This window comes from Balaenoptera borealis, assembly GCF_965194805.1.
Source record: "Balaenoptera borealis genome assembly, chromosome: 13".
NCBI lineage: Eukaryota > Metazoa > Chordata > Mammalia > Artiodactyla > Balaenopteridae > Balaenoptera > Balaenoptera borealis.
The window spans coordinates 47,629,777-47,748,580 of record NC_138870.1 but is presented as its reverse complement, the minus strand read 5'-3'; the positions used below and the strand labels follow the sequence as shown (position 1 = coordinate 47,748,580).

The following is a 118,804-nucleotide window of genomic DNA, read 5'->3' as shown; positions in this document are numbered from 1 at the left end:
CTGGCAGAAAGTGGAGCAGCATGGAGGACTTGTCTACTAATGGCAGTGAGAGCAAGAGAGGAATCCAGAAGGAGCTAGACCTTTTCACCAAACCAGAGCTTCCTCCTGGCTCGCTTTGCTCAGGGCCAAGGCCACCTGCCTTTAGTCTCCCAGGCCAGAAACCTCAGACTTACTGCCAACTTGTCTTCTGGGCCTTTCTCTCCTATACCAATCTTGCAAACCTGTGCTCAAGATTTGTCATTTTCTTCCTTTGAAATAGAGTTCAGACTTCCTCCATTTCCACTGCCGGAGTTTCTCTGGGCAGGGGTGGGGTCTTATTCATCCTTTCATCCAGACCTCATGGGCTAACACAGTGGTGGTCACATGGCAGGGACTTACTAAATGTTTTTAATGAACTCCTACTAGGTTCCTTCTTCTCCCAGGACCCCCTCCCCATGTTGTCATCCAGGTGAAGTCAGATTGAAACAGACTTCAGGTGGCTTTGCAAGGAAAAAGCTAGCTGGAGTGACCATACGTAGCCTGAGAGGGTTGTGAGGGGGCAGCCCCATTCCTCTCCCTGATACCTATCTCATGCAGGTAAATCTTCCTGGAACTGCTTTCCCTGTGCTTTTCCTGGCTGGCAAACCTCTACTGGGTGTCTATAGACAATGGAATCAAATGTGAACTCTTCTCCCAGTCCTGGCCTCCCAATATCTGGCCTCAGCCAGCATATCGACACTTCTCATTTGCTACGTCCCAACCCCTGCTATCTCCTGAATGTGAATGTGTGTTTATTTTTATGAACGTTATATTGTAAAAAATGGTAATACTTAGTGGTTGCAAAATTCAGAGTATAGGAAGGTACAAGATGAAAAGTAAACTTGCCACTACTCTCCATCCTCCCATTCTTCAGTCCCACCCTCAGAATAACCACTACTAAGAGTTCCTTGGGTCTCCTTCCAAGAGGTTTTTTTTTGAAATGATAAACAGGGAATTCCCTGGTGGTCCAGTGGTTAGGACTCCGTGCTTTCACTGCTGAGGGCCCAGGTTCAATCCCTGGTCGGGGAACTAAGACCCCACAAGCCACCTGGTGTGGCCAAAAAAAAAAAAAAGGTAAACAAATATAAATAAACATCTTTTAAAACCACAAATGAGCTCATACAGTATATACTGTTCCGGAACTTGCTTTTTTTTCAGTTAACTCATCTTGATCCCTTTCCACATTGTACACACACATCTAGCTCACTCTTTGTATTGGCTGCTTGGAATCTCCTTGCTTGGATACTCCACAGTCTACTGGGATTGTTGGGCCCTTGGGTTATTTCCAATGTGTGAAGTGCTGAGGTTGTCTCTATAATACAAGAGAATGCATATTTCTACCTGAGCCTTTAATTATGCTCTTCTCTCAGCTGCTTCCTACCCTCATCAGCAAGGCTCTCCTGTTATTCTCACTCTGCCCATCTCTCCTGTTCCAAACTTGCTCTCAAGATAGCCTCAGTACCGAGAATTTAGCACTTAATTTCGAGGGTTCTGTGTCCACCATCAGACCATATGGTGGTCCCTAAGGGCAGGTAACATGTCTTTTACTTCTTGTATCCACCCAGCGTTAGGACCTCTTGATTGTTCAGTGGGTAAGCTGACAGGTGTGTTAGGACTAGGGGAGTCTGCACTGGTAGAGGAGACAATCATAATTAAGTACCATCGAACGGGATGTGACTGGAAGCATTTTCTCCATATTTCTCCTATAGCACCCATTATATAGTCCCTCTCTCCCTCAGCTTCTTCTCTTTCTCCCCACTTCTATTCAAAGAAGCTTTTTCCATCTTCAAACCCTTGGGTTGGAATTGTAACCAAATAGGGGAAAACCAAGGAGGAATTCTCTGCAATCCATGATCGGAATATCAAGAATGGTGACAGTGGGCAAAGAAATTGGTGGAGAGGATATCCCCTTTTTTTGGATCTCCCAGCAGATTATTAAACATCTCCCTTTCCTGTCGACCGTAACAGGCACTGAGATGGGGCATTAAGGGGGCAGCTCTGGGATTGAATGTCAGGCCAGAGACTGATACCACCTAGCGGTCAGCTAAAGAAGTGTAAACAGGAAGAGTGTCTGAAGGGTCTGGTGGAAAGTGGGAAGAGAACCAAGATTTACTGAGTACTTACCATATACCAACTCCATGCAGTGGATTTTACATGGATTAGCTCATTTAAGTCTTATAACTGCCTTGTGGCATAAGTGTTCTTTTCAGTTTGTAGATATGGAAATAGAGTCTCAGAAAAATTAAGGAATCTGCTCCAAAGCACAGTGCAGATTGGAGCCCAGTTTTCTTTCATTTAATAAACATTTATTAGGTACCTCATATGTGCCAGTTACATTGGTAAGCACTAGGGACAAGAGATGGAAACACATAGTCTCAGACTTCAAGAAGTGTACAGGTTAGTGGGGTTGTGCAATTAGATCACTGACAATTACAACAAAGTACCTTAATAACTGTGATAAAGGTACATGGCACAGAGGGAACCAGGGCAGGATACCTATTCCAGATAAGAGGGTCAAAGCAGGGCAGAGTAGATGATACCAGGTTATGTGTTGAAAGAGAGGAAGGAGATGATAAACAATGACAGAAGGAAAGTGTGTTTTAGGCTGGAGGACAGGCAAAGGCATGGAGGCATGAAGAAGTTTAAAACATTTGAGGCAATTATGGTATGGCTGAAGCTTAAGGTACTTATTGGGGAAGATAATGGATGAAGTATCAGGGAGCCTAATCAAAAGGGTGATTTTAGCCACACTAAGGACTTAGAATTTTTTTCTAGAAGTAGTGGGGAGCCAGGTGAGAAATTGATGAAGTCCTTAATGCACAAGCCATAGAGCTGAAGAGGAAGAGGATTCCAGGTAAAGAGGTAGGATCAAGTATATTAATTAGTTTATCATGTTGGCCTAGAGGATAGTGACAGGGAAAGCTGAGTCTAGAAACTGTGGCTCACATTAGAATGTTCTCAACTTCTCAGATTTTGGCGGCACATTAGAATCACCCGGGGAGTTTTAAAATCCCAGTGCTGACAAAAAAAATTCTCAGTGCCAGAGAACTTGTACTACTTGACTTCAAGACTTGTAAGCTACCGTAATCAAGACACTATGGTACTGGCATAAGGATTGACAAACAGATCCGTGGGATAGAATAGAGGGCCAGTAATAGACTCACACTTAAACGTCATTTAATTTTGATGAAGATGTCAAAGCAATCCACTGGGAAAAGGAATATCTTTTCAACAAATTGTGCTGGAACAACTGAATAGCCATATGGGAGAAATAAGTAAATCGTGATCCCTACCTCACACCATGTGCAAAAATTGATTCAAGATTAATGATAGACCTAAGCCATACAAGCTAAATCATAAGGTTTTTAGGTGAAGACATGGAATATCTTCATGACTTGGAAGTAGGCAAAAATTTCTTATGTCATGGAAAGCAATAACCATAAAAGAAAAAAATTGATAAAAGAAACATCAAAATTGAAAACTTTTGTTCATCAAAAGACACCATTAAGAAAATGAATAAGTAAGCCAAAAGGTAAGTAAAATATTGATCTCACAAAGAACTGGTATCCAGGATACATAAAAAAGTTCCTATAACACAGTAATAAAAAGACACCCCATTTTAAAAAAATGGACAAAAGATTTGAACAGATACATCACAAAAGAACATGTATTAATGCCCAATAAGCACATGAAAAGTGCTCAATATCTCTAGTCATCAAGAAAATGCAAATTAAAACCACAGTGAGATAATTCTCCATACTCACCAAAATCGTTAAACTTTAAAAAACTGACAATACCAAATGCTAGTGAGAATGTAGAGCAATTGGAACTCTCATACAGTGTTGGGAATGTAAAATGTACTATAAATTTGGAAAAATATGTAGCAGTTTCTTATATAACTAAGCACATATCTACCCCATGACCCAGCAATTATACTCCTAGTTATTTATTCAAGAGAAATGAAAACGTATGGTCACACAAAGATTCAAAGAATGTTCATAGGGCTTCCCTGGTTAAGCAGTGGTTAAGAATCCGCCTGCCAATGCAGGGGACACGGGTTTGAGCCCTGGTCCGGGAAGATCCCACATGCCGCAGAGCAGCTATGCCCATGCACCACAACTACTGAAGCCCGTGCGCCTAGAGCCTGTGCTCCCCAACAAGAGAAGCCACCACAATGAGAAGCCCGCACACCGCAACGGTAGCCCCCGCTCCCCGCAACTAGAGAAAGCCCGCGCACAGCAAAGAAGACCCAATACAGCCAAAAATAAATAAATTAATTAAATAAATTTTTTAAAAAAAGAATGTTCATAGTAGTTTTCTTCATAATAGCCCAAAACTGGCTATGGCCCAGGTAGCTATCATTTTTTAAAAAAAGGATAAACAAACTATGGTATATCTCTACCATGGGATACTACTTAGTAATAAAAATGGACACACTATGTATATACACAACAACACGATAAATCTCAAGACATGGTGAGTAAAAGAAGCCAGACATAAAAGCACATCCTGGTTTTTTGTTTTGTTTTGTTTTGTTTTTAAGTGAAGTATAGTTGATTACAATGTGTGCCAATCTCTGCTGTACAGCAAAGTGACTCAGTTATACACATATATACATTCTTTTTTTATATTATTTTCCATTATGGTTTATCACAGGATATGGAATATAGTTCCCTGTGCTATACATTAGGACCTTGTTGTTTATCCATTCTAAATGTAATAGTTTGCATCTACCAACCCCAAACTCCCAGTCCATCCCTCTCCCTCCAAAGCACATCCTGTTTTATTCCATTTATATGAATTCTAGAACAGACAAAACAAAGCTACCATGGAAAAAATTAGAACAGTGGCTCCCCCAGGGGGTGGGGTGAGGATAATGACCTACATCTTGATAGGGATGTAGATGTCATACAGCAACCAAGTGGTAGGGCAAGGATTTGAACCCAGGTGGCCTGGCCCCAGAGGCCATGGTTTTAACCATATTACATTGCTTTGCCCTCGTATGCTGCAGCCTTGAGTGTGGATGAGATTACAAGGAAGGGTAGCCTGTGAAGACAGGAGACTGAGAAGGAGCACCCAGACAGGTAGGAGGAAGACTAGGAGAGAGGGACCATGAAAACCAGTGGGGGAATAGCTTATTCAAGAGTGGCTAACAGTGTTGAATACTGCTGAGCAGTCCAGACAGAAAAGGGACAGGCCATCATTCTAGGAGGGCATGTGTGACATGGGTCAGAACAGTTTCATTGGACTGGTGGGGGCAGTAGCCAGCTGGCAGTGTACTGAGGAGGTGAGGAAGGGAAGACAGGGAATGTGAATAACTTTCCCAAGAAGCTTGGCTGCACCGGGGCAGAGGGAAAGGCAAGACAGTAATTAGAGTGATAGTTAGAGGGCTGGAATTTCCTTGCAGAGGCTCAATCCTGATCACAGTTGACTCCATCCAGAGACGCCTGCTGTCGCCCACCCACCAGGGCTGCTAATTGTCCTTCTGTGAGGTGAAGGTCTGTTGGCCACAGTAAGCCCCTGACAGCCGCAGGGACCTTGACATTTGGGACCTTGAGATCAGCTGACCCCACCATTGCTCACATCCTGTCATCCTTGGCAGGCCTCAATGGGCGTTCACCCTTCTCCACTCAGCCTAGTGCTTCCTCTTCCTGACCACCCTTGCACTGCTCCCCAATCCCTTCCTTGCACAAGGCACTGGGTCACCCTTGGCTCAGATTATCCTTGCCCCTCTTTGCTTGGCTGAAACATGGCTCTTCCCTGAGGACACTCTTTTTTTCTTTTTTAAAGAGATATCACTTATGCTCCCAAGTGGACAAGTCAGGTGGTGGTGGGAGCAAGGGCAATCAGCCTCCTCTGTGCTCTCCATTTCTTATAGTCAATGTGGCTCCACCAAAGTCTCAGTTAGGGATGCATCAAGCAGCAAGGACCAGAAGACCCAATTAAAGGAGACTGAATAAAGAGTTTTAGAACAGATCCAGGGCTGGTTGATTCATCAAGAGTTTTCTACCACTTCACGCTGATACTCTGTCTTCAGTGGTTGATGGTCCTTTCCTCACAGTTGCAACATGGTTGCAGCTATTCCAGACATCACATGTGGACTTGACATTGAAGAAAAACAAAATCTTTTCCAAGATCCTCCCAAAGTCCTATTGGCCAGGACAATGGAAATACCATGATTGGCAAGACCAATGATATTCATCCCCTAAATGCATGGGAAGGGAACACCTGTACAAAATCCAGATTTTGCCAACAAGGGAGAAAGACACACTGCTGAGCAGGCATCATCAGTGTTTGCCCTGATAGTCATACAAATTCTTCTTCCTTTTAAGGGTCAGCTATTTCACCTTCCATTGAGAAGATGTGTAGCATACTGCTTAAGGGCAACAGTGCTTATGCCAGACTAACTGGGTACAAATCCCAGCTTACTTGCCAGCTCTTTGGCCTTGGGCAGATTACTTAAACTTTCCACACTGCAGTTTCCTCATCTGTAAAACGAGTACTATCAGCACCATCCAACAGAACTTACTGTGATGATGGAAATGTCCCATGCCTGTGCTAATAAAGCAGCCATTGGCCATATGTAGCTGTTGAGCATTTGAAATGAGACTAGTGCACCTGAGGAACTGAGTTTTTTAATTAAAAGTAAATAGTCACAGGGACTTCCTTGGTGGCCCAGTGGTTAAGACTCCCTACTCTCAATGCAGGGGGCACGGATTTGATCCCTGATTGGGGAACTAAGATCCTACATGCTGCATGGTGTGGCCAAAAAAAAAAAAATGGAATAGTCATATATGGCTAGTGACTACCACATTGGGCACATAGTTCTATCTCACAGTATTGTTGTAGGATAAAATGTACAGTACTTATATAAAAAGTAGGAATGAAAGTAACACATGAACCCTCACTAAACGTTATTACTTTTGCTGCCATCTGCTGATGGGTCATTTGCCCACTCTCCTTGAAGAAAGACTGGCATCTGACTCACCGTCTTCCTGGCCACCTCAGGTCTTTAGCAAACCCAGGTGGCTTCAATGTTCATGCAGGTAGTCCAGCGGCACCCTGACCTCTTGGTTCTTGACCTCCTCAACTCCAGTGCTCACCTCCATGTTTCCATAGCCACTCACTCCCATAGCCATGACCTCTGCCACACCCTCCCAGGAGAACTCGACGGAAATCTCACCCCCTTGTCTCCGACCAGCCCTTCAGTTCCTTCTTTCCCTTGCTCCCAGGAAGGCTGGTCTTTAGGTTGGTTGAGACTTCCAGTTCCTTGACTCTGTCTTTCCTTTCCCACTGGCTCCTCATGTCTTTGCTTCTCTTCCTAACCGGCCTCAATTCCACAATGCTTCACTTCTCCTCCTCCATCACATGGTCTCCTTCTTCATTATTATTAACCTTCTGAACAGTTCTCCTGGCTTCAGACTTACTCTTTAAATCCATCTTCCACGCTGCAGCCAGGGTGGTCTCTCTACTAAATCTCATCATATTATTCACCTGCCCTAAATCCTCTAATGTTCCCCATTGCCAACTACTACCATTTCCAGAAGGTACCTTGCTCCCACAGTATCCTTGCTTTTGCACATGCTAGATCCCCTTCCTGGTTTAACTCTCCTCTTGTTCTTTGCCTCAGTAACTCCTGAATCTTAATTTCCTTTAAGATTCAGTTCCGGCATCACCTCCCTGATCTCTCCTATCCCCTACCTAGTTTAGGTGCCCCTCCCACATGCTCCCACAGCACCCTGTGCTTCACTGGAATCACAGCCCCAATTATGCTGTTGTATCATTGTTGACAAATCTGACTCCCCCTCTCAGCTATAAGAGCCTAAGAACAGACACCCAACAAATTTTTTATTGAATTAACTGGACACAGATCTGGGAGGATTGCTTTTGTTTGCTTGCTATCAGTTTGATTCACATTTTTTTAAAAATAAATTTATTTATTTTTATTTTTGGCTGCATTGGGTTTTTGTTGCTGCCCGCGGGCTTTCTCTAGTTGCAGCAAGTGGGGGCCACTCTTGTTGTGGAGCATGGGCTCCAGGTGCGCGGGCCTCAGCAGTTGCGGCACACGGGCCCAGCAGTTGTGGCTCGTGGGCTCCAGAGCGCAGGCTCAGCAGTTGTGGCGCATGGGCCTAGCCGCTCCACGGCATGTGGGATCCTCCCGGACCAGGGCTCGAACCCGTGTCCCCTGCACTGGCAGGCGGACTCCCAACCACTGCACCACCAGGGAAGCCCTGATTCACTTTTTTAAAGGTGGGCGAATTTGAACACGTTTATATGCTGAGGATAAAGAGCTGTAATAGGGAATTCCATGGTGGTCCAGTGGTTAGAACTTGGCACTTTCACTGCCATGGTCCGGGTTCAATCCCTGGTCGGGGAACTAAGATCTGGCAAGACTCAAAGCATGGCCAAAAAAAAAATAAATAAATAAAAAAGAGCTGTAATAATTAGCGAATGAGAGGCTGGAGATTTGGAGGATGGAGGGGACAATTAATGGAACAGTGCCTGGGGAGGCAGAAGGAGAAGCCCTGAGCACAGGTGGAGAAACATACTTTGGGCAGGGGCAGGGACAGAGACACCCTCTGCTCTGAGCCTGAAGGGATGGTGCAGGTGTTGATGAAATGTCTGTTGGCAGAGAGCAGGAAACTGGAGGAGTTTCCAACTGATAGCCTCCGTTTCCTCTAATCTAAATGGTGAGTTGGTATCAAGGTGGATGGAAATTTAGGGAGAATAGAAAAGGCCTGGGAGACAGAGCTGCCTAGGGGCCCACAGCACCTTCCCACACTTCTTCTGTGAAATTTTCCTTCTATCCCTCAATCCTCCACAAATCCCAGCTGCTGCCCAGTGCTTCAGAATGTGGTGCGCATTCACCTTGTCTGTGAAATATACTAAGCTCCTGCCATCAATCCATCACTAAGTTTAGTCCTCATATAAGAGAGTGTATGTAAAACAGCCCAGCACCAGGTACACAGTAAGCACTCAGTAAATGGTAGTCTTTGTATTCACTAGCGAGGATGAACTTTGTTTTTTTGTAGCTGCATAACAGAGTTTACAGGATATGTGTCCCCGCCCTCTGGGAGCTTATGTCCTTGTCAGAGAAGGATGTAACCATAAGATAATTAAAAAGCAATGCAAAGTGATATGTGATGGTTACCAACATCCAAATGGTGCTTTGGTTTTGATCACAACCAGCACTGAAAAGTATCTTTTACATCAAGACCTAGAACTCAGATAAATATATAAAACAGAAACAAGTTTCATTAGACACAGCTTATCCTCACTTTGTGTGATGCATTCTGATACTTTCTATTCTATCATACTTTGTTTTAAAAAAGTGATGGTCAGTGGACTTCCCTGATGGCGCAGTGGTTAAGAATCCGCCTGCCAGTGCAGGGGACACGGGTTCGATCCCTGGTCCAGGAAGATCCCACGTGCCGTGGAGCAACTAAGGCCCATGCGCCACAACTACTGAGCCTGCGCTCAAGAGCCCGCGAGCCACAACTGAGCCTTCATGCTACAACTACTGAAGCCCACGCGCCTAGAACCCGTGCTCCGCAACAAGAGAAGCCACTGCAATGAGAAGCCCGCGCACCGCAATGAAGAGTAGCCCCCGCTCACCGCAACTAGAGAAAGCCCCCACGCAGCAATGAAGACCCGACGCAGCCAAAAATAAATGAATAAATAAATTCATAAAAAAAAATAGTGATGGTCAAGGCTCACTGTTATGGGTTGAACTGTGTCTCTCGAAAATTTGTATATTAATACGTTGAATTCATATATCCCTCAAAAATTCATATTCATATGAGGTACCCCCAGTACCTCAGAATGTGACCTTATTTGGAGATAGGGTCTTTACAAAGGTAATCAAGTTAAAATGAGGTCCTTAGGGTGGGCCCTAATCCAATATGACTGGTATCCTTATAAAAAGGGGAAACTTGGGAATTGCCTGGTGGTTAGGACTCAGTGCTTTCATTGCTGGGGCCCCAGGTTTGATCCCTGGTCGGGGAACTAAGATCCCGCAAGCTGCGTGGTGCAGCAAAAAACGGGCGGAAACTTGGAGACAGACTTGCATATAGGGAGAATACCATGTTAATAGGAAGATGGCCATCTACAAGCTGAGGAGAGAGGCCTGGAACGGATTCTCTCTCTCAGCCCTCAGACGGGACCAACCCTGCCAACACCTTGACCTTGGACTTCTGGCCTCTGGTACTGTGACACAATGAATTCCTTTTGTGGTCTAAGCCACCCCCACCCCCACCCCCAGCTGTGGTGCTTTGTTATGGCAGCCCTAGCAAATGAATACACTCACCAAACTGATTTTGTGACTCACTATTGGGTTGCAACATGCAGCTCATAGACTACAAAATGCTTTTTTCCTCTGCTTTCCCTCATTCGATCTTTACAGAAAGTGGAGGGATGGTGGGACCCAGAGGAGGGTGAGGCAAGCAAAGCACTCACTCTCAGGGTCATGCAAATGGGGGTGTCATTACCAGTAGTCTAGCCAACCACTTACTTGCACCACCTGAAGGTGAGTGCCTTCTCCAATTTGGCACCCTCGACACCTCACCCTGGCCTAGGCCGTGTCAAGTAGGTATAGCTTTTGTCTCCATTTGAGGGGTTGACACACAGTCACAAAGCTTTTAAGTGGAGTCAGACCCGTGTCAGATATGCCTCTAAATTCCTTTGATGACATTACAGTGTCCCCATCAGGGCAATCAGTTAGAGAAGATGATAATAAATATCGTTTTACTACCAGTACGTGCTCCTCACCTTCCTACCCCCCAAAAAGAGCCAAAGTTCACTCCTCTCCTCCTCTTGCCAAAGTTCTGAAGGACTTGGCCCTCTGGAGACCCTTAGATGGCAAAGCCTGAATTCAGCCACTGTCTGTGGATGTCTGCAGGCAGAGTGGGTGCCCGGGAGCACACACAAAGTGCATGTGTCCTGAGTGCCTTTGTGCGCATGCTGCGATCCTAGCATTGCCTGCCGTTTAAACCCACGGACAGATCCCCTGCCTGCCATCTCCACCCCGGCTCTCCCTCCTTTTCAACTGGCTGCCTTCCAGACACAATAAATACATAAACATACCTCCAATAGCCTCTGCCTTTGTGGCGGTAGTATTACCCTCAAATCCAGGGATCCTATGTAGGATGGAGACCCTTCTGTCTTCCTCCTGTCTGGCTAATTCTGGGACATAAAAATAGTGCCTAACATTTACTATGTGCCAGGCATTGTTCTAAGCCTTCACATGTATTAGTGCATTTCACTCTCACAACTTTATAAGTTAAGACCATTATTGGCTCCATTTTACCGATGACAAAACTGAAGCACAAATAGTAAACTGCCCAGAGTTGTGCAGTTAGCAACGTTGGCAGGATCTGAACCCATGCAGCCTGTCTGCAGAGGCCAAGTTCTTAACTGCTACCCTCTGCTGCCTGGCTGGGCGTGCCCCTGCACACACTTACCCATCCACGTGGAGGAGAGGGGGAGGAGCTGGGCTCTGGGAATCAGTTCAGACACCAGGGGGCAGCATAGGCCTGGCTTTGGCCCCTGAGCCCAGCCCTGTTTGGGAAGAAAGGAGGGAAATAGAAGCCTCCTCCCACCTTCCACCATCCCCCCAGAGACCACCCTTTCCCCATACCCCTCTCTCAGGTTTTTGGGCTTGAAGGGCTCTCTGGGTCCCTAGGTCAGCTCCAGCTCCTCCTTCAGCAAAAGCTGCAGAAACCATCCACTAGATAACTAGATGGTGACTCAGAAGCTGAGCAAGCCTTGTGTATGTGAGTGTGTGTCTCCTTGTGACTGCATGTGGCTCTGAGTGCTGACATGTCTGTAAGACTGCCTGGACGTGTATGTAAGCATGTGTGTGTGTGGGGTGTCCTTCTGGCTGGGGAAGTTGTGTATGTGTGTGTTTATTTCTGGGTGTGTCTTCAGTGTTTACCCCAGAAACAGATAGGAACTTCACCAAAGCTGCACAGCAGATTCACATGCAAACTTGTCCCTTGGGAATCTACGGGCAGCAACTCCAGCTTGTGCTGGCTCCCACCTGGGTTTGAGGAGTAGTACCCTGTGAGGAGGGGGCAGAAATGATTTTCAGTCCGAGGGACCCCTGGAGTCCTACAGAATTGTGAGCTTCAGCCTCCCCTCCCCCACTCCCTCCCATCAGCGGTCACGAGACCTCTAAGGCGTTCCCCACCAAGAAGGAAGGGGGACCGAGGAGTTCCAGCTCCCGGGCCGCTTTCAGGGTCCTCCACTGGAGGGAGCGCAGAGCCCAGAGGGATTTCTTTTTCCAGAGGCCACAGGGGAGCCCAGTCCCTTGCGAGCCCAAACCCCCGGCGCCTGCGAAAGTTTGAGTATGGGAGCGGCAGTTTGGGGCGGCACGTCTGTGGCTTGATATTGGGTGACTTTCTGGAGGAAAGTTGATTGCTTTTGAGAGGAGACAGAGTAAGTGGGGATCAGCCTCCCCTCCAGCCTGGCCCCAGGGCCCCCAAGCCCCAGTCCTGGCTCCCCCCACCCCATGCTCCCCTACCCGGTATCGGAGGCACACACGCTCACCTCACTTTCTTCCTCTTCCTCCTCCAGCCCACTTTCCCTTGTCTGTGTCGTCAGAGCTCCAGGGAGGGACCTGGGTAGTCGGAGAAGCCGGAAACAGCGGGCTGGGGCAGCCACTGCTTACACTGAAGAGGAAGGACGGGAGAGGATTGTGTGTGTGTGTGTGTGTGTGTGTGTGTGTGTGTGTGTTTTCTTTTTGGTGGTGGAGGTGGAGGGGGGGTGCTAGCAGGGCCAGCCCTGAACCCGCTGGACAGAACTACAGACCCATGGGGCCTGGCAGTGCCCGCTGAGAGAGGGAGAAGACAGCAGAGGGGTTGGCAAGGTGAGGGGATGCCTCCAAGGAGGGGAGGGTGGGGGGCCTCTGACTGTGAGTATGTGGGGCGGTGGGTTGCGGGGAGTGCCTCTCAGGATCCTCCCTGGGCAGAGTGGATGGGCCCCAAGAAATTGTTTCAGCTGGGGTTGGTGGCTGGTGGTACTGAGTTTTGGCAGTTTCGAAGTATCAGAAGAATCTGGGGTGAGTACAGGCCCAGCACTTCCCCTCCCTCCCTCCCCACCGTGGGTCACTTTTTCCATACACCCTGTCCCCCGCACCTCCAGGGACATGTAAAGGCAGGGAAAGGAGGGCAAGGAGGTGCCCCTCTGCCCTCTGGGTTGGGGGGAGGTGGCCGCCCCTCCCTAGAAGGCTGATACCAGAGGGCAGTAGGTCCTTGACAAACCCCTATCCGGGCCCCCCATAAAGGTTCCTGTTCAAGGGTGTGGCTAGCGAGCCCTAGATGCAGACCTCATGGTGTCCCAGAGGAGGGGGAATTTCCCCCCTCAAAACTGCTCCACTTTTGGCGCGGCCACGTCACGGAGTTAACCCTACTCTTGCTGAACTGGCTCCGCCTCCCGTCCCCCCGCCCCGCCCCCGCCGCCGCATACACACACTGGGCAACTCAGAGAAGCTCGTTTGACTCTTGGTCCTGTGGTCCCACGGTCAGAGGGCTCGGGAATGCAGGGGTTGAGGTGAGGTTTAGGCCACGAGGAGGGCTGATGAAGATCCTGGACTTTGGGTTTCCCTTCCCGGTTGGGAAGGGAACACTGGCCCCGCCCCCTCAGGCCGCGGCTCCTCCCTCCCTGCCGGTGTTGGGGGCTTACAGCAGAAGGTGCCTCTGGCCTGGCCGGCCGACTTACCCAGCCTGGTTATTGGGTGTGGCTGGGGGAAAGTCTGGCCCCCTGCTGCCTGAAGATGGAGTGGGGAAGATCTGAAGCCAGGGCCAGGCCAGGAAGCTGGTCACTCAGCAGGGGCATGTAGAGGAAAGGGGGGCTGCCTATGGCTTAGGGATCGCCTCAGTCCCCAGTAGCGTAGGAAGAGAGGTCAAAGGTCTGAGCACCGTGAGACACAGGAGAGGAAGAGGGAAGAGAGAGATGGAGTCCTCCCCTGAGTTTGAAACAAACCAAAAGGGGCCCCACTCCAAGGTGGGTGTAGAGAAAGGTCTATTAGACGACCCTGAGCAGGATGGGGGGAGGATTCTGCCTTTGGGAGAAAAGAGCTCAAGGGGATAGGGACTGGGGCGAGGGGCAGGAACCTCCAGAAAAGGGGCCCCTCTGTTCTCCGTCCCTCTGGGAGTCCTGGGAGAGGGGAGGGGCTAAAAGTGCAGCAGGAAAACTTGGGGTTACCAGGTTGGGGGAGACCCAGGGAGTTTCCATCCCCATCCTTTCTGTCATCTCTGGGAAGAGGGATATTTTGAGAAACTGGAAACTGAGAGACCCCTGGGAAACCACTGGTTTACCCACCCCACCCTGTGGCCCACCCAGAAATGGGGAGGCAGCCCTCTCCCCTACCCTCCCATCTCCTTTCCTCTTGCCCCCTTTTCTTCTTTTTGTTGTAGCCCTCTAGCCTCCTTGCCCCTCTTCTAGGCTTTTCACTGAAGGCTTATTAACCCCACTTTTTTCTCTAATCTCTCACCATCTTCCTGAGTTCTCTCTACTTTTCCTTTCGCTCAGTCTCCTCTTCTTCAATTCTCCTCCCATGCCCCCCCACCCCCCCACCCCCGCCTTAGGATTATGGGATTTGGATCTTGAAGGCATCCTAACAGCACAACGTGGTGGTTAATCCCCTCTCGGGTTCAAATCGCTTGCTGAGTGGCCTCGGCAAGTTGGAGAACCTCCTTGAGCTCGGTTTCTCTACCTGTGAAAGGGGATAATTCTATATTTTAAAAATTGTTGCAAGATTTTGAGGTAATGAGCTCAGTATAATGCCTCATACATAGTAAGTGCTTAATAAATGCTAGCTATTATTACTCTGCCATCCTCTTCTTCATCATCTAGCCAGGTAGTTTTCAGATTCTCTCATGGAACCCTGGAATTTTTAGGGTTTTCTCCAGGGTCACCTTTGGGGTCAGGAGGTGGGGAGAGGGAAGTAAGAAGCAGTAGAATTCCAGGCCTACCACACTTGCTTTCAACAGAGAAGCTCCAATTTTATATAATTGTGATTCCACAGATTAAAACTAAAATTGTCTACTGCTTTAAAAAGTTTGGAAAGTTCTGCACTTTATCCAAGCCTCATATTCTATAGATGAGAAGATTGAGGTCCACAGAGTGGAGGTTTCTTGCCTACAGAACCAGAGCCAGGCCTAGAGCTACAACCCACATCCTTTGTCTTCTCTCAGAGAGCTTTCCCTACTGCCCCATCGCCCCTGTCTCCCGCCCCGCCCTCTGGCTGCAGCTCAGCTCTTCCCACCCCATCACCCCTGTGTCTACCGTTGAAGGAATTACCTTGTCTGAGGCATTGGCCAGGGATGTCCCTGGTTTGAGGTGGTCTGGCTGTGAGTGGTGGTGGGGATGGTCTCTGGGAGGGCTGTCTACGGGAGGTCCCTGGCTGCCCCCAAACAAAAGCCAACTTTCTTGGGCACCTCTCAGAGTGCTCAAGTAGCCTTGTTCCTTTTCTCCAGGCACCCTCCAAACCCCAGATCATGTCTCTGTGGGGTCTGGTCTCCAAAATGCCCCCAGAAAAACTGCAGCGGCTGTATGTCGACTTCCCTCAACACCTGCGGCATCTCCTGGGCGACTGGCTGGAGAACCAGCCCTGGTGAGTCCTGGCTGCCCCATGTTGGTCCCCCAGGTCCTCCCCCACCCACCTTCCCTCTCATTAGATTTTCTTCATCCCATTTCAAGACTTGGGACTCGTTATTCCATGTGCGGTGGTCCAGATTTAGCTGGGAGTCTGTGCCATATCAACCAGACTATGCATGTTGATACGTGGAGCCCCCCACCCCCTTAGGAGGCTGAGCCAAAGAGGAGGGAGGTCAGAGCTGGGGTAAGGGCACTACCCACAACAGCTGGAAAAAGGGGGAACAAGGGACATGGCTGAGGGCTCCAGAGGGCTTGGATGGAGGATAAGAGGAGGAAGGAGCCGCTGAGCTGATTGCTGTGGGGTAAAGGGACAGTAGAGCAGAGGAAGCCCTGACCCGAGGCTGCCTCATCCTTGATCTTCCTGCAGGGAATTCCTTGTCGGCTCAGACGCCTTCTGCTGCAACATGGCCAGCGCCCTACTTTCTGCCACTGTCCAGCGTCTTCAGGCCTCGGCTGGAGAACAGGGGGAGGGGAGCACCATCTTGCAACACATCAGCACCCTGGAGGTGGGGCAGGAGGGGAGGGGACAAGGCTGGGTGGGGCCTGGAATGGAGCTGGGGTGAGCATTGGATGCTGGAAGAAAATTGGTTGGATGCTGGAAGAAAATTGGTGTTCCTGTGGCTAGCTGTTAGCTAGCATGCAAATTAGATTTTAAAAGCATGCAAATGCATGAAAACTTCTGGAGTCTACAGTTGTGCTGCCTTTCAGTGCATGTGTGAATGGGGGGCTGGGGATTGGAAGGGGAGAAAGACATGGGTAAGAGCCAGGCTAACCCTGTCTATCACCCTTCATTTCTATAGAGCATATATCAGAGGGACCCCCTGAAGCTGGTGGCCACTTTCAGACACATACTTCAAGGGGAAAAAAAAGCCATTATGGAACAGGTATTGTGGTACCCCACCTCCCACCCCCACTCAATTCCCTGGGACTTTAGCCTGAGCCATGAGAAACTAGAAGGAATTTGAACTTCAGGAAAAGTTCAGTGTTCTAGGCCCAGGATGACCAAAGGAGTCAAAGTGAGCCCCAGGTTAAGCTCAGAGAAGCTTGCAATGAGGGACTGAGGATAGTGAGGCCTAGGAAGGAGAGAGCAAGTGATAAGGAGCTGATTCTGCCAGGAGAGAGGTCTTACCTACAGGAAATTCCAAAAGGTCAGGAAGGACTGTCAAAGGAGAGAAGGGAGTCAGACAAGGGAAGTGGTCTGTTTTCTGCAGAGCATGGCAGTCGCACGCCTTTAGGGAGTGGAGGCCGAGTGGAAAGAGCTGGGCAGAGTGTCTCACCTCTTGGCATCTCTCCCTCCTGTGCAGTTCCGCCACCTGCCAATGCCCTTCCACTGGAAGCAAGAGGAACTCAAGTTTAACACAGTCCTGCGGAGGCTGCAGCACCGAGTGGGGGAAACCTGCCTTCTCCGCAAAGCCCTGCAGCCTGGGGCTGAGGGAGGCCAAGGTGGGAGCCTGGGCCTAGAGCCCTAAGAGGGTTCTGGGGAGTGTGTGGGAGTGATCCCCTCTTGGATCTCAACCTTGACTGTACCTCAAATCTATCTGCACCCCTGATTTCTGCCCCTACCCTCAGTGTCTTTGCACAGCCTGATAGAAACTCCTGCCAATGGGACCGGGCCAAGTGAGGTGAGCAATGGACTGGGATATGGAGATTGAGCTCCAAGGGCAGACTTTGAGGGTCTCAAATCTGTGGAGGGATGGAGATTAGACCTCAGAGAGGTGAGAAAGAGAGCCCTACCCTCCAGAGCTGGGTGAGGAGGAAGCGTGTGGCCCTGGCTCAGGCCCTTTCTGCCCACAGGCCCTCGCCACGTTCCTGCAGGAGACTGTCGGGGAGCTGGAGGCTGCCCAGGCCCTGGTGCTGAAGAGGATCCAGATTTGGAAACGGCAGCAGCAGCTGGCAGGGAATGGCGCACCCTTTGAGGAGAGCCTGGCCCCACTACAGGAGAGGTTGGGTCAGGGCTGACAGGGAAGTGGCGGGGGGGGCGGGCTGGGGGTGGACACCTGCTGTCCCTGCTGGAGCACCCACAGGTGCGAGAGAGGAAAACCAGGCCAAAGGGTCTTGGGGTGGGTCAGGACTCAGAGAAGCCCATTCCAGCAGGGCCACGCACACTGTTGTTCAGGTTGTGTCCTGTACACGTGCACCCGGTGGACGGGGCACAAGCAGTTCTTCCAACCCACAATTCTCTCTTCAAGCCCCATGCCCAGAGGAATGGGAAGTCTATTTGATCTATTGGGCAGGGCACCTTTCAAAATGCACAAAAGCATCATATGTGCTGGCAGCTGACCTGGGTACCAGAGCCCTGGGGAAGAGGCAGCTGGGTTTCCACAGAGCTTCCAGGCACTGAGAAGGAACCTTCCTCCCCAGAGCCAAGGCATGTCCCACAACTCCGTTAGCCCAGGTGCCTTGCAGCCACGCCCACTGCTCATCCCACCCCTCCACACACACTCTCCTGCTTTCTTCCTGGGTTTAGGGGTGGGGGGTCTGGGCGGGGAGCAGGCAGCCTAAACCCTGTGCCCCCTGACCACTGTCCTGGCCCCAGGTGTGAGAGCCTGGTGGACATTTACTCCCAGCTGCAGCAGGAGGTGGGGGCGGCTGGTGGGGAGCTTGAGCCCAAGACCCAGGCAGCGCTGATTAGCCGGCTGGATGAAGTCCTGCGAACCCTCATCACCAGGTATGAGACCCCAGCCTGGCCTAGAGCAGACCCCAAGGAAGGAAGAGGGTCAGAGCTGTGGGGAGGGCACCAGGAGGGACCCAGCTGCTAACTTCCCTTGTGTCCTCCTCACTCCTCCCAGCTCTTTCCTGGTGGAAAAGCAGCCCCCCCAGGTTCTGAAGACTCAGACCAAGTTCCAGGCCGGGGTTCGATTCCTGCTGGGCCTGAGGTTCCTGGCGGCCCCAGCCAAGCCTCTGATGGTCAGGGCCGACATGGTAACCGAGAAGCAGGCGAGGGAGCTGAGCATGCCCCAGGGGCCCGGGGCTGGAGCGTAAGCTGGGGCTGGAGAGGGGCTGGAGGGTGGTGGAGGCCAGAGGAGCCTGGGGGACTGGCACCACGAAGAGCAGGGTGATGACAGGGAGGGTGGGCCATGGGATGTGGGGACCCTGTATGATAGTCAAGGCAGAGGAAGGGGAGGGACCCATCAGTGCTGGAATGGGGTGGGAGCATCATGATTTGGCTAATATGGGGACTTCTCCCTTAAGAACTCAAGTGGGGAGATGGAGATTAGGGGCCAGTAGTCCAGGCCATTCGCCGGTGGACTCAAGCTCCTGCCACTCCTGGCCCAGTTGGGATGAGCCACTCTCTGACTTGCCTGGCAGAGAAAGCACCGGGGAAATCATTAACAACACCGTGTCCCTGGAGAACAGCATTCCCGGGAATTGCTGCTCTGCCCTGTTCAAGAACCTGGTGAGGCCTTCGGGGAGCAGTGGGCGGGGGTCCTCAGGCCAGGACATTCTCCTTGGAGAGGGTGTTGGGAGCCCAGGAGAAGCAGTTGCTGCCCTTACCCTCCTCTCCCTTGCCCCACCTGCAGCTTCTGAAGAAAATCAAGCGGTGCGAACGGAAGGGCACAGAGTCTGTCACCGAGGAGAAGTGTGCCGTGCTCTTTTCCACCAGCTTCACGCTCAGCCCCAACAAACTCCCTATCCAGCTCCAGGTGAACTGAGGCCCCAGCCCTGCCCGAGGCGGGGCCCCAGGTGCCCCTCCAGGCCACACACTGGGGCCCTGCATCCTCACTCTTCATGACTGCCCCATACCCTGTGTGTTTGGGATTTGTGCATGCTGGGGCCCCGGGTGAGTGGGGAGGAGCAAGGACCGGAGTGCACACCCCAGGGAATGACAGTGTAGGGGCAACTGGCACTTACTCACTTTTCATAGACCAGGGCACTGATTTAAGTCACACACATGCACACACACGCGTGGTATTCACAATCACATTATGAGGTATGTATTATTACTAGCCTCATTTTATAGATGAGGACATTGAGACACAGAGAGATTGAGTAATTAGCCCAGGTCACACAGCTACTGAATGTTGGAGCTGGCATTTGAAACCTGGGGACTCTATAGCACTGACTTGTAACCACTTCTCTGCAGTAAGGCCCTAAATGAGCTTCAGAAAGCACTCGATAACACACCATGAGGTTTTAACCATGTTGTGTGAGTCCAGTAGCTTCCCTGCACCCTCAGAGCCAGCCCTCTGTGGAAGCCCCTTGCCCCAGTAAGAAGAACCCCCTTTCCTCACCCCCTTCAGGCCCTGTCTCTGCCCCTGGTGGTCATCGTCCACGGCAACCAAGACAACAATGCCAAAGCCACCATTCTGTGGGACAACGCCTTCTCTGAGATGGTGATGAAAGACCTGGAGTTGGCGGGGGCAGGGGGGGCTCTTACCTGGGGGGTGGGGTGCAGGCTGGTGGGGTGGCAAGCATGTTCAAATGAGAGTGACCTTAACTCCTTCTCATAGACCTGTTTTCGTACTTCTGACCTCTTTTCGTGCCATTTTTTTTTCATACTTTATTTTTTATTTTATTAATTTATTTACTTATTTATTTTTTGGCTGCGTTGGGTCTTCGTTGCTGCGTGCGGGCTTTTCTCTAGTTGCGGCGAGCAGGGGCTAGTCTTCGTTGCAGCGCGTGGACTTCTCATTGCGGTGGTTTCTCTTTGTTGCAGAACATGGGCTGTAGGCGCGTGGGCTTCAGTAGTTGGGGCACGCGGGCTCAGTAGTTGTGGCTCGCAGGCTCTAGAGCGCAGGCTCAGTAGTTGTGGTGCACGGGCTTAGTTGCTCCACAGCATGTGGGATCATCCCGGACCAGGGCTCGAACCCGTGTCCCCTGCATTGGCAGGCGGATTCTTAACCACTGCGCCACCAGGGAAGTCCCCTTTTCATGCCAATCTTAACAGCTATCCTGCAGTAGCACCGTAGACTACTTTGGAAAAGCACCATCTTTGTTGAGCAAGCTCAGGGGGACAAGGCTGGGGAGGGGCAGCCTTGGGGAGGTGGGAAGGATGAAGGCCCTCCTGAGGAGGGATGGGGATGTCAGCCTGAGGCTCCCTCTCCTTCTCTCCTCCCCCCAGGACCGCGTGCCCTTTGTGGTGGCTGAGCGGGTGCCCTGGGAGAAGATGTGTGAAACTCTGAACCTCAAGTTCATGGCTGAGGTGGGGACCAACCGGGGGTTACTCCCAGAGCACTTCCTCTTCCTGGCCCAGAAGATCTTTACCGACAACAGCCTCAGCATGGAGGCCTTCCAGCACCGTTCTGTGTCCTGGTCACAGTTCAACAAGGTCATTCCCCTGCGCTTCGGACTTCCCACCCCCAAGCTCTTCATCCCTGGGGCACTCAGGGCTTCCCCAACCTCTGCCCAGGGATCAACCGCTGGGATCTTCACAATGCCCCACCACGTTCATCAGGAAGGCCTCTGTCATGGCCCAGGCAGGAGAACCCCTCAGGTCTCTGGCATCCCCCAGTTTTGGTCTGGGGGCCCTCTATCCTCCCTCTTTGCCAGTGATCTGCGTGACTCACCCAGATTGTGTGTAAACACAGCTTTGATTCAAAATGACTTTGACCCATTGGGAAAATAGGTCTTATTGCAAAAACAGGGACGAAATCCCACAGGGACAAATGCAATAATACCAGCTACCATGTGTTGACAGCTTACTATATGCCAGGCACTGTGCTTCAGCAGTTTATATATGTTCTCTCGTTTAATCATCCCGACATCCCTTTGAGGTAGGTACTATTACCCCCATTTTACAGAGGATGAACCTGCTCAGAGGGGTTAAGTAGTTTGTCCAAGACCTCCCATCAAGTGAGTGGCATGTCTGGGATGGAACACCATATTTCTGACTCTTGCTCTTAGCTACTACATTTTACTGCCTCCAAAATAAGGTGGCTCAGGACTGGATGTTACAAGAACAGGGGAAAAAGGAGGTCTGGGTGTCTTGGTTGAGGACCAGCTGGGTAAATGCAGTCATGCACTGATCTCTTTTTTAAAAAAAGGAAGAAAGAAAAGCCCACACAACCAGAGGATGTGTTAGCAAAAGGGAACAGGACACTCACACCCTGCAAGCTGCCTTCTCTGGACACCACTTCCTCCAGGCCTCATTCGGGAGGGTGTAGAGCACAGTGGTTAAGAGGGGGCCCAGCCCAGACTTCCTGGGCTGAATCCCAGCTCTGCTTCTCACCAGGTGTGTGAGAAGCAAGTTATTTGACCTTTCTAGGCTTCCATTTCTTCATCTGTAAGATGGGATACTCACAGGACCTACCTCCCTAGGCCTGTAAAGATCAGATACATTAATTTATGAAAAGAGCTTGGAATAGTGCCTGGCACATGGTAAACTTGAGTGTTGGCCATTGTCATGGATGGGGTCTCAGGTCCAATGTGGGTCCCTCAGTCCTGTGACTCTGTCGTGTAGGTACTCACAGCCCAATGCCTGCCCTAACTAGGCTCCTGTGCTCACACCAACTCCCCTCTCCCCACAGGAGATCCTGCTGGGTCGTGGCTTCACCTTTTGGCAGTGGTTTGATGGCGTCCTGGACCTCACCAAACGCTGTCTCCGGAGCTACTGGTCAGATCGGTGAGTCCCCGCCCCAGGTGGCCTGAGCAGCTGTACCTCCAGCTCCCACTCCACACCCTGTGACCCCACCCACATCCTCTCCCTCATCCTGGCCAGGTTGATCATCGGCTTCATCAGCAAACAGTACGTCACTAGCCTTCTTCTCAACGAGCCTGATGGAACATTCCTCCTTCGGTTCAGTGACTCAGAGATTGGGGGCATCACCATTGCCCATGTCATCCGGGGCCAGGATGGTGAGGTCACCCCAGCCAGTCCTCTGCCTCTGTGCCTGTGCCCTCTGGGGTTTCTTCTGGGGAGGAAACATCCTCGCCTTCCTTGATGCCAACCCTGATCTTCAGGAAGTTCTTCCTTAGGTCCAACTTCTCTTCTTCCTTCTGTGGTCTAAACGTTTACCTTCTCACTGTGAGCTCTGTGGGAATGGTGACTGGTGGGTCTCCCTTCCTCAGGACCCTCACCCTAGCTCCTCTCCTCCTTACCTTGGTAGATGGAGAATGAGTCCAATAGTGGGCGGAGGTTGGGGAAAGGGAAGAAAGTCTGGACAGAGGGGACTCAAGGTCTCATTCCTATTGTAGGCTCCCCACAGATAGAGAACATCCAGCCATTTTCTGCCAAAGACCTGTCCATTCGCTCACTTGGTGACCGAATCCGGGACCTTGCTCAGCTCAGAAACCTCTACCCCAAGAAACCCAAGGACGAGGCTTTCCGGAGCCACTACAAGCGTGAGCTGGGGCTGGCAGCTCTGACTCCTTCCTGTTGTCCACCTTCTCCCTGCTCCCAGCTGTCCGCCCCCTGCCTGCTGTGTGTCATCCCCGACTTCTCTCTCCATTTTCATCTCCCTGCTTCTGCTACCTGCCCATCAGCCATGCTCACCTTTTCCACCTCCCTTCCTCCCTAAACCAGAAGCACTCCATGGCTTTCCTTTCCTCCCCACAACAGCTGAGCAGATGGGTAAGGATGGCAGGGGTTATGTCCCAGCTACAATCAAGATGACTGTGGAAAGGTGAGTGTGCTGGTATGGATGGAGGGTGGGGCCCAGTACTTACCTGTGGGAAGGGGTGGTGGCATCAGCCCCTGGTCAGTCACACATGCCTCCTCCCCTCCTCCAGGGACCAGCCACTCACCACCCCTGAGCCCCAAATGCCTACCATGATGCCCTCTTACGATCTTGGAATGGTCCCTGACTGCTCCATGAACATGCAGCTCGGCCCAGATATGGTGTAAGAAGCTTGAGAGATGGAACTGGGAGTGGTCTGTGCCAGCAGGCTGTTTCAGCATGGGCAGCTGGGAGAGCTGGCACTGGGGGCTGAAGTAGGGAATTTCCTTTCCTTGAAAGGGGTTCCCCATCTTGAGGCAGGGATTTGGGGTGTCCAGGAGAAGGGCTGGCATCAGGGGTCTGCTTTCTTTCCCCAGGCCCAAGGTGTTCCCACCACGCTCTCACTCCATCCCCTCATATCCAGCCCTTCCCCGGGAAGAATCGGTCAATGTGCTGCCAGCCTTCCAGGAGTAAGTGGGGCCACCTCTAGGGAACGGGGTGGGACACCCACCTGCAACGGGCATGGGCACTTGCATTTGTTAGGGAAGGCTCTTCTGTGAGAACGGGGTGGCAAAAAGCCAACACCTGTGTCTCTTCTGTCCATTCCACTGAGGCGTTAGTGGTTAAGATCTAGGTTCGAATTCCAGCTCCACCACTTGCTGACTTTGGGCAAGTTACTTAACTCTGATGTGTCATCTGTGAAATAGGGAATAATGATAATAACAATACCTACCTCACAGGGTTACTGTGAAGGTTAAATGAGTTAATAGTATGTATAAAGCTAAACACAGTACCTGGCTCATAGCAAGAGCTATGTAAGTATTAGTATTATCTCTCCCGCCCCTGAAATCTACTGTCATTTATCTGCTGTCTTGATTTTTATTTATCTTTTTGGCCCTGAAGTGGCATAGACACTTGTTCTCCAGGTAGCACTCAGGTGCTTACTAACTCTCAGTCAAGGCACGACATCTCCCCTCCCAGGAGTTGACGTAGGGGTGGGGACAGGGGTACTTAAGAGCCAGCAAAGTTCAGAGTCCAAAGAAACATTAGAAATTAGCTAATCTAGCCCTCCTCTCTCTCCTGCCCCCAGTCGCCAATGCATACGCATTTATACAGATGAGAAGACCAAGCTCACAGGTGGAAATGGCTTGCCCAGTACTTGCCGTCAGGATGAGGAGCTGGAAATACTGTTTCCTCACTCAATGGTCTTGACTTTGCAACACCCTGCCCTTCTCCAGCTTTCCTTTCTGACTGTGCCCTCCTTCCTGATTCCAGACCTCACCTGCAGATGCCGCCCAACCTGAGTCAGATGAGCCTGCCCTTTGACCAACCTCACCCGCAGTGAGTAACACCCACCCCCATCCTGAGCTCAGGCTCCTCATTCATTCCCAGCCTCAACCCCCCCGACCCCCGCCACCACCTCACTTACTTCTCTGGGCCTGGCAGGGGCCTGCTGCCGTGCCAGCCTCAGGAGCATGCCGTGTCCAGCCCCGAGCCCTTGCTCTGCTCAGATGTGACCATGGCGGAAGAGAGCTGCCTGAGGCGGTCGGTGGGAGGGTTCCCTCAAGGCACCTGGTGAGTGTCAGCCTGGGGGTGGAGGCTGAGGAGTGGGTGCCATGCCTATCCCACTGCTTCCCTCCTTCCTCCCTGCAGGGTCCGTGAAGACATGCTCCCACCCTTGCTGCCTCCCACTGAACAGGACCTCACCAAGCTTCTCTTGGAGGGGCAAGGAGGGTCAGAGGGAGGGTCCTTGGGAGCCCAACCCCTCCTGCAGCCCTCCCGCTATGGGCAGTCTGGGATCTCAATGTCCCACCTGGACCTAAGGGCTAACCCCACTTGGTGATCCCAGCTGGAGGGGGAGCCCAGAGAGACAGCTCTCCTGCCCCCATGGACCTGCTGTGAACACCTGCCTGTGCTCCTGCCAAGCAGCAGCTGGGGAGGGTGTCCTCCTATCCCCACCTACTCCCTGGTCAGGAGGAAAAGACTTTGCCAGGAGAATGTACAGTGGGTGGAAAATATCTACTCCTTCCCTCCCACCACACACCCCTGCCCTCCCCTTTCCAAATACTGGAAGGGAAATTCAGGCTCCAAGTGAGACACGCCCCAAAACGCCTGCACACGCAGCACACACACACTCACACACACACAGACACACACACACACACACACAGCCCTCCTTGGAAGATGGGGCTGAGCAGGAAGGGGGCTGGGCCAGAGCACAGGGTGAGGGCACGGAGGGCTTCTCTGCTTGCCCCGAGCCGGGGCTCAGGACACACACGTGGAAACACACAGACACGTGCACGCATCTGCTTCAGGGGCTAGGGATGGAGGTATGGGCTTGGGTCCCAGCCCTGGGGGGATGGGAAACAGTTCAGGAGACCCTGGGAGAGAGGGGGGTCTGTACGTTCGGTTGCTGATGTGGGTTTTACCCAGATTAAAAAACAAATCCCAATCAGCTCCAAATTCCTGTCAGTCAGATGGAGGCTTCTGGATATGTGTATGACATTGTGCAGAAGTACAAGGGCCGAGTTTGTGTATAGCTGTGTGAAAGTGTGTGGACCTGAGACATGTTAATATGTAGATGTCACACACACGTTAGTTTTATGGCCACAGAGAACACGTACCTCTCTGATTTTGCCTGTGTGACAACACAAGTTTGTAAGTGTGAGACACTGCACAAAAGACACCAGCGAGTATACTGGCCTCTCTGATGTATGCTAACCCAAATGTACTAATCTTTGAGTATGACTGTGCCCAGGTTGGGTCTATGTGGCTGTAGCTTCGGTGGCTCAACACCACCAATCCTGCCCAGAGGCAGAGGCTGAGCCTGGGGTCCAGACTCAGGTGTGTGGTCCTCTTGGTGTACTGGGGGCCCTACCCACTGCTTCTTTTCTATTTCCCCACCCACCGCCAGCTTCCCTCCACTCCCCAACCCCATGCCACCCTTTCTCCATCTTGGGGGTCATAGATCCTAAGCCATAAAATAAATTTTATTCCAAAATAACAAAATAAATAATCTACTGTACACGATCTGAAAAGAAAGACGCTCTAACTGCTCAGACAGGTGCTGCGGCCCAGCTCCCAGCTGAGGGAGACCCTGAGTCCACCCAGGCCTCCCGAGGGGGCCGGTGAAGGGGACCCCACACCCCCCTAGAGAGGGCAAGAGGGAGAGAACCGCTGAGAACTTGGGGGGAAGATGGGGATGGGTGGGCGAACTGCAGCACTTGTTAAATTAAAGAAACAAACTAGAAGCACAAAAATGGAGGAGCAAAGGGGAGGAGCAGGTCCAGTGTTCCCAGGCCCCCAGATCTGGGGGGAAACCGTTTCCATTTTTAGCTGCTGGACCCTCCCAGGGAAGTCCCCCTTTCCCCCATGTCCAAACTGAGTCCAACTGCTCACGTCACTGATTCTAACTAGAGAGGATGGGAGTGTGCTGTGGAAGGGAGGGGAGAATCCCAAGTGCCCTGGAGGCAGAGTTCTTGCCTCCTTGCTCTGGGCAAGGGTGAGGGGGCACCGTGCACCCTCCTTGTGTCCTCTCGCCAGGCCCCTGCTCGTTATTGCTTGAAGCCCCATAGTTCTATGCCCATGGGGCAGGTGGGGAGGCAGGAGAAGGGCAGCGGAAGGATCCAGGGTTGTGACTAGATGCCAGGGATGGAGAGTGGAGGGGTCTGTGTGAGCCAGAAGCCTGGGGCCCTGGATCTGAGGACGCCAGTCCCCGCCTCACTGCCGGCTGGCCTCAGCCTCCACTTTCACGCTGCTCCTTCGACCTTCCACCAGAGCAGGATGGGGTCCTGGGGCAGGGCATCGGTCCAGCAGCCCCTCCTCGAACTCTGCAGGGAGAAGGGGTAGGTTAGGAGGCTGCGGGGTGGACGCTGCAGACAGAGGGGGCTGAGAACAGAGGCAGGGGTAGAGAAGGCTGCGAAGATGAGCTTGATTTCCTGACTCCTGCCCACCTCCTGTCTAGGGGGTGGTTCCATACCCAAGTGTGTGCGCCCCCTCCCCTTGCTGGCTGTGTGTAGCTCTCTGTCTCTGGATGTGTCTCTCTCTTTCTGTCTCTCCCGCCTCCGTTCTGCTGGAATTTCTGGTTCTGTCAGGAGCTGTGGGGGCGGCTTGGCTCTGACCTCTCCCCCTCCCCCCTTCCCAGGCTCTGCTGCCCCCGCTTATCCCTGGCCTCCTCCCAGGGCCCCCCCCCCACCCTACCATGCCCCCCAAGGTTCTTAGAAGCCAAAACAGGGGGGACACAGGAAGCCAGCCTCCCAGCTCCTCCCCCAAGAAGAGCCCCCCGTCAGTCCCCGCCCCCAGTTCCCACCCACGCAGAGTTTAAAAATACCAAGCTAGGGTTGGTGGCTTTGTCTGCTGCGTCACTCTGAGCCCAGCCGATGCCCGGCCCTCTGCCGGCCTCCTTGCCTACTCCCGCTTCCCCCTTCCACACACAAAGCATCCCCCTCTGGGCTCCTTCAATTCCAAGCTGGCAACCCTACCCCAACTCCTGGCCTGCTCCACCCTCCTGTGTTGGTAGAAGTTCCATCCAAACTTCCCTTCTTGGTGGCTCTCCTCTTCCTGTTCCCCTTCGTTCCCCATTCTCTGTCCCCCTGCTCCCCAAGCTCACCGTTCACAGACGTCCACTTGGGGTTAGACCCTCCCCACTGGGAACAGCCCTGCAGGGTTCCCCCCTCCTCAACCCAAGGCCTGGTTAGCTGCAGCCCCACCAGGCTACTGCCCTCTCCAGTGACGGCACCCCTCTTCCTCCCTCCTGGCCCGAGGACACCAGGATTGCTGTGCGGGGCCTGGGTGGCAGGGGTGCTTGGGGACGGCACTGCTGGCTGCCTCACCTGCGAGAGGTGGCTTTGCGGGCACACAGGGGCTGAGGCGGCCCACGCGGTCGTGGGAGACGAGGCGGGCTAGCCGCAGCCCCTCATCCATCAGCGTCTGCTGCAGGATGTGGCGGCTCCACAGCCCATGGGCTGGCAACGCCAGAGGCAGGTCAGCAGGGGGCGGCGTCAGCCTTGGGCACGACCCCACAGCTGTGGGCAGGGGCACGGGTCAGGTAGGGGGCCGCAGTCAACGGAACCCTCACCCTCAACCACACAGCCAGCCCCACGGGCCCAGGCCCATTGGCTCCCGCCCAGCCAGGCCTCCCAGCCCTGTGCCAGGCGGTGGCCTCCTGGCGCCCTCCTCCCACGCCTTCCCCCCGCCCCCGCCCCCGCAGTGAGAAGCGCTCTGATGCGCACTCACCCTGCAAGTGTCCATCCAGGCTCTCCCCGGACAGGCTGGCGCTGTCTTCCTCCAGGCTGGGGCGGTATGGGTGTGCATAGGACTCAGGGCCTGGGGGAGGCTGCTGGATTTCAGAGTGACTTTGTTCTCCAACCTGTGGATGCCCCAAATGGAGAAATGAGGACTGGCAAGGGCGGCGGCTGGGGAAGGCTGCCCTAACCCCCTATATGTACCCTAGCAAACCTACCTCTTGCTTCAGTTTCTTCAGTGGGGGGCCTCCCAGTTCTTCAGGGTGGAGCCTGCAAAGATGGAGAGAAACAAGGAGGGTGAGGCTGGGGAGAGACACATGGTGGACAGGACACAGAATCTGATGGGGAACATGCATTATTCCCAGAATCTGGAAAGATGCAGGGTAAGCAGGAGTCTCCAGCTCAAGCACTATTGTTGTCGGGGGCACAGAGGACCTGAGAGGGATGGGAAGTGGGGCCAGACCTAGGCAAGTGAACTTGGCCAAAGGCAGGGACACGCAAGCGGGTGGGAAGCAGGCCTAGAGGCACCTGAACTGGAGATCAGGACGTGACCCATCTCCTTGGTGGGATTCTGATCTAGGGAGAACCTGGAGAAGGGGGTCTCACCTGGAGCCCTTCAAGGAGGACAGGTAGGTGCTCTCTCGGGCCACTTGGCGGGACAGGGAGAAGAGTTCCACCCTCCGCAGTAAAAGAGTGTTGTCCCTCATGCAAAACTGGGCAGCAGCCTCGTTGATGGTCAGCTGTGGAGAGGACCGCCAGAGCAGTCAGAATCCTAACTGGCCCACTACCTTGCCCAGACCTCCTCACTCCCCTTCACCATCAGACAAATGAAGCTCATCCATCAGATGTTTGCTTGGGTTTTGACACCATGCAGGAGCTTTCTGAGGAAGGAAAACAGAGGTCAGCACCCACAGCTTCCTAGGAATGCCCGGGGCCTCCTCCACTCCTGTGGTGTCCTGAGCGGCATGGGCCTGGACAGCCGGGCTCTTGCCTGTGTCTCTGCTTCCCCCTTAGTTGAGGGAAGCACTACAACAGCTGAGGTTGGTAGGGGAGGGGATCAGGGCCTGGGGTCCTGGTCATGGGGCAATGAAACAGACTTGGGGAGTGTGAGGATTCTCAGAGGTGAGTAGGTCAAGGCCTGGGAGTCAAGAGCAATCCTGGGAGGCTGGGGTCCTCACCTCATGCAGGCTGAGCTGCTTGCCCTCCCGCCGCTTGGAGTCAAAGCGGCCATAGATGATGCTGTATTTGCGTATCTCCTCTTCCTTCTGGCTATCATTATCGTCCATCTCAAAGATATGGCCCACGCTCCGTGCCAGCTTCTTGTTCAGCTTCAGCAGGGAAGTTACCTCCCCAGCATCCCCCCTTGGGAAGCTTCGGAAGATCCTCTCCACGCTCTCCACCACCATGCGTACCATATCTGGCTCCAGTCGATCCGGACCACCACCAGCCCCAGCTGCTGCCAGCCCCCCAGCCCCAGTCCCCTCAGGGACTCCTCCCCCTGCAGGTGGCGAGAACGGGGGTGAGCCAGCCTCCTCTTCTCCTCCTGCCCCAACATCGGACTCTGGAGTGCTCCGGCCTGGCCAGATCCGGGGGTCCCCTGCCCCAGGTCCCCCAGACAATGGCGACAGCTTCTCTCCAAGTTCAAGGGGGCTCTTAGGGCTAAAACTGCGGGCACTGCCCGCCTTTTCCCCTGGGCTGCCATGCCCGTTGCTCATGCTCCCTTTCCGGGTCCCTGCAGTTTCAGAGATCTTGAAGAGTGGAATGCTGGAAACGGGCACAGCAGGCACCGGCTGGCTGAAGAGCCCTGGATTGGTGGCCCACTCTCTCAGTGCCTTCTGTAGGCGTCGGACATGGAGGGGCTTGGTGGCCATGCCCACGAGTGCCATGATCTCCAGGAACTCCTCCTCACCCGCCTCACACAGTTGCTGCACGTCGTCCCCTCCCTGCTGGATGAAGGTCTCATAGTAGGAAAGGAGATTGGCGCGCTGCAGGACCCGGTACAGCTGCAGCTCCCCCAGTGTCCGAGGCAGGGCCATGGCTCGGGCACTGGGCCTGAGAAGGAGGCACACAAGGGCGGGGGGCAGTCAGTGCAAGTTCCCTTGCTGGGTACTAACCCACACTCACAACTGTCTTCTCTTTCCTGCCTGTTTCTCTTCCCCTCTTTTGAATGCTCTCTCTGCCCAGACCTGAGCACAGACTATGAGAATCAGGCACTGCTCAGAGGCACAGCCATGCTCCTGCTATCACAGACTGGCCGGAAGTACCAAAAGCCAGACCAGTTTTTGCCGAAGTCAAAGGCTCCAAGCCCCCATCCTCAGCTTTTACCTTTCTGGCCTGGGGCAAGGAGACCTTGAGCGCTGAGGCCAGCCAGCACACCCCTGGGGTGGCTGGACCAACCTCTCTTCCACAACACAGTCCTCATCTTCCACCCTAAACACCTAGCAGTCTCAACGTTACACAAGTTAACTTCGCACACTGAGGTGAATGCAGGACCCCCATCCTCCCTACAGTGGACACCTAGGAGCACTACTGGCCAGCTTTATTCCCTGGTGGCATCCTGCTCATGTGTCTGAGAGACAGGGGTGTGGCCCCTCCCCCTGACCTTTTCCACTCAGTGAGCCAGGCAAACCATCCTCTGCTCCCCTTTTCCCACCCCTGCTCAGCTTTTCCCACGGATTAGGCATTCTTTGCCCACTCTTGCTCTCTGTCCCCAGGACCTCCCCTGCCTTCCAGACTGCCCAGTGCACCTCAGTTGGCCCCTCTCCCAGCAGTGACCTTCCCACCTGCTCCATAGGTAGGCCCATCCCTTCAGCGCAGGCACGGGAGAGAAAAGGAGTGCCTTAATTGTTCTGCTCAGGGGCCCGGTCCGCCCCCACACACTCCCACAGTGCTACCGTCTGTGGGCGAACACTGCCGGGGGGGGGGGGGGGTCCCGCCTACCCTTCTCTCCCTCATTTTCCACCCACGTCTTCAACGGTTGTGTGGGAGCGACTCAAGACCCCTTGAGGGAGGGGCCGCACAATGAAACTCCCCCCAAGCCACAGAAATGGAAAGAAACGCCTAAGGCATGCCCCGCTTCTGCAGAGTCCCTCTGATGCTCTGTTGGTTCAAAGGCGCCGGCTTCTCCCGGACCCCGGAGCCGCGCGCTCCGTGCCGACGACGGACTGAGCCAGCTGAGTGGCCCTCCCCCGGCACTGTTGCCAGCTAGAGCTCCAGGGCTTCCCCTAGCGCTTGGGAGCCTCCACATTCTTTGCAGGGGGCTCACATGCCAGGTCATGAGCACAAAATAAACGGGCGATGGAGAATTAGGTACTGCTTTTTCACATCCAGCTTCATCAGCTTCCTGCCTGCTCCCAGGGCCCCTAATTCGAAGACGCACCCCCTTTCCGTCAGTCTCCACCCCCCACCCCCGTCCCGCTTCCCCTCGTCCTCTGCTCGACCTCCGCCCTCCGGACCCCTTTCCCGTCCAGCTCCACCCATCTCCACTCCCCGGCGCTTCCCTTTGCCCACTAACTTGAGTCTGGGCTGCGGGGTCCGGCGGGCGCTGTCCCCTCCGCCCGGCGGCTGCTCGGCTGTGGGGGAGGGAGCTCTGTGCATGGACGGCTGCAGACCACCGGGGATGCCCCTCTCGGTGCCCAGAGCTCAGCGCCTGCCGCGCGCTGCGCTCTTCCGGGCGCGCGAGGCCGTGTCCGCCGCTGTCCGGGCTCCGTCCCTCCCTCCACGTCTCCTCTCTTCGAGCCTCCGCGCCTCTGTCTGTGCCTCTGCCCCCCCCCACCTCCCCGGCTGCGCTTGCCGCCTCTCCGCGCCTCCGCCCCCGCAGGACGCACGGGGAGCGAGGCCCGGCGCAGCGCTGGCTGCCTGGCGGGCGGAGGGCGTGGGCCGAGCCGGGGGCGGAGGCCGGGGGCGGGGGGCGGGCGCCCGGGCCTCTCCGCCGGCCTCAGAGACGCCGCGGCGGAGAGACGGAGAGAGGCGGAGACCGGGGGGAGGGGGTGTGGAGCAGGAGGCGGGGGCGGGGACTCAGAGCCTGAGCGCCGAGTTGGGGACTGAGGTGACCGACGCTGGGCTGTGGAAGGCGGACTTGGGGATCCGGCGGGCGGGGCGAGGTCGCTCCGTGCCGCCCACGCCGGATGCACAGCCGGCCTTCTCCGCGCCCACGTACCCACGTGAGAGCCCAGCCGGCGACATTCTTACTCCCACCCCCCTTCCCCTCCGAGCGGAGAGCGGAATTTCACAACCACGCACAGGTACACAAAGACACAGAAGCGCACGGACGGGCACAGGCGCCTAAACTACGCGGACGCCTGCCTGCCGACACTCGGGCCTCGCGGTGTTGTACTTGGGAATGTTAGGAGCGAGCCCGGAAAAGTTGTTGGAGACTCGGGGTGCACGGCTCCTTTCGCGCGTGCATCTGACTCCCATAGGGTGTGCACTTCAGGCAGGTCTGTGAGCGTGGGGCTCTGCAGGAATATTTTACATATCCTCGCGCTGTTCCCCAGCCCCAAAATGAGTTATTTGAAGAGGCCGTTCTCGGAAACCCAGGCGTCCTTCCATCCGTGCCCTGAGTTCCCGTCGAAGTTTGGCGAACAGGAATGGGCGGGGTTTGCTAGAAGCTACCACTTAGACGCGCAGCGATTAGTCGCGTCGGGTTTTGTTAGCGCTTAGGTCAGGCAGGGGTGGGAGGGGTACCCCGCCTTTCTCTACTCGTCGCACCCTATTTGCTGAGGATGGGGACCTGCTCCTGGGGAACTGTGTGGCAAGCCTGGGAGAGGGAAGATACCCTTTCTAGGGACGTCTGTTAGGGCACTTCGCCCGCAAGAGTCTAGTGGAAGATGGGCAAGGGCCGGCTGCATCCAACGTGGCTCCTTACAGAGGAGTAGGAGGGAGGAGCTCCTTCAAGGAGCCTAGCTCCTCCCCGCAACCCACCCCCCTCCCCGCTTTGTTTCTCCCAGCCCCATCTGGTTCCCATTACACTCTCGCCCACGCCTGGGAGGGCGGACGGGCGGGGGCTCTGAGCGCCCGGCCCTGTGGCTCTAGGCCCCGAAGAAATGAAGGGGGTTAGGGGAGAGGCGGCGGGAAGCGAGCGGACTGGCCAGAAGCAAGGTTCCCCCTAGTCCGAAACCTCAGGCCCGCCCGCCATTCCGCACTTCTGAGTGGGTGGCGTGGGCCAGGGCTGGTTCTACATTCCGGCCTGGCGAGGGGACCGTTAGGCCTCCGGTAGGGGCAGGAGAGGAGGGGTGCACCACTGGGGGGAATTTCGGTAGCCAAGAGTCTCTTCTCCATGCCATTAAGCCCCAAACACGGGGGTGGGGAGTGATAGAAATGAGCTGAGTCCTCCGTCCCGCAACTGGAGGGTGCGGCTACACGGGGTCCCTCCGGGGGCACTCCCCGGGGGCACTCCCCGACCCCTCTTAAGTGTGTGGGCGCCCCTCCCCCCGCTCTTCTCTGGTTATTTTAGAGCCTTGGCTGCCAGCGGCTGGCCCCGGGTTTCCACGTGCCTCCGCCCTCTCTCTGCCCACGCTCCCCGTGACGCACATCCTCCGCCCACGCAGCCTCTGCTCGAGGCGCCCCCCTCCCTCCCACCCGGGCCCCCTTGGGGTGGTGCTGAGCCCGCGGATCCGGAGGGAGACGCTGGCCCGCCCGGGGAAGAGGGCGGAATAGGGCGTGAAGCAAGGGGGCGGTAACCAACTGGGCTCCTGGCGCTTGGGTCCCGGCCCAGGAAAGAAAACGGTGGAACAGTCAATTCTGGGGCCTCAGCTCCACGGTCCTGGGGCCGCTACTAGGCCAGAGAGGGTCGAGGAGAGAAAAATCCCACGCACTGGGCCAGCCCACTCCCCTAGGGGTCAGAAGGAATCTGTTTGGGTGCGAACGTGTATCTGAGAGTGAAACTCCCGAGTGTTTGTATCTTTGTTTCTCAGGGTTGTCGTGAGGTTCAAATGAGAGGGTGTATATGAAAACTTTGTAAATTGTGAAATGTTAATAAGCAGATTTAAGACGCTATTGCCAGTTTGTGCCTCTGTACCCTGAGATTATGTATTTGTACGTTTCTTTACATCTAGTTGTGTGTGTCTCTGTCTCTCTCTAGGTTTGTGAGCCCCTCTGTGTGGATTTAAAAATATGTACATTTAAAAAATCATTGACTTGTCAAGGCCCACCAGAGGCCGAGACGCCCCCGCAGCCGGAGCTGCTGAGATGTCTGTTCTTCGCTTCCCTCCCACTCCTACCACCTCCAACTCCCCTCCTACTCCCTTCCGTTGACAACAAGGAATTTCCAGCCTTTAGCAAATGGAGAGAAACAAAGAGACCAAGACTATGAGAAACTACGGAAAAACAATAACGATAAGAGACAGGTGGGGGGAGGCTGACAAAAAAGGGGTGCGGCAAATTAAAAATCTTAATTTCTTCTCTTTTTCTCCTTGAGCCCCGTTTTCCCCAGTGTGGCTCAAGCCTACTTCCCTACCTGACTCACCTTTTTCCCTCCCCTCTCCTTCCACATCGGTGTTCTCAGAGGCACACAGAGCTGAGCAACGGGCCCCATTTAATCAAGGATTAGTTTAATGCTACACTGATCGCTTCCAGGAACGGAAACGATCCTCAGTCCCAATTTTCCAAGAACAGAGGAAAAGATTGTGAAGAAAGTGGGTGGAAGAGGAGTGAGGAAATTGCCAACCAGAGGGATTGTCATTCCTAGGCATGAGTAGATTTTCATCCAGCAGATTGCACTGTACACTGACCCCCCCACCCCAAGTTTTCACCAGGCCAAATCCAGCTCATACAGCAAGATCTGGCTCAAATGTCACCTTCCTGGTCCCTCTCCTTCTTGTACCTTCTCTAGGCAGAATTAATTCCTCCCATCCCTCAGTGGCCCCATGGCTCTTTGTACACATTTCAATTATAGTTGCTTGTTTCACCTTTAGCCTGGGACCTCTCCTGATCTCTGGTGGGCCCTCTGAAATGAGTGAGTTGATGATGCTATTTCCAGGCCTGAGCAGCTTTGAAAAGGGCAACTGACACAGATTTTACTCCAGAGGGGGCTGAACCTGGGCAGAACTGTTCAAGTGGAGATGATTGTTTTCCATGTCTCCTTGCTTCTTAAAGTTTCCAGTGAGTCTCACAAGTCTGGTTCCTTGGCCTTCTAAAATGTCCACTAGTCTGGTAAATTAATTCATACCCAGGTGCTAAAGGTAAAACTGAAATCCTTGCTGGTAACAGAAAAATATGAATATAAAGTAATGATCCTCTTTTTTTTTTTTCTCTTCTGTTAACATGTTAGAGTTGTAGTCTTTGAAGGAGTACTGTCCTTCAGTTTCGTCATCTTGCCAGAGATTCTTCACCTCTCAAAGACAAATAATCCTGACTTCTGCCTTTAAGGAACTCATAGACTAGTAGGGGAGGTAGGCACGATTATTTTGTAGTTCCATAATAGGGGTACAAACAATGATAGAAGTATAGGGGGCAAGTGATGTCTTCTGCTTGGAGTTGTGACGGACTGGTTTAAACAGGCATCCCAAGGAGGTGATGATGCAGCCCAGGATTTTGAAGTGTAAATAGATTTCCAGGAAGAAGGGACAGTCAAATCAGAGAGAGCAGAATTTAAATTTACGTGGAAGTATGAAACAATGATATGTTTGAGAACCTAGAAATTGTTCATTATTGCTGGATGGGGGGTGCTGGTGGTTAAAAAGGAGCCCAGGGAGGTGTATAAGGCCATTTAATTAAGAATATTAGAGACCAGTGCTTCTCAAACTATAGTAAAGGACCAATTTTTAAAACAATTTCCAGGGACTTCCCTGGTGGCGCAGTGGTTAAGAATCCGCCTGCCAGTGCAGGGGACAGGGGTTCGATCTCTGGTCCGGGAAGATCCCACATGCCGCGGAGCAACTAAGCCCGTGCACCACAACTACTGAGCCTGCGCTCTAGGGCCCGTGTGCTGCAACTACTGAAGCCCACGCGCCTAGAGCCCGTGCTCTCAACAAGAGAAACCACCCAATGAGAAGCCCGGGAACCGCAATGAAGAGTAGCCCTCGCTCGCCGCAACTAGAGAAAAGCCCGCGCGCAGCAACAAAGACCCAAGGCAGCCAAAAATTTAAAAAAATAATAAAAATTAATTAAAAAAACCCCCAACAATTTCCAATCACGGTAGAGTCCACTACTCTATAAAATACACTAAAAGTGAATTATTAGAAAAAAATGAAATAAAATCCCATTTTTATTAAATTCAATAAATATAAAATTTCTCTGTCAAATTGCTATCAAAGTTTCTAAATGCCTACACTTAATTTCTGAAATTGTTTCATTGCAGATTGGTCACAAACTTTAAGTAGCACTGTTGTAAAAATTTGTTTCTTTATATCTATGTTTTAGGTCATATAAGGGCAATGGACTTAATCACAGGAGATAGCATGGAAAAATAAAGACTTGGTAACATGGGAGTGACATGGTCAGATATGCATTTAGGAGTAGTGTAGAGGAAGGGTTTTATGGCTGCAAAAACAGCAAGGAGGCCAGCTTGAAGGAAACTAAAGTGGTCCAAGAGAGCAATGGCAAGGTGCTAGACTAAATCACTGGCGTGGGATGGAGAGGAAAGGACAGATTCAAAGGATAGTCAGCAGGTAAAATCAAAAGGACTTGATTGGCTAAAGGGTTGGGGGAAGAGAAGAGTTTAGGGTGACTCTTGGGCTTCTAGCTTGGGTGATTGAGTGAATGGAATGGAGCATCTTCGTCAAATATTTACCATCTGCAGTCTTTTTCCTAAATTGAGAAAGTTATGAAAACCAAAATTTTTCATATCTCATTTGACCACAAAACCTAATCTGACCTGAACTTATTTTGTGGCAGACCACCTAAACTTACATGAGGTTATTTATAGTTTCATTTATCCCACTTTCATTTATACCAATGTGGATATTCATATCTCTTATTGCAGAAATATTAATTTGCTTATGAGGTGCTGTCCCAGACCCCTTTAGGATTGCTGCCTTATATATTGTATATGTATCATATTACATTTCTAAAATCCAAAATTCTGAAACACATTTACTATGCAGATTTTCCACCCCATTTACTCATCAGTCTTGGCCTGCGTTCTTTTGGCTATTTGCATAAATCAGATCCACCTGCAGGTAATGAATATTCATTGTGTTGTGTGCTATGGAGTCTGAAGATGATTCTCAAAGTGTTTTGAGCAGTGTCCTTATTATTAAAACAAGGCTAAAAGCTTCTTGAGTGTCTACCTGGAAGTGACAGAACTCATTTGGATGATAAGGTGTGATGTGTTTAGGGACAACCAGTCTCATTACTGTACACTTTGTTTACACATTTTAACAGTCAGTGGCAGTCCAGTGGTTAGGACTCAGTGCTTTCACTGCCGGATCCCGGGTTCAGTCCCGGTGGGGGAACTAAGATCCTGCAAGCCACGCAGCACAGCCAAAACCAAAACCAAACCAAACCAAAACAAAACAACAGTGGTCAGTGATCCTCTGGAATTAGTTCCCCTGTTCTCTGGACTTTGTTCAAAACCGAAGAGCAAGCTCTGAATGCTGAGAATTTGGGACCTGGTGGAAAATGAAGTGTGTGTGTGTGGGTGTGGCTGTGGCTGTGGGTGGGTGTGTGGGTGTATAAATTATTTTTTAAAACAGTTTTAGACTTGCAGAAAAATTGAGAAGATAGTACAGAGAGTTCCCATGTACCCCACATCCAGTTTCCACTATTATTATCATACATTAGTATGGTGCATTTGCCACCCTAATGAACTAGTGTTGATACATTATTATTATTATTTTTTAATTATTTGTTTTATTTATTTACTTTTGGCTGCGTCGGGTCTTTGTTGCTGCGTGCGGGCTTTCTCTAGTTGCGGCAAGTGGGGGCTATTCTTCGTTGCGGTGCGCGGGCTTCTCATTGCGGTGGCTTCTCTTGTGGAGCACGGGCTCTAGGGGTGCAGGCTTCAGTAGTTGTGGCACGTAGGCTCAGTAGTTGTGGCTCACGGGCTCTAGAGCGCAGGCTCAGTAGTCTTGGCGCACGGGCTTAGTTGCTCCGCGGCATGTGGGATCTTCCCGGAGCAGGGCTCGAACCCGTGTCCCCTGCATTGGCAGGCGGATTCTTAACCACTGCGCCACTAGGGAAGTCCCTGATACATTATTATTAACTAAAAGTCTATAGTTTACTCAGATTTCCTTAGTTTTTACCTAATTTTTTTCTGTTCCAGGATCCCATACATGATACCGTATTACATTTGGTTTCCATGTCTCCTTAGGCTCCTCTTGGCTGTTAGTTTCTCAGAGTCTCCTTGTTTATGATGACCATGAGGCGTACTGGTCAGGTACTTTGTAGGTTGCCTCTCTCTTTTTTTTGGCCGTGCAGCCCACAGCTTGCGGGATCTTAGTTCCCCAACCAGGGATTGAAGCCGTGTCCTCGGCAGTGGAAGGGCCGAGTCCTAAGCACTGGACCGCCAGGGAATTCCCTAGGTTGCCTCTTTATTTGAATTTTTTAAATGTTTATCTCATACTTAGATTAGTTTTAGGGGTTTTGGGGAGGAAAACCACAGAAATAACGATTTTCTTCATACAATATCAAGGGTACATAGTAGCAACGAGCTTAATTATTGTTGATACTGACCTCTTTAGGTCAGCTAGGGGAGTGTGTGGTGTATGTATATGAGAGACATAGGATGACCACTGCAGCCAGGGGTGGCCTTGACTTTTCTTTCTGAGGATGAAATTTCTTCTCTTGCCCATGGCTCAGCCCCATTTTGACTCTTAAAAAAATCCCTTGCTTTGAAAGCTTGAACCTTACCCAGCAGTTACCTCCTTCCATGACTTCCCCCTTAACTCACTAGCCTCCATTGTCTCCAGTATTCCTACCCACCACTATCAGATCCTCTAAAAAATAAGATGCTTCAATTTCGACTAACATTTACTGAACACCTGTTATGTGCTAGGCATTCTGCTAGGCCCTCACTGTGTAAGTCATTTAATGGGAAGTGCCTGATGCGTAGAAAGAAGGGGTAAGACTTGGGTTGGAACCACAGCCCAGCCCAATGAACTATGCAATCTTAGGCAGGTTCCTTTGCCTGTGTTAGCCTTGGCTTCTTCATAAATGAAGCTATTTATCTCACAGGATGTTGTGAGGAATAAAAAAGTTTCTCTTCACATGCATTTTGCTTCCAACAAAAACTACCCTATGACCACATTTTAAAATTTATTTGTTTATTTTATTTATTTATTTTGGCTGTGTTGGGTCTGTGTTGCTGCGCGCGGGCTTTCTCTAATTGCGGCAAGCGGGGGTACTCTTCATTGCAGTGCGCGGGCTTCTCATTGCGGTGGCTTCTCTTGCTGCAGAGCACGGGCTCTAGGCGCGTGGGCTTCAGTAGTTGCAGCATGTGGTCTCAGTTGTGGCTCACGGGCTCTAGAGCACAGGCTCAGTAGTTGTGACAGCAGGAGCTTAGTTGCTGCGCGGCATGTGGGATCTTCCCGGACCAGGAATCGAACCCGTGTTCCCTGCACTGGCAGGCGGATTCTCAACCACTGCGCCACCAGGGAAGCCCCATGTAACCACATTTTTAAACGTTAATGTTTATTCCTTATAAAACTGTCAACACAATTTTTTGTTACTTCCCTTCTAAATCATTTAGGACTTTGGAGGACACAATGTCTTAAGTTTCCCACAATGACAAGGTCGTGGTGAAAAGGAAAGAAAGGAAACAGAGGGAACCTGAGCCAATTTCGATGGAAATATCAAGTTTGGTCAAGAAGGGCTCGCCCATTTTGATTTTCTATTGGTTAAGCTTACCATCAATCGCGCCAGTTGTAAATAAACTGGAGACGGAAGCATGTTGTTAAGGGGTGGGATCTTCCTGTCGCCATTGCTAATATGAGAACCAGTTTTCTAATAGGCTGAAAGCTGCTTCTTTCCGCCCTCGCGCATCAGTTGCTAAGAGGCGGGACTATAGGGTCCATAAAGGACTGAATGCTCGAAGCCCCGCCCGGCCGATTGGTTGCTAGGGGGCGGGTCTTGTAGCAGATAGGCTGCTGGCCCTGCCAGTTCCGGGTTAGTTGCCGGGGAGAGGCACGTGAGGAGGAGGCGGCGTGAGGAGGCCATGGCGGGAGGAATGAAAGTGGCGGTCTTACCTGCAGTTGGTGCCGGGCCCTGGAGCTGGGGGGCCGGGGGCGGTGGTGCAGTGCGACTGCTCCTGGTCCTCTCCGGCTGCTTGGTCTGCGGCTCAGGTACCGCCCGGCAGCAGCAGCCGAGGGGGCGGGTGCCGAGGGGTTATATTTAGAAAAGTGGGGAGTGTCCCCAGGGCGTGGGCCGTTATTCTGAGGGGCGCGGGCGTGGTGCGGAGGAAGAAGCTTCATCCTTGGCGAATGGGCGCCGGCACTGAGGGACCAGGGCCCTGGGGCGGCCTGCGGGAGCTACCCAGAGTGGGGAGGAGCTTGAAGCCCTTTTGGCGGAGACGGGGAGGCCTGCACTGGGTGAGAAGCGGTCCTGGGGGCTGCGTCCTGCTGCATGGGCCTCCTCGATTTTTTTTTTATTGTTTTATTTTATTGTTGTTGTTAAAAGGAAGGTGACCCGAGGACCGAATGGACAGGCAGAGCTGCCACTGGGAGGGGAGCATCCCGTTCATTCAGAAAATTAGCGACACCTGAGCGTATGCTGTCAAGGACTCGGCATGGGTGGCTGAACAGATAATTATAGTTCAGTGAAATGCAGTGATCTCTTTCAGTATCTTATGCCCTTGTAAGATCCTGGCTCCAACCGGCCCTATAGAACCTACCTGGAGCCGTTAAATTCCCGTTTCCAAAAACGCTAGTCAGCATCGAGTAGTTTTCTTTTGGAAATTTATTCATTCCTCAAGCAAACTTTCTTGATGCCTGCTACTGCATAATTGGCTCTGGACTGGGATGAAATTGTTTTCCTTTTCCGCTCTAATTCAGAAAACCTAGAGTGTGTTTTTAAAAAACCTCCTCTACCCTTGTTAAATGCACAACAGAAAGATAAGTGATGTTTCCAAGCTTCCACTGGAGGGAGTAGAGACTCATGGGATTAAGGAGAATCGTATCTTGTAAACACATATGCTCTCTCACCTCTTCCGTCGTTTGCTGCCTATCTATTGCTGTCACTTATGATTATCCTTAGCTGCAGCTTTAAGGTTATCTCAGGATCCATAGAACTAGTTTCAAACTGCAGCGTCCTTCTGAAACGGTTTTTATAGGGAGAGGGGAGTAGGTAACCAAGAAGGTACTTTTCCAGGGTCAGGGCCCAGAGTAACATTTGAAGGGCTACATAATGATCTGAATGAACTTTGACCAGATGTTTAACCTTAGAGGCTGTGTATTGTGGAAATGAAAGAGAATATTTATATCAAAATGCTCCTACGTAGTCCGTGCTCAATCAGCAGGCTCAAAGTTTCTTTAATAAGGAGAGGAATGGGGACTTTTTGGCTTGGAGAAGGGTAAACTTGGGATACGTGTTCTTTATGGCCTAATAGATCACGTAGGTGGCAGCTACAAAGAGACAATCATGTAATGGAGTGGAACTTTCTAAAAGTGAGAGCTACCTAAAGAGAGAATGGAGTACTTCAAAAGGCAGGGAGTTCTTTTAGACTATTTGGCAAGTACAATTAAGTGTAAGGAAGTAGCAAAATCACTCACTGTTTATTCCATTCAGAGGCAGTCCGTTAAAGCACACTTTCTTCTGGTCTGTTTCCACGTGTTTTTAATTAAAAATTTTTTTGAATTGATAATATATTCATAAACCTGTCAGCACTTCAGTTCTCTTCCCTGGAGGCCACCAGTTGCTGCCAGAGATAGTTTTCTCATTTGGGTTTGTAGCATAAACATTTTCCTATGTCACTTAAAATTCTTCATAAATGTTATTTTTACTTTCATCTTGTGGACAGATTTTTTTTTTTTTTTAGGATAGATTCTCAGAAATGGATTTATTCAATCAAAAGCTAAAATATATTTAAGACCCTTGAAACATCTTGCTAAAATATTTTTCTGAAAAGGTGTGCTGGTTTATACGATTATAAGCTGTATTTGCTTGTGACCCATACCCTTGCCAGCATTGGATATTCCAGACGGAAACACATTTGCTAATTTGATAGATTGAAAGTGGCATCTTAATTTACTTTGCATTTCTTGCGTTATTTGTGAGGAAGCATCTTTCAAATGTTCATTAGTTATTTAATTTTCTGTTTAGAGTTTACATTTTTTGGAGAGTGTGTCCTTTGCTCTTGGCCTATTTATTGTGATTACTGTTTATTGGAATTTTTGTGTACTTTTAAAATCAGTTGATGAACTTTTTAATATATTAAGGATGTATATTTTTATAATCTATTTGTTTATTATTTATTACAGAACTTTAATTTGTTTGCCCCCTTTATCTTTTTAAATAGAAGATTTATATTTTTTATGTGATCACTTGATTTTATTCTTTAGATTTATTTCCATTGCTTTTGTACTTAAAGAGTCCTCCAAAATTAAATTTTTATATATGTATATTTTGTGGTACAATTTAATTATTTTTCATTTTACTTTTTAATCAGTGGTTAATGTTAGTATTTGGTGTGAGGTATCTAGATAGATTTTATTTTCCAAATAACCAGGCAGTTGTACCGGCATCACATTGAATAATCCTTTGCTAAGCCCACTAATTTAAGATGCTAGTTTTTAAGGAGCATTTTACGATGCTTTTAAGTATGAACTGGATTACCTCTTGACAGAAATGAATACAGGCTATTTAAGAATTAGAAGGGGTGGTTTTTCATAAATTTTTAGGGTCTTTTCTGGTCCTCACATACCATGAATCATTTTCACTACCTTCTACCAGTAGATGTTAAATGATCAGTGTTGTTGATTGATGAATATAAGTAAATACAAAGTTACTAACTTTTAAGTAGCTGGTTTATGGGTAAATACAATAAGCAAGTTGTGATTCACTGAATTCCAAGGAGGCATTTTCTAAGAAGAACTAGATCTTTGTGCTCTGAAGGCATTTTTTAAATGTTTAATTCATTCTGCTTTTTAACATGCTGGCTAACTCACTTTGGGGAGGGGAAGGAAAGTGTTGTGTATGTCCTTTTGCTATGGGAAGCACAAGATTGTAACATGCGCATTTTGACAGCTTGTATATGTTTAAGGTAATTGGTTTAGTTCTATGTTTTTCTAATAATTTAAACTATAGTTGGAGTGGTGATTGTTTCCACAGATTATCCCCTGAGACTGATTTGGTGTATTTTCCCTCTCAATGAATTTCCAAAGATGTGGCTGGCCAAGGTGCTGATTTCTGTAGGAGGTTGCTATTAGAGAGGTTTGTTTGTTTATTTACAGTGCTTTCCTTTGAATGGTGTGGAACTTGGGAAAAGGAAGAACTAGGTTTAAGAAAGTGTTGCTTGTTAAATTATTTATTTATTTGTCCGTGGGATCTTAGTTCCCTGACCAGGGATAGAACCTGTGCTCCCTACAGTGGAAGCATGGGAGTCCTAAACACTGGATGGCCAGGGAATTACCCCCAAAATGTTGCTTTTTATAAAAGTTTTATTTCTTTAGGAAAATGACATTGAAGAATTTTAAAACTGGTTTAAAAATACTGATGTCTTAATGGCATTAAGTTTTTCAAATCTCCTGTGCTATTGACATATTATTTGTATCTTACTACCCTCTTGAAAATAATAATGGGCTTAAAGAGATGTGTTATATTACTTGGTATTTTGGGAGAGAAGGAGTTAATAAAGTGTGACTCTTGGGTTTTTAAAAATTTATTTGTAAATACACTAGTTTTAAGCTTCACATAATCTTACTCTCTTACAGTCTCCAGAAGAAAATAAACTCTTGATCCATATTTGTGAGTGGGTGTTCTTTCAGTATATTTGGGCTTGCTAGTGAAACAAATGTCAATAGGATTCTGAAAAGGTTTCATTTTATGAAAAATAGGCTTGGAGGAAATCCAAATTACTATTGAATTAAACCCTAGTGAGAGATTGATAGATGGGGTTCAGGACATATTACTCTAAAATATGGCACCTTGGCATATTGAATATTTTAAGCTGAGGGAGTTTGAGAAAACAGCAAAGCTGAAAAGTAACTCTGACCTCCCGCACTTAGCCCTCCTTCCTTGAAATAGGCCATAACATCCTCATGTGAGAGGTGTCCTCCCTATACCTGGAGGAAAGGAGCATCCTTATCTTCGAAGACAAAGGGGCATGAAGAAGAATCCTAATAAACAGGCCTTGCTCAGTTTCCCCCAGTTTACTACACTTACCTCATACTCAACCTATCGTTCCTCTGCGAATGTCCACTTTTCGTCAAACCTAGCATAAAAGTACGTGGGTCTGTTTCTTTGGGTCTTTATTTCCTTAAAGACTTTCATGTCACATAAAAGATATGAAATAAATTTGTATGCTTTTCTCCTGTTAATATGTCTTTGTCAGTTTAATTTTTGGACCCAGCCAGGGACCCAAGAGGGTCAAGGAAAACTTTTTCCTCCCCTACAATATTGACTGAATTTTAAAATATTGAGATATAATTCACATACCATAAAATCCACCCTTTCATTGGTTTTCAGTATACAGTTGATCCTTGAACAACACAGATTTGAATTGCGTGGGTCCACTTATACGTGGATTTTTATTTTCAGTAAATACATACTATAGTACTACCTGATCTTTGGTTGGTTGAATCCACAGATGCGGAACTGTGGATCCAGAGGGCTGACTAAAGTTATACGCTGATTTTTGACTGAGCAGAGAGGTGGCATCCCTAACCATGGTTGTTAATGGGGCAGCTGTATTCACTGTATTGTGCAACCATCACCACTGACTAATTACAGAATTTTTTTTTTAGTAGATTTTATTTATTTATTTATTGGCTGCGTTGGGTCTTCTGTTGCTGTGCATGGGCTTTCTCTAGTTGCTGCGAGTGGGGGCTACTCTTCGTTGCGGTGTGAGGGCTTATTGCGGAGGCTTCTCTTGTTGTGGAGCATGGGCTCTAGGCGCGCAGGCTTCAGTAGTTGTGGCACACGGGCTTCAGTAGTTGTGGCGCACGGGTTTAGTTGCTCCACAGCATGTGGGATCTTCCAGGACCAGGGCTCGAACCCATGTTCCCTGCATTGGCAGGCGGATTCTTAACTACTGTGGCACCAGGGATCCCCAGAATATTTTTATTACTCCAAAATGAGGCCCCATACCCCTTAAAGGTCTCTTCCCATTCCCTTCTCCTCCTAGCCCCTGACAACCACTAATCTACTTTCTGCGGATTTGCTTATTCTGGATATTTATATAAATGGAATCATTTAATATGTGGACTTTTTCTTGACTGGCTTTCATTCAGCATAATGTTTTTAAGGTTCATGTTGTAGTATGTATCAGTACTCTTTTTATGGCTGAATAATATTCCATTGTATGAATAATACCACATTTTGCTTATCCATTGATCAGCTGATGGACATTTGGGGTGTTTCCACTTTTTGGTTATTATGGATATTGCTGCAGTGAACATTTGTGTACAGGTTTTGGTGTGAACATGTTTTCACTTCTCTTGGGTGTATACATAGGAGTGGAATTGCTATGTCATATAATAATTGTGTTTTAGTTTTTGAGGAACTGCCAAGCTGTTTTCCAGAGAGACTGTACCATTTTACATTCCCACCAGCAATGTATGAGGGTTCCAGTTTCTGCACATCCTTGCCAACACGTGGTTATTGTCCTCTTTTTTGATTATAGCCATCCTAGTGAATGTGAAGTGGTATTTCATTGTGGTTTTGACTTGCATTTCCATAATGGCTAATGACGTTGAACCTCTTTTCATTGTGCTTATTGGCCGTTTGTATATCTTCTTTGGAGAAATGTCTATTCAAATCCTTTATGCATTCTAAAAATTGGGTTATTTCTCTTTTTATTGTTGAATTGTAGTAGTTCTTTATATATTCTGGATATTAGACCCTTATCAGATATATGATTTGCAAATATTTCCTCCCACTTTGTGGGTCGTCTTTTCACTTTCTTGATAGTGGCCATTGAAACACAAAAGTTTAAAAATTTTGAAACCATTGTCTAATCCAGGGTCACAAAGGTTTACACACCTGTTTTCTTCTTCTAAGAGTTTTGTAGTTTTCGTTTTTAACATTTAGGTTTAAGACCGAATTTAACTTCAAAATTAGTCTGAGCTTCACTCTAAAACCATTTTGAACTGATGGATGCCATTGCCTTTTTTATGTGTGTAACTTTGGCTTTCTAAGGTTTGTCTTTGCCTTTTCTGTGTGTGTAACTTTGGCTTTCTAAGGTTTGTTTGAGGTTTTTGTGTTTTGGGGTGTTTTGTTTATTTAAATCTACCCACCTTTATACTAAGAACCAAAGAGTTAGCTAAATTTCCCCTTAGTGTAGCACTAAATGAGTTGGTAAGTACAGTGTAGAGCAAGGAAGAAGATATTGAAATGTTTTGTGGTAAAGAAGGTAGCTTGTGCAAACTTGGGTGAGAAGATATGATAATGGTCACTTGTAAACCTTTAATTAGCTGCGATTGAGTATAAATTCCTGAGGGGAGATCTGTTTTGGTAAAATCAGAGGGACTGCATATGTTTATTGGCTGCTCTTAAAACTTGAATGAAACAAAACAGCTGGAAAAAAGCAACTTTGCAGTCTTTTAGTATCTGCTTAAAGTACTCTAAATACAAAAAATGTTGCTAATTCTGTTCATCCTACTCAGGATATGGATAGAGAAAGTCACCAGATGGGGTTACTTTAGCTATGCCTTTATAAGAGAAACAGGACCTGGGTGTGAATCTCAGTTAAGCTATTTACTAGCTGTGTGACTTTGGGCAAGTTACTTAATCTTTCCTAAACATCAGTTTCCTCATTTGTAAAATGGGGGTTATGAGAGTGCCTACCTCACAGCATTGTTGGGAGGGTTAAATGAGACAGACAACATACTGTCTGTCTTAATAAACACATAATAGTGGCTTTTATTATTACTTATCCTGGATTAGTGACTATTTGTAATATTTAAATAATTACATTTGACAGAAATAAGACTGCCTTATTTCTTCTCTCATCTCAGTTTTCTTCTTTGTGTCTTAGTCGCTGATATTTTTAACCCCAGCTTTAAGAAAGTGGTCAGTTTAATTCTTTTTATGAAATGAGTTATAGTCATTAGCTTGTTCTGTTATTATACTTAATTGTTATTTTCTTTCTTTGCATAAAGCCGGAATTGATTTAAATGTGGTCATGCTTCAGGAATCCAAAGTTTATTATATGAATACCAGTCAACAATCCTGTTATAAAAATGTGCTGATCCCAAAGTGGCATGATATATGGACACAGATACAGGTAATGATTTGGAGGCTCCTGGCAGGGGCAGTTTCTGTGAATATCTGTCTGTGATCAGTGAGTACACTGACACTTTCTTCCCTTCTCACATGCAATTATATATATATATATATATATATGTATAAAATTAACAACCTTGATAAGATTATGATTATTCTTAATCTCATCAGTGTTTTCATCAGTAAAGCATTTATGCCAATTTTGTGTTCCTCTCTCTGTTTCTTTAAGTGGCCTGAGATAAACTTCCTTCCTCCTTTTCCCCAAGAGACTACTTCATTCTCTTCCCCTCACTCCTTTTACACTCATAGACACACACACACACATACACCTCTCTTTCTTTTTAAAGGTCTTATGCCTTCTTTGGGCTGGAAACTGTTGTGTGCCTATCAGGATGTAAACTCTTGCCTTGCTGCTCCTATTCTATTTTGATTCTACACAAGGTGTTGCATAAATGCCCTGAGCTGAAGTTTCCCCTTGATAGAATGACTTTGGTCTCATTTACTTCATAACACTGTTGAGCCAGAGTGTCTGGCTGTAATGATTGAACAAAATGAGTCCTTTGGAAATGTTTCTGCTGCTATAAGCATAGTTACTGATAAGGGATTTGTTCACATCAAAAACATAAGAGTGGGCTCGTGGGTTTTTTAAAAAAATTCTCTTTTTTCATTGTCTGATATAAAGATCTGGAGCACATTATAACCAACATTTACCCATAATCAGTGATTTGTGACAAAGGGTTGAACTTTTCAGCTTGTCATTATGGGAAACATTTTTGGTGCTGTTTATGCCTGGCAGTTTTCTTTTTCTTTTTTTTTTTTCTAGAAGGAACTTTACTACTAAAGGTCACAGTTTTTTGGTTTTTTTTTTTTTTAAAGATAGATTGATTGCTATGTTGGGTCTTCGTTTCTGCGCTAGAGCTTCCTCTAGTTGCGGCAAGCGGGGGCCACTCTTCATCGCGGTGCGCGGGCCTCTCACTGTCGCGGCCTCTCTTGTTGCGGAGCACAGGCTCCAGACACGCAGGCTCAGTAGTTGTGGTTCATGGGCTCAGTTGCTCCGCGGCATGTGGGATCCTCCCAGACCAGGGCTCGAACCCGTGTCCCCTGCACTGGCAGGCAGATTCTCAACCACTGCGCCACCAGGGAAGCCTGGCAGTTTTCTTAATATTCTAGACCCTTGCTTTGTATGATCTCTCATAAATAGCTGTACTGGTGACTCTTTCAGCTTGGAAGTCTTTTTTTCCCCCATGTTCTGGCCTAATACTAGATTCAGATCATGTTAACAATAAAACATTCTAACAGCTGCCTCTCTGTACCATGTGCAGTGTTATTTGCCCAGTTATCTTTTAGCTGCTGTATCTCTATATTTCTCATAAGCCTGTGGAAACCTGGTGCCATTATTGATTTAGTTATTTACTCTAAAGGTTTTGGTTTTTTTTTTTTTAATTGTATTTGTGAAAATTTTAAATTCCTACTTTCTTCTTTCTCATCCTGATTTTACTTGTGTTACAGATTCGGGTAAATAGTTCCAAACTGGTCCGAGTCACCCAGGTGGAGAATGAGGAGAAACTGAAGGAGCTAGAGCAGTTCAGTATCTGGAACTTTTTTTCCTCCTTTTTAAAAGAGAAATTGAATGACACCTATGTTAACGTGGGTCTGTACAGCACAAAAACCTGCCTCAAAGTTGAGATTTTAGAGGAAGACACCAAGTACAGTGTCATTGTGACCCGGAGTAAGTCTTACCTCTGTTTTTCTGATGGATTCTATGGTGAGAAGGGACTGAGCTTTGGAGGGTATAGTTAGTGAGAAAAGTCAGCCCAAGACAGCTCCATTTTGGTTCTAATTATAACCTGAATATACCACTGCTCCAAACAGTTCAGAGAGCCTCCACCCCTCATAAAACCCTTTAGGCCTAGATTTGAGACTTTACCATAAGTCATTCTGAGTTCTTCCTTACCTGGAATTGTGAAGACTTGCATTCCTAATACTTCCAATGGCTCTGAGCTGATATGCCTAGTATTCTTCAGAGTAAGATAGATGTATTCCTGTCTTCTGGGCACTTATAGACAAAGACAGATGTCTTGAAAGGTACAGGTCTACATTTGAAGACATGAATGGTTAACAATAAAAACTGAAGAAGGGTAGAACTGAATACCTCACAAACAAAAGAATATATGTGGAACCATAAATAAATATGAAGATCACTGCAGTTTCAGGCTTATTCAGTCTAATTGGGAGTTTTCCCTTCTCTGAATGTGTCTGAGAAAGTTTCACAAAGAGGTGGATCATTATCCTGTTGGATTCTCTGTGACTTTTTTTCTCTCCTTGGTAACTACTATCTTAGGAGAGTAATGTTGTAAGTAGTAGAAATGTTCCTGGGTTTTGCTACGAAATACGTTGTGCCCTTCTAACTGTCCTAGGGTTCCACAGTTCTTTGGTTGAACAGGATCAGCCTGTTTTTTGGTGTTCCTTTTGCATTTACTGATCCCTCTCACTCCTGTTCTGTTTGTGGACTTCCCCTAGACTCAGAGCTCTTGAATGTGAAAGCTGTGGAAGTGTCTGGCATGCCAGTAAGGGGTCTATGCTTGGGCCCCCGGTCCTGGGTGAGATGTGTTTGAGTGTAGGCTTTTCCAACACAGTGCTTGTGTAGTGAAGAGAGGTAGATGGTGGTGGTGGTCAAGCAGAGACCAACAGTTAGAGAACAGCAGAGGGCCCTGACCCCAAGTTCTGGGCTAATCTGAATCCGAGCGTGTGTGACTTAAGGCCTGAAAACCAGAGTGGTGGAGACCCCTTGTGGGCGACTGCATGAAGTGCTGATGGCACTATGGCTCCATCCAAAGCAAAGCTTAGCTTCTTTTAGCCTTAGCTTAGTAGCCAAAATAAAAATAAACTCTTGAGGGAAGTACAGGTTAGACAGAGACCTAATTATACTTTCTCTTTGGAAGGGTGCCCAGGCTTTGTGTGGAATTTAAAATGCTGTTTAGGTGGGCTGTTTGCATATATTTTATTAGCTGACCAATGATGCCAACATTGTCTTTTATTCTATAATGCCTTAAATTGTTTTGTTCCCCTATTAAGCAGAAGTCTTTTATTTATTTCAGGATTTGACCCCAAACTCTTCCTCATTTTTCTCCTTGGACTTATTCTATTTTTTTGTGGTGACTTGCTGAGCAGGTAGGTTCGAAGGCTAGAGGGCAGAATGAGGAGGCTCAGACCTACCCTGCTTGACTTTTTTTTTTAAATTCATTTTTGGCTGCGTTGGGTCTTCGTTGCTGCGCACGGGCTTTCTCTAGTTGCGACGAGTGGGGGCTACTCTTCGTTGCGGTGCACGGGCTTCTCACTGTGGTGGCTTCTCTTGTTGCGGAGCACGGGCTCTAGGCGCGTGGGCTCAGTAGTTGTGGCTCGCGGGCTCTAGAGCGCAGGCTCAATAGTTGTGGCGCACGGGCTTAGTTGCTCTGTGGCATGTGAGATCTTCCCGGATCAGGGCTCAAACCCATGTCCCCTGCATTGGCAGGCGGATTCTTAACCACTGCGCCACCAGGGAAGTCCAACCCTGCTTGACTTTTATCATAAAGACTTGAAGTGCTGCCATTCCCTTTTCTAGGACCTTTATGGATGACTAGGCCATTGCCTGCTTCAATAATTTAAAAAAATAATATGTGTTATAATTATTATTTTTTTCTTGTATTAATAAGATTGGTAATAATGAAATTTCCCCATTAGGTTACCCATCATGTGTGGGATTTAGCCAATACAGCACCACCCTTTCCACCGTTAGAAATGTTTAGCCCTCATTTTTACAAGGCTGTGTGTTGATGAGTTTCATGCTGTTCAGAAGTAAAGAAACAAATATCAACCACTTACTCATTTCCTGCCTTTAGGAACCTACTAGCTAGGTGAAACAGACATGTACAAATATAAAGAAAACATATAGATAACAAACATTGAACAAAGGTAGAATTAACATTAACTTTGAACACAAGGAGAATATTTGTGGAATGGTGAATGAAAGCTTACCAATTGAAGTTCAGCTGGAGCAAGGTTGGTGGAAGTTGTTCCTTATTTGGGGGATCCTGAGAGAAACTCAAAGTGAGGGAGGGATATCTGGTAGAAAGAACCTAGAAGAGGAATAGGAGCTCTCTGTTCTGTGCCCTGTGTTTGGTTTATCTTTCTGGGTAATCAGTTCAGTTCTAGTTTCCAGTGTCTACTGGGGCTCTTCCTTCTCCCTAGAGAAGCTGTGCAGTTCCCAGAAGAAAGATTCTCATTAGAAATTGCATGGGGAGAGGTACTGGGGATGGGAGCGGGAGACTAAGCAGAGGTTTATTACTGGGATATATTTGAGGGACCCTTATTGATACTAATCTTCATAATCTGGCAGCAGCTACATTGTACTAGTCTCTTCAGTTTTCTCATCTCAAGTGTTGGGCAAATACCTGCTCTCACCTTGTACCTTTTTTCTGTCTTTTGGCTGGGTTAGTTGTCTAGTTTGAACAGTGCCATATATGAAGAATACACACGTAGTCATGAAATGAATTTTCTCTCTGCAGAAGTCAAATCTTCTACTATTCCACTGGGATGAGTGTGGGAATTGTGGCCTCTTTACTAATCATCATTTTTATGCTGTCCAAGTTTATGCCCAAGGTAAGGAGCAGAATCCTCACATGCAGTTAGGATGAGCTTGGATAGTTGAAGGATTGTTTTTTGGATAATCTTAACAACACTGAAAAATTGCATTGATGGCTGATAAGTAAATGTCCTACTCTTTCCTTGATTCAGAAAGGTACTTTCCATGATGAAACTTGGAGCCTGATTACATACAATCTCTCCCTTTTTATTTGAAATCCTGTATACAGTGGGGGGGATTAAAGTCTTCTTCCTGTTTGTTAATTACATAGATTATATAGCCAGGCTTTTAAGTTATTTAGCATCTCATTTTCCCAGTTTTCTTTGCAGACTGTACCATTTAAAATATAAAGGACATCTTTTTAAGAGTTGTGTTTTGTGCATTTTTAGTAGGTTGAATTTTTTTTTTTTAAATCACAGTTCTATTTTGTTTCTTTTATGTATGGAAAGCCCATTGTAACTTTTTGCTTTCACTTTTACTCTTTCTTAGAAAAGTCCCATTTACATCATCCTGGTAGGAGGCTGGTCCTTTTCTCTGTACCTCATTCAGCTAGTTTTTAAAAATTTACAGGAGATCTGGAGATGTTACTGGCAGTATCTTTTAAGTAAGTGTTGTTGGTTTTGCTTTACTTTTTATATGTTTATAGGCTGTTTTAGTTAATTTGATCATGCAAAGATGTTGCTTGCTTACTGCTTACAAGAGTTTAATAGTCTATGCCATTTTGTTAACTTGTAAGAATCATAATTCTTTACTTATTTCTAATCCCTCTATACAGTTGTCACCTTCTCTTAAATTAAAATGCTGCTAGGGAGAAGACTTTAATTTGTTGGTGTTTATAAGTACATCTCTCTTTACATAATAGGCATCTTTCTGAAAAGCTGTAAATTGACTTTATAAATATAATCATATTTTAAATACACTTGATGACCTTAAGAAGTAAAGGACTCTACAATGAACCTTATCTATAAAGCGAGAATCTTTTGGTTATAAAGATAGTAACTCTTAATCCTTTGAGAGCAGATTAATCTGGATTTTCATATATTAGGTTTTTTAAACAGACTATTTTAGAGTTGTGCAACATGTAGGTTTAATTCTCCATTTGAGAATTAAATAAATTCGGGATAGTAGAAAGGATAGAAGCTTAAAGAGATAAATATATATGAATAATGAAAAAAGTGTGAATAATTGAGTAAAGATCTTACCTATTTCCCTGGTTCAGTAGGCGCTACATAGTGAGTTTACTGCTGTTCCCCACACAGATTATTTTTACCAACTGTAGGTTAAAAAGAATGTCTTCTGATAACTCTTCTCATAGGCTATGTCCTTGCAGTTGGATTCATGAGTTTTGCAGTCTGTTACAAGTATGGGCCCTTGGAGAATGAACGAAGTATCAACCTGCTGACTTGGACCTTGCAGCTGATGGGCTTATGTTTCATGTATTCCGGTATCCAGATACCACACATTGCCCTTGCCATTATCATCATTGCACTGTGTACTAAGAGCCTGGAGTACCCTATTCACTGGCTGTACATCACCTACAGGTGACTGAAAGGCAGTGTAACTTTGTACTGAAACATGCAATGTGGGATGCAGTTGCAGCAAAAGGAGACAGAGGTGTTGACCTGGGAGCCTCTTTGTTAATGCAAGTTTATGGTATTATGCTTCACTTTTATTTCTTTCAAGTCTTTCTTTTTAGATTCTCTGTAGGCATTTTTACAGAATTTATAAATTCTGGTTATTTTATATATAAAAAACATCTAGTAAAGTGTCATGTGTTCTTGTTACCACTGGGTGGTGCAAAGTATATCACTTTTATACCGCATGCCTCAGGTCACCTGGTTTCAGATTATTTCACACTGGCTCTCAGATTGCTCTGGGAGTCCTATTCTTAGTTTAAGATGTAATTCAAAGCATGTTGTCACTTTGTATGGTGACTATGGAATGGTCATAGGTTCTGAGGTTATCAATGTTCTTTCTGTTACAGATAGTCAAAGTAATGCCTTCAGTTCGGGGGGACCCAAGTTAATGAACCACAGTCTTACACCATCATTTCTTGTGGTTTTTCCATTTATTGGGAAATTAATATTTTGTCTGTCACATATTGGAAAATAAGTGAATTTGTTCACATTAATGAATAATATTGACTACTCTGACTTGTCACTCATAGTCTAACATGTCAAGGGTACATTATAACTAAAGATGTCTGTAGAAGAAAGGTGGGAGCAGTGACTCTTAATGTTCAGGCTCTCTGCTGTATGCTTGACCCACTGAAGGGAGTTAGATGTAAGGGTGGATGTAGATTACTGATTAATCATTCATGATGTTATTTTGGTGAGCACAGAAAGATGTGTAATGCAACAGAAAAGACTGTGCCCCCTCGTCTTCTGACAGAAGAAGAATATCGGATACAAGGAGAGGTAGAGACCCGAAAGGCTTTAGAGAAGCTTAGAGAATACTGCAACAGTCCAGACTGCTCGGCTTGGAAGACTGTTTCTCGAATCCAGTCTCCAAAAAGGTAAATAAACTCTTTGCCAGAAGTGCCAAGTGTCTGTCAGGGTAATTATGACCTTCAGTTTTAACAGAGATTATACTTCTATAATCATTTTGTATTTGTGGCTTTGTTTTCCTTGTTCATCTAGGAGTAGTCAAGAGAAAGGTACTCATATAATATGTTAAGCAGTAGGCTGTTTTCTGATTCCTCAAAGAACTATTTACTCTAGCTTTGATTTTAGCATTGAGATGAGAAGACTTTAGTACCATATTAAGTTTCCCCTCTGATAGTTTTGCACTGCTCTCTTGAGTGTTTTTTTTAATATTTTTTTTTTTAGGAGAGGGGATCCTTTGTATTTGGAAACATGTGAAGCTTCAATTTGGAATCCTGATGGCATAAAGTTTATAGGGCCATAAACACAAATAAATGTGTAATGCCCCTTAATCTTATCAGGATTACGGATGACTAAAGGAACTTTAGCACTTCCATAACTAAAAAGAGTAACTAAACTTCCATAACTAAAAGTGCTTATTAAGCAGGATGGGGTTGCAGGAGATGTTGGCCTATGATCCCAGCTTTCCTTTTCGTCTTATTTCTTGCTTTAGTCTACTTACCTGCCAGAGTTAGGATAAGGGTGTTGGCTAGACTCAATATAATTTGAGCTGAGAGCGTATCAAGGGTTTCAATTTGTTCTTATTTTGAAAGAAAACAGGACAGAAGGCAGGTTCCTAATGAGTATTATCTTCTGTTTTTCAGATTTGCTGACTTTGTGGAAGGATCTTTCCACCTCACACCAAATGAAGTTTCTGTCCATGAGCAGGAGTATGGGTTAGAGAGCATTATTGCCCAGGATGAACTCTATGAAGAAACATCCTCTGAGGAGGAGGACTCAGATTCTCGGTACCCCCCCATCACACAACAGAACAGCTTGTTGACTTAGGTGGTCGTCAGTTATTTTTATGTGGATTGGCTTGGTACCTCAATGGTCCAGGTTGCATGTGTTGCGCAATTGCTTCTCAAATCTTGGAAATAGGGTGAGATAGTGCTGAAATTCTCCCGCTGAAATTAGAGGCCTGAGTAGACCTCCCTCTGGAAGTGGTCTTGGTGGTCTCTGTGGGGTCCTGAGGAAGCAGAGTGGATCAAGTATTGACTGCTTCCCAACACGTCCCATTGGTTAAGTTCTCGGCCCACCTTTATATTTCCAAAGAAACTGGATTGCCACAGCTAGCATGGCATTCCAGCTCCTCTTTGAAAGTTGATTCAGTTGTGGCATTTCAAACTCAGAAGTGATAACTGTTATATGTGAAGTAATGCTTTCAGACTATAGGCTGCATCTTTCAGAGACAAATCCACAAATCTGAGCCTCTTTTACTTGTGCTTTTATTTCAGTGACTTTAGCATAATCCTTGTTTTAACTGTTTTAAGAGGAAAATAGATTATTATTTGTCTGTCTTGTTTTTTAAGTGAATACATTTTAAAAAAATGTGACAAACTCGTTCCAGAGCCAGCAAGTGCTGCAGAGTGACAAGCCCCGTAGGCCCCTACATATTTATTAATATGGATTATCCATTAAAGCCCAAGGAGTGTTGTGCTGAGCTTTGGATTAGTTCTCACACCTATGATATTCTAAGTCCTGCCTGCAGGCCTTTCTGTAGATGAGGTCTGTTGCTGTTTTTATTATATTTAACTTTCAATTCTATTTTAAAAATAGGTTTGCATTCTTCCCTTCTAAGTCCTCGTTGCCCCCTTTGCCCTTTCAGGAAGGGTCTATTCCCTCACCTCTGAAGTATGTACATTTCAGTTTGTTTCATTTCTTATATTCTCTTCCCTTTGGTTTATAATAGGATTGTTTCTGCTGGTTAGGAGAAGTGATCTTATTTAGGGAACTTAAATGCTTTTTAAGGTTCTCCATTTTTCCTGTCAGTGGGTCACATATCTTTGAATTGCTGTGGGATCAAGAAACTATCTCCTTTTCCTTTCCCTTCCTTTGTCTACCCATTCTACCTATTCTTTTCAGCCTTTCCGTACCACCTGTATCCCTCCCCACCTGAAGTCTGGCTAATTTGTGAGCCTGAAACTATCTATGAAGGTTCTTGATACAATGTACACGTTGTAGCTATGTGGCTGCCGCAATTTGCATTGTCAGGAGATAGACCTCCAGATAATCCTTATGCCTCTGGGTGCTTGTTCAGCCATCAGGAGCAGATGCACTTTTCTATGAACTTATTGTACTTATTTGCAATTCCATTTCTGACCAGAGGTTCATGCTGCCTTTTATCACAGTGGCATTGCTTTCACTTTCTTTTGCCATTGGAAAGTACCCTTATAAACAAGCAGTGCCATTTATGAGGGAGCAAATTCCCAAGTCTCTGTCATTCGCTTGGTTCTGTCTTTGTGATCTTCACCCTCGTACCTTGGAAAAAGCTATAATTACTTTATTCAGGAAGATAGGCACTGATGGCAGGAGCACAGCATTGGACTGACTGGCTTACCATGATCATGGGGAAGGCAGATGATTTTTTAAAAAGCTATAATGACTCCTTCAGACCAGCCATTAACAGATAATGTTGAAAGGTTCTGGACTCCATTACAGACTTCCAAAATGTCAGTTCTGAGATTCCCCTCCAGGTGGCCAGTTGATTTTTTTCTGCCAGTGTTTCCCACAGCTTTAAACTGTCCTAAACTGACAACTACCTCAGTTGGCAGCAAATAGACATATAGCAGAAAGTGAAAAATAAGCAGTATTTGGACAGATGCCATGGGTTAAAGTTGATTTATATTAGGAAACCTTTCTATCTTTGTGAATTATGTACATGGTAACATTTTATCTCTCTACAAAGAACTGTTAAGACCTCTGAAATTTACTATTTTTTGCCTCATTAATAGAAATCGAGACTTAGCATATTTGAGCCTAAGCTGATTCGAAAAAATAATTCGGCTGTACAAATGGTCTCAGATTCCCTGGAGACTTTGGTGCCTGCCCCATATAACTACTTAGGGACATGGTTGCTTGCCTCCAGTGTGACTTTTCCTGACTCATGTCTTTATTTCAGCGGGAAAGCATTGTGAAGTAGAGAAAGATTCTCGTCTTTTTCTGTTTAGTAAACCCCTTGTGATATACAGTTTCCATCTCAAGATGAGTTTTTCTCACTGTGTTTGAATTTGGGATGAGTAAAATCAAATTCGGTTTATTACTCCCTGTCTGGTAGTTGGAGAACTGAGCTGTAGGCAGTGGCAATGACAATGGGTCCTGCAGCATGAGAGCTGCTCTCAGACAGTGAAGGACGGTGCCTCTGGTGTGCTGTGTGTCCTTGCCCTGTCTTCCTGTGTGGCTCTGCCCCAGATGCTTCAGAGCCTCTGTGTGCCTGGCGATTGCTTGACTCCTTTAGGAGCTGTTCTTGTCTCCCTTTTGGCCACTTAGTCTGCTGGCTCAGTCACTACTTGAAGCCACCATTTAATTTTCAGTTACAGCTCTTGCAGTTTCAGCATAGTCTCGTCTCTCAGACCGATCTCATCAAGAAGGATTGAAAGGATAACTGCGGAGTGAGCTGGACATTGGAGCCACGTCTGCTGCCATGTCAGCATCTTGCTCGGCAAATATCAAGCTGTAAATTGGCCCTAGAGCTCAGGGTCCCATCAGCATCAGAAATCTATTGCCCCTAATGGGTCCGACCAAGTTGTGTAGAGCATGACTCCCATTAATGGGAATACAAGAGCCAACTGGCCTAAAACATTTCCCCTTCACTTTCCCACTCAGATTACTTTCAGAAGACCTGTGGAACCAATGACTGATAATAAGGAAAATTTAGCAACTTTGATATCTTCTAATAAGAAATTCCTATCAGCCACTTCATCCCACCAAAACTAGTTTATTTCTCCCCCCAAATTCATGACCTTTATGTTGGTTACGGGATTTTGCTGATGATAGACTTTGAGTCCCAGTGTTCCATTTTGTGCTAATACATCCCATTTTAGGGCCTAGCCCTCTCTTCATTGACTGTGTTCCCTTCAACCCAATCCCCACTTTGCATATACAATAGAGAGCTGATGAATGAAAGGACCCAAATAGGCCAGGTAGTTCCCCCAGGCCCTGATATCCATAAAAGGCTTGGGAATGGATTATGCAGTTGCCCTCAATCTTTTTGTTGTTCCAGAAAAAACGATGGGCTCAGATGGATGCCTACGTAAAAATGGTTCCTAGCTATGTACTCATAACTTTTCTCTGAATTGAGTAGTGAAAGTTGAAGTACGAGAAAAGGAAATTAAATGTCCTTCTAGTATTCCTTTGGACTCAGGTCTGACATAAGAGATAATAATCTATATTGAAATGCCAAGAATTTTATCTGAACCAAGGAGAGGACAGTTTGACAGATTTATTATGCCTTCATGTTACATAGGCACTGAAACCAAGTAATAAACATAAAATAGCCATTGCACAAGGCAAATGCACCTAAAACCTTTTGTTTATGTTTTGATGTAGCAGAAATTAATTTTTAGGGAAACCTATGCAATTGTGGTGTTCCAGGGGTATCTCATGGTAACTTAGCTTATGGATTCAGTTGCTATTGAGTTGGATTCTAGACAGTTATTACCTTGAAAAGGGAGTTTGGTGCCTTATATGATGGGAGCCAGAGCCTGCTGGGAATAAACAAAGCGGATTCACACCAGTGTCAACACACAGCTTTAGTGGGGAAGGGAATGGCACACAGTATCCCCAAATTTGGGGCTTTTGTCTCCCATACCCCCCGCCCATGTGTCTCATCTTCCTTTTCACACTCTTGACAATAACTTGAAAATGGTGAAACCACCTTCTCTGAAATTTTCTACAGCATGGACAACATTCTTTTCTTATTAACATAATAGATAGCTCATAATGTGAGTGTTAGAACTGTTACAGCCTGCAGTTGCCTCCCTTTATCAAGTTTCTAGAATTGATGGTGAAATAGGGAGTTACTGGGTAAGTTTTAGCCTGTGGGTAATGCCTTAGTGTTATTTTTAAAAGATTTGTCATTTATATTTAAAATAAGTTCATGAATGTTTGAAAGCAACAAAATGATCAGGGATGACTCTTTGCCATGGGTCTCATTTTCACTTTCCTGTAAGAAAAAACGACGTCTTATTATATATTTTTTCATTTTTATTGTACAAGTTTGTAAGTAATCCCAATTTTAATAAAGTTTTATAGACTATATAGTGGTTTCTCTTAACATGTACTTTTTTTTTTTTAATTTATTTAATTTATTTTTGGCTGTGTTGGGTCTTCGTTGCTGCATGCAGGCTTTCTCTAGTTGCGGTGAGCAGGGGCTGCTCTTCATTGCGGTGCGCAGGCTTCTCATTGCGGAGGCTTCTCTTGTTGTGGAGCACGGGCTGTAGGCACACGGACTTCAGTAGTTGTGGCTCACGGGCTCTAGAGCGCAGGCTCAGTAGTTGTGGCGCACGGGCTTAGTTGCTCCACGGCATGTGGGATCTTCCCGGACCAGGGCTCGAACCCGTGTCCCCTGTAGTGGCAGGTGGATTCTTAACCACTGCACCACCAGGGAAGTCCCGAACGTGTACTTTTCTTGTTTGGATCTCTTGTTTTCAGGTAATCAGCAATTAGCTCTTCTGTTTCATCTTTCTAATGAGATTGTTTTGCATGCCATTTATTTTCCTTTTTTTCTTAACTACTGCTCCCCATCCTGGGTCTGTCTTGGTCTACTTCCTTGGACTGGATGATTTCCCAGGATGCCAGATCTCTAAGGGGTATTCTTGCAGGAGCAGAGGGTTGTACCGCTGTGCTGTCTCATAGGAAAACAATGTATAGGTTATTCCTGGTCCAGGGAGCTACTCTGTACTTTAGTTCTTTTCTTTTTTTAATGGCATAAAGTATCTCTTTTGTTTCTCGATTGGGGTGAGGGGAAGACCTATGGATCCAGCTGTGAGATGCCTGCCAAGAGCTTTATGTAGGGTGAAAGGGAGCAGGGCTGTAGTGAGTATTAGGGGGCATGGAATAAAAACTTCAATTTTGGACTTCCCTGGTGGCACAGTGGTTAAGAATCCGCCCGCCAGTGCAGGGGACACGGGTTTGATCCCTGGTCTGGGACGATCCCGCATGCTGCGGAGCAACAGCCTGTGCGCCACAACTGTTGAGCCCACGCGCCGCAACTACTGAAGCCCGTGCGCTCTAGGGCCCACGTGCCGCAACTACTGAGCCCGTGTGTTGCAACTGCTGAAGCCTGTGCGCCTAGAGCCCATGCTCCGCAACAAGAGGAGCTGCCGCAGTGAGAAGCCCGCGCACCACAACCAAGAGTGGCCCCTGCTCACTGCAACTAGAGAAAGCCAGTGTGCAGCAATGAAGACCCAATGCAGCAAAAATAAACCAAACAAACAAAAAACTTCAATTATGACTAGGCCCAGCTTCTGCAGTAGGAAGGAGTCTGGTACCTTCCATTTTCTTTTATGTTTTGGCTATTTTCTTTGCTCTGGGAATCCGTTATAGCATTTGCATTAATTCTGTACCTGTCTCTTCTCAGTTATTTTGACTACATGGAAATCCATTGTCCATTTTTCAAAGACAGTTGGTGAAATAGGAAGAAAACAGGGTGTGGATCATATGTAAATTTATGTAGATTAATGCATACTGATGACATCTTTTCTCCTCTTCCTTCTACAACCAAACTAGGTAAATAAGAGACATTGGATGATCATCAATGGTTGAATTAATAAAAACTTAAAGCATAATCGCCAGGTTTGCAAGATCATAGGGTTTTAGTGAGGATAAAAAAAAGATAAGGTGTGTAAAGCAGTTCTTCTCAAACTTTAACATGCATAGGAATCATCTGGGGAGCTTGTTAAACTGCAGATTTCTGATTCAGTAAGTCTGGGTTGGGGCCCAAGATTCTGCATTTCTAATAAGCTCCCAGGTGATTCAGATGCTGCTGGTCTGTGGACCTCACTTTGGATAGCATTTAGCTTGTTGCCTGGCACAGAGTAGTACAGCTGACTCTTAAATCGGGGGTGGGGAGGGTTAGGGTCTCCAACTCTCTGTCCGGTAGAAAATCCACCTGTAATTTTACAATTGAAGGGCCTCTGTACCTGTGCTTCCACATCTGTACATTCAGGCACCCATGGATCATGTAGTAGCAGTATGTACTTATTGCAAAAAATCTTGAGTTTAAGTGGACCAGGGAGTTCAAACCTGTGTTGTTGAAGGGTCAACTGTACTTGATCAATGTTGTTACTAATTGACACCAGATAGTTTGTGAGAGTCAAAAAGATCCTCTACCACCAAATATCTTCTCCACCATGTCTGAAAACTCCTGTGTTTTTATTGTGTAACATCTTTTAAGAAAGTGAATGTCCCTGGGAGGACTAGTGAGTGTGAATTAGACCAATTAGATTGCCGCCGTCACAGCTCTCAGAAATCAGCATTGAAGGGTTTAGGATTGCTGCTGCTGCTTCTAGTTCTCCTTTGCCAGCTTTACTGAAGTATAATTTATAAAATTGTACAATACAATAAAGTTCACCAGTTTTAAATTTTGCTGAGTTTTGGCAAATGGAGACAGTTGTGTAACCACCACCACAGTTATGTTATAGAGCATTTCCATCACCTCAAAAAGTTCCCTCATGGGACTTCCCTGGTGGCGCAGTGGCTAAGAATCCACCTGCCAGTGCAGGGTACACGGGTTCAATCCCTGGTCCCAGAGGATCCCACATGCCGCGGAGCAACTAAGTCCGTGCACAACTAGTGAGCCTGCGCTCTAGGGCTCGCGTGCTGCAACTACTGAAGCCCACTCACCTAGAGCCCATGCTCTGCAACAAGAGAAGCCACCACAATGAGAAGCCCACGCACCGCAACGAAGAGTAGCCCCTGCTCTCCACAACTAGAGAAACTCCACGCGCAGCAACGAAGACCCAATGCAAAAGAAGAAAAAAAAAAATGTTCCCTCATTTCCCCTTACACGGACTAGAAATTCTAATGGGGGGATAAGGAAGGGAATTTCAGAGTCAGAGTGGAGGAAGACCAACAAGCTCCAGTTGCTTCAGTTTTGCCTGGGAAGCAGGAGATCACAACCCTGCATCTCCTGTGCCTCCTCTCCACCCCAAGAGTGCTTTGACAGATCTTCAAATCCCAGCTGAGTTGGATGTGTATTTTGTACCTTGTTAATTTAGAATGACCCACTCATCCCCGTTTGCCCAGAACTTTCCTGGTTTTAGCACTCAAATACCCATGTCCAGAAAACTCATCTCAGGTCCCAGACAAACCATGATGATTGGTCACCCTAGCTGTGATGTTCATGCCATTGTTTCTAAGCCTGAGGTTGCCATCTCATTTTAGAGTCACTTCTGTCATGTGAGCACATAGTAGGCACTCGATAAATGAGTCTGTGGATGGACACAAATGAACCTCAGTTGTAGACAGCTGCAGATTCCTGGCCTGGAGAACAGGAGACCTGTGTTCTGGTCCTGGCTCTGCCAGGTTTGCAGCGGTGTGATCCTGGGAAAATGGTTTCTCACTCTAAGTATGTTTCCTCCACTGCAAAATAGGGGGTCTTTAGTCATTTCTGCCTCTGCTGTGATACTGCTCTCCCTGTACATGGGATTATGTTCTGATGTCACTTCCACTCAGCTTTCTCTCTCTCTCACCTCTTGCTTTTTACCCCCTTCAAATACATATATATTTAGTAGATCAATAATTTATGTAAGGGCAGGTTGGTAATGGAATTGCTGATGGGCCAGGCTTATGCTTCTGTGAGAGCAGTAGAGTTTGGACCTTGAACCAAGCAGCTGTGGCTGGGAGTTGGAGAATCAAGTCTCTATCTTCAGCTAAGTGTTTGTAATTACCTAATTTGCTCTTTGTGCATGCCTGGGAGGGAGGATGGTGGGCATAGGGAGCCTGCTGTTTAGGAATTTTCCTGGGTGGATGAGGGGGTACCCTGGGAAATAGGATTTTAAGGCTTCTTGTCCACTGGAGGCAGTTATTTCCAGCTGAGATAGTGCCCAGGAAAGAGCATCCCAGGGTCTTATTCGGTATTCTAGCACAGAAGAAGGAATAAAATGAGAAATACCAGGACTTGGGCTGGAACCTGTGGCCAACTTGGGGTCAGGAAGCTGCATTTTTCTGTTCCTGGTTCTGCCATGTGCTGTCTGTGGAACTAGGGGCACATTGTGTAACCTCTCTGAGCCTCGGTGTTTGTCTCTAATTTTCCTTTTTAATGGAGTGAGTCTTCACTGCCTACCTCACAGGGTGGTGTGATTCAATGAGGTGACACACAGGTGGGAGTTCACTGAATGAATGAAATGTCAGGTGTTATCAATAACTTTAATCTTTGGACCTGTACGATGGGGTCTGATTCATGGGGGGAGGGAAGTGGAGAGAAATTTGGGAATTTTGTCTGCTTAGTTCTTCACAGTAATATCGTCAATACCCCCTGGCTCCCAACAAGATAGGAAGGGTAGGTTTGAGGGAGGTACTACTTCTTTGGTCAGAAGACACCCCAGCCTAACTTCCTCTTTGACAATATTCCTGCCTTTTGGAAAAAGCTTTTCCTTGGCTATAAAGTCTGCTCCTTCTGCCCTCATTTCCAAATCTGGGGGGCAATGGAGCAAGAACTCTGCTTGAACCCCTCAGCTAAGGCCAGCCAGATACCCCTTCCTACCTAGAGGGGCTTTCTCATGCGACTGAGTGTCTCCGTTTGGGGCTGCAGGCCTGTGAAGGGTTAAGCGAGCCACACCCTCAGCAGGAACAGCCTCGGACTTTGTGCGGAGCAGCCATCTCAGGGCTCGCCTGGCTTGACTGGCACAGGGAGCCCTGGCTGGAGGAGGCTGCACAGAGGAAGGTCAGAATCGTGGACACTGGGAAGAGGAGGGTCGAATATTTCCTGTCTTCCCTGACACCATGGACAGCTCCCATTAACGAGGGCACCTCTCCAGCCTTGGGGCCTGGGACTCCTATGCCCCCTTCCTGTCAAACCGGGATTTCATCCACCATTCTCCAAGAGACACTGAAGTTGCATCCTAGTTCCAGTGTTGGTGAGTCCTGCCTTAACCTGCCTCTACTCCTCTTTTCACATCTTTGGGTGCCCCATGTGGGGGCTGCTTTTTTTCCCTCTTCCCCACCTCCAACCAATCTTATTCCCATTCCTTTCAAATCTAAAGCCAAAGAAGAAGCCAAACCAATCTTATTCCCATTCCTTTCAAATCTAAAGCCCAGCCCCGCTTCTACTTCTCGCCCTTCCCTGCCAAGTTATTTAAAATCTTAACTTTTTTTTTTAACCTAGAAAATGTGGGATGTTAATAGTATCTACTTCATGGGGATATTGTAAGCATCAAGTGAATTAGTGTATGTAAAGTGTTTAGAGCCTGCCTAGCCCCTAGTACATACTACCTGATTGCTAAAGGTTGCTATAATCAGTATTCTCATTGCTCCCTCCTTTGTGACTTTACAGGAAGTTACAGGTGCTCCCTTTTCCCGAAGCTTGGGTGAGGCAGAGTGAAGGGAGAAGGCAGCCTGTGCCCCTTTCTTGCCCCACCTTCCCTTCCTGCTTCCCTCCCTTCCCCCACTCAGTTTCAGCAATGCAGGACAGGAGGATGTGGCTCTTTTATTCCTGTTAGGGAGTGGCATTGACCATTGTAATAGTCCTGTCCTGCACCAGGTCGCCCTGCCTACTCAGTCCCCCAGGAAAGGCTGAGGAGGGCTGGGCTTCCACTCTGGGGAGCACCTGCCACGTGCCTACTGCATGGAGGCCGAGCCGCACGGTGTTCCCTGCCCCTCTGACGCTGCTTTTCCTTGCCCATTCCCACCAGCTACTAAAAAGCTAGGTGTGTCCCTCTGGGGCAAAGTCCATGCCAGAAGCTTATGGTCATGGGTGTAGAAGCTGGACATGGAAAAATAGGGACAGACGTGTAGGCACATCCAGAGGTCCTGACAGCTACTTGCTTGTTGGGGAAACAAACCTCATTTTCATTTTCTTTGGGGTATTCCAGCCTTTTACGGAGGAACTCCTGTCTCTGTCCTTGAGCTCATCACCTCTTCCAGTCCCCATTTAAAAAATGAATCTCACTGTAGCAATGAGAGGGGAGGAAAGACATTGGCACAATTTTTCAAAGGGGTATGGGTGTGCTGGGTGACCGAAACGGGGGCCGTGAGAGGCGGGGAGTTGAGAAGGAGAACTGGTGACAAAGAGTCAGGGAGTCTGGACCCTGGCCGCAGCCTCAGTGCAGGAGGGAGGGAGCTCTCGGTGCTGTGGCATGAAGTTTGCTTACCCTTTCCTCCCCAGCCCTCTCCCCTGCAAGTACAAGGACGCTCCCCCAGCTGCTGCCTACTGGGTGCCTTCTTTACCCTGGTGGTCCTGTCCCACCCCCACCAACCCTAATTCAGGAAGCAGAGGATTCCCTCGCCTCCCACCAAGAGTTTCTGCAGCCTCCACTGTTAGCTTGGGCTGGTCCAGAGGCCTCTCCCAGGTTGGGGGCTCTCTCTAGGGCCAGGACTAGGGGAGGGGAAAGCTCTCTTAGGTCCTTCTGCCTTCCTCCCCTCAAACAGTTACTGGCCTCTAAAGCTGAGCAGACATCAACAGACTGATCCCAGGATCAGTTGCTCCTCTGGACATGACTCTCCTGGAAGGGTGCATTGGGGTGGAGGACCTTGTGCTCCTGGAACCCCTGGAGCAGGAGTCTCTGATCAAGAACCTCCAACTGCGCTATGAAAAGGGGGAGATTTATGTGAGTGCTTACGGGTGCCCCTGCCTGTGGCCGTGTGGCCAGAGAGTTCACGTGCCTCCCCCTAAACCCCACCCTCTCTCATTCCCTTCATCTTCCCTGGCACCAGACCTACATTGGGAACGTGTTGGTCTCAGTGAATCCCTACCAACAGCTGCCCATCTATGGCCCAGAGTTCATTGCCAAATACCGTGACTATACCTTCTACGAGCTGAAGCCCCATATGTGAGTAGAGGGACCGAGGAAAGGTGACAGGGCCCCAGCTCGCTATGACGACACATCCTAATTTCCTCTATCCTTCCTCCCGAAGGAGGTTCTCCAGCTGCCTTCCTCCCTTGGCCCTCTGGAGGCCCCTTCCTAGGCCTGTCACTTGCCTTGGTCTGGTCCAAGTGGGGAGGGCGAATGAGTCTGGGGGTTGGGGGTCGAGTGAAAGATGTTGTCCTGGACTGGTCCCACACTAGTCACCACCCACTTCCTCCCCGCAAGCTATGCACTGGCAAATGTGGCGTACCAGTCACTGAGGGACCAGGACCAAGACCAGTGTATCCTCATCACGGGTGAGAGTGGAGCTGGCAAGACAGGTGAGGCGCCGGGGGGGAAGCCATGGAGTCACTGCTGGAAATACCCCTTGTCTCTTTCCAAGCCAGGCCCAGTTCTGCCCCCACCCCCTGAAATTCCTCCCCGGCTTTTTCTGACTGAGTGGTATGAGGTGCTGGGATGAGGGAGGTTAAGGGCATAGGTGGGGGATCCACGTGAGGGTTTCTCTTGCAGAGGCTAGTAAGCTAGTGATGACTTACGTGGCGGCTGTCTGTGGGGAAGGGGAACGGGTGAACTCTGTGAAGGAGCAACTGCTTCAGTCAAATCCAGTGCTGGAGGGTGAGAAGTCCAGTCTCTGCCCTCTCCACCCCCACCCCACCCTACCATCCCCAGTGTTCCCCAAATCGCTGTTCTCGCTCAGCCTGAGGAACCTGAGATCGGCCTCATGGCTGGAGGGCCTTCCCCCTTCCCCTGCTCTGGAGTCCCTCTTCTCCCCTCAGCCATCGTATTCCCCCTCCCCTCATCTCCACAGCTTTTGGCAATGCCAAGACCATTCGCAACAACAACTCCTCTCGATTTGTGAGTGAACATCTCCCCGGACTGGGACGAAAGGGTGTGGGGCCTTGAGAGGGAGGAACAAGGCACAGCTCCCTCCTGGACAGGGTGGCGAGAAGAGGAGGAAGCCAAGTCTCTCTCTCTCTCTCTCTCTCTCTGGTCTCTGAAGGGAAAATACATGGATGTTGAGTTTGACTTCAAGGGATCCCCCCTTGGTGGTGTCATCACAAACTGTATGTGTCTCCCCATCCCGCTTACCACCTGTCCCACCTGCCCCACGGTGTTCCTTTTGGCTAATCTGCTGCTGTAGGAAGGAGGAATGTTAGACTACCAGGCTTCCCAACCACTAGGAACACTAGGGATGAGGGCAGAATTAGAGGGAAGCTGCAGTACCTCCCAGGTCCTCAGAACATTATTTTCAAATTCTCTGCCAGATCTGCTTGAGAAATCCCGCGTGGTGAAGCACCTTGAAGGAGAAAGGAACTTCCACATCTTCTATCAGCTACTGGCTGGAGCAGATCCACAGCTGCTGAGTATGTGCCTGCCCCCGACACGTGGCAGAACATCCCTAGCCTCCATTCAATGCCCAGAACCCCTGGGCCCCTCTGGATCCCTGTAGCCCTCTTCCCTTGAATCTCAGGGCAGTCCCCACCCTGAATCTCATCCACCCATTGTTGGGAACAAATCCCTTGACCTTTGTGTTCTCTTCCTTTTCTGGGGTTTTATTGCTAGGAATAAGCCTTCTTACCTCTTCACTGCTCTTATTTCTCTGTCTTGTCTGGATTCCTCTTTCCCCAAGCTGGCTTCAAAAATGGAACACTTATTTCCATCTACCATCTCTCCTATCTTCAATTTAAGGGACTTTATCCATAGCTCAGCAGGAAAGCAGGCAGGATGTTACAAGTGTTCAAGAACTTTCAATGAGCTCTAGTTGAAGTTGTCCTGGGTCTACATCTGCCTTGCCCAGGACCTTGTCCTTGATTTTCTCTTCTTAGATAGTTCTGTGGAGGTTCCATTCAATCATTCATCAAACATCTCTTGAACACCTACTATGCTTGAACATTGTGCTAGCTTCTAGGGATACAGAGATGAGTAAGAGACCTTGTCCTCAAAGAACTTATAGTCTTCTAGGAATGGCAGATGCATGAAGAGCTACATCGCAATACAGTGTGATCAGTGCCAGTAGGCTCTGTAGCTGGCTAGAGGGGCAGAAGGCATGGAGCACCTTACCTTGTCTTGGGGAAGAGACCATCTCAGCCTGGATGCTGGATGGGCCTGAGGTGGCTCTGGATGGGCATTACTGCAGGGTCTGATGGGACTTAAAGCCCTGCCAGAGTTTCCCCTCTCAATCCCCCCTCTAACTGTGGGCACTGTGGGTGTCTAGCCCCCAAGAACCTGTCCCTTTGGTTTCTGGTTATTCTATGCTGGACTTGTGCCTATCTCCTTTCCCCCTCCTGGAGATCTCTATGGTTCAAGAGCCCCCACAGGTCTTATCCTCCCTCCTGGCTTAATTGTCTTGATTGTATTCCGTTTGTCTGAATCATAGGTACTAGAGTTGTGCTCTGGCTGATTTTCACTCACTGATTTAAGTTGAGTCTGGGTGGGGCCTCCCTCCCTGGTGTCATCATCCCAGGGCCTTTCTGACTCATTCTCCTTCCAGACACCCCTCTTTAGCAGGCTCTTGTTTCAAAATTTGTGTCTCAGGGGAAACTGCCATTAAACTCTAGTTTGAGGGTCACTCCCTGATTCTCAGATCATTTGGATAACAGATAACTGATACCCTTCAAGCTCCATGATTAACCCATTCCTTCCCATCTCAGGTGAACGGCTTTGACCATTCCCTTGATTCATTTATTAAAAAGAAAAAAGTTCCTGCATGCCGGCCAGGCACACAGAATATGAAGATGAAAAACACAGTCCCAACTCACAAGTTGTTCATTGGTAGGAGGGACAGAAAAAAACCCAAAGCCCAGCCCATGTGATGTGGTCTGGGGTAGAGATGCACAATGGGGGAACACAAGAGGGCCATTTGGCTCAGCTACACGCAGAGAAAACCTTCCAGAAGGGAGTCAGGATTGGGGAACATAGTATCTGTCACTTGGTTGGTGCTTTGTGAACAAATAGTGGGTGCGCCAACCTGGGCCTAGGGCGAGGCCTTGAGGCTGGGGGTGGGTGGGAGATGTGTGCTCACCCTTCTTTCCTCACCTTCATCCTCCCAGAACCATTGAGAACTGAGCAGGACAGAGAGGTTTCTTGTTTGTTTTTATTGTTTGGAACCCTGAGGGTGGGGAAAAGAGTAGAATGAGGCTTTTCTTTCATAAAAGTTGGGGAAAACTTCAACAATTATGAACACCCAAACCCTAAATACCACTTAAAAATGTAGTCTATCATCACAGGAATTAGCGATCCAAAAACAAAAGAGGCAGGGGAAGAACCTAAAACAAAAATGACTCCTTGAATAAATGAATGAACCAACCTAGGACAAGGACCGTGAGGGTCAAGGCTGGAGGACTCCAGAAAGCATGTGTACTGACCCTTTTCCCTCATGCTGGCCCTCCCAGAGGCCCTGAAGCTTGAACGGGACACAAATGGCTATGCCTACCTGAACCCGGGGGCATCCAGGGTGAATGGCATGGACGACACTGCCAACTTCAAGGCCCTCCAGGTGCGTACCTGGGATGGGCCATTAGGCCATGCCCTGAGCCCAGGCTCTGGCTTTGAGAAGGGAAGCGTTGGACTGGCACCGCAGTTCAGCTTCGGACTTCTCCTTTCTCTCCAAGAGTGCGATGACTGTGATTGGGTTCTCCAAGGAGGAGATTCGGCAAGTCCTAGAGGTGGTGGCCCTGGTGTTGAAGCTGGGGAATGTGGAACTGGCAGACGAGTTCCAGGCCAATGGAGTACCAGCAAGTGGCATCCGTGATGGGAAAGGTCTGCACCCAACCAGCTCCCTGAACCTCCTGCTACAATTTCTGTTCTTCCACCATCTCCAGCACAATAGACCTCCCTCTGATTCAGTCCCCCTCTGCCCGCTCAGGAGTTCTTCCCCAAACATGCTCATTCAGAACTCCCTGTGAGGCATATTGGAATGAGGTTTTGATGTTCGGTAGACCTAGGTTCTGGGACCTCTCTGAGTCTCAGTGGATTCTTTGCAGAAATGGGGACAATTACACTCATTTCAGGAGATTCTCATATTAAAGGAGATAATGCATGCAAAGTGTCAAGATCTCCCTTTCCTCCTCCTCCCCAGAGATCCCTCCAGAGCTATGTTCTGGATTGGCTGTAAGGACTTTCCCAGTAAGACCCAGGAACAGCAGGCTCTCAGCAGTTTCACTTTTCAGCCCTCCCTCCCTCCCCTGGGAGCAAGCCCTCTCTCAGGCCATGTTGTATTTCCTCATCACTCCAGGTATTCAAGAGATTGGGGAAATGGTGGGTTTGAATTCAGCGGAACTAGAGAGAGCTTTGTGCTCAAGGACCATGGAAACGGCCAAAGAAAAAGTGGTCACTGCACTGAATGTCGTTCAGGTGAGGGGCCCTGTGGGAGGAGGCTGAGTTTTGAGTCTGTTCTGTGGCTGCCACACTAACCAGTTGGCACTGCCCCGCAGGCTCAGTACGCTCGGGATGCTCTGGCTAAGAACGTCTACAGCCGCCTTTTCAACTGGCTAGTGAATCGAATCAATGAGAGTATCAAGGTGAGAGACTGCCCTCCTCCCTCAGCACTCTCCTCTGCCCGCCCCATGCCTTGGGTTCTGAGATGAACAGAGTAAGGAGGATAGGGTGTATTTATTTATTTATGATAATGTAGTGTTTTGGAAACATCTCTGTTTTTTTGAGTTCATCTATTTGGGTTCCCTACTTACCAACTGTGTGGTCTTTCAGTTTCACAAAGATTCTGAACCTCAGTTTCCTGATTTGGGAAATGAGACACACTAATGCCTACTTGTTTCACAGGATTTAGTGAGGATCAGATGAAATTGTGTACGTGGTTACCATATAACCCAGCAATTCTACTCCTAAGTACATATCCAAAAGAACTGAAAGCAGATGTCCACATAAAAACCTGTGCATAAATGTTCACAGAGGCATTATTCATAATAGCCAAGAAGTGGAAACAACCCCAGTGTACATCAACTAATGAATGGATAAACAAAATGTGGTATATCCATACAGTGGGATATTATTTGGCCATTAAAAAGCATGAAGTGCTGATACATGCTCAATGTGGATGAACCTTGGAAACATGTTGAGTGAACGAAGCCAGACACAAAAGGTCACATTTTGTATGATTCCATTTATATGAAATGTCCAGAGTAAGCAATCCATCGGGATGGGAAGTAGATCAGTGGTTGCCAGGGGAATAGGGAGTGACTGCTAATGGGTTACACGTATAAGATTTCACCTGGGGATGACGAAAATGCTCTGGAATTTAGTGGTGATGGTTGTATACCTTTTGAATATACTAAAAAAAAAAAAAATCCCACTGAATTGTATACTTTTAAAGGGTAAATTTTATGGTGTGCAAATCAGGTCAAAATAGAGCTATTATTTAAAAATTCGTATCTGAAAGTGCCATCAATTTAGAATCTGTTACCAGAAGGCAGCAGGGTAATATAGGATTTGAATCCAGATTTGGGTAAATGCTTAGCTCTTTTGAAGTTCGATTTTTTTTCATCTGTAGAATGGGAATAATCACACCTTATAGGGATAGATGGATTAATGAAATAAGATCATAGGATTTTTTGTAAAATGCTCTACAAATATAAGGGATGGTTATTTTCCCTAGAAGATTTTAACGTCTTTCTACTTTGTACCATGAGAGCATTTTCCTGGAATCTATTACATCTTCCTTTTCCTCCTTTCCTCCCTCTTTGCTTGTCCTTCAGCATATAGAGGAAGAGGGAGAGTAAAATTACACCAATTCCTTTCCAGCTTGGTCAAGCTCACCCAAGTTCTGTTTGCTTCCTGCTTTACTCACATCCATCCCAGAGGGGCCTGGCCTGCTGTGTAGCAGGCCGGTCCTCAGACTTATCTTTTCCTCCTCTTCAGGTGGGCACTGGGGAGAAAAGGAAGGTCATGGGGGTCCTGGATATCTATGGCTTTGAAATATTAGAGGTGAGAGAGCTTCAGCAACCTCAGCACCCTGCTTCCTGAGGGTTAGCAGCGGCAGGCTCAAGGAGGGTGTGAGAGAGGGGAGGTAGGGCTGAGACGGAGGAAGGGTCTTGGGCTGAGCTGGTCTCACTCTCTAACCTGTGTACCCACCACAGGATAATAGCTTTGAGCAATTTGTGATCAACTACTGCAATGAGAAGCTACAGCAGGTGTTCATAGAGATAACGCTGAAAGAGGAGCAAGAGGAATATAAGAGAGAGGTAAACGAGGACTTCCTGCTTGCCCTCTCTCAGATGACTTCTAGGCGTATGCCAGATCTTTCTCCTTCATCACAGCTTCCTCTCAATTGTCCCCAGACGAGAACACTAAGGACAAAAAGTCTCCCTTGCACAGCTGAATATTCCAGCATTACCAAGAAGCCCTAATTCTCTGTTTTCCCCCCCCAGTTCCCCATCCTGCCCTCCAGGCCAGGAGAGGAAGGGGGCAGATTGATGGAAGGGTGTCTGGGTGGGTAGGGGTGGGGGAGAGACCTGACAAGAGTGAAGTGACAGCTGTGCTTGGCCCAGGGCAGGCTGTGAGCCGAATTTAGAAGGGGCATTTCTCCTGGGCTTGGCACCCTACCACATCCCTTTCGGTGCCCTTCTCTGACGTCTCAGAATCTTTTGTCTCCTCTGGGCTGGACTGATGTTGCCACCCCTCTTGTAGCACCCAGACTTCCTCACCAGAAATGCCCCGTGGCTCAAAGTTTCCACACTCCTTCCCCTGGCCAGCGAAAACCGCCCCCGTTTTCTATGGCCAAGTGTTAGAAAAGCTCTCTGATTGAGCTAATTCACTCCAAAGTGTGAATGGCTGAATCTCACTCATCAAAACCCTCCCAGGGATGTTCCTTGTGAGCTCTCAGGAACCTGCTGTGGCAGAATTTCAGGCAATGTGGTCACAACTAAAAGTTTTTTTGGTTTTGTATGTTTTTACTTTAAAAATTTAAATTATCAAATAGATATACATTCCCATGCTTCAAGATTCAAAAAGCTTAAAAATGTATATAAAGAAAGGTCTCCCTCCCACCCCATCCCAGCCTCCTAGTTCTCCCCCCTGCATCTAGAGGCAACTGAAGTCGGCCTCCTTCCAGAGGTCTTTTATGTGTAATCAAAAAAATCTGTAAATATATTTTCCCTCAAAATTTATTCAAGTGGCAATGAATACACTCTGTTCTTTCACCAGTTGACAAGAGACCTTTCTGTATCAGTACGTAAAGATGCTTTTCTACAGCTGCATAGGATTGTTCATTTAACCAGTTGGGGGAGGTATTTTGGGGATGAAGTGGACGGGCAACTTTACTTAATTCCACTCTGCATTCCCTAAAGACCTGTGAGGGAGGAGGAAGAGAAAGGCTCGTGTTCCCCAACCACACCTGGGAATGGCCTGAGCCTGGGAGGTCTGGCACTTGGCTGGTCCGGAGCTCTTCTGTCTATAGGCCTGATACCCAGCAAATCTCTAAATTAGAGGTGCATGTTCTTATGGGTCTTCTGCTTCTATACCATTCTTGCTTTTTAAAAAACATTATACAGCCCCAAAGTATCATGTAGATCAGTGGTTCTGAAAGTGTGGTCCTGGACCAGCAGCAGCAGTATCCCCTGGGAACATGTTGGAAAGACAAATTCCCAGGCCCTATCCCAGACCTGCTGAATCAGAACCTGGGGGTGGGGCCCAGCAATCTGTATTTTAACAAGCCCTCCAGGTGATTGTGAGGCACACTTGAGTTTGGGACTCACTGATGAAGGTCTTTGAAGATGTATCAAATTAGCTTTGTTGTTTGATGATAAACTCACCTATGTGCTTTGGTTCCATAGCTTGTTGCCAGAACAGTATGGCCATTTGCTCTTCTTCATACTCAAGGACCCTTCCCACTCCCACAGTGGGGTAATCCCTATCCCAGTCTTCACCCAACATATTCCACTTCCTTCTCCAACCTGCAGCACCTACATGGCTTTCTGCACTGTCTCACCCTCTCTCACAACTGCTCTGGGTCCTCCCACACGTCTGCCCACCCACCCCACAAATTCTCCATCAACCTTGGAGGGATGAGGATGTGATAGAAACCACACCAAGGACCCCTCTGAACTATAGGGCTTTCTGATGGTCCTTTGTCAGGTGGGTGAAAAGGGGCCTGGTTCTGGTGAGACCATTGGAGACTTGTCTTGGACCTGCTCCATGTAATTTGTCATCTCCCCTTGCCAGGGCATACCGTGGGTGAAGGTGGACTACTTTGATAATGGCATTATCTGTAACCTCATTGAGCACGTAAGTTATCCTTCTCTCATCTCTGGGACCTCCCCCTCCAGACTGCCTGAACACCTTTCCCCTGTCTCTCTCTCCCCTCCTCCCCACCCCACTTGATAAGGATGGTAAAGAGGGCAAAGGATGAGGGGGCAGAGGGGCGGCAGTGAGGATGTGGATGTCTTGAAGGACCAGGTATAGGTTGGTCTGATCTTGTTCCCCTGGCCAGAATCAACGAGGCATCCTGGCCATGCTGGACGAGGAGTGCCTGCGGCCTGGGATGGTCAGTGACTCCACCTTCCTAGCAAAGCTGAACCAGGTCTTCTCCAAGCATGATCACTATGAGAGCAAAGTCACCCAGAACGCCCAGCACCAGTATGACCACAGCATGGGCCTCAGCTGCTTCCGCATCTGCCACTATGCGGGCAAGGTGATGTCGCGGGGCTGGAGGGTGAAGACTAGGGCCTGGGCACAGGCTGAAGGCAATGGGGGAGGCACTGGGGGGAGGTGAGAACCAGGAACACTTCGCAGTGAGACTGGGAGGGCCACGCGCACGACAGACAATGTGGTGGACTCTCCAGATCAAGTGCTGTTCCTGTACAGGTGACCTACAACGTGAACAGCTTCATCGACAAGAATAACGACCTACTCTTCCGGGACTTGTCCCAGGCCATGTGGAAGGCCCAGCACCCCCTCCTTCGGTCCTTGTTTCCTGAGGGTGATCCAAAGCAGGCATCTCTCAAACGCCCCCCAACTGCTGGGGTCCAGTTCAAGGGTTCTGTGGCCATCCTCATGAAGAACCTGTATTCGAAGAGACCCAACTACATCAGGTGACATGCTGGGCACATAGGGGAACATGGTGCATTTGTGATGACACTTGCAGGGTCCATGCATGGTAGAACATGTCTGTGCGGGGGCGGGGGGGTGGCTGTCTCTGGAATAGGATACCAGATCCCTTTTCCTCATGAAAAACAGAGCCAGCTGAGGAGCTGAGAGTCCTGTAAGGGGGAGAGCGTCATGGTCAAGTAGGGACCATGCTATAGTGAGTGAAACTGGGAAGGCCAGTGTGTCTGCTTCCTCTGAAAATTTTCAGCTAACGGGAATGTGTACAGAACAGAGGTGTAGAGACCAGGATGGGTGACACTGGCAAGGGTGAAGGCCCTGTAGCCCGGGCCTTGCCTCACCTCCCACCAGGTGTATAAAGCCCAATGAGCATCAGCAGCGAGGTGAGTTCTCCTCGGAGCTGGTGGCCATCCAAGCTCGGTACCTGGGGCTGCTGGAGAATGTGCGGGTGCGACGAGCAGGCTATGCCTACCGCCAGGCCTACGGGTCCTTCCTGGAAAGGTACCGATTGCTGAGCCGGAGCACTTGGCTTCGCTGGGACGGTGGAGACCGGTAAGACTCAGTGGGAGACTGGGGAGAAGGGAAGGGCAGTGCAGGGAACCTCTGTGGGGGAAGAGACCAGGTGGTGCCATGTGTATCGCTGAAGCTCGGTGAAGGGATTCTCGGGGAAATGAATTGAATGATCACTTTTCAGAGGCTCTGAAGTCTGTTCGAACCCTGAACTCTTCTTCTGGGGTGAAAGGGGGTAGAGGAAAGGTGGGAGAGGACCCTCCCCTGGGATGCCCTTTGGCAGCTTTCCCCACCTGCTCCTGTAGGGAGGGGGTCGAGAAGGTCCTGGGGGAGCTGAGTGTGTCCTCAGAGGAGGTGGCCTTTGGGAAGACAAAGATCTTCATCAGAAGCCCCAAGACTGTGAGTTGGAGGGTGCACTTGTGTTTGGTGGGGCTGGAAGGTGGAAGAGTTGGAGAGCCCACCTGAGTGAGAGGCTGGGCGACGGGAGCTTCTAGAACCTGGAATGGATAGTGGATGAGGAAGTCTCCTCTCTGCAGGGACTTTATCCCTGGGAACTGAGTTCTTGGGTCCCTGCCCTGCCTGCCCTGAGCCCTGGAATTAGGTGTGCTTGCATTGCTGGTCTGAGCGCCTCTGCCTGAAGCAGGACTCCTTGAGAGTCAGGGTGTCTGAGTTTCCAAGTCCTAGCACAATGCCTGCTAAAGAGTCAGAGCTCAGTAGCTGCTTATTAAATGAATGAATGCATAAATGAATAAGAGGACTAAAGAACGATTGAATAAAACACTGGCTGGGAAGCCTTTGGGTGCCATGGGGTTCCCCTAGGTGAGCCTCTCTGTGCCCCCCTTCCACCTCTCCACAGCTTTTCTACCTGGAAGATCAGAGGCGCCTACGAATCCACCAGCTGGCCACACTCATACAGAAGACGTACCGAGGCTGGCGCTGCCGCGTCCACTACCAACTGATGCGCAAGAGTCAGATCCTCATTTCCTCTTGGTTTCGGGGCAACATGGTACCTGTTATCCCCAAAGTCCTATCCCCCTTACTCTAATAGGAGAGTGGGAAGTGGAGAGGTGGTTCAGGAGGTGGAGTTTTTCTAACAGGCCCACTGTTTTCTATAGCAAAAGAAACGCTATGGGAAGATGAAGGCATCAGCATTGTTGATCCAGGCTTTTGTGAGAGGTTGGAAGGTAATGGGGAAGGGAGAGGGGTTTCCTCCCCTCACATGGCTCCTCCTGGTCATGCCAGCTGCTGCTGGTGGGGAAGAGTAGCAGAGAGAAGGTCCTGCCCGCACCCAGGACACATCTCTGTGTGATGGTATGTCTGTGTCTTGGTGTGTTTCTGGGTCTGCTCTGTGTGTGTCTGGGAGTGTGGATGCATCTTGGGGAGATCTGAATATATGCTTGGGTGTGTTTCTGACTTAGCAGCAGAGCTCTGCCTTCTGCTTTGAGTGTCCTCCTGATCGCCAGCTTGTCTGACTTTACTCTCTCCCTCCAGCTATAGTCTCAGCTCTTTATCTTACTCGGTTCTTTGTGTGGTTAAAAAATAGTAGAACCTCTTCTAGGCCTGTCTTCTATCTTCCAGGTATAACTCTCTATCTTTACTTTGGCCCTTTTCTTGTATGTCCCTGCCAGGCCCGCAAGAATTATCGAAAGTACTTCCGGTCAGAGGCTGCCCTCACCTTGTCAGATTTCATCTACAAGAGCATAGTAAGTGGTGGGGATTGAGGGTGGAAACGGGGCATTGAGGAGGGAGGGACAGGTTGGGAAGAGGAAGTATGTGGGGTTTGAGAGGAGGTGACTCAAAGCTTTTCCCCAAGAGCCTCCTCTATCTGATGTACTTAAACCCTGGGAGCAGAGGGAATGGGGCAGCAGCCTGCACGGGGAGGGCCCCAGCGCCGAGGGGCCTAGGGGCAGAATCAGAGCACATTTTGGCATGAATAGACTCTGCAGGCAACCTTGTGGCAGGAAGGGGTCCCAGCACACCCACCAACTAGTCCGTGGTGAGTAGGCTGGAGAAGAGACTGGGGCTGGGTGGTTAACAGCAGTTGAAGAGGCTGAGCCTCACTGAAGAGCAGAGAGAGGACACACATAGGGTTAAGTAACCCAACCTCCCGAGATTCATTTTAGGGTTGGGGGTGAAGATGGCGGAATCATATCTTCCTTCTATCTCTTCTGACACTGTAGCAGGCCAGGCTGAAACTGAATCTCAGGAAGGACCTTAATTCTGGAGGACTCGGGTCAGAGTGGGCAGGAAGAAGCCAAGAGCAGGCCTGGATGTTCAAACTATGGACAGTTTCCAGTGAGAGGAAAACAGGGACAGAGAGGGGTGATTTCCAGAGACATATATCCGATAGCAGTAGTGCTTCTGAGAAGTGTTGGAGGGAAACCAGATGGGGGAGAGCAGCACTCCAGTGAAACCTTGGGAAAGACCAGAGAGAAGAGCAGGAGATCTTGGACTGAGGGCTGGAGTGAATTAGAACAGACCTCAGCTGATTTGATTTTTTTTTTTATAAATTTATTTATTTATTTATTTTTGGCTGTGTTGGGTCTTCATTTCTGTGCGAGGGCTTTCTCCAGTTGCGGCGAGTGGGGGCCACTCTTCATCGCAGTGCACGAGCCTCTCACTGTCGTGGCTTCTCCCGTTGCGGAGCACAGGCTCCAGACGCGCAGGCTCAGTAGTTGTGGCTCACGGGCCTAGTTGCTCCGCGGCATGTGGGATCTTCCCAGACCGGGGCTCGAACCCGTGTCCCCTGCATTGGCAAGCAGATTCTCAACCACTGCCCCACCAGGGAAGCCCCTGATTTGATTTTTGACGGTTGTTAGGACTGTTACTGACTTTGCTCGTAAAGACACGAGATGCATTGGAGCTCCTCTCTATTCCCTTGGCTAAGCTGAGGAATGGGGGCTCTGGGCCTCTTCCCCACCTCCCTGAGTCTTCACTGTGTCCTCCTCCCCCTCCCCGGGGAAGCTCCATTGTCCTAGGCCTCTTCCATTGCCTGGGCTCTCCTCATGCAGGCTCCAGGGTGTCTGCCTTACCAGAGTACGTGCTCTCTTGCTGCACACCTGAGACCTGTAATCTGATTTTGCTCTTATCTCCTGAATGACCTCTAGTCTACCTTCTCTTTCACCTGTATATCATCAGGCATCTGCTGAATGTCACCACAGGAACTGTTGCCTTTAAACCAGTATTTCAATAAATCAAACCCACTGTGGAAGTCTGCGTGTAGGGGACCACAGGGCATTGATTGCCCTAGTGTTTCTGACTAGTCCATATTTTGCCATTGCCTTGCCTATATATAACTCACTTACTATGTGCTAAGCCCTTTACATGCATTAACTCTAATGCTTTCAACAACCCTCTGAGGTAGGCCTTTATATTTCCCTCATTTTATTTTATAATTAATTAATTAATTGAACTTTTTTTTTTTTTTTTTTTTTTGGCCGCTTTGGGTCTTCGTTGCTGCGCATGGGCTTTTCTCTAGTTGTGGCGAGCAGGGGCTACTCTTCGTTGCAGTGCGCGGGCTTCTCATTGCGAGGGCTTCTCTTGTTGCGGAGCACGGGCTCTAGGCACGCGGGCTTCAGTAGTTGTGGCACGTGGGCTCAGTAGTTGTGGCTCGCGGGCTCTAGTGGCAGGCTCAGTAGTTGTGGTGCACGGGCTTAGTTGCTCCGCGGCATGTGGGATCTTCCCGGACCAGGGATCGAACCCTTGTCACCTGTATTTGCAGGCAGATTCTTAACCACTGCACCACCAGGGAAGAACCAAACTTTTTTTTTTTTAAAAGCACAAAACCCTATATACTAAAATTGTACACATCAAGTATTGGTCCAATCTTATATCAATCTAGTTACAATTAAACAGCACCATGGTTTTCTTACCTAGGTTAGTTAAACATGCCCAGAAAATTGTTATTCAAAGTATATGTTTTTTAAAAATAAAATAAACTCTTTCCCCCATTTTATTGGTAAAAACCAAGGCCCAGAGAGGTTGAATAACTTGTAGGCGTTCCATAGCTGGTATGTGGTAGAGCTGGGATACAAGCTATTTGACTCTAGTTTTAACCACCACCTACGACTGTTCCCCTCTCCTTCCTGCCTCACCACTCCCAACACACTCACAGAGGCCTGGGCAACCCAGGCATCCATGGCTCTGGGTAGACCTGCAGGCAGGAGGGCTGCATAGGGAAAAGCAGAACTTTCTAGATATAAAAAAAACAAACAAAAAAGAAAAACCTCAGAATCTCCACATCAATTGGAACATGGGGGATTATGGGACATGCTAAGGAATGTTTATTGAATTAAATCAAACCAGGCCAAGGACTGGGGACTCCAGGGTGGTTAGACCAAGCCCACTAGATCTTTGTAGTGGAAGATACAAAGAGCTTGGATAGTTCCTGGAGAGTTACAGCAATATACTGTGTGTTCTGCCTTTTTCTATTTTAGTTTTTTAACCTAATATCTCAGCAAAAAGTTTTCACAAAAATTCCAAAAATTTGGAAGTGTTCAAGGTCAAGTCATTTTCTATACCTTCAGTAATTCTATCCCATAAATAAACAGGGTGCTAGGTGCTCCCTGAGATATAAAGACTTAAAGAGTCCTTGTCCTAGATTGGGGGAGACTAAACAGTCAGATGCCACGGGTGAAACTTGATTGGATCCTGGATCAGAAGAAATAAAAACACAGTCAAAGAGTACATATTTAAAGTTTATAAAGGACATTAGAAGAGATTTGCATATACATTACTGTTGGGTGAGTGTGTCCAATTAATGTTAATTTTCTTAGGTATGGTGATAGAATTATGATTGTGTAGGAAAATATCCTGGTTCTTGGGCAATGCGTGCTTAAGCTTTAGAGGAAAATGTCATGATAACTGTAACCTACTTTAGGATGCTATAGTAGCCAAGATTTGTACATATGCGTGTATTTATATACTTACATGCATTTGTATTTATGTGTGCGTGTGTTAGAAAGAGCACAAAGATAGGGTAAGATGTTAACATTATCAGCTGGTGAATTTAGGTGAGAAGTATATGTTATTCAGATGTTCATTGCAATGTTGTTTCAACTTTCACTCAAATTTTAAAAATTTCAAAATAAGAAAATAAGTTGTATTACATTTTAAAAAGTAAAACCTTAAGTCAGATTATGTCACTCTTCCCCTAAGACCCTCTAAAGATGTTCCATTTCACTCCACATAAAGCCAAATGTCCTTACCACAGCCTACAAGGCCCTTCATGATCTCTCCTTGGCTAACCTACTCTCTGATCTTTTCTTCTCTTGCTCAATTTAGGCCAGTCACACTGGCTTCTTGTCTGGAATATGCTACCACTCATTCCTGTCTCAGTTCTGCTTTTTTTGCATCATAGCGTATATAATTATTGGAAGCTACAGTCTATGTTTATTTGCTTGTGGGCTGTCTCCTTCTCCACCCACAGTAGAATGTAAACTCGGTGAGAAGAGACTTTGTTTACTCTGTTCACTGCTGTGTCTCCATACCTAGAACAGTGCCAGGCACAGAACAGATGCTCAATGATGTTGAATTGTGAAAAAACTCAGGACCTAGCATCCTGACTCCCAAAGACTCACCCTGTAGAAGAGGGAGATTTCCATGCAAATAACAGTAGTACAAAAACAAATGTATAGACAAAGTGCTATGGGGCTTCAAAGAAAGGAGAGACACCACTGGCCCAGGGAATCTGGAAGGGCTTTGAGCTGCATCTCAAAGGATAGGTAGAATCTGGGTTGGCAGAGTTGAGCTGAGAGCAGCATGAGCTAAGGCACAGAGTGATAATGAATGGGCTGGGCAGAGGGCAAGTCAGGGAGTCCAGTCTGGTTGGTGTGCCAGGATAAGATAATGCAGGGGATCCTGTGACATGAGGTTGGGCTCTAAGTAGAGGACTTTGAATGCCAGGTTGAGGTGTTGGGCTTGACTGAGCAGAGAGGAGGGAAGATTTGGTACCTGTCCAATAGCCCCAACACAGACAGTGGGGCAGCCATCCGTAGGCAATTATGAGCCTCGAGAATAGGAAGCTACAGAAGCAAAATATTAAGGCCAGTTTTCATATTGCTCCTCCCACCTCACTACCCTGGGTAGAAGGTATCTGCTTGGAACTACTCCTTCTCTCCCCTCCATCTCCCGTTCACGCTCTTACTGCCCAACCTCAAGTCTACATTCACACTGAAAGAGACCAGGAGGGGACTCCCTTCCATCTCCTCAGCTCCACTTGTTGCTTCTCCCTGTGGGTGGCCTTTTCCCTTAAAGTGGTGGGATCTGGGTGCCAGTTTGCCTGTCAGGAGGTCTTCTCATCATCCCACTCCCAACTCCCCTGCTCCCAACCCAGGCACGGAAATTCCTACTGGGGCTGAAGAACGATTTGCCGTCTACCAATGTCTTGGACAGAAGGTGGCCAGCTGCCCCTTACAAGTACTTCAACACAGCTAACCACGAGCTTCAGAAGCTCTTCTACCAATGGAAGGTGAGCGGGGCCTGGGCAGCCTCTCCTGGTGCTCAGGCAACTCCTCTCTCATCTGTCTTTTTTTTTTTTTTTTCTCCTCCTCCTGATTTTCCTCTTCTGCCTCCCTCTTCCACTTAAATTTTTTTTTTTATTGTGGTAATACATAAAATTTACCATTTTAACTATTTTTAAGTAAACAGTTCAGTGGCATTAAGCACATTCGCATTGTTGTGCAACCATCACCGCCATCTGTCTCCATACTATTGTTCATCATCCCAAACTGAAACTCTGTACACATTAAGCAATAACTCCCCATTCCTCTGTCCCCCAGCCCCCAGAAAGTATGATCTACTTTCTATCTCTATGAATTTAACTATTCTAGGTACCTCATGTAAGTGAACTCATGCCACATGTGTCCTTTTGTCTAGCTTATTTCATTTAGCACAGAGTTCTTCTACTCAGGAAATACTTTTGAGCACCTGTCTGGGACTAGGCCTTGTGCTGTGCGCTGGGCACACAGCCCTCCTGGGGCTTGTATTTGACTGTTTCCATCCCCCTCCCCCAGCATCCCTCAGTCCCCCTTCCCCTCCCCAATGCTCCTCCAGCCCCTGCCCTCTCTGAAGTGTCCTCCTTCCCCTCCCCTGTCACAGTGCAAGAAATTCCGGGATCAGCTGTCCCCGAAGCAGGTAGAGGTCCTAAGGGAGAAGCTCTGTGCCAGCGAACTGTTCAAGGGCAAGAAGGCTTCATACCCCCAGAGGTGAGTGCCTCCCAGACCCTGTGCAGTTTCATCAATAGCAAAGAGAAGATTCCCCAGGTGGAACAGAGCTGTGGTTCTCAAACTTCAGTGTGCCTCAGGATCACCTGGCAGGCTGGGTAACAGCCAGGTTGCTGCATGCCCTCCTCAGAGTTTCTGAGTTAGGAGGTCTGGGGTGGGGCCAAAGAATTTGCCTTTCTAACAAGGTCCTAGGGGATGCTGACGTCGGTCCTGGACCATGCTCTGAGAACCGCTGAGACACAGGGTACGGCGGAGGATGGGGGATGGAACACATGAGGACCAAGATGGGAACTCAGTGGGGGGATGTACAAGGACCTTGGAGGTCGGAGGTAAGGACCTTATCTCCACTGCGTACCTCCTGTGTGTCCTCAGTGTCCCTATTCCATTCCACGGTGACTACGTTGGGCTGCAAGGAAACCCCAAGCTACAGAAGCTGAAGGGCGGGGAGGAAGGGCCTGTTCTGGTGGCTGAGACTGTGATGAAGGTCAACCGTGGCAATGGCAAGGTGAAGGCCCATATCCTGAACTCCTTCCCCAGCCTGATCCAGAGCCTCGGCTGGTAGCTGGAAGGGTGGGGACGCATCGCAACCCTTCCTCACCCTTTCCTGTTCTGTCCCTAGACTTCCTCTCGAATTCTCCTTCTGACCAAGGGGCATGTGATTATCTCAGACACCAAGAATTCCCGGGCCAAGACTGTCGTCGCACTAAACAGTGTGGCCGGGGTGTCAGTCACCAGCTTCAAGGATGGGCTTTTTAGCTTGCATCTGAATGAGGTATCAGAGCTGGGTGGGGGCAGGGCCCCAGACTGGAGAAGGTGGTGGGCATCACAGGGCTGGGGCGAGCTGGAGGCCATGGAGAGCAGACCTCTCACTCTGGGCCTTTGATATCTCCCAGGCTGCTCCTGAGGAGAAAAAAACGAATCCCTTCCCTGCTGTTTCTCTCCTTCCTAAGATATCATCAGTGGGCTCCAAGGGGGACTTCCTGCTGGTCAGCAAGCATGTGATTGAACTGCTGACCAAAATGTACCGGGCTGTGCTGGATGCCACGCAGAGGCAGCTTCCAGTCACCGTGACTGAGGAGTAAGGCCATGAGCTGGGGGCGAGGGACGGCTTGGGGCAGATGACCAAGCTGGCGGTCATTGTGACCAGGAAGATTTGTCCTGTCAGAAAGTGAAGCGTACTGTGTCAGGTCAGGGCCACCCAAGTTCTCTGCGGCCTTGAGTCTTCTGACATAGGGGGCTGGTGGGGGGATGTCCTTGCCTCAAGAAGGGGAGGGGAAGCCACCATGCAAATACAGGAGTAGGGGTGAGGGGATGAGGGCACTAGCTTTGTCTTTCTGTCTGTTCCCCCTCCAGGTTCTCATTGAGGTTCAAGGAGAGCAGCTTGGCTGTCAAGGTCATCCAGGGCCCTGGGGGTGGTGGGAATGGCAAGCTGAGCTGCAAGAAGAAGGGGAGTCGTTGCCTGGAGGTGACTGTACAGTGAGGAGGTGCAGCAGTTTCTTCTTCCTGGACCAGCACCAGCCCCACTCCCACCCGCCCACCTTCGTGGGAGGCTCTCGTGCCGGAACCCTCTGATGGGGGGTGGGGCTCAGAGAGTGCAGAACCCTTGAAGAGGACCTTGCTTCTCCCAATCCTTTCCAATCCTCTCTCCAAACTTAGCTTCCTCCCACCCTCAGCCTCTTTGCCCACTAATAAAACAAGAGGCTTTGCAAACGTTTGGTCATGTGGGTGGGTCCCTGTTCCCCCATCTTTTCACTGGCTTATACTTAGACCCTCTGCCCCCCTCCCTTTCCTCTCCTCAGACTCCTTGGAGCCAGCTAATGCAGATAATAAGAATGAAAAAGAAGGGAAATTGTCTCCGGGCTCCTTGACCGGCTGAGCTCTGGCGGGGTTTGGAGAGACTGGGGTGGGGGTGGGGCAGTCGGGGATGGGGCTCAGGTCGCAGGTGGCCAATGAGCTGATTCATTAAGTGTGTCCCTGGAGGGAAGAAGTGAGGAAACTGGGAATTTCTTGGCAGAAACTGGGATCCTTTGGAGATTTAGCCGGAAAAGAGGCCCAAGGCTGGAGGGCTCATGCGAGCTGAGGTGAGCTGGGGAATGCAGGGTCCCCAGCTCCATAGCGCCCTCCACCCCAAGCTCAGCACTGGGCTTTGTCACACCTGCCCCCTGGCGCCCCTTTCCTTTCCGTACACCAGAGATGCCAGGCTGCTGCCAACAGTTATCTTACTAATCACTGCCCCACAGCTGGGGCCTGCAGCTGGTGGCACTTGACAGGGGGACACGCCCCCCCCGACCCGGACTCTCCCATCCCTATGACTGACCTCTTCCCTATCGTCTTCATTTATTTTCCATGTGTCATCGTCATTATTTCTTTCTTGGTTTCCAGCTGTCTCACACCATCTCCTTGTCCCCGTTGCTGTGGGCTCTGACTAATGTTAACACGTAAGAGTTTGTATAATGCTTTAAATATCACCCTCCCCCACTTCCTTCATGGCTATTTCCTCATAGATTCTGTCTTGTCTAAGCCTCTCCCACTCTGCTCTCTACCTTTGGGGAACAAGCAGCTCCTGGGTTTGCAGTAAAATGTAGACTGCGCTCTGTGCGAGCATACAAATGGCTGCCTTTTGTTTCTGTCCGGATGGCTCTGCCTCCTTTCGGACCTCTACCTTCCCTGCCTCTTCCCTGTCTCCGCTGAGCTCACTGTGCCTTGAGGCTGGGTCTCCCTCCACCTCAGCTTCCACTGGCAGGCAGCTCACTCCCCAGGTAATCATGCTGGCGGGAGACCTGATTAGCTCATACTCTTGCCTGCAGATTAATCTAGCCCTCAGAGCACAAGCCAGCCCCGTGTTCTGGCACACCCTGCTCTGAGCTGAGATGGGGCCCAGGGAGGCAGCTCTTCCCAGTGGGTGAGGGGTTAGAGCTGTCGTGGGGAGCCGTGTCCAGAGTTGGGGCTCTGGCCACCCTTCCGCCACCCCCAACAGTTCTCCCGTCCTTTACTTCTCAGAACCAGGCCGAGAGGGCGGTGGTGACCAGAGCCTGACCGCCCCCGCTCTCCGCCTCATCTCCTGCTCCCAGGGCCCAAATTGTCGTCACTTTCCCAGTGAAGTGTCTGGTCATTTTCAGAAGCAATTTCAGGAGAATATGCAGCTGCTGCTCCCTATACTGCTTTTCCTTTCCCAGGGCTGAAGGCACTGTCAGCTCTCCGGGCTGGGAATGGTAGGAGGGGGGAGGGCTAGGGCCACTGCTCTCTTTCCTGTCCTCCCCCCGTCAGTCATGTGGATAGATGCTAGGCTGAGGGAGGTGGGGGAGTCGTCTCTTCTTTACTCTCCCATCTCTCCCTCCCTCCTCCTCTTTCCTGTCTCTGCTTCTCTTCTCTTCTGGAGCTCAGGAGTGTGTGTTTTTGTCCCCTGAAGCCTACAGGGGCTCAGTTTCCCCACCTGTGTTACAGGGCTTGAATTGGCTCCATCATGATGGAAGAAGCTAAAGTTCTGCTGCCCACCCCTGCTCACAGCCAGTCCAGCTCTCTCAAAGTCTAGGCTGTTTGAGCCTCTGAGGGGCACAAGCCATCCTGGAGTCCCCTAACCCCCAAGAGGGGCCATTCGAGCATCTCACAGCACAAACCAGCTCTAGCTCAGCCCTCTTGGCTCAGCCCATTTCTTCCCCAGGCTCTGAGGGACCCTTCTCCTTGTGCTGTGGGTTGTCTCCCGGCTGTGTCCTGGCCACAGGACTCTGCATCCTTCCATTCCTCACTGGTATCTCCACCCAGTGTCACATATGGCCCCGCCCCCTCCCTCAGCAGCCCGCAGCACCCCTCCAGGATGTCGAAGGGGTCCACATGTTGCGCCCAAGCTGTGCATGTGGTGGACATACGCAGGCCAGCTCGTGCACACAGGCACGTGGCCCACCTTGACCCCTGGGAATGGCCAACTAAAGCGTCTCAGCTCAGTGTTTTACTGGGTCACCCCCAACCTGCACCAGCAATAAAGAGGGGGGCTCCAGAGGGAGGATCTGCTAGGGATCCTGCTCTGCTAGGCCAGCGACAGTTAGTGTCTGAGGTGTGGCTCAAATAAAGAGTAAGTGTTCAAAGGAAAAACACCTAGGTTCCCTGTAGCTGCAGCACCTGCTTTACATGCCATTTGCATATGATTTGTGGGCAAAGTGAAGCCCAGCCTGCCCTAGCCCTCCGAAGCCTCCCTCCTTCATCACCTCTCTGACTTAGCATCAGCTCTTTCGTCTTTGCTAATCCCAGAGATCAAGGGGTGATCAATTCTCCCTGCCATTCCCTTGCTCTCCCCATCCTTGGCTCCTGCCATCCTCTGTGAGATGCCTCATCATCAAAGGACATTATTCATGACGGACCTTTGCTGAAGCCTTGCTTCCCTAGTCCCAGGGCTTGGGGGCAGGGATGGATGGGTTGGTGGGGGAGGGAGGCTGATGTAGAGATGGGACCCAGGAGGCTTTTGTTCTTAGCCCTCAGTCTAACACATTCTTCCTACTGCACCCCCAATTTCCTCCAGCCTGCCCAGCTTGGACCTCCTTTTCCAGATTGGTGAGGGAGGAGAAGAGGAGGAAGTGGGAGATGGCCAAGTCCAATTAGGAATAGCATCTGAGCTTCTCAAAGGCATGAACCAGTCATGCCATTAACATGTAAACAGCCTTCCACTTCTACTCTTTATTCCACTAAAGGCTACCAACCCTGAGTCCTGGGCCATGGTTGCCCCACGGAGCCCTGTAATTAGCTGGGTAATGGGAAGCCTTTAATGAGGCCCCATTGGCCTCTTACATAATTAAGGGGCCTTGAGACCTAGCTGCTGCCCTCACTCGGGGATGAACATGGGGCCCCGTGAAGCTGGAATGACTTCTCAGTATGGCCCAAACCCCAGGGTGGGTAAGGTGGGGAGACAAACATTTCAGGACCTTAGCAGTGCTTGAGGCTCTGTGGAGGATCCACATTGTGGGCCGCAATGCAAGAAGCTGGACTCAGGCTTCCTTTTTTGTTTTATAAATAAATTTTTATTGAGCACATATTATATGCCAAGCACTATAGAGCTAGGAATCCAACAGTAAAGTGACGAAAGTCCTTGCCCTTATAATGCTGACATTCTGGTGGGATGTGGGGTAGACAGACTATAAGTAAAATTGCAGTATGTTTGATGTAATGTATGAAGAAAAGAAATGAAGGGATATGGAGAATGGAGTGGTAGTAATTTTAAATAGGGTGATTGGGGAAGGTGCTGGTGAGCAGAAGTCTTTGTAGTAAATATGCAACAGAGCTATGATTCTCTTCCCAATCCCAAGATGTAGAAGAGTACAAGGTCCCAAATCTCCAGGTCTTTTGGAGAGGTGGACCCCCAACTCCCTCTGGGAGACTTAACTGTTTCCTTACTGGTCAAAGTACAGACCAGTGCAGTAAAATGAAGGGGAGGTTTGGAGTGAGAAAAAACCTGAATTTGAGGCTGTTCTCCAATAGCTATATGTCCTAGAGCATGTGACTGAACTTTTTGAGCCTCAGTTCCCTCATCTGAAAATAGGAATATTTCCTACTCACACGGTGGAGGTGATGAAAATCAGTTGGATTGCTCTCTGCCGAAGCGTCTTGCAAATGTTCAAATTCTGCACCCATTATAAACGCTAAGAGTGATGATTGCTCTGGAGCCGGCTTTCACTTTCCCTCCCCTCATCTACAGCAGTATGTTTTTCTCTCCGGGTCTTTTATCTCTGGATCTGGGTCAGATCCTGACTCTGCCTCTCCCCCGGGATTCTCTTACCTTGGGTGGGAAGTGAGCAGAATAAGGCCCCTCGACTGTGGGGCGTGAACCAGAGGCTTGAAAGTTCAGGGGAGAAGATGCCTAAGCTGTAGGGAGACAGATTAGAGTGGGAAAAAATGCAACTGTGAGGAGAAAAAGAAGCAGTTAAGAGATCAGTGCTGGAGCGGGGGTGAGGGTAGGGGAACAACTCAGCCGTGGTGCTCCGTCCCTCCTTTCAGAGATGACAGCAGGAAGGATAGAAGTCAGAACCCTGGAAGGATGCAACTACGTCAGGCTGATGCAGGGGTCAAGAGTGGGGTGGGAGGCCATGGGGAGAGGCGCCGGCACTGGGGAGGTGGAGGGGGGCAGACCCTGGAGTTTTCTGCATTCACTAGTGGGGAGAAGTACTGACCCTACTGGTCTGAGGACCAACGCGATGGGTCACCTCCAGCTGGGAGGAGGACAGAGGGAGAACTGAGGACTGAAGGGTGTGCCAGACTCACCTCTCAATCGTCAGGGACCTGAGCCTGCTCATCTTGGTGGTGGAAGGGCCAGAGCAGCACCTGGCGGAAATTGTTTCGGCCAGGCAGTTGAGGCTGGAAGTTTAAAGGGCAAAGAGCTGGTGGGTGGACAAGGAGCAGAAAGAGCCCAGGGACCACACCTATTGAGTTGGCTCCGGCATGGAAATTTTGTGACAAACCGTACGCAACATCATCCCTTAGCATGCACAGCTCAGGGGCTATTGGACTGTGGGCTGCTGGATAACCCCCGCTCACTGCTGGGTTTGTGCTGTGTGTGTGTGTGGCTGCAGCCTATATCCCTCTTCCCCCCACCAGCCTCCCCCTCCCCTCCAGCCACCCTGGGATTGGTGATTCTCAGCCCCTCCCCCGGCTCCCCCAGACCCTCCCAGAGCCTTTATCTGGGAGCTGGGCCGGAGCTCCTGCCACATTCCCCAAGCCCCTCCACTCCCCATTTCTCTCTTCACGGCAGCACCAGCAGCGTGTGTGGGGAGCAGACAGTGCTCCCGGCCAGCTCCCTGATCCTGCCAGAGCATCTGCCCCAGGCTCAGAGCCGCTTCACAGGTAGGCACAAGCGGCAGAATGTTGGATGGACAGGAGCTGGCAGCAAAGGACAGGGGCAGAGTCAGGAGGGAATAAATGTGGCAGCCTTTGATCGGGGAGCAGGATACTGGGAAGGTGGGCAGAAGGAATCAATGGGGGTTGATGTAGTAATGTTTGGAGCCTGTGGGTACAGACTGATTCTTCCTATATTAGAAAGTTTTTGCCTAAGTCTTGGGGTACCTAGGGCTGGAAAATAGCATCCAGGATCCCTCCTCAAGCCGACTAAGGAAATAGACCCATGCACGTCCTATAAATCTATTATCTTCCCTGGGAGGCTAGAGTCCCCCACATTATTGCGCCATTGCTCATTGCCAGGTGCATATCCTGGGGAAATATGTGATGGGGGAGCAGGGAAACTGAGCGCCTCCCAGCTCAGAGACTCTCCCAGACTAAGGCTTGGGCGGGAGAGTTGGGGGCTGGGGAAGCAGGGTCAAGCCAGGCTGCTAGTCGTGAATGTCTCCCATGTCTGCACCTGTGTTGTGTCCTCCTCCTCCTTGCCTTCCCCCTGTCCTGTCTCTCTGCACTCCTAGGCATCATGAGGAGTGTCCCGCTGTTTGCAGTTATCCTGGCCCTCAGCTTGGCTCGGAGTTTTGGGGCGGTCTGTGAGGAGTCACAGGAACAGGGGGTGCCTGGTGAGAGCCACAGCAAGGTAAGGCACCCCTTCTGGCTCACCCAGCCTGGCAGAGTACGGGGCAGCATCATAGGCTTCACTCTGCCTGTCCCACCATGGTAGGGAGGAAGGTGGGACGGGCGTGTTGGGAGTTACCCGTCAGAGGGTTTGACAGCTCGGCCTCTCCAGTGACCTCATGTTCTCCCAGTATGTCTGTCCGTGTCTCTGTCCCTCTGCGTGTCTTTGACACCTTGTACATAAAATGTGCGGCACTAATATGTTGTTTGGTTGGTTGATTGTCTGGTGACCTGGTGATTGGATGGTACTGCGAGGGTAGGATAGGGTGGTCTCAGGTTCCCTATGGTCCAGCTCAGGTTCTGTCCCTTTGCAGGGGGGCAGATCCTCCCCACTTCCTGGATGGTATGAAACACAGTCAGAACTTCTCTCCCCAATAGTCGTTTGTGTGCTCTTTTACCTATCAGCTATATGTATTATTTTATTTTAAAACTCAAATAAATGCCCTTATCCCCTGCTCATCCACCCCCAATAACCTCAGGTGCTCCTAACATCCCAACCCTTTCTTCCCTCCTCTCCCATGTCCCTTTCTAGCCTCTGCTTAGTCAGGATAGGAAAAATCCCCACAAAACAGGTTGGGCCCCAATTTCCAAAGTTCATCTAAGAAAAAGAGTAGGAGTTGTCAGGGTAGGGGTACTGGGGGAGAGCAGGGAGGAAGTCTTCTCAAGGTTTTGAAAAGACAGCAGTTACATTGGTACGAATGCTTTTAAGATGATTACAGGTGGAACTTACTACAAATTCAGTGTGTGAAGTCTAACTGCCTCTGCAGCTCAGATCTGTTTAGCATCTCATTACAGGAGGTGCGCAGAGTATTTGAACAATTTGGGGAAGTGGCTGCGTGGGAAGTTGTGGGCTCGGCAAAGAGAGAGATCACCAGCCTTCATCCAGCTGGTGAGGTGTCCCAAGGCATGATAGGTTGGCATCCTTGCAGTAGTTGCACCAGCTCCAAAAGACCAGAACCAGTTCAAAAAACACACAGCGAGTGCCAGATATGGGCTGGACACTGTGGAGCCCAAAGTTCCAGCTGGAGACACTCAGAATATCTGGGTCTATTCCTCTGAGACAAACTTGCTTTGAGACCTTGCCCCTCTTGGTCAATAAAATAGAGATTGCCATCCTGCCCCTTCTTCCTGCAGGTCCGAGAGGATGAGGGAAATTGGGACGGAACGGGAGTAGGATGTATGTGTGCCTGGGCAGCCAGGTTGGCACGTGTGTGGGTGCATCCTGGGTAAATGCCCATCTGCGTGTGCTCAGCCGCCCAAGGACCCCTAGGCTCTGGAGAGAGAGGCACCGCTGAGATTCAAGGTGAAAATCTCCAAACATGATCAATTGTCATTATCTCTCTGCAGCCGCAATAAACTGGGTGTGTGATGTGTGCCCACCAACCATCCTGCTGTGCCCAAGTTGCTAAAAAAGAAACCACCAAGATGAGAAAGAACCCCTGTTTGGCAGCAGGTCTAGAATGGGGTTCATCTGTGGAGGGGAAGAAGAGGCTTCATTCTGAGCATGCTGCCTTCGTGAAATTCTAAATCCAGGGGAGAGAGGGGAGAGGGAGAGAAAACCAGAGGTAGAAACCTAATGGAGAAGAAAAGAGAGGGCGAGGTGGTGGGAAACGCAGAGAGAGGAACATCCACGGACACAGTGCAGAGTGGGGGCAATTTCAGGATTGCTGGTGGCCCTGGCTGCCTACCCCCACCTGTCCCCAGGACCGAGTCCTGTCTGTGACTCAATCATGGAGCACAGACCAGAAGACACTAGCTCTGTCTGATGAGACTTTCTTGGGAGTGCGGGAATTCCTGGCTCATTCGCTTAGTGGGGCAACCACATCGTTGGTCAAACCGGTTCCGGGTGTGCCAGGGAGAAAAGAACCAATGGCCCTTCTCACTGAGAGGTGGCAGGAGCTGGGAGGGGGCCCCAAGGGTCAGTCCCCTTTGAGCTTGGGATATAGCATGACCAACTGTCCCAGCTTCCCTGGGACTGTCCCAGCTTGAACACTGAAAGCCCCACATACCTGGGCAAACCGGGACAGTTGGTCGGCCTACAGGGATGCCCGATGTGTTCCCTTTACATGTACTTCCCAAACCTTGCTGTGCCTATGAATCACCTGGGGGCTGGTTAAGATGCAGATTCTGTCTCAGTAGGTCTGGCGTAGGACCAAGATTATGTATTTTTAACAAGCTCCCAGCGGCGATGCTGCTGGTCCACGGACCACACTTTGAGAGCCTACTTCTCTTCTAGTGTAAACCAGAGGAAATCCTGAAAGAAATAGGACGTTAAGTTCAGCTCTGATGAGCTCAAGAAGAGGCCATTTCTTGTGGGGAAAGAGTGAGTGGATTGGGTGTGAGCCTCCTCCTCAGCCCTCTTTGTTTCTCTCCCCAGAAGGACTCGAATCTCTACCAGCTGCCCCCCTCGTTGCTCCGGAGACTCTATGACAGCCGCTCAGTCTCCCTGGATGGATTGCTCAAAATGCTGAGCAAGGCTAGCATGGGTAGGAAGCAGCCCCGGGCAGAGGGGCGTGTGGGGCAGGATTCTGAAGATTAAATAGGCCTGGGAGACCCCTTCGAGTGGGAAGGAGACTGGAGATGGCTTAGTGAATTATTGAGGGCTGTGATCTGAACCCCCTCTAATCATCACTTTGCAGATTCCTTTCCCCAGTTACATGCCTGTTCTTGCTTCACAGGTCCTAAGGAGTCGTCACTTCCCCAGAAACGTGAGTAGCCTCTTCTCCCTCCCGATCTCTGCTGACCACTTGCCTAGAGCTCCATGGGCACAGGGCCCAGTGACTATTTCGGCTGGCCCCGGCTCAGCTGGCGCAAACAACATGCCAGCTGCAACTGCTCAGCCAGCCTTTCCTGAATGTGAGAGGCCGCTGAGAGCCAGAGGAAGCAGGTGTGCGGGGCACGGTGGAGTCTCCCTCCACTGGTAGGTTAGTGGGAACCAAGAGGATCTCTTGGTGGCTGTGAAGATTCTAAGCCAGGCACCTGCTGGGTGGGAGAATTTTAGAGAGTTCCCGAAATGTGGGGGAGGGAGAGGTAGACAGAGAGGGTGGGCTTAGGGGACAGCCTGCTAACTGCGGGGAGTAAGCTGTGGTGAGACACTGAAACAGAGACCAGAAACCCAACCTCAGAAGTCTTGACACATGTCTGGGGAAATGTATCAGCCCCTCACTATCACTGCTGAAAATGTTGGCCCTGTTTCTGCAGGTGACATGCATGACTTCTTTGTGGGTCTCATGGGCAAGAGGAACATCCAGCCAGGTAGGAACATGTGGAGGTCGGTGGAAGGGCTAGGGTGCTGGCAAAGATGTAGCAGAAGTCAGCTGCTTCATATTTGTCACCAGAGGGAAAGACAGGACTTTTCTTAGCTACAGTGAGGGTTCCTCCGTCCCTTCTACCCAGTCGGCTTGGATCCACAGTCCAGCCCTCCCCAGGAGCACAGGACGGAGACCTTTATAAGATAGTCCTGCTGCAGCTGGGAGGGGGTCAGGCAAGCTCTGCTTCTCCCCCGCCCCCCGCCCCCATCTCCCAAACAGAGCATCCCTCTACTTCCCAACTCTGTCTTCCAAAGTTGTCCTGCATAGCCAGCCCTTTGCTATTGGGTCAGGGTGAAGGTCATATGCAGAAAAATCCCTCCTAACTACACTGTTTACTTCACCCCAGACACTCCTATTGATATGAACCAAGAGAACGTCCCCAGCTTTGACACCTTCAAGTATCCCTCGAATGTGGAATGAGGTAAGGACTTAGGGAGAGGAGAGGGGACTGTGTATGTGTATGTGGGGGGGGGGGGTAGGTTGCCAGAGGAGCATTGGAGCATTTCCTCTGATGCTATGTGTATTAATGCTCATAATTAATGGCCTAAATACACTACCAGTGCCTGACACTTAGAAGTGTGTGCTTGCCTGTGATCACACACACACACAGACACACACACACCCTGTTTCTCATCTCTTTCCAGTCTCATGGACCCCCGCTTACGACTGAGTGGTAGGAAATGGCAAGGGAGGGGTTTCCCCTGGGGTTTCTTTGATGAGCAACTTCTCTTGTTTGGACTCCATTCTTGTGATTTGTGCAAAAGGTGGAGAGATCATCATCTGATAATTACAGGTACCACATCTATTCACAGGTGAAGCATTTTGCTTCCCAGGCAGGCTGAAACCATTCAGACCATTCAGAATCTCGGGTTACCGGGTCCACGATATAGTTATTTGCAAGGGTGATTTAGGAAGAAATGCAACAAACTCTGAAATCTAATGGGGAGTAGCTGGAAACTATATCTTAATCGCTCTGGGCAGTGGAATGAATATGAGCATGGCCTGAGTTTGAATCCTGGATCTGCCACTCACTAGCTGTGTCCCTTGGCCAGGTTACAAAACCCTTCTGTGCCTCAATTTCCTCATCTGAACAACAGGGGTCATAGTATTATCTTGCAGGGCTGTGGTTTTGAGTCTAGGTAAAGTGTTCAGAACAGTGCCTGGCACACAGTGCTGTGTGTTGGCTTTACTGTGATTGTTGCAGTCTGGGAGGTGTGGGGAAGGTCCCAGTGTTGCCCCTGGCGGGCTCTGGTCTGTCTGCCTGGAGCTGTCTGGGCTGGACCCTGGGCCCGAGTGGGCTGACAGCTCTTCCACTTGGTATGCAAGTGTGAGTCCCCCAGGGAAGTGTCTTGTCAAAACACGGAACCGTCCGCCTCGACACCATCTTCCCACACACAGCAATAGCAGCTCACTGATGGCTTTCTTTGCACTGGCTTCCACTGAAGGTGTCAGGGGAGGAAAGGAGAGGGATCAGGAAGGCTCAGTCTTCACAGAGACTCCTGCCCCTCTCTCTGTGGCCCTGTTACCCACACTCATTGGTCTCAAGGGAGCCCCAAGGACCAAAAGCCGTAATAACCATAACTCACTGATTACATGGTACTTACTGTATCATTTTGCTCTCATTAGATTGTTATTTCAGTCCTGCCGACGGCCAGATAATTATACGGGCAGCTATATCTGGATGACATACACTCCCCAACGTTATGCATCGGCCATAAAGATAATTACAGTGCAATTTTGCCATAGTATTTTATACAAATGGCAGAAAGAAGTGCATTGTGGAAATCTACTTTTAATGCTTTCTGGTGAACCTAGGCTCTTTCAGAGGGACCAGGACCATAATTGCAGCCCTCATAATCTCACCACTGATGGTGCATTCTCAACCTGTTAGGTGCCGGGAAGAATAGACACTAGGTCCCTGGGGGCTGGCATTTAAAGGAGGTTAGATGAGATGGATCAACACAGATCATTGTGCCATCTTATTCATGTGAAACTGCTGAAAAAGGAAGTGATCCCTGGGCCTGTCCTTCCTCTAGGAGGTTTCTGGAAAGAGGAGGAGGGACTGAGTGAGGCCAGGAGAGCATTAGTGCCAGGGTGCATTGGACAGGGCTGTGTGTATGCCTGGCTCATAGGGATGCCAGGATGCTATGAACTTTGCCAGTACTTCTTTCTGCATGGGCCCCTCAGACCATAGAGTGATAAACATGGCAGCTGGGAAGACGCATGCACCTGTGGCTAGGAGAGTTCAGTCCTCTAGTTCAAAGTCTACAGGGATAGCTGAGGGTTAAGACTTCCATTCTCTCTACTTCTCCCTTACAGATGCCCCTCCCTTTCTCTCCTGCCTCCCCAGTGGGTGTTTGGTGGGAGTTTTACAGGACAGAGATGTGATTTCTTCTTTATTTGGTCCTCAGCACTCCACTTCTGGACTCCTGGGCTGCATCGTGAAGACACCTGTCACCCTCTCCCAATCCCCAGGTGCACGCACTCCTATTTCCCTTCCTCTCCCACATCCTTGTAACACTCTTGTGCTTTGACCCCTTCTCCAACCCTCTACCCCACCCGCTGTAGAAACTGCCTAGTGAGCCTCCCCAGTCCCTGCAGGCATTGACTATAGATTGCCCTGGAGTTTCTGTAGCATCCTAAAAATATGATGTCTCTCTCCACACCTCAACAATAAAGGATTTTTACATATTATGACCTAGAGTGATGTATCTGGTTGGTGGGTTGGTGGGTGGGTTTTCCTCTTTCTCGACTCTTGCAGCTACATCACACACACATACACAAATATATATATATGATACACACACAATATATCATATATAAATGGAAGTATATTTTGTACACATATCAGTTTCCCCAACAGTGTCTTACTCCTTGCTTCATACAATTAGTATCAGAAGATTTATTTAGTGATTAAAAGAAGAAATGAATTTGGAAGATGGTTTCTAGCACTCAAAGACTTTCGCAGACCAGATTTAGATAAAGAAATACAGATATTCTGAATGGCTTGTCTGTATTTCCAGGATGGGCCTGGGAGACATCAGTCCCTGAATCCTACTCGAAGAAGAGAAGTGGGGATCAAGGCTGTGCGAAGATCCAGCCCCAGAGGAGGGTGCATCCAAGCACTGTACTATTTTTCTGTCGCCGAATATTGAACTTGGGTCCTGCAACAGGTCGTGGGGATAAGATGGTGATCCATAAACAGAGTTTACAGTGTAGCAGGGCTTTAGACAAGCAAACAGCACTTGATCTTGCTAGGGTGGGGCATAGACAGGGAAGTTACTATAGGGGCCGAGAAAGAGGAGAGCAGATCTTTTTAGTGTTAACTGGCCACCTTAGTGGCCAGTTATAAAGGAAAAACATTTATTTCCTACTCTTCTGTAATGCATCTCTTACCAGCCCCTGTAATGCTGGTCTAGTAGTCTGCAGTGTACATAAGGCACTTAAACGAGGTGTGTGTGGGTGACTTTTATTACTCTGATGTGCTAACTATCACAGCCCACTGATCCCAAGGGGAGTTCTGTACCCTAATGGAATAGCCTGGGAAGTCCTCAGGCTCCATGTCTTAGCCCGGTGCAGGGGACTTGGCCAGGACCCTGAACCACCCTGATACAAAGTCGACACTCAGTTCTCCCAAGGCTGTGTAAAGACAGGGCCATGGAGCCAGAGACCACTTCCTGCAGGTCCTTCACCCCAGTGAAAGTTCTCTCTTCCCAGAACCTGACTGGGGCAACTTTGGACCCACAGCTCTATGGTGCGGGCACTCACCTCAGTATCTCTGGTGTCAGGTTTATTGCTAGAGGTCAAAGAACACCCTCACCCCAAATCCTCAAGCCTTTTTCCAACGCGTTATCTTGTTGGCTTTTCAAAATGATCTACCTAGACGGTTTAAAAGTGGGGTAAGGGGCTTCCCTGGTGGCGCAGTGGTTGAGAGTCTGCCTGCCGGTGCAGGGGACGCGGGTTCGAGTCCTGGTCTGGGAGGATCCCGCGTGCCGCGGAGCTACTAGGCCCGTGAGCCACAATTACTGAGCCTGCGCGTCTGGAGCCTGTGCTCCGCAACGGGAGAGGCCGCGATAGTGAGAGGCCCGCGCACCGCGATGAAGAGTGGCCCCCGCTTGCCACAACTGGGGAAAGCCCTCACACAGAAACGAAGACCCAACACAGCCATAAATAAATAAAATAAATAAAGATACATGAAATTGCTAAAATTAAAAAAAAAAAATATGGGACATGCTCACCATCCGTCCTTTTAAAAAAAAAAAAAAAAGTGGGGTAATTTTGCAGAGTCTGGGGAATTTATTTGGGTCATGAAAGCTTCATGAGGTGGTTCTGTTCTTGCCAAGTAAGAGCATAAGTGTAGAAAGGTTGCTCTCTGGTGGGACTAATGAAAATTGCAGTACTGGGCATTCCAGGCAAAATGAAGACAAACTTTAAATCGGATTTCTGTTTTTGTGCTTGGAGAATGTGTGAAGGAATCCTGGCCTTCCTCTTCCTGTTGTAAAGAGGTTGATGCCTAAGGGGACCTGGTCAAAAAGACCTTGGGCTGAATTCCTGGCCCTTCTCCATTTAGCTTTGTGTATGTGTGTTATTGTTATTACATGATGATTTACTTTAAAGACTTCGATATTAACGGTTCTAGACCCAATTCAGTGTGTGTGGAGGGGGAGATTTCCCACACCAACAGGCAGTGCTCCAATATTATCTACCTGGAGATAGTATCAGATTCCACAGGTTGAGGGCTCAGTCCTACAAGACGTCCCCCACCCCGACCCCTTCAGATGCCAATCTTAAGCCCAGGTTGCTAACTCTCTACAGATTGGAGGTTCCCACAACCCTCTCCTCGAGTTCCATTAATTTGCTAGTGCGGTTCACGGAACTCAGGAAACCCGTTTACTCACTAGATCACCAGTTTATTATAAAAGGATATAACTTAGGAACACCAGATGGAAGAGATGCATAAGGCAAGGCATGGGGAAAGGGTTGTGGAGCTTCCATGCTCTCTCTGAGCATGCCACCCTCCTCTCCTTGAATCTCTACATTTTCACCAACCTGGAAGCTCTCCAAACCCAGTTCTTTTAGGATTTTATGGAAGCTTTATTACATAGGTATGATGGATTAAACCATTGACCAACAGTAATTGATTCAACCTCCAGGCCCTCTTCCCTCCCTGGAGGTCAGGGGCTTAGGACTGAAAGCTCCAACCTTTTAATCATAAATTTGGTTCTCCTGGTGACCAGTCCCCATCTTTAGGTGCAGTCCCAAAGTCACTCGGTAGCATAACAAAAGACATCGTTATGGCTCTCATCACTTAGGAAATTCCAAGTGTTTTAGGAGTTCTGTGCTAGAAATGGGGGTAATGACCAAATATTTTTTTTTATTATAAATCACAATATCACAAGTATAAACAGTATAAACTTTAATCTATACCTTTAGGGGGTTTGTTAACAACTCAACGGGAAACATAGGCATGGTCCCTGAAAACCCTTTTGAGTTCTCTGTCTCTCTCATTGTTTCCAAGGGCCATGAGTAAGTTCCTCTCAGTTCTGAGCTCCACTCTCTGTGTCAAGCTCCTTATCTAATTGACTTTCCAATCTGGGGCAGGTCAGCTTGAGCTACCAGATGATTCCATCCAGAACCCAATTCCCTAGCCCTTGGTTCAGACCACAATTCCCCCACTTGAGCAGAAACCCCAGCTGTTGGCTTGTACCCAGATTCCACACAGGGAACTGCTGGTGGTTTGGTCTGCAGTTTCATATTTGTTTGGAATCCTTCCCCAGATTCCATGTTGGGAACTGCTGGTGGCAGCTGCAGCTCCTCATTTGTTTGGAATTAGTCTGCAATCCCCATTGTTTGGGGTCTGCTGGTTCAATCTTTTTCCAGTCCCCAGTTCCATGGGAATTGTTGGTGGTGCACACAGGGACTTTTCTTGGCCAAGCTGCAGTAACATCTCTTGGTTACTGCTGGTGTGTTAAGATGCACATGTTTGTTTGTCTCGCTTAGTGTAGATAAAGGCTATTGTTAATGGGAATCTTGGAAGCCATAAAGTTACAAAAATTGATGAGCACTTAAAAGCTGTTAGAAAAAAACAAAACAAAACAACAAAACAATCTGTTAGAGTGCTCACCTAACCGAAAGACTCCCATCCCATGTTAGGATAATTTGGTCATAGAATGGGTTAGATTGATGCCAACCTCAATAAAATTTCCATGCAATGAGGTACACTTGTAAAACACCACACAGTCTCCAACCCAGTGGCACATCCCTCTTAGGTATTAGTTTGGCTCCAAGAGACCCAAAATCTTAGCTAAAAATATAACAGGATCCTTAAGCTCCAAAGAGTCAAGCATGCCACCTTCTGGCATACTTGCCTATTTTATGTCTAAGAACGATGGTTCCAGAAGCTATAAATATCTACAAAAATGGCAAAATCTTACTGAAAACACAAAAGGTATCTAGAACAACACCTAGGCCTCCCCTATTACATCCTCCTAGGTGTCCATCATCAAAATGCTGCCCCACGGATTGATGTTCAGTTGTAATCAATGGGAACACTGGAAAAGAGATTGTTCTTAAAGGCCTTATGCAAATTCTTCAACATCAGCTGCAAAAGTACTTCATTTTCAAGAAGATTCATGGAAAGGACTTTGGTAAGTACAGGTTTATGACAACTTTAAGAGCATATAACTGAACAAGGTAAGAATTTCCAGAACTAATGGAAAAACTGGATTCAAGCAGAACAAGTATTACTTACATGGGACTGAATAACTGAGGAGGAGAATTTAAAATTTTACGACTTTTTTGTTTGCAACATTTCTGGTCCCTTAATGTTTTGTTTTTCTAAATTTAAGAAAACCTTTTTTTTCTTAAGCTATGATTTACAGCAATTTGGTAACATATACCTTTGTAAACAAAGATGAAACATGTACTTTTTCTCCCTACCTGATCCTGTCAGAATTCAGAAACTCTTGAGTATTCTTCTCATGGCAATATGATTAGTTATTTGCATAAGTCCAATAAAAATCTGCTCTCCTTATAACAGGATGCAATTGGAAACGCTGGCTACATTATCAAGGCTTTGACTGAAATGTCATATTTAAGAGAGATGTGCATAGACTCAGATATGACCAGGTAGCTTTAAGGAACTAAGGTTGACTTTATAAAGCCAGTAAAGCCCCTTGGAAAAATTAGCTTGGTACTCTACTTACAGAGTTCCTGGCAGCCTTACCATGTAAGTAAGGAAGGTCATTTCCTGGCAGGTCCAGGAACCCCAGGATATTTTCAGGACCTTGAGAAGAGGAGAATTCACCCAAACTATAGGTTTTTCAGGTAAAATCTGATGGCAATCCTTGGCTTGGCTTCCTGGCTTCAGAGGCTTTTAAGAGTTCAATCTGAAACTCCTACTAAAGCAGTCTTAAAAAGGGCTTATATGGTCAATCACTACTCTTGTTGCACTTATGTAACTAATCAGGCCAAGTTAAATTCAAACAAATTGTTGTGTTATCTTTGGGGGAAAATGGGGTGATTGTAGAGAGAAAAATTATGTTTGCACCTTTGTAAATATTAGATTCTAATTCTGTTAATTATCTTTGAGGTTTTGTAATATACCTGAAAACTAAACTAGATCCTGAATTCTTCTAGTTTCCTCAAATATCTGGCTACAACTCTCCAAACAAATGTTTCCAATTTTCTCCCACCCTTCTAATTTGGAATCACTAATAATCTAATAATCACTAATAATCACTAATAGAATGCCCTTGAAACTCCTTGGAAGGGACTATACCAGGTCTTACCCAGATGGCAGCCAAACTTAAGGAACTTGAACGTTGGGTCCACAGCTCCTAATTAAAAAGGGCTCCTTCTGATTTTAGGAACTGCACACCAGCTGGAGACCTCAAAATCAAATTGACAAAGAAGACGGGTAGCTGACATTGATGTAAACTTCTTCCACCCAAGACATCAGATCAAGACTTCCTACTTTAACTAAGCTTGAAACCCTTACTTCTTTTCTTTCTTTCCTTTACTCTGCCATTGGTCTGGAAAGATAACACCGTTATCCATATGTCCCAGGCCATTGCTAAGGGGGGTAACATTTCAGACTGCTGGTTTTGTCATAAAAACTCTGATCTGGGGCTTCCCTGGTGGCGCAGTGGTTGAGAATCTGCCTGCCAATGCAGGGGACACGGGTTCGAGCCCTGGTCTGGGAAGATCCCACATGCCGCGGAGCTACTAGGCCCGTGAGCCACAATTGCTGAGCCTGCGCGTCTGGAGCCTGTGCTCCGCAACAGGAGAGGCCGCGATAGTGAGAGGCCTGCGCACCGCGGTGAAGAGTGGCCCCCACTTGCCGCAACTAGAGAAAGCCCTCGCACAGAAACGAAGACCCAACACAGCCATAAATAAATAAATAAATAAATAAAATTAAAAAAAAAAAAATAGTGCCACCTTAGCAGAATTGGTTTGTGCCCTGACAGAATTTATCTTTGTCTGTGGTGGTTGTCATTCTCCTTGGGCCTAGGAATGCCTGGATGGCTAGTGCATAACTGGGCAATGCCTTTTAGGTTATCTATCTGTGCCCCTAACTGTTCACAGACAAACTGAGACACCTCATTGGGTCAACTTCCCTGAATTTCATCATCAAATTAGAAAGGACCTACCAGGAGGCTTTCATGATTCAGGATTTGCTTCCTTTGGCAGGTCCCTCTACTCCTGGTTAGGAGTGAGTACAGATGAGGCTATGATCAGAAATCTCTCCTTAACTCTTAAAGATTTTGCTGAATGTGCTGCTAAACTAATACCTGCCCAACAAAAATCCTTAGACTCTTCAGCCAAAGTTGTTCTTGATTTTCTTTTAGCTGAAAAAGGAGGTATCTGTGCTATGGCCACCACCACCCACTGTACCTAAATTAACACTTCTGGGGAAGTTGAAACTCAGCTGCATAAGATTACTGAACAAGCCACTTGGCTTAAAAAGGTGACTCCTCTAATGGGGTCTTTCTTTGACTTGTTTGATTTTGATTGCTTTGGGTCTTGGGCACCATGGCTCTGAAGTGCACTCTAGACATTGGGAATTGTCCTGCTTATAATCGTTATAGTAGTCTCTTTGTGCCCTGTATTCTCTCTTTCTTTTCTTTAAAAATAAATTTATTTATTTATTTATTTATTTTTGGCTGTGTTGGGTGTTCGTTGCTGCACGCAGGCTTTCTCTAGTTGCGGTGAGCGGGGACTGCTCTTCCTTGCTGTGCGTGGGTTTCTCATTGCAGTGGCTTCTCTTGCTGCAGAGCACGGGCTCTAGGCATGCAGGCTTCAGTAGTTGTGGCACGCAGGCTCAGTAGTTGTGGCTCACGGGCTCTAGAGCACAGGCTCAGTAGTTGTGACGCTCAGGCTTAGTTGATCTGCAGCATGTGGGATCTTCCCGGACCAGGACTCAAACTCGTGTCCCTTGCATTGGCAGGCGGATTCTTAACCACTGCGCCACCAGGGAAGCCCCCTGTATTCTCTTAAAAGCTTTAAATGCATGTTGTCAGTTGCTAACCACCAAGCAAATGATCTCCCTAAGACTGGAATACCAAAAAGGGAATAAAAAATATGACCAACTAAAAAACTGCGAGCCTGAAGCCGTGACCTGTGAATACCACAGAGATTCAACCAAAAAACCTTCATGACCTGTGAATGTCACAGTAAAAGCTGTGATGAGAACTTCAGACTGATAGCTGGTAATGGTGCCAATGCCTTAAATTTTGATCACATCTCTCAGTTAAACTCAGGTAGTTTCAGTTTGATAACAATTCTTGGGCAGGAGCATCTGGGGAGAAGATTTGGAGGGTAACTGCTGCACTAAAGGAGAAGGGTGGGTGGAAGCAGAGACACTGAACTCTAGAAAGAGTAGAGGAAGTAGGGGAGGAAAAATAATTCTCCCCCACCCTTTGAGGTTCTTGGCTGAGTAAATAATAAAAGACAGATTAAGAGGAAAAAAGAAACAGAAGTTTAACAACATGTATACTTCCTGTATACATGGGAGATACCCAGGAAAACTAAGAGTTTCTAGACATTTAGTAACCCTTCTCTTCCTGGTATAGAGAGGTACCTTACAAATGGACATTTCCCTTATAAATGTAAATATCTTTTACAAAAGCATAACTTCTACTCACTTTTCAGAGCTTCTCCCCTGTCTGCTGCTTCTTAAAAATAATCCTTATGCCAAAGAGGCATATTTTGAGGTGTCAAGTTCTGTTCCCCTCCAGGGAGGACAAGCTGCCGGGAACAGGCCTGCGCTGCCAAGGTGCGGTGGGATCCTGTGAATTCCTTCATTTGCCCACCTAGCTGGAAGGAGGGTCCACAACTTCCAGAGGGTGCTCCACCAGGGACCCACAAGTACTTGTTCATTCATTCAAACAGGCTTTGTTAAGCACCTATCATATGAACCAGAAGCGTGTGGTAAGCGCAGGGACGCGGTAGTGTGCAGAACCACGGCGCCCTGCCTTCAGGAAGGTCACTGCCTGGTGGAGGAGACGTAAATTAATCAAACAGTCTCACAACTTCGTGTAAAACTACAACAGCAGACGTTTTGAGAGTAAACTTCTGGGAATATGAGATGTGGAACAGGGAAGGCGATTTAAGCTTAGAGCTGGGATAGGGTTTTTCACTTCTCCAGGTACTAGCGCGAGGAGGGAGTGGTCCTGCACCAGGAGGATCAGTGCTTCAGAAAAGCCAGGCCTGGGTTGGGGATGGGGGTGTTGGAAACGTCCTCACAGTTGCCCGCGGAGCCCGGCGGCGGCGGTCCTTGGGCCGCGCGGGAGTTGGAGGTGGGGCCGAGGGTCCTAGGTAGCGCGAGGGCCCGGCGGGGAAGCGGAGGGGGCGCGAGGGGTGAGGGCGGCCGGAGGCTCGGCGGCTTTGGCCCGCTGGCCTCGCGCCCGGCCCCGCCTTGAGGGGGCGCTGCCTCCTCCTGGGCGGCTGGGGGCGCTGCGGCCGAGCGGCGGGGGGCGCTGCCTCCTCCGGGACGGCGGGGGGCGCTGCGGGCCGGGCGGTGGGGGCGGCCCGGGCCGGTGCGGCGAGCGGCGCGGCGGATGGAGAGTCTGGCCGCGGCCGGCGGCGCCGCCTCCTCGTCGGGCCGGGCACGGCGGGCCGGGGCCTTTGTGTGAGGCGGCGGCGGCGATGGTGCTCGAGCCCCGCGGAGCCGGGTAAGCGCGGCCCGGCCGAGGGCTGCCCCGGCCGAGGCCCGACCCCCGTCCCGGCCTTTCTCTCGCTCTCGCTTGGCTCCCTCCTGCCCGCTCCCCTCGGCCGGACCTATCCTCCCCGGCAGCGCGCCGACCCTGGCCGGCCCCGCCGCCTATCCCCTCGACCCCAGTCCGGCCCCGCGCCCCGCCGCCACCCCCCGTCCCCGCCCGAGGTCGCCCTGAGGAATTCCCCCGCTGTCTGGGGAGGGACCGAAGTGCTCGATGCCTCCCAGATGCAGTGCCCCAGCCGGATCCAATGCCCTTCCTCTCGGATTCGACCCTCCAGAGGGGAGACGGCGGCGCCGCGGGATTGTTGGGGTGCCTTCTCCGAAGTTCCGAATCCGTCCCCTCCCACTGCCCGCTCGGGCTTCCCGGTGTCCGGACCTACTGACCGCTGATGTGTGGCCACCAGGGCCCGGGAGATGCTTGGCTGGTACCCACCAATGCTCAGAAGCTTCCTGGGCCCCAGAAAAAGTTGGGAGTTAGTCGAATGTGGTGAGGTGAAGAAAGAGTCTGTGTTGCCCAGGGCGAGTCGTGAGGCTGAGAGAGAAGGCAACTAGTTTGTCTTCTTTCTCGCATGCAGGACTCAAAAAGGGGAAGAAGTGGTACTGAGCAAGCCTTTAGGAGTTACCTGTGTAATTAGATGCCTTCTTATGGCATCAGGTGTATATCTCTTACTTCTGGTTAACATAAGCATAAATCCTGAAAAGGGTGGGAAAAAGAATTGAAGCATATTTAGGTAATATTAAATGCCACAGTTGTGTTTTGCTTTGCTTTACTTCTCTGGTGTCTGAGTGTTTTAACTTTATCCACAGCATACAGAGAATATGATAGAGCAGTATCCGAATGGCTCTGGGCTATGGAGAGACAAGAGGGGAGGCAGGTAGCTTAGGTAGGGAGAGATGGGAACTCAAGAATAAGCAAGAGATATATTTACGGCCTGAACGATCACAGCAATGATAGGAAACTAAAGGGTAGAGCATCCTTATCTTTTCCCCAACAGCTAATGGAACTTGATAATTGTGTTCAAGTATGTATATGGCATTTGGCATCATAAGGGAAGAGAATATACTCAGTGAGATAGGAAAGCCTGGATTCAGGAAGAAATTAGGAATTTAATATGAGAAAAATTTGAACCAGTTGCTCTGGTAATGAAGTATAAGATTGTGTCTAGAGGATGCTTCTGGCTTGGCTTTAAGGCACTAGCTTCTGTCCAACCAGGCCTACAGCTTCTCTTACTGACTCTTAAAGACCAACCCATCAGATTTTTTTCAATACTTTTGGATTTTGTGGTGACAGCTCTTGTCTTTGGGGGTATGCAGGGAGAGAGGTCACTGCCCCGTCACTTTTGCTGTCCTTGCCCCGAGCAGAATGGAGCAGGTGTCTGTCCATTCACTCCTGCTCTCTGCCCGGGGCTTGGAAACATGCAGACTGGTGGCATTTCGTCCTGCGGAACTCCTCACCGGCAGGGGTGTGTTTGGTCATCCACCTTTTCCTTTTGCTGTCCACAGATTAACCGTGCTGATAAGGAGGCAACCTCATAGGAGCTGCTAAGATGGGCATGAGGATCAAACTGCAAAGCACCAACCACCCCAACAACCTGCTGAAGGAACTCAACAAGTGCCGGCTCTCCGAGACCATGTGTGATGTCACCATCGTAGTGGGGAGCCGCTCCTTCCCAGCCCACAAAGCCGTGCTGGCCTGCGCAGCTGGCTACTTCCAGAACCTCTTCCTGAACACTGGGCTTGATGCTGCCAGGACCTATGTGGTGGACTTCATCACCCCCGCCAACTTTGAGAAGATTCTGAGCTTTGTCTACACGTCAGAGCTCTTCACGGACCTGATCAACGTTGGGGTCATTTACGAGGTAGCTGAGCGTCTGGGTATGGAGGATCTCCTCCAGGCCTGTCACTCCACCTTTCCTGACCTGGAGAGCAGTGCTGTGGCCAAGCCCCTGACCAGCACCAGTGAGAGCCACTCCAGCACCCTGAGTTGTAGCTCAGCAGAACCAGCCCATCCCCTTGGAGAACTCCGGGGTGCGGGGGAGCACTTTGGTCCTGATCGAAACTATGCGTTGCCTAGTGATGCTGGAGGAAACTATAAAGAGGAAGAGAGAAACGTTACCGGTGACACTAACCATAGCCTGCCTCTGCCGCAGCAGCCACTGCCGCCAAAGACAGAAGACCATGATGCCCCTGCTCCGTTCACGCCCGTTCCCAGTGTGGTGACCCAGCCAGTCCTAGGCACCGTCAGCATGGGCGTCCAAACCAGCACAAGCTCCTGCCAGCCATACAAAGTCCAGAGCAATGGAGACTTCAGTAAAAACAGTTTCTTCACCCCTGACAATGCAATAGACATCACCACTGGGACCAACTCCTGTCTGAGCAATAGCGACCACTCCAAAGACCCGAGCTTTGGGCAGATGGATGAGCTCCAGCTGGAGGACCTGGGGGATGATGACTTGCAGTTTGAAGACCCCGCCGAGGAAATAGGCACAGCTGAGGAGGTGATTGAGTTGAGTGATGACAGTGAGGACGAGCTGACTTTTGGAGAGAGTGACAACCGAGAGAATAAGGCCATGCCCTGCCAGGTATGCAAGAAAGTTCTAGAGCCCAACATTCAACTGATCCGACAGCATGCTCGGGACCATGTGGACCTGCTGACCGGCAACTGCAAGGTCTGTGAGACCCACTTCCAGGACCGAAACTCCCGGGTGACCCATGTTCTGTCCCACATTGGTATTTTCCTCTTCTCCTGCGACATGTGTGAAACTAAGTTCTTTACCCAGTGGCAGCTGACCCTCCACCGACGGGATGGAATATTTGAGAACAACATCATCGTCCACCCCAACGACCCCCTGCCTGGGAAGCTGGGTCTCTTTTCAGGGGCAGCCTCCGCAGAGCTGCAGTGTGCCGCCTGCGGGAAGGCATTGGCCAAAGATTTCCACGTGGTCCGGGGCCACATCCTTGACCATCTGAACCTGAAGGGCCAGGCCTGCAGCGTCTGTGACCAGCGCCACATCAACCTCTGCAGCCTCATGTGGCACACACTCTCCCATCTCGGCATCTCAGTCTTCTCCTGCTCTGTCTGTGCGAACAGCTTTGTGGACTGGCCTCTCCTGGAGAAGCACATGGCTGTGCACCAAAGCCTGGAAGACGCCCTCTTCCACTGCCACTTGTGCAGCCAGAGCTTCAAGTCGGAGGCTGCCTATCGCTACCACGTCAGCCAGCACAAATGCAACAGTGGCCTTGACACACGGCCTGGTTTTGGGCTACAGCACCCAGCTCTCCAGAAACGGAAGCTGCCGGCTGAGGAGTTCCTGAATGAGGAGCTGGTGCTGCAGGGCCAACCCGGGAATAGCAAGTATAGCTGCAAGGTGTGTGGCAAAAGGTTTGCCCACACGAGTGAGTTCAACTACCACCGGCGGATCCACACGGGCGAGAAGCCGTACCAGTGTAAGGTGTGCCACAAGTTCTTCCGAGGCCGCTCGACCATCAAGTGCCACCTGAAGACGCACTCGGGGGCCCTCATGTATCGCTGCACGGTCTGTGGCCACTACAGCTCCACCCTTAATCTCATGAGCAAGCACGTCGGCGTGCACAAAGGCAGCCTCCCACCTGACTTCACCATTGAGCAGACCTTCATGTACGTTATCCATTCCAAAGAGGCCGAAAAGAACCCGGACAGCTGACTGGCTCCCAGCAGAGCCAGGGGGAGCTCCCAGGCAGCAGCCAGGACGTTGGTTTTCTAATGGCTGTTGGTCCCTCCCCAACCGAAGTTACAGTTTTGCCTTGCTAGGAGTTCTGTCCTGTCCTGTGTTGAAGAAGAAGAAAGAAGAAATAGCACATGAACACTGTTACTGTTTTTGAGAAGCAGGCCCTATCATGTTTACCTCCTTACCTGTTCTTGCCCATGGAGGGCTGTGTTTTTGATTCATTTGAGGCTGGTTTTGGGATCTCGTCAGGCAGTTGGTGTCAACTAGATCCCCTTCCCCAGCCGCTCGAGTTTTAGTTTACTGATAGGTTTTATGCTGCTAAGAATCCAACCAACAGCCTCACTGAACGGAGGAGGTGGAGAGAGGTTTCACTGTGGGTATTACTGCCAGACCTCCAACCGGGACAACCAGCTATGAGAGAGATTTTGGGAATGTGGTCATTCAGAAAAGACTAGTCAGCAGGGCAGCTCACCTCAGGTGCCAGTCCCAGCCCTCAGCAGGGGAAAGGTGTCAGGGATGGAGGGTCCTGCTTGTTCCATGGCTCTAATCTACTGATTGGACAGTAAAATCTCTTGGCAGCTAGATCCAAACTGGGGACAAAGCTTTCTGTTTAGGTCAGAAGGCTTTGGGATGAATCCTTGCCAGCCAGAAAAGGTGTCCTGCAGTGCTGCCGGAAGTGGCAGCCTGGATGGGCAGGAAGGGAAGTTTCTCTTTTCTCCTCAATTCCAAAGAAACACGATTTTATGGAGTGATGGCCCAGGACGTCAGGCCTTCCCTGTGGGCAGAAAGGACAGGGAGCCACTTGGATGTAATCCTCTGTCATCTGGCCACGTCCATCGACCTTGAGTTTCCTGGTGGAGAGGTGGGGATGTCTCTGAAGCAGCAGCCTTGCCTTAATTTACATCCAGTCTCCCACCTAGAAGTGTGTTTTGGCCTATAGTGTAGATGAGAAGACCCCATGAGGTGGAGTGGTGGACTGTGAGCCCTTCAGGATTAAAGGGACCCGAGTAACTGGTGGTTTGTAGCGGGATGTGTGTCTGTCTGTCCCAGTCAGGTAACCTGTTGTTTACTTTGTGCTAACTGGGCCAGAGCTTTGGCAGCTCACCTTTGACCTGCTGGAATTTATCCTGATCTGTCATTGCGTCGCCACCAGGGGGCGCTATTGACCAGCAGCTGGTTCAGGCCCTCCCTAGGTGACTCGGGAATGGGTCTGCCCAGTCCTGGGGTGCTGGTCGGCTCCGTTCTTAGTTGCCTTTTTGAGGGGGTCTTACCCAAAGAAGGCTTGAGGGAGAGGGCCCTCGGATCTCGCATCTCACAAGGTGGCACCTCAGTAACCCATACTACCTCACCTGCTCAGGCGAGCTCTGGGGGTCCCTGGCCTCGGCCCTGATACAGCCCCTCGTGGGACTCAGCAGCACCCCAGGTTGTTTTACAAGCAAGTGGTTTTAATTAACTCACAAGGCCTTTTTGGACATTAATATTTATTTATTTTTGTTTTTGTATACATATTACCCAGCATCTTTTGGATAAGAGACTTCAGGAAAATGAGCTTCTCCCCAGCAAGTAGCCATATTCCAGGGGACAATCCTGGCCAGATATTTGGGAAACAGGGGCTAAAACTAGGGGAGAACAGGTCAAGCCTTTAAACAAGCAAATTCTTTTCTTTCTCTCCAGAGAGTCTCTTGCAGAATAGACCCAGGGAACCATTTAGGTAATGGATGTAAATTCTAGAAAGTTGAGGCTTGTTAAATCCCTAGGCCTTCCATCCCCTTTCCATCCTGTGATTGAGTAGGTTGGGGACTGGGTTGAGGGGATCAAGTCACATGAAGGACCTTTTTGCATATTTTCTCATCCTTCCTAAAGTTGGGAAGCTATAATAAGACATACAAGTAAACCAAAGCTCCGTTGCTGTTGGACCTGCTGCCTCTCTCCCCAGCCCTAAACTGATAAAGCCTCCGCGTTTGTGCGCATGGCTATCTGGTGGGGTGACCATTACATGAAGGGACTTGTCAAGTGGCCACCTTTCACCATCTGAATTCAACTAGTTAAATGTTCCCTTGGGACATTCTTGTCAGAAAGCAGTGCTGAGACTTTTCTTCCCTGACTGACTGCTCCCTTTCTTCCCACGCTGACCATTAGACGATTAAGAAGGAAGGTGTGTAAAAGACTACAGTCACCTATCGGCTAAACTTTTCAAGCCTGGGTGGTTTCTCCCAGATTGTTGGTGAGGACTGAGGTTTGAAGGGCTGGATTTGAGAGTGGGGATACTCACTGGAGCCCAGCCAGGTAGCTGAGAATGGATCACTATGCTGGAGAAACCCTCTTCCTTAACAGAGGGTATCATGGTTGCTCGGTAGTCTGTATACTTAACCTGAAACTGTGAAGTTTTCCCCTTTTGCCAGTAAACCAAAAAGCAAATCCTTGAAACTTTGCCCCTGAAACACTAAACAAGAAACTGCACCCCCTGATCCTCCTGAGGCAAAGTGGTCAGCCAGGGTGGCCTGGCTGGTTGCAGTCAGACATGTAGCAGGGTCAGTAGCTCATGAGGCTCACTGACCAAACCCTGTTCCCCTGCGTGTCCCCCATGTTCGCACCTCAACCCTTCCTCTGTTTGGAGTCATGTTTGCTGCCTCTGCCACCAGCTCACCCTTTTCTGCACTGTTTTACTTGAAACACTATATTGTGGCAAAGGGTGCTCTAGGATACCTGGTGGAAGGTATTAATCGTATTTTGAATTTAAAATTTTTTCAACTGTTCATTGGATTTTGTTGCCCTCTCTGCCCTGGAGCCCAGTTTAGCACTGTCTCCTGCTGTATTGTTCCAAAGTTCTGTTTGATCCTTGAATGTCTTTTCTTCTCCCTTTCCCCCCTTTTTCTTGTTCTGTACTCAGGACCAGCTACATATTTACAGAGCCCATTGTTTAAAAATTATTAAGAATTTCAAGATGGCGACTAGAGCATTAAAGCAAACACGAGGCCATTCCCAACTCTTTTCCTAAGGGAAAACGGGTGATACTCTAATGGCACACTGTAAACAGCTGCTGTGGCCAGAGGAAGGGATCAGTATCCTGGTGCTCCTCTGGCCCATCCACGGCTCACTGATGCCACAGCACCTGCTGGGAAGCTCTGCTGTACCCTGGTATTTAGTCCTAAATTTTAAGACTCCGTGGAGTCTCTCTAGTTCATGGCTAGTTGGGAAGAAAGGAGGTGGGGGTGGGGGTCAGGAAATGGATAAAAATTCTTTCTGACTTTCTTCTGCTCTGTCAGTACCCTTTTGTCTCTAGGACAACCTTTGAGCTTAAATACCTTCTCCCCAGTCAGGTTTTGCTGCTGGTGGATTTTCTTCCTCTTCTGGCCACCTGCTGTGCCCTAGTCCCCAGACTACTCAACTTTGGAAGTGAATTTAAATTCCTTCATAGATGGGCATGAATTTGGTGGCATGGAAGTGGGCTGTGTGGAGAAATCTGCCCATCTGGGAGTCCCCACGTGTCCTTTTCCCTAAGTCCTGCGCTGAATGAATCAGGAAGCAGGGCACACAGCGTTGATTTCAATGTGATAACTCATGGTAAACTTAACATCAGAACGAAAAGGAAACTTTTACCTTGGATGTTTCTTTAACACCCTTCCCCTGTCCAGTCCACCCTCCCCTCCCACCTCTACTAGCTAAATCTCTTTTGAAACCAAGAAAAATTGTTGACGTCTTAACTCCTTCCATTAAATTAATAAGTACTGACCTCCTAATATTTAAGTGTTTACTATCTATTGCTGTAAAGTTTTGTATATTTTGTAAACTTTTTTTCCCAAATAGTAGATGTCTAAAATCGTTGTACATCTGATTCTTTTATATTCCATTGTTCGGCACAAAGTGTGGTTTTTATTTAGAATAAAAAAAGGAAATTTGAAATGGGAATTCTTTTCTTATTTACTGTGATCTTGCTCATCCCTCAGAGTTCAGAGTATCAGGGCCATCACCCTTTCAGTAGCAGTATTCTGCTCAGCAGGTGCCAGAATTCTTTCAGGTAGCACATTTTCTTTTCCTGTAGCTGGAATTCCCCGGGCTTGACTTGATCTGTTTTTAGTGGAAAATTAACTCAATGGCCCAGCCTTTTCAGAGGGACCATCTCTGAGGGGAATCTTCTGTTGGCCCAGAGAGAGCAGTGGGACTCTGCTAATGTCTGGTTGGACCAGAGATTTGGCCGCAGATTGTCTTGCCAGTGCCATTTAATTCACCATGACGTGATATGTCAGAGTGGAGAGAGGCAGATTCAGAGAGGGGGGCGGAGGTTTGGCATAATTTCATGAGGTTGGTAACAAATGTCCCCCCACAGAGAAGAGACAGACCTCTAGAAGTTAGGGTGCGATGTGGTCCATTTGGTCTCAGAGCACACTGCTTGGGCCCAGGCCCCCATCAGTGCTCTGCAAATGTAGAGCAGAGGGCCTTGCTGATATCAGCACACCAGTTCTCCTCTCAGGCCCCAAGGAAGTATTTGTGCTGCCAGGGTGATCACTGGTTGCCAAAATGGAGTCCATGAGAAGAGAAGATGTTGGGAAAGTGGCCTTAGGTAATCTGGGGTGTGACAGAGATGTAAAACTGGGTTTCCTGAGACAACCTCTGGACCCTGAGTCAGAGGGGTCAGTGATAAGGGCATTGGATCTGGGCTGGGTTTTTATGTGGGCACAAGTGAGGAAAGTCTTTCTAATACATTCTGTGCATTGTTAGGTTCAGCCCTTACTGCAGCACCAAGTCACAACCCAAACTCCCCTGGTTGAAAAAGTTTTCAGGTCTGTGCCACCAAGCAGCTGTTTGAAGCGTTAAGACTCTTTAAAAAAAAAGAAAAGGCCCTTTTTCAGGTTTGGGCCCAATGAGCAGGGGGAGTTAGACACAGATTTCCCTCTGTGCTCCTGACAAACGGGTTCATACACCGCTGGAGCACATGTTTAATGCATCTGGTGAATACAGTCTCAGATTTCTAAGTGCAGAGGAGATGGTGCTCCAGGTCAGCGAGTGGTTATTCCAAGTTAAACATTCCTGACATACTGAGCACTTGAGCAGGACAGAAGGTCTCAGTGACTGTGTCCACAAACCTTTCGTTCTCCACAGGCAGGATGGAGAGGCGGAGGGCTCGGGACTGGTGGGCTGGGACCTGCTCTTAGGCTTTACTTCAGTCAGAGTGCTTCATGGACATGGTCCTAGTTTCCCAAACTGATAAATGAGCCCTTTCCAGAAGACCTCCGTGTTAACAAGAGGACTTCTTTTCCTGTCTATAGGACAAGTGTTAATAGAAGTTGCTGGACAGGAAAATTATGAGACGACTTGGCCAGGAAGAAAGAAGTCTGAGGGTGAGACCTGATGTAGGAGAACACCAGAACTCTGCCCTGTGACAGAATCGGAAGATTTCCACTTCCCCACCCCATGCAGGGGCAAAGGCTGGGGGCAGAGCACTTGTCAGTGCCTGCTGCTGCCTGTCGCGAAGTCTGCTCCCAGAATGGATGTCTTGATATTTTCCTATGATCTGGAGAAAAAGGGAGGGACTGAGGGTAGAAGTCTGGAAACCTGCTAGACCCAGAGCTGGGGGAAGATGGGCTACGAGGAGCATGGACTCTGGGACAGCTCCTCTGCTTTGGGGGAGGGGATCAGGATGGACGAAGGGGAGAGTATCAGCAAGGAAATGGAGCCCTTTCCTGCATGGCGGGGGTGGAGAATCCTCGAGCTGGCCCAGCTGCAGTGTGCCTGTCTCAGACCTCAGCTTCACCCCGCCCCTGCTGTCCCCACCGCCCACCCCCTCCATTTATCATCACACTGAGGATGCACTGCTAGGAAACAGCCTGCTGAGGCCTCCTGGCTCCTTGGCCTCTGGCCTCTTGTCCCTGTAGCCTACATGTGTGCTAGAAGATCAACAAGCACAAACACAAAAGGAAAGTTGTGTGGGGTTCCTGTGGAGCTCACTCCTTCCGGCCAGGGTGGTTTCTGAAACGGGTGCGTCTGGTTTCTGCTGAGCATCTCTTTAGCTTCAGCTCCCTTCCCAGTCCCAGCTTGCAGTGCAGACTTTTTCAGAGATCCAGAGTCATGTCTGTCTCTATTCTTTATTTCTCCTTTCCCCCTGCGTGTCTCCCTTCGGCACAGGGACTGTGTGGAATGGTACAACGCCAAGGACCCGTTCCCTCTCCCTCCCTGCCTCCCACCCCGTTCCCTGACTTCAATATTTTAAGACATACTCAAAATTGGGCCATGAGGGCTCTGACTGTCTTCCCCTTGCCCCGCCCCGCCCCCCCCCTCCCAGCCCCCCCCCCCCCCCCCAGATCTCTCACCTACACTTCCAGCTTTCTACTTGGCTGGTAGAGGAGACTGGAATCTTCCTCAGCTGGCTATAAGAGCCCGAGGAGCAGAGGTGGGTGGGGTGTCTGCTTCCTGGAAGTTCAGGCTTGGGTGGTGGTGGGGGCTGGCCGCAGGGCGCTGGATGCCCTCCTTGGTGATGACAATGGAATGCTGGGTGGAGGAGGAGGAGGAGGAGGAAGCATGTCTGCCCTCCCTGGCCTGGACCTTGGGAAGGTAATGGACCACAGCGTTGAGCAGCCGGCCCCGGAAGCTCGGGCTGAGAAAGTTGTACAGGATGGGGTTGACGACGCAGTGGAGCATGGAGAAGCAGTCAATGATGTCGTAGAAGAAGTAGAGCAGGTGGGCCAGATAGCAGTGGAGGGAGATGTGGGTCCCGTGCAGTGTGATCAGCAGCAGGGTCACATGGTAGGGCAGCCAGCAGATGACAAAGACAGCAATGTAGGCACACACCAGCAGGCAGTGGCGCCGGCCCTCAGGCTGTCCTGCCCGCCGAAGGCGGCAGGCCGTCAGCACGTTGAAGACCGCGATGAGAGGGAAGGGCAGCAGGAAGCCCAGGACGGTGGTGGACAGGGCCACCATCAGGGCCCATGTGCTGTACGTTTCAAAAGGCGCCATGAAGAGGCACATGGGCTCAAAGCTCTCTACCAGCCGGATGTGGACCACCTCGGGCAGCGGGATGAGGGCCGAGAAGACCCAGACCCCGGCGCACACGGCCCGCCGCCCTTGATGCTGGTGGCGCTGCCAGGAGGGAGAGGCGTTGGTGAGGGTGACGTAGCGGTCGATGCTGAGGCACACCAGGAAGAAGATGCTGCTGTACATGTTGGCAAAGTAGAAGTAGTGAGTGAAGCGGCAGGAGAAGCTGCCCCAGAGCCAGGTGTAGTCCAGCGTGACCTCCAGCATCCACACGGGCAGAGACAGGACGATGCCCAGGTCGGCGATGGCCATGTTGAGGACGTAGAGGCGCAGCAGCCCTGCGCGGGCCGCCCCGCGCCAGTTGACGCAGATCACCAGGAGGTTCTCCACCAGCCCGACCACGAAGACAGCCAGGTAGAGCACGAAGAGGGCCACTCGCTTGGTGCTCTCGCTGAGCTCCATGTGGCACTCGGGCAGGGTGTGGTTGAAGAAGTGGAGCAGTTCCGTCCAGTTGTGGATCTCTCCCGCCTCGCTGGCGGGCGCCACGCTGGGCCCCGTGGCCGACATGAGGACCAGCAAGTGCCTAGTGGGGAGAAGGGAGGGTTGGAAGAGAGAGGAGGCCTCGAAAGCAGGCTGGTGTTCCCAGGGTCGCAGGCCACAGGGGCCAGGAGGCTTCGGGGAAAGATTCTGCGTCTGAAGAGGCAAGAAAGGGAAGTGTAACATTCAAACCGTGAATAAATAGCACGCAACTCACTGCTGGCTTTAACCCACGAACAGAAATATTTTGTTAAGGGGTCTCAGTGGTGGGAGAGACCAGAGGCCAAACGCTTTCTCCCCAGCCCGGCCAGTCCCACCCTCCTCCAGCCCAGGGGGGCTCAACCTCCACTTCTCTCCTGGCGCTTCACCCTTCGGCCCTTTCACACAGGCCTTCCTTAGGGGCTCTTGCTCTGTCTTGCTATTTGGGCCTTGTGTATGGGACACACATACACAAACACAGACACAGACACACACACCTCCAGTTCATCCCTGGGAACATCTGTGGATCATGCAGGAAAGCCAGTCGTCTCCAAACTCCACTGCCTTCTTCCCTGAGAGAGGGCAACACTCACCTGAGTTTCCCTGTTGGGAGCACTTCCGGTCCTGGAGGGCCGGCAGGTCTGGACTGCTGCGGAGCTGTGGGGAGGCTGGAGGGACTGTGGCCGTGGGGCTGGCTTTGCTGCAGGCTTCAGGGCCGCCCTTCTCATCCGGGAAGCAGTATCACTGGCTGAGGCTCTGTGGGAGAGGGTCGGGGTTTTTCCTGCCTTCCCCCAATCCAGTTAGAGGGGAAGTCACAGCGAAACATCCAGTGTAGCGGTGACAGGGAGGAGTCAGGCTGCAAGCGTTCAATTCCAGACTCCTGTGGCTGTGTGAATTTACCTCTTTAAGCCTCAGTTCTCTCCTCTGCAAAATGGGACAGCAATAGTATCTACTAATATGGGTGTCGGTGAGAATTAAATGAGCCATCAAAGTGACGTGCTAATGCTTTACGTATGTATGTATTTTCCACCCGATAAATGGGATTGGCCTCCCACTCTCCCCTGTCTGTCTTGATACCTACTGAAGCAGAACTGGATGGGGGTGGGAGGGCTAAAATAAATCTGAAAATTATTCAGACGTAATCACTCTGGCTCTTTTGCTGAATGGCCATCCCTGCCATTCCCCCAGCCTTCACTTTGTGATCTGAGGTGAGAATCTGGAGAGAGAGGTAGACTGAATGTGGGTGGGGAAGGGGCTGTGTTGAGCTTCGGGGAGACTCCTGGATGGGGAGGGGAAGGAGAACAGCATTCTCCCCCCTACAGCTCATACTGCTCTGGCCACGTGTGGAGGAGAGAGAGAGGGAGAGAGAGAAGACAGACAGACACCAGGCCTCTCTCTCCCTCCAAGCCAAGGGGAAGGCTTGGAGCCCCCGGATTTGTGTTGTTGGTGAGCATCAAGTGTCAGCAGAGCGTCCTGCTTCTCAGAGCTCTTTCACCTCAGTTAGTCATTTGATGCCTGATGTACCTCTGTGGGGAGGGAGGATGGGCTTCCTTATCCAGAGACGTTCCCTGTCTCACACAAGCCACACAGCAGCAGCAAAAAGAGAAAAGAACCGCCTGGAGCTGGGCCCATGTTTTGTAGGCTGTAGGGCCAGGGGTGTGCTGGCTGGAGGGGATTAAATTTAATCGAGGTGAAATCCCTATGACAACATTAACTATTTTAAAGTTTACAATTCAATGGCATTTAGTATTCACGTTGTTGTGCAACCACCACTTCTATCTAATTCCAAAATATTTTCATCACCCCAAAAGAAAACACCACACCCATTGAGCATGCAGTCTC

At 49.1% G+C, this 118,804-nt stretch overlaps 8 protein-coding genes and 1 long non-coding RNA gene across 21 annotated transcripts in view; 6 read left to right on the top strand and 3 right to left on the bottom strand.

Moving 5' to 3' along the window:
* Positions 1-12,217: 12,217 nt before the first annotated feature.
* STAT6 (signal transducer and activator of transcription 6) lies at positions 12,218-26,300 on the top strand. 8 transcript variants are annotated; one of them, XM_082350928.1, is made up of 23 exons: positions 12,218-12,453; positions 12,592-12,883; positions 15,495-15,631; positions 16,043-16,181; positions 16,476-16,559; positions 16,980-17,118; positions 17,245-17,297; positions 17,470-17,618; positions 18,212-18,343; positions 18,465-18,653; positions 18,868-19,072; positions 19,197-19,319; positions 19,917-20,009; positions 20,738-20,944; positions 22,143-22,237; positions 22,334-22,470; positions 22,810-22,956; positions 23,174-23,237; positions 23,344-23,454; positions 23,648-23,740; positions 24,546-24,611; positions 24,717-24,845; positions 24,924-26,300. In XM_082350928.1, exons 3-23 carry the CDS (start codon positions 15,516-15,518, stop codon positions 25,111-25,113), a joined length of 2,661 nt encoding a protein of 886 aa, XP_082207054.1. In that variant the 5' UTR covers positions 12,218-12,453; positions 12,592-12,883; positions 15,495-15,515; the 3' UTR covers positions 25,114-26,300. The 8 variants fall into 8 exon arrangements, with proteins under 8 accessions (XP_082207054.1, XP_082207057.1, XP_082207056.1 ...); XM_082350931.1 differs by having other exon boundaries at positions 12,303-12,453; positions 18,985-19,072; XM_082350924.1 differs by lacking the exons at positions 12,218-12,453; positions 12,592-12,883 and adding an exon at positions 12,957-13,075.
* NAB2 (NGFI-A binding protein 2) lies at positions 26,240-32,259 on the bottom strand. Of its 2 annotated transcripts, XM_082350988.1 has the most exons (7): positions 32,028-32,259; positions 29,692-30,565; positions 29,120-29,253; positions 28,732-28,783; positions 28,506-28,638; positions 28,103-28,294; positions 26,240-27,100 (listed from the first exon to the last, which is right to left on the bottom strand). In XM_082350988.1, exons 1-7 carry the CDS (start codon positions 32,108-32,110, stop codon positions 26,991-26,993), a joined length of 1,578 nt encoding a protein of 525 aa, XP_082207114.1. In that variant the 5' UTR covers positions 32,111-32,259; the 3' UTR covers positions 26,240-26,990. The 2 variants fall into 2 exon arrangements, with proteins under 2 accessions (XP_082207114.1, XP_082207115.1); XM_082350989.1 differs by lacking the exon at positions 28,103-28,294.
* Positions 32,260-32,631: 372 nt separating this feature from the next.
* Positions 32,632-35,908, top strand: LOC309609536. The gene is made up of 2 exons (XR_014233476.1): positions 32,632-32,757; positions 34,596-35,908. It is a non-coding gene; the product is annotated as an uncharacterized lncRNA (long non-coding RNA).
* A 4,234-nt stretch (positions 35,909-40,142) lies between these two features.
* NEMP1 (nuclear envelope integral membrane protein 1) lies at positions 40,143-60,133 on the top strand. Of its 3 annotated transcripts, XM_082351002.1 has the most exons (10): positions 40,612-40,734; positions 43,718-43,819; positions 47,707-47,831; positions 49,340-49,559; positions 50,929-51,001; positions 52,375-52,468; positions 52,941-53,055; positions 53,767-53,992; positions 54,793-54,966; positions 55,699-60,133. In XM_082351002.1, the coding sequence occupies exons 3-10, from the start codon at positions 47,730-47,732 to the stop codon at positions 55,880-55,882; spliced, it is 1,188 nt and encodes a 395-aa protein (XP_082207128.1). In that variant the 5' UTR covers positions 40,612-40,734; positions 43,718-43,819; positions 47,707-47,729; the 3' UTR covers positions 55,883-60,133. The 3 variants fall into 3 exon arrangements, with proteins under 3 accessions (XP_082207127.1, XP_082207128.1, XP_082207129.1); XM_082351001.1 differs by lacking the exon at positions 43,718-43,819 and having other exon boundaries at positions 40,143-40,734; XM_082351003.1 differs by lacking the exons at positions 40,612-40,734; positions 43,718-43,819 and adding an exon at positions 40,769-40,980.
* Positions 60,134-63,470: 3,337 nt separating this feature from the next.
* Positions 63,471-85,170, top strand: MYO1A (myosin IA; the record flags this gene model as incomplete). The annotated part of the gene is made up of 27 exons (XM_082350937.1): positions 63,471-66,642; positions 66,749-66,864; positions 67,126-67,220; positions 67,411-67,515; positions 67,709-67,755; positions 67,901-67,964; positions 68,166-68,264; positions 70,293-70,396; positions 70,512-70,659; positions 71,135-71,253; positions 71,334-71,420; positions 72,775-72,840; positions 72,993-73,097; positions 75,076-75,138; positions 75,344-75,544; positions 75,718-75,944; positions 76,309-76,509; positions 76,773-76,866; positions 77,324-77,473; positions 77,583-77,651; positions 78,096-78,170; positions 82,802-82,936; positions 83,566-83,672; positions 84,063-84,195; positions 84,310-84,462; positions 84,641-84,768; positions 85,044-85,170. The coding sequence occupies exons 1-27, from the start codon at positions 66,529-66,531 to the stop codon at positions 85,168-85,170; spliced, it is 3,132 nt and encodes a 1,043-aa protein (XP_082207063.1). The 5' UTR covers positions 63,471-66,528.
* An 860-nt stretch (positions 85,171-86,030) lies between these two features.
* On the top strand, positions 86,031-97,243 carry TAC3 (tachykinin precursor 3). Its single transcript, XM_082351149.1, has 8 exons — positions 86,031-86,128; positions 90,424-90,515; positions 91,085-91,203; positions 93,619-93,727; positions 93,920-93,949; positions 94,443-94,496; positions 94,899-94,973; positions 96,964-97,243. Exons 1-7 carry the CDS (start codon positions 86,037-86,039, stop codon positions 94,970-94,972), a joined length of 570 nt encoding a protein of 189 aa, XP_082207275.1. The 5' UTR covers positions 86,031-86,036; the 3' UTR covers position 94,973; positions 96,964-97,243.
* Positions 97,244-104,950: 7,707 nt separating this feature from the next.
* Positions 104,951-107,247, bottom strand: LOC309609640 (uncharacterized protein; the record flags this gene model as incomplete). The annotated part of the gene is made up of 4 exons (XM_082351352.1): positions 104,951-105,045; positions 105,299-105,875; positions 105,974-106,220; positions 107,195-107,247. 4 exons carry the CDS (start codon positions 107,245-107,247, stop codon positions 104,951-104,953), a joined length of 972 nt encoding a protein of 323 aa, XP_082207478.1.
* ZBTB39 (zinc finger and BTB domain containing 39) lies at positions 105,585-113,766 on the top strand. The gene is made up of 2 exons (XM_082350945.1): positions 105,585-105,726; positions 107,274-113,766. The coding sequence occupies exon 2, from the start codon at positions 107,318-107,320 to the stop codon at positions 109,451-109,453; it is 2,136 nt and encodes a 711-aa protein (XP_082207071.1). The 5' UTR covers positions 105,585-105,726; positions 107,274-107,317; the 3' UTR covers positions 109,454-113,766.
* A 2,011-nt stretch (positions 113,767-115,777) lies between these two features.
* ACKR5 (atypical chemokine receptor 5) overlaps positions 115,778-118,804 on the bottom strand; it is a 5,245-nt gene continuing 2,218 nt past the window's right edge. Inside the window, exons 1-2 of one of the 3 annotated variants that reach the window (XM_082352946.1) lie at positions 117,556-118,804; positions 115,778-117,139 (exon numbers count right to left, since the gene is read on the bottom strand). The exon at positions 117,556-118,804 is cut by the window's right edge and continues 2,218 nt beyond it. In XM_082352946.1, the coding sequence (XP_082209072.1) occupies positions 115,835-117,139; positions 117,556-117,690 (1,440 nt within the window). In that variant the 5' untranslated portion in view covers positions 117,691-118,804 and the 3' untranslated portion in view covers positions 115,778-115,834. Of the gene's footprint in view, positions 117,140-117,459 lie in introns of all 3 variants that reach the window. The other 2 variants (XM_082352947.1, XM_082352948.1) reach the window with 2 other exon arrangements.

Bases quoted from the DNA above. Each gene is read 5' to 3' on its own strand.
- STAT6 (XM_082350928.1), top strand. From the start codon at position 15,516: ATGTCTCTGTGGGGTCTGGTCTCCAAAATGCCCCCAGAAAAACTGCAG. The intron at 20,945-22,142 runs GTCATTCCCCTG...CTCTCCCCACAG, and splicing joins CCTGGTCACAGTTCAACAAG to GAGATCCTGCTGGGTCGTGG. The intron at 24,612-24,716 runs GTGAGTAACACC...TGGGCCTGGCAG, and splicing joins TTTGACCAACCTCACCCGCA to GGGCCTGCTGCCGTGCCAGC.
- NAB2 (XM_082350988.1), bottom strand. From the start codon at position 32,110: ATGCACAGAGCTCCCTCCCCCACAGCCGAGCAGCCGCCGGGCGGAGGG. The intron at 29,254-29,691 runs GTGAGGACCCCA...TCCTCTCCACAG, and splicing joins AGCAGCTCAGCCTGCATGAG to CTGACCATCAACGAGGCTGC. The intron at 27,101-28,102 runs GTGAGGCAGCCA...TTCTCCCTGCAG, and splicing joins CGCAAAGCCACCTCTCGCAG to AGTTCGAGGAGGGGCTGCTG.
- NEMP1 (XM_082351001.1), top strand. From the start codon at position 40,608: ATGGCGGGAGGAATGAAAGTGGCGGTCTTACCTGCAGTTGGTGCCGGG. The intron at 47,832-49,339 runs GTAATGATTTGG...CTTGTGTTACAG, and splicing joins ATATATGGACACAGATACAG to ATTCGGGTAAATAGTTCCAA. The intron at 51,002-52,374 runs GTAGGTTCGAAG...TTCTCTCTGCAG, and splicing joins TGTGGTGACTTGCTGAGCAG to AAGTCAAATCTTCTACTATT.
- TAC3 (XM_082351149.1), top strand. From the start codon at position 86,037: ATGTGTCATCGTCATTATTTCTTTCTTGGTTTCCAGCTGTCTCACACC. The intron at 90,516-91,084 runs GTAGGCACAAGC...CTGCACTCCTAG, and splicing joins GGCTCAGAGCCGCTTCACAG to GCATCATGAGGAGTGTCCCG. The intron at 91,204-93,618 runs GTAAGGCACCCC...TTCTCTCCCCAG, and splicing joins CTGGTGAGAGCCACAGCAAG to AAGGACTCGAATCTCTACCA.
- ZBTB39 (XM_082350945.1), top strand. From the start codon at position 107,318: ATGGGCATGAGGATCAAACTGCAAAGCACCAACCACCCCAACAACCTG.